The sequence below is a fragment of the Sylvia atricapilla genome, chromosome Z (assembly GCF_009819655.1).
Source record: "Sylvia atricapilla isolate bSylAtr1 chromosome Z, bSylAtr1.pri, whole genome shotgun sequence".
NCBI lineage: Eukaryota > Metazoa > Chordata > Aves > Passeriformes > Sylviidae > Sylvia > Sylvia atricapilla.
Window position 1 is genome coordinate 46,933,785 of NC_089174.1, and position 144,179 is coordinate 47,077,963.

At 36.6% G+C, this 144,179-nt stretch overlaps 1 long non-coding RNA gene across 1 annotated transcript; it reads right to left on the bottom strand.

Annotated features, from left to right (window-relative positions):
• Window positions 1-16,674: 16,674 nt before the first annotated feature.
• LOC136373784 (uncharacterized) lies at window positions 16,675-89,183 on the bottom strand. The gene is made up of 2 exons (XR_010745736.1): window positions 89,112-89,183; window positions 16,675-16,934 (listed from the first exon to the last, which is right to left on the bottom strand). It is a non-coding gene; the product is annotated as an uncharacterized lncRNA (long non-coding RNA).
• Between the last annotated feature and the right edge of the window lie 54,996 nt (window positions 89,184-144,179).

A 144,179-nucleotide genomic window follows, 5' to 3' on the forward strand; every position in this document is an offset into this window, starting at 1 on the left:
AGGCTGCTACCTATTGTACCAAATACCGTCTTATTTTCCCTTCTTCTTCATTGATTTGGTGCCTGCAGGGCTGTTTCTCACAAGTTCCAAGTGTTTACTCACAGTCTGAAGAATATGGGCTCTGCGAGTCCACCCCTAAGCTATGGCATATGAGAATGGAAGGCATATTCACTTTTGGTTTTTTTTCCCAAGATCTTTCTAATTTGCTTTTGTTTGGTCTTAGTTTCAGCAATGCTAAAGCATATAAAGGCTGCAAGCAGCACAGTAAAATTTGGTCAACTGTTTTCTACCATACATACCAACATACGTACAAGTTGAATAGAGGGAACAAATGCATGGAGAGAAATAACTGATAGCTTCTCTCCTATAATGATACTCTCTTCATCTAATAAGGTCAAACTCATTCATTAGACAAAGCTTAATATACGGAACTCTGACTCCAGCAATACCCTTTAATTTCTTTTAATTGGAAGCAGCTCATAAGAATCTATAAATTTGTCTCTATCAACAAGGACTCGTTGGAAAAGTTCCCAACAGAGACAAAGAGAAATGAAAAGTTCTCACTGCATTCTGTTACTCTGCCAGCATACAAAAAATGTGGCAAATTCTGTTCTTTTTTATGAAATTTCAAATTGCCTCAGTAGTCTGGTTTTGAGAGCAAAGTTTTGCATGCCTCTCCACATTTTGTCAGTGAACACTCAGGATCAATATTAGTAAACAGTGGACAAGGAGTGAAAAAATCTGACTCTGTAAATCCCCAAAATTCCAATCATCTTTAAATGAAAATATCTCAGTTTCCTTGACAAAAGGATATTTTCTGCTATGCTTATGAGTGTTAAATACCAGCTTGATTCTATGGGGAGATGTAATTTTTATGACAATGATCTGTTTCAATTCCTATCTTCTATCTTTGATGAATAAGAAAAGTGAAGAAAGAAAAAGATACATAGAAGAAAAAGAACTTATAAAAAATGGAAAATGAAATATTTGAGTCTAAAGATGTGGAACAAGTTTAAATTTTCAACAAAAAAAATCCATGAAAAATAATCAGGCCCCCTGGTCCTTTGAGTTTAGTCAGAGCAAGAGGAGACAAAGACTCTCATCCTATACAGTTAGTATAAGACAATATCAGCTGAACCATATGCATAGTAAATAAACTAATATTTGCTTATTCATCTGCCCTATTTTTCTACTCTATCCACAGATTAGGGCATATACAGATCCTACATTAAGTATCCTAAAGGAGAAATTGCAAGTAGCTATATTTTTTTTAAGCATTGTGAAATTCTTTTTCTAATTACTTGAATAATTAAGAATTTGTGACAGTTACGTTCCAAATTAATGGCAAAGAAATGAGCCGTAATACGCAGAATGTTCTGTTCCATTGCTTACAGCATGATTTGGGAGTATTATTTGTAGTATGCTTATGCTCATTTCCTCAAATAGCATGAGTCTGACTGGGTGCAATGAGAAGCAAAGGGACTCTAAATTGCCTTGCTCAGAAGTGGGTAAACTTAATTTCCTAGAACATGATGTTGGTGAGACACTGCATGCCCTTAGAAGGATTGATCTTAATGGAAACCATGTTTCTGGAAAAAGACTGAACACATTGTATAAAGTAAGCAAGAGAGAAATGAAACTGATTATTTTTTATAAGTATTTGGGTTTAGAAATTTTTTAAAGAGAGTTAAAAGATCAGTTGCTTAAAAGAAGTAGCTGGCACTTTACAATCCCTAAATATTTTGTCCTTTTTTTGGTGGAAAGAACTTAAAATTAAGCCAATTCCTGCAAAAACATCTTTACCATTGTCTGAATGAAGCATACTTTCTTGTCAGGTGTTAAAGATGGATATACATACTGGTTGTTTTGGGGACATTGGAACCAGAAAGAAAGCAGGGTCCTCTGTTGGAAGATACATATATTATGGTTATAAGACGTCATCAGTTGTCTAGGAATGTTTTCTTCCCTTTGCTGAAGTGAAAGAGGAAATTTATGATGTCAGCACCTATTTATTATTCCAAATATTAAAACTCTCAAAAAGAAAGCTTGAATAATGATTTTTTTTTTAATTACAAGTGCTAGACACTAATCACATGAGCGTAAGTAAATACCTTCAAAACAGATGAGCTGTCAACTACTAAAAAGAAAATGACATTTTAGTGGAGAAATTTTACAGACTAAGGCAGACATTTTTGCCATTTGCTGCTATACAACTGGAAAACAATTCATGAAGATGAATTCAAAACCCTTGAAGGTCAGGAATAGTTCTCTTTTCTTCTGTTAGAATGAAAATTTAAGTTTTGTTGGAGACATTAATGAGTTGCAATAAGAAAAATCCTATCCACATGGAATGTAATATTCTTTATACAGCTAAATACAGATTACGTGTAGAGTTATCAGTCTGGGAGATCACCTGAACTATGAAACATAGAAGGTGAGGACCAGACAACTGTCCTTATCAAGGATCAATGGCTCTTGAAAATATATTGTCCAAATACTTCATGATGAGAAAAAGGCCAGAAAAGGTCACACCTATTTGGCAAAGTCAAATAATTTCAGAAGAGTCAAGGGTCTTGGTGAAAAAAAAATCTTGTTTTAGTATAACTTGGTATACTGACTCTAGCTCTCATTTGCAGTGATGACCCATTAAGATACATGAATGCTTTAATCTACATCACGCTTTCAAGCTAATGAAGACAAAATTCATTCCAAGATGTTTACATTATTCCTAGGATTTTGACAATGTTATTGTCTTTGTTTTACGCTGTTATACTTAAAACTGATTCTAAGTATAAGCACAGGAATGTGTTTGTAGTGTAGTTTTTCTTCCATTGGGAAAAAGAAACCCTCAAATGCACTTTAGACCACAAGATAAAGATTTGGGAAGAGCTAATTGCTTTAATCTATCTCAATCCAACAGATTATACATAAGGGTTAATATTGATGTTGGAGCTCTCAGCAGTAGCTTCGTCTACTCATTACACACATTAATCTTAGTGGAAGCATATTATCCTAGATTTTCCTAGCATAAATACACTTTTGTGGTCTCTAGTAAATCAATTTTTTTCATATCAAATCTTCCAGTACTTTTATTCTCTTTAGGAAAAAAAAGAAAGTTAGGTGTACTGTAAGTGGGGGTTTTGATGGTGGAGAAAAAGTGGTTTAGTTTTGGGTATTTTATTTGTTATCTATAATTCAATTAGAAGAACATTTTCATTTATAAATTTATCAAGCTTGACTTTTCCGAAGCTCGGTATTCATTTACAAATATAAATTCATCATTACACAGGAAAAAACCCAAACACTTATTCTTCTTCATACCAGAGGATAACTTTTTAAGGTAGTCTTTAATAAAATGTGGAAGAAATGCAAAATTATGATCTGTCTTCCAAGATGTCAACACCTGATTTACTGGAAAACATCCTCTTGTCTACTCTGGTTTAGTAAAGCTCTTTCTGTTTTGTACCTCTGCAAGCATTGCTGAGGATTAGCATAAAGAGGTTAAATTTAAAAACAAACAAACAAACAAAACAACCTAATATAATTAATAAATGTTCCTTCCATAAAAAAAAAAATACAAATATTCAAAACAAAGCAGAACAAAACTAAAACTCCATTGTTCCTGAAGGAAGTAGGAAGAAAAGATGAGGTATCAACTTGGTACTATTCACTGAGGTATGGAAAATTACTTCCTGTATCTTCAGTTAATCACCAGAGCCAAAACGACAGCACTCTCCAACATTGATGCTACACATCCATGTCACAAGTTTACTTACAAATAATTCCAAAGTTGTGCTGAAAAATATAAAGACTTTTTTTTGTTTGGAGCACAGAATAATCAGTTCACAGAACAGCTGTGTAGAGCATACTCATTTGGAAAGGATTGAATGCTGATGGTTATGTGGTGTCCATCCAGCATATACCTTGGTGTAAAATTCTCAAATGAAAATGGCTTTCTATTCTTTGACTTGTTATAAAGCTTGCATTGCAATTTCTAAGATGCATCAAAGTACTCTTCCCCCACCCCAAACCCCCAAAACCCCTAAGAAACACACCAAAATCAACAAAACCACCAAAATCAAAGCTTTAAGCAGAACATGGCTTTTTTGTTTTATGATAGTAGGTAAACTTAGTAATTTAAATTTACTTCAAACCCTAGACTTTGATTGATGCCTTCCAGTAGAAAAAAAAAAAAATGATTGACAGCAGCTGTCACTGTTAACAGAAGAATTTAAAAACAAACAAGGAAGAGTTAGGAAAGATGTCAAGAGCATAATCTCCAGGGTAACAGTTTGATCATTTATGCTAGAGACAAAATAATGTCACAGATTCACCTTTTATTATAAGAGTGAGCAACGCTGAGATATGGAGATGAAAAAATGGAGAGCAAGCTGCATATTAAAGCCTTTCAATTGTGTTAGCAAATTTTTTAAATTTGAATTTTTTAAATGGCTGCAAACTGCTACCATCCCTGTTTCAACTACCATCATCTCTTTTCCTTGGACATTTTATTAGCATTTATGACAGCATTCCCAGATAATAAGAGATCTGTGTTTATTATTCCAGCCTAAGAGTAATACATTTTTGGCAGTCATATTTCTTGTATATTTCCACATTTTTTACAACAACTAAGAAACTGGACTTAACCAGAAAAATTAGAAGTTCAGATGAGTCCAAGCTCCAATAATTATTCCATATTTATTTTAGGAGCATTACCATTTCAAGTTAAAACGAATTTGTATTTAAAAAGACTGTTCAGATCTGTTTTTATGCCTTTCACATTAAATATTAACTGTTTTCTGCAGCAAAGCTAAATGTATAGAAAAAATAACAAAAAATATTCAGTGAATTACTTATGTGTAACTTCATATATTACCCCAATCCCCAGATATACTACAGCACTTTTTTGAAAAAAAGTATTAAAACGTTAAAAGAAAGAGTTTTGATTTTGTTGGGAGTTTTTTGATTGCTTTTTTTTTTTTTAAGTTTTGTCTTTTCTGGCAGATATTTCTTGAAAGAAAGATCTTTTGTATTTAAGATACATGCTTAGTTGTATTTCAAATTTTATCTCTTCAAAAATTCACTAACTCATTTAGTGAACTGTCCAACTGAAATGTGAAAATCCACCTCATTTAGGCCTTTGGGTCATCCATCATCATTTTAGGCCATCCATCCATCCATATCCCCATCTAAGTGACATATTTGTGTAGTGATTCTGAAAGAATTTATACATGCAGCCCAGAAAGTAAACAATGTGTGCCTTTTCTGATTACTAATGTTCTGATTTCTCATGTTCTTTTTTTACACAATAATTTTTAATGTTCTATTTATCTGAATATGTACAGAACATTCGTATCAGAAATAGCAACACAGAAGGAGTATAAAAATGTGAGTAAAAGCTGCAGTGTTACAAAAGTAAATTATTGACATGTTGTTTACCACTAACTTTGGTAGCTTATTTTTGCCAAAAGAAAAATGACAATAATACTGTATGAAGTGCACCCAGGCTTAAAAAGCATTTATATCAGGATCTGAGCATCATTTAAGTGTATCCACGAGTAACTTATTCTAAAAAATATACCACTAAGAAATAGCTCGGGGCATAAAAGTAAAAAGAAAGAAGCAAGCAAAGCAATCTATAAAACCTGCAATACAGCAATATAATATGATATGTAGAGTATGATGATGTCTTCTGGAGGTGGTCTTTGGACAGAGCACAGCACTGGCTTACGGCAGGTAAAGACAATGGGCACCTGCTGTAAGCAGGAGGGGACCCACTACCAAAATTTTCTCAGAAAAGAACATGAATTTTCACATTTGAGGTTGAATACATTTTAATTCAAGAATGTTCTTGCAACTCTCCACAAACCAATGGATACTATAAAAATCAATGAGCCACAAGAAAAAATATTAAAAACAGGGAATAATACTAGGCATAAATGGAATATTAGCAAGAGAGGATTTCATTTAAAATGGCCTGGGAACACAAGTCCAGTTTTTGTGCAGTCTGTGCTTACCTATATCTAGTCAATTGTCTACAGCATTTCCAGAGAGTAAAACACTGGTTCTGCTTTCAGAAATTGTGTGTTTGGCATTAAATTTTGCCGGGCCACATTTTCAACTCAAGTGAGCAGTATCATACTAACATTATTAATTTTGCATATGACAGTAATAATTTTTCATGTTTCATCTTTGTTGGTTTTTTATTCATCATGCGCACACATTTCAGTGAAGCAAAATCCCAGAGAAATTGGCCTAATTAATCTGATTTTATAACCTTAATTTAAAAGTAAGAGTATGCCAAAATGCACATAGACAAAGAAGATCTGAGAAAAGTTATTGGAGAATTCACAATAGATTTTTTGCTTTGCAAGAAAATGAGCCTGATAAAGTCTTACAAAACACTGAAAATACATTTTACAGAAGTGTGAGGAAAATAACCTGAAATATTAGTAGTTATTTGAAAAGAAAGAAATTATTTCAGAAAAATAAAACACTTTTCTGTATTAACTTAGGTGACTCATTCTCTTTAACAGACTGTATTCCTATATTGCATTAGAGCTTTCTAGAAGAAGAGACAATTCCTTAGAGTACTTTTGTTAATGCCATGAAGCAGCATTTTATTTCAGCCAGACACATTTGCCTTATCAAAAGCACTGAAACTTGGAAGAACTAAACTGGTATAACATGATAGAACAGTTTGAAATAGTGTTTGAAAAAGTGAATGGTTTATTGAGGAGACTTGAAAGATTATGCCATTATTGTCTACAAGTCCCTAATGGGGGTCGCAGAGAGAGATCTCTTCTCTCTGGTATCTGGTGACTGGATGTGAGCTAATGCCTTAAACCTATGTCAGGGGAAAGTTCAGATTGGATGTTACAAAACAGTTCTTCACTGTTGGTTTGGAGAGGTTGGTCAAGCGCTGGAAAAAGCTTGCCAAGAAGTGGTCGTGGCCCCAAGCTTATTGTTGTTCAAAAGCCTTTCAACAATGCCCTTATACTTTATCTTTTGAAGTTTTTCTTTTAGGTTACCCAGTGTGGAATCAGGAGTTGGACTCAGTAATCCTTGTGTGCCCATTCAGAGTCAGGATATTCTATGAATTTATAATGGAATTGTTTGTTGAAGAATAATATTCCTACAAAAGTTGCTTTTCATGGATCAGGAATTAAAACTATACTGATAGCAAATTCACATTTGATTTGTAATTTAAGTCAATTGACAAAAAAAAAAAAAACAACCTTAAGCTTTAGTTTTTTTCTTTTAAAATATGTATATATGTAGGAAAAAAGAGATTTCACTTAAGTCATTACAGACATACTCAATTTCAGAAGAAATATTTCTGTGAAGTTTTTGAAGTTTCGGGGCTTTGGAGTACTTTTAGCTTTGTTTGGGAAATCTACTTCCTGACACTTACAGAATAAAAGGACTTTATCACACACCTTTATACTTGTTATATTTGTGAAGGATATTTAATTATTTCCTTAATGTGTCAGAGATTGTAAAGGATAATTACCCTTTTTGTATGAACTTCATAACTGCAGTATATACATTGGGAAAAATTGTATTATTTGGCAGAAAGTTGTTAAGAAGAGGAATTTTTCCCATCCTATCTGCTACAGAGTAACAGGTTGAAATTCTCAATTTATTCTTTTTAGAAAGTCTTTTTTTCTGTATTGGAAAATGAAACTCCCTATTGGTTTTAATCAGTGTTATTCAAAATAAGAGCTTGTATAATAATATATCAAGAAAGCAAATATCTAATGTAAGCCCAAAATATAAGCACTCCAGTTCATGAAAATCTCTTTGTTGTCCCTTCATGAAGTGGGAGAAAAATTTTTGTGAGTTTATGGGATATTTAAGATTCTATTTCAACTCCTGTGTGGTTGTTGTACCATGACATTGGTGTGAGCCCCTAAATCACCTTTCAAAAAGCAAGTTTGAGTGTGTAACAAAAATTTCAAATTTTATACTATTGCACTTCTTCATTACAAAGTCCATCAGAGAGCTCATTCCACTTTCAACAGATAAAAAGATGACATATTTGAAGGTTCTGCTAGATGTTCTTTAGTAATATTTGCTTATAAGGTGAATTTTGAATAATATGTATGAACCTGGTTGGTTATGAGTTACAAGCTGCTTGCAGCTATATGAGAAATGTAGTGATTACCAAGCTGAACAAAATAAACACATTTAAATGCATAAGTCTTCATTTTGGAAAGAGGATATTCTCAAACATAATAAGATGAAATAGTCATACTAAATGGTCTGAAACAAATGAAAACACACTCTTCTTAATAGCAAAAAGCCCCTAGGTTACGACTAAAGTTTTGGTGGTCCAGGTATCACCTAATACAAACACTGATTTAAGTATTCTGTGTTTTTCAGGAGAAATGCCCTAATATTCTAAGACTATGAAAGCACCTGGTATTTGCATGCCTAGGCTGAGCACACTCCCCTAAAATCCCATTCTTTATTCATAAGTAGCTATTAAAATGCAACTGTCTATTTGCTTCATGCTTTTCTCCAATACATTTAAACAGAGTAACCTAGATAGCTATAGCTGTTATCACAAATACAGTTCATGAAATTGAGAGTTGTAGCTAAGTTTTGAAAACCAACTGTTTCTTGCAAAATACAGATTTTTAAGGTTTTTTTGAAGCATAAATATCTTAACTAGACAGGTTTCATGAGCAGTCTTCTTATGACATAAATAAAGTTAATCTTGACTTCAATTTGAAGTTGTGTCACAAAGTTTTCTGTAAATTTACAGCTTATTTATACTACAGATAGTTATTGCATAGTGCCTCTTAAAATTAATATGATTAAACTTATGACCAAAAAGTTTCTGTCATATTTAAAACTTTATGCAATAAGGCTATACATTGAGTTTTCTCTTGCATGTGAAATATAGGATATTCATTGACAATGAACACACTGATGATTTTTGGTTGAATTTTAACATAACTAAGATAATTCTGACAGGTAAATACTTTCAGAATTAAAACCTTTTCTCATGTGTATTTAAATTTGTTCTGTGCTAAATGAGACTACTATTCTCATTATTATTCATGAAGCTACAATAAGAACTACTGCAGAAGAAAATCATGGGGACAGATAAAGTGCTGCAAAGAAAAAACCAACAAACCAATGCCACAAAATCCACTGCCACCACCAGTGCTTGGTTATCTGTCTGTTTAAATATAAAAATTTTGTCCAAAATAATGTTGGTTCTAAGTTTACTGTCTTCCCCTTTCTTTCTTCCTTCCAGAATATATTATCATGTATAAACACAGACATTTTAAAAATCAAGTAGGTGTTCTTCAGAGATACTGAATTTTGGTTAAGCTACTATTTATATTAATAAAACACAAATATGTTTTTTATAGTCAGAATCCAGAATAAACCAATTTTCTATGACACGGATAAAATTCTGGCACCCAAACATTATTTAGGACTGCAGTTCCCATCTTTTTTTTCCAGCTTCCTAGTCCTTCCCACCTCCTACATCCTGTCCAAGAAAATGATTGAAGATCTTCCAGTGCTTCAAACTCAAAGAATTAAGAAGTACTTTAGTGAATTGCCACTTATGACAGGTTGAAAATCTGTATATTTTCATACAACCATTCTTCCTGTACCAAGTGAGTTTTAGGGAAATCGTAAATGGACTTTTTAGAGTCTTTTTCTCTATGATTATAAAAGACTGAAGTACCTTTACAAGCCTTGTTATGACTATACATTTGGAGAAAGAACTGAACTCAGAAATATAAAAAAAAGATCTTGAAGTGGTGGTTTTTTTTTTTTTTTTTTTTTTTTTTTTCCTGAAGCACTGCATTTATTTAAGAAAAAAAAAAAAAATCAATCATTCAATTGCAGCCTTTTAACACAGACTTTGTTGAAAAGAAGTCACAGACATAATGTCCATAAGTGTAAGTTTGGATTTCAGATTTTGGGATACAACCAAAATGCACAAAATTGAACTCTATACTTAGTGAACATACTGCTCTATCACTATAAAATCACAGATAAGCCTTTGTTAGTATTTTGAACTTTTAATAGAGTTGGGCTATTTTTTTATCAATAATCAAAAATCTTTATTTCCAGTGCTAAAAATAACCCTTTTCTCTCTTTCTAAATGATCTTTCAATTCAGACTTCTGGAATGCTCAAACTAGGGCAGTTATTTCCAACATGAATAGAACATTAAACTACATAAAGTCTCAGTAAAAAATGGGTTTTGGGAATAAAGAGAAACAAACCTTCCATGAACAGATGTAAAATAATGAGATGAATACTGATATGTGTGTGTCCTGGTTTGGAGTAAATTAGGGAAGAACCTCCAGAAGGAGTCCCCTAAACCAAACCTCCACCACCCCTTCCCCCCTCAGCCCTGGGTTCGGGAAGGAAAATACCTCAGAGGAAAGTGGAAAAACCGGTTTATTGACAAAAATACACTCCCCAACACCGAATAGTGGGAAAAGACGGGTTACTGTGATGATGAGGAGGGTGCTGACTCGTCTCTGTCTGGCCCGGGTCTTCTCCAACTTCTCAGGTCAGGTCAAGTCCGGAGCCGGTTCAAACCTTGGGGCTGGGGGGGGGGGGCGGGGCGGAAAGGAAGGAGGGAAAAAAAACCCAAACAGAAGCAGTGGGGGGGAAGAAAAATGGCGGCAGGGGCAGCCGGAGAGCAAAGCGAAGCAAAGCGAAGCGAAGAAGGCAAAAGCAGCCGAGCTAGCTAAAGCAAGAGCCGAAACAGCCAAGAAAGAAAAAGAAGAAAAGAACTGCAGGCTCCTGCCCAAGAGGGCGGGATTCAGCTGCGAGACATAACAACATATCCAAGATATGGGATGGATATATGGGATAGGAGGCAGCTCAACCCAGAACAATCTTTCAATTGAGACTTCTGGAATGCTCAAACTAGGGCAGTTATTTCCAACATGAATAGAACATTAAACTACATAAAGTCTCAGTAAAAAATGGGTTTTGGGAATAAAGAGAAACAAACCTTCCATGAAGAGATGTAAAATAATGAGATGAATACTGATATGTGTGAAAGTAATTTGCAATTCCTTGAAGTAAAAGAAAATGCTTTAGAATACATTTTGGAAAGAAAGATTTCCATTCTAGCTAATGGAACTTCCAAAAATATGCAGCAGTATTATATCGCCAGATACTCATAAAAGTCATGAATCAAAATGGGTGCTTTAATTTTATTTACACAGTCTGGTAATATAAGCCATTTTCTGTGACAGTTGGTTACCCATACTGTCAGTGTATGGGTAAGTGCAATCGGCCAGGAAAAATAATTTACAGCTGCCTTGAATTCATAGGGACTAAAATTTGCCAGAAAATGCTGGATAATATAACTTTCAGTTTCTAAATATGGAAGAGTATCACTTTCATTTTGAAAAGATATTTAGATTCATGTACATTGTGAATCACAGTCTGAAAGATATGTCATAGTCAAATGATTTGGCCTAAAACATAAAGAAAAAAATATGTAGAAATAGGACAAAGTAGCATAAATGCTGGCAAATTTATTATTTTCAAAACCTAAAGTCCACCTATAAAATCAAAAGGGAAAGCTGAAGTGCCAGTGAGAATGAATTATTGAAATAAGCAGTAGATATTCTGATTTTATATTGCACGATTATTAAACCAGTGGATACACAGTGGAAAACCACATTAATTTTGGACCTATATTATATAGAAAAATTTCTGGAAGAAATAATGTATTTGGAATCCAAGCACATCTTAAATACAAAGAACAACCACAACCACCAAAGTAATAATGAAAACTACTCTTCTTCATAGGGATGTTGGAATAATTAAGATTCAAATAATAAAAATATGTAAGATATATCTGTTCATCTGGGGTTTTTGCATGTAAGTTTCAATGATTATTGAATGGTTCAATGATTATTAATGTGCTGTCTCTAAACTTTTCACTCCTTAAAAACTTCTTGGATAGTAACTTTCAAAGAGGTACGTACATACTATGATGAAAATAAAATCTTATTATGTTACTTATAAAGTAGTTATGTTAGTACTTTTCCCCATAGCACACAATGGGAGAGACATATTTATATTTAAGCTAAAATTGAGAATGATTTGCTTTTCAAGAACTTATGTATACCAGATCTCATGTTGGAAGAACTATTCAATAAACTTCAAATGAATTGCCTTTATCAGAATTCTTTAAGGAATGACTTGTATCTTCAGAGTAAAGGAGGGGGTAGTATTGTTTCCATTTCAGTGAGTAAAATCACAAATTTATAGAACTTAATTTTTCAGTTAAGAGGTAGATTTTTCACTTTTTTTTTTTTACAGTAAAATTCTCCCTATCGCTTTTCTGATGTGTGGATTTAATTCATATATAACACAGAGTTAACTTGAGATATTGGCACTGGAAATTGATCAATTTAATCAGAAAATTCTATTCCTCATCCATACCTGAAATGAATAAAATGGTGTGCAGTGTTTTTCACTAGTGAATCTTTGAATTTTTAATTTATTTTACTTTTCAATATTTATTTTTTTCAATGCAATTTCTATGATTGGAGGCAAAGTCTCAAATTACTTAATTACGATGGCCTAGTTGGAAAGGATAGAATAATCTCAAGTCTATTTCAGTTGGTACATGAAGAAGCATTATTTATTTAAACAGTAACAGTCATTATGATCATCAAGATATTTATATGGAAGAATAATCCAACGCAGTTTCAGTATGATTGCTCAGTTAAATTTCAGTATGGTAAAATACTTTAGACACACTCAAAAATAAAAAATTGGATGTTTAACATATGGCTTATTTGAGCAAAGGTATTTCTTTAAAATAAATGATAAAACCAAGAAAATGATGAATTTTTGGGTCTGGCTAACTACTCAGAAGTTGCAACTTATTTATCCCACCACCAATCAAAACTGTAGCAAATTAAATTGGAATGCCTCTAACAGATAACATGGATAAGGTTTAGATTAGGTTAGAAGGGACTGTTAGCTGTGAGATCGTTAATTTTTTTCCTTACATTAATCTCATGTTAAATGGGAGCTTCAGACAAAGTTTGTTGGAGAATCCATCATGTTGAGTTCAAAAAAGGGCCCTTTTGCTTTCTAATTTCATTAGATCCAGTTTCAATCAGTAATTTCTGTCTAAAAGATTGTATGGCAGTTACAGAACCTTTGTACAAATTTGTCTTTCAGCATTAAGGATGGGAAATAAAATAAATTGATTATAAAAATGAATAGACTAAAATACCTTAATCAGAATTGTCTACTACACAGTATAGGAAGCTTTATCTACTAGTTTTGAATATTGAAGCAATTATATTAAAGCTTGCAAAACCAATTATTAAGTAGAGACTGGGTCCACCCATCCGTACCAATGACTGTGGGCAAATCTCTTTCTCTTGGCCTTGAGGAGTAATGTTGAGGGACATCTCCGCCAAAAGAAGGAAAAAACGTATTTCCACACATGCTCCAAAAGGAGGTGTGTTAGAAGACCCCTCCTTCAGAAAAGTGACATAGGGCTTCTGTAGAATAAAATGGTTGACTATTCATCAGAAGTCTTCAGGTCGGGAGCTTTAGAATATTCATTGGCACCATCACGTGTTGGTTCCTTTATCAGGTACTTTATCAGGACATGGAGTCTTCACCTCGGGACACCAGCCTCAGAGAGACCATGAGCCCCTCTGTGCTGTGAATTTTAACAAGGGGTGTGACACAGGAAAGGGTTCAGTCGGGAACCAATGGGGTACAGTAAGTGTGTGGCTCTTAACATAATAGACAGGTGCAACAACCATACAAAACACAATAGGAGGGGAAAGTCTGGATCCTGCCCAATCACTCGACGCCTTCCCTGGAAATTTCTGGACACAGGGAGAGGCCCCCGAGGGACAGACAGGACCAGGAGGTTATATAACCAATGATTGACATAAAACCGAACATGGGGTAAACCATACAGGGGGAAAAAAACATAGGGGGTTACAGAACAAACCATTATGTAAAACCTTATTGAACAAATCATACAGAAACCTGAGCAAAATACACCACCACAAGAGTCCTCAATTAATGGTAAATAATACTGTCTTGGGAATATTTTTTGGAGTCTTTATCATGATTGGAATGTTTCTGAACTCTGTGAGCTGAAGGTGTTTTTCTCTCTCATAAAGAGGGTGCAGATTCTCCTGATTTGATTTCTCAGATATTATTTTAATTTCATTTTTACAGTAGTTGATTTATGAAATCTGTATCAGTGAAATGCCATCTGATCAATGATCTGAGAAATTATTGTTTCTGATTTGATGAAGTGTACTGTTTGCCTTGTCTCACGTATTAATTTGATAGGACAAAAGGTGATGTTTGAACCCCTTTAGGTGCCAACATGAATGGTATCTCAAGCACTGGATGAATTATGTAAAAAGTTCTGGCTATGAGCTGGAAGGAAATATTGGGAAGCTAAGCACTGCCTGCAAGTGTATGCAAAATTGTTTACATGTAAATGCTTAGCTGCACAGCCCATAACTTCATTGCTGCTCAGGCACTAGTCTCATGACTTTCCTCACAGACAGTGAAGTTTTGAAGCTGTTCTTCCTTTATTTTATCTTATAGGACAGGCTTTGTCCTGACGAAGTCTAGAGAGGTCAAATAACGAACGAGTGCTGATCTGGACATAAATTGCTATCTTGTACCACCAATGAATCACACCAAATGTGTTCCAAGAAAACCCTACTGCAGAGATAGACAGCTGGATACAATTTTTACATAGTTTAAATTTAAAGTTGCACTGGACCATGCCAAAAGGATGATATTCATTGCTGTAATTGTATATTTCACGGGGGGGGAAAAAAAAAAAAAAAAAAGTGTCTTATTTCAAGGGGTATAAACTTAAAAACAACAGAAGCACAGTTAGCATCTGCAATTAGCCTTTGAAAAAGAGCAATGCCTCTCAAAACAAAAGAAGCCACAGAAAATGCTTCTGTTTATATGGTTATTGAAAAACTTAATCCTTGATGAAATCTCTAATCTCTACCACTTCTCCTCCTGTGGGAGTTTCTAAACTGACACTCTTATGATTTCATTTAATGTCATGCCCTATATGCAAGGTTTATATCACAATTATCCAAGGAAAAAGGGCTGAGAATGTCTTGAATAATGAAAGAATTGTTTCAATTCCTTTTACTTCTTTGCCTTTAAATTAATCCCCCTGGCATGGGCCTGTTAGTCTATATGTAATTTTGTTTTTCTTAGGGTAGAAAAGATTTGCAAATATGCTCTCCAAGTAGGGCAGTTAGTTATTCCTCATCAATATGTAACTCATTTAACTCTTGTTCATTTTTACAACTACCCTCTTCTCCTGTACAAGTAAAGAAAAAGAAGGAATTTTGGGAGGGGGGATTGTGCTTTTGTTTGGGTTTTGGTTTTGGTTTTGATTTTTTTTGGTAATCTGAAGTTCACACACAGCTTAATTATTTGCGATTCACCAGACTCAGGACTCTTTCTTACATGGTAATATTTATTGATACACTTAAATGTTTTTCTGAAGAACATGATCAAATGGTTTCCTTGTGTCTCTAGACTCATAATCAATAGGAGCTAAGAATGTTTTGAATTACTGAAGCAAATGCTGGAGATAAACTGTAGGGGTTAAAACACATTTAAGTAATTTCTTGAAATAACCCATAGGAAATGGGGTTCATAAGTGACCCCTTAGCAAGAAAATCAATTATTTTTAATTACAATCTAAAAGAGGACTAATGAGGAAATTGTAAAAGCTCATTGTAGAATCATTATAACCAAAGGGAGAAAAGAGAGGCAAGAGAAAATAGCTATGATAATTAAATGTCAATGTTATGCCATGATAAAGCTCTCACTGAGTTCATCCTCTGGCATTCACTGATTTTGTTTTGCAGAGGCCTCCCAATTTCTCAACTAATTCTTGCCAATACACATATTTGGAATTTTCATTTAATGATTTTTTCAAAACATATAATATAACAATGGATCAAATAATGAAAGACCTTTTTTGAAGGATGTGAAGCCAATCAGGTAGTTGGACCACATACACAGGGATGATCTCAAAATGAAAAGGAAAAATATTAGGGTACTCTTAGCCAAATTTTATTCTATAAACTAGTGAAGTTACTTCACCTTTCTGAATTTTTGTTTTCTCTTTAGGATGCCGTAATTATTTAATCTCTATTGCCTTTTTGGGGGCAGAAACAGCATTGTAGGTACTCCTTGAAACATACCAAGATTGTCTATGTGGGTTCAACACAAGCATGAAAGTGATAGAGAGATCTGTACCAGACTGAGCTAAGAAGATGCTATGTTTGAATATTCAGTCCCAAAGTATCTATACATGATGCAGGTAGAGTTTGCTTAAGTCCATCAATTTTTTTGTAAAATTTTCTGCAACAGTGATAGAATTTGATGAATTAGTCTCAGTGTTCGTTTGTGGTTTAATGTTGGTAGATTATCCACTTTGGTTTATTATTGTGTACACTGGGGTATATGGAGCTTGCTGTCTCTCCACCTGAGATCTCTTCAGGTTTTCAGCGTCGTAATGTTTGCTGTCAAGGTTGAGAGTCAGCATCTGTCAGGGTCCGCAAACATATGCAGGGAACCTGATGGTTCGTTTTAGGATCTCAGAGCACAAAAGACACAGCGGGGGACAACTCAATACAACAAAAATGCACCTTTATTTAGTGCCACCAAAATGCGATAGTGGGAGAGAAAATAGAGAATAGTAAGAAAGATAGAAAAGAGGGTAAGGGATTATAGCTACCAACGTGGAGGGCCGAGTCCTCGAGGCCGAGATGCCTATAGACGCAGTTGTTCTCCAGTGGGGTGTACACGAAAGTGAGCAGGGGTCTCCAGGGTTTTATAGGTTGGTCAAGGCGGGGACCAAAGCGAGTGGCACAAAGCCGAAGCAGGAGCCACCTGTGTTGAGGCAAAGCAAGGGGCCCAGAGCCAAAGCAGGAGCTGCCTGCATCAGGGTTGAGACAAAGGAGAGTCACAGGGCCAAAACCGGAGCGACCTGTGGCGAGGTTGGGTGCTCAGGGACAAGCTGCACACCATACGTGCCGTACTCTGGTACGGACAGACCAGTTTGGGCAAGTAGCCTTGGCTCAGTCCACTGTGACCAGTTCCATTGTTCTTGCACTCCGTTCTCAGGGAGATGCATACCAGTCCTCCGAGACTTGGCGAACATTCTGCCTCAGCCAGGCCAGGGCTCCTTTCAGAGTCTGGGGTCTCAGTCCTCAATCGCTGGAGACGGTCGTGAGGCATATCACATCCTTGGACAGACTCTGACAGCATCTCACATGTTGTGATTGCACATTTGTTGCCTTTATTCGAATCTTGGATTAGTATGTGTTTGGGTTTTTAAACACTCCCTGGTTTACAGTCCAATATGATTGAAAATATTATTAGAACTTTAAATGAAAATTGGCCCATGCTAGAATGCAATATATTGATTCAATAAAAAATGAGCAATTATACTATATCAATTTAATTAATACTAGACCTTAGCTGTCATTACACATAGTTCTAAGTCACTCAAGGGTATACAATTGTATTTCATTTTTATCACACTGATATTGTCAGCTTGAAAGCTACTCAGGATTGGTCACTGCTCTTACTTCTGCCCCTCGCTTCACTAGGTCCTCTCTATACCCAGCTTCTCCTGTGAGGGGACTGTTGATATGCCTTCATTTTCCACAGTTAGCCTGACAATTTAGTTATTTAGAAAACTTAATTAATTACCATTTTTTCCGTGCCTTCTTCATTCATTATGATAAACTATATGATATAGAATGCATTTATAGTCATGAGGAGACTGAAGCTGTGACAAATTTTTAATGATTTATACTGATTTGTGTCTTAATTAGAGCAAATCAATCATTGAAATATTTAAGTGAAGGAGGAATGAATACCCATGCTTGAAGTTCTACATCCTTTCTCTCCATTACAACACTTCACTAAAGTGATACACAGCATACTAAAGGTAAATAATTACCTTAGATGTACAGAGTACCCTCCTATAAAGTTGGGTGAGAATTTGAGGTGAAAGCTTAAGTGTAAGTGATATATACATGAATGGAGAGAAAGACCTTTGATAAACCTTCACATTCATATGTAGGTAACTTATGTTCTTACTAAAATTACATCTGTAGTTTATTTCTGAAAGAGGGGAAAGAAAAAAGAAGAAAGCAAGTAAATACCCAGTAGAGAAACAGCTAACTAAGGGCCATCAAAGAGACTTGAAACATGGATTCTTTAAGGTCCAGCTGTGTTTTCCTCCATATCCTCCACTAGATAGGATGCACCCAGACAATGAGCTGTTCTTGTCTGAGTACATGAAGGAGGTCTTCTTGAGCTCACTGACTGGTCCTTAAGGAAGGAAGAGATGGCAATGAATGACATATCTAGACTGATGTACCAGTCTGTAGTGAGCTTGACCGTCAAGACCAGACACCTAGACTGGAGTATAAAGTAGCTTCTTGCTGGGTTTTGTGCTCACATTATCCTCCTCCAGAAACCATTGAGAGAAAGGAAAAAGAGGACAATTGTGTGTGCCTGTTTTATCACAGCACTCAGCCAAGACACAGTTACCATCCATGGGTATATTTTTACTTTACTATAACTTAAGCTTTTAAAACAGGGAAGCTGAAGTAGCTTTTGACTGAGAGAAACATTATTCAGCTATTTCCTGGCAAACTTACGATGAAATGAGCATCAGCCAAGGAGTTGATGATGACCCAGAGGTTTACTGAATATCAGTAATGTCATGATGGTATTAACAAAGTTTGTGGTAAGGGTGAAGGGAATACAGGCTGCAGATTGCTCATGTGATAGCAGTGACAGCAGTCATAGTTACATCTGGAGTACAGTGTGTTGCTCCTGATTGTGGTGTCACAAGCTTGATTAAGTCTTCACAGATTTTTGGCACTCCTTAACTTTATCTTCTAGACAGAAAGACTCTTTTCTTGCTCTCTTTACCTAAAAGACAGGTACCTAAAAAATATTTATCTAAAACAATGTGTTGAATGTGCTCTGGATATACTGTTTTTCATTTCCAAAACAAACCTTGGGAATTTTACCTTGCCTACAGTAAGAGAACAAGAGAAAATGGCCCTCTGATGAGACCAGGGAGATTCAGATTAGGTGTGAGAAAGTTTTTTCACTATTGGAGTGGTCAGCATTTAAATACGTTTCCCAGGGAAGTGGAGTGACCACCGCTGGAGGAGTTTAAGAGACTTCTGAATATGGCACTAAGTAATGTGGTTGAGTGGTTTACAGTAGTAGTGTTGGAGGTGTGGTTGGATTGGAAAAATCTTAATTGTCTCTTCTAAAGGGATGACTTGATGAAGGGATGAGTCTTGATGACTCTTTAATTCTGTCATTCTATAATTATGGCTCTGGGATCAGCACTTTTTCCTTTTTTAACCCCCTAATATGCTAATATTCACATATTCTTATCAGTCCATGTAGAAAACAATTCACACATCCATGGTAGTTTTTAATTCTCATTTGCCCAGAAACTGAGAAAGGTGAAAAATGCATCCATCAGGCCATAAGATATATTATCCCCTTCTAAAATACGATTCAGGCTATCTATCAACCCCTGTATAAACCTTGCTAGCGAGTTTATATGAAAACCTTGAGCTTTACAATACAGCATTTATCACATTTTCAAAGTTAGGTCTCTGAAAATACAGGTGTATTGGTTTGGTCTATCATCTCTTCTCTTTCTCTTTTCTTGTTTTGGGTTTTTCATGAACTCTAGTGATATTCAAGCTCCAAGAAAGTGTATATATCATGTTAGTCCAACAGAAGATCCCCATTTACTCTGAAATAGTTCACTGAAAGCATTTGTGTGCTTGAAGATATTACTTTCTTTGTATGTACACACCTTGTACATTATTAAATATATTCCATTAAATATTTCTCCATAAGTGATGAAACTTCACTAGAAGCATTTAACTTCTGTCAAGGAAAGAAGAGGAATTTACCTTTGGCCAACACCACACTAAAGTAAACAACATAAATATTAGTCAAGGAGGTGCAATTCAATTTTACTTAATTTATTATAAGGTCTCCAACTCTTTTTATCACAACTGCATGAGGAAAAGGCCATAGTTGGTTTTGCAACATTCATATTAGCTGCAAGAGACCTAAATAACAACAACAACAATAATAATAATTCAAATATTGTATTTTCATTATTATTTTTCTGCAAATATATCTTAAATTAGCAGGATGTGAAACACATCAAAATATACATCTGGTGTACACAAATGTATGCAAAGGTCATTTTTTGCATATGTTAGGAAAACAAAAGAGTATTTACTATAACGACTAGAAACCAGAACTCATTTGGCTCTCTTCTGCTGTAGGTGGGTTTGAAAAAACTCCTTGATTTAAATTTGCTTTTGTCTTTCATAGATTTTCACATAAACAGAACACTATATAACAGAAAAATTTAGTGAAATTAAATAGACTAATGTCCTCTGGATTTGAAACAGATCCAATTGTCAATGATGGAAAGATTGCCCAATCGATTTCACAACATAAGGATCAAGTTTAGTTATTAAATAACTTGGTTAAGCAGCATGTCTAGAGCTCCTTAAGTACAGCAGATTTTTTATAATTAGTTTTTAGCTTTTGGAACAATGGACACTCTGGAAGCCAAAAGTTTAATGCAATTCAAAATTAGATTAAATATTCTCATGGAATAAAAATTTACTAGTGTCCTGGAAATGGGATAATATGAATGAACACCTAAACACACATTTTCAGAATCTGAAATATGACTACTCTCACACCTACTCTCAGGAGTTCGATATTTGTGCTAAAAGTCTTCATTTGTATCGAAAAATTGTCTTTTGTTTTCCTCACCATAATGGAAAAGACATAGCCTATATTCTGTCATTTAGGTTCTTCCTATATAACTCCATAATATCCATAACTTTGTATTCTCTTGTAATATACTATTATAATTTTCCTTTCTAAAGTCTCAAGATCAAGATTACTGTTTATAATATACTTTCTAGCCAATCACTTATTCTTTCTTTTACCTATTGAAATTTTATAGGGGAGTATTATGAATTGCAATAACTTTATTATTTTAAATGAAAAATTGTTTTAAATTACAAGTGGGGGTTGGTTTGTCTTGCTTTTAAAATGTTTTATTTTTAAAATGAAGTTTAAATTAAAGAAGAATAAAATATCAGAGGAGTTTTTTCATGTTTAGCAGATGTCCTAAGAAGATATCCCAGCTATCCGCAAATGTCCCTGACAGTGTCTGTCCCACCACATTCCAAACCAGAAAATGTCAGAAGGAAGAAATCTCTGAGGAGACCAGTTTTAGTGAACCAGAGACTTAATCAAGTTGTTGAAGGTGGTCCACTTCAGCCACAGCCACCATGGTGCACCTGGTGCATCAGAATCTGTCTCACCATCCTTTCCTCTGACCCTGACCTCCAGCTGTCACATCTGGTCTCCTAATCTGGTCTCCTAACCCATGGACAAGCCCTTGAGAGCTGAGCTCCTCCATCTGCAAACTACCCCATCTTTCTCTTCCTCCCTCCCCACTGATACTGAAAAGCTTTTGGAAAACTACTGCACTCCCTAGTTTTGCAAGCTGTCTCACCATGTCTCAGTCCATGTCTCAATTTTTGCAACAGCTCCTCTGTTTCTATCTTCTGAGGGCCTTGCACTGATTTTTTGTACAGGTTTCAACCTCCTTTTTTTTTTCTTTTTTTTTTTTTTTTTGGTAGTTTTGGTTTTGAGTTTGGTTCGGTTTGGTTTTGGTTTTGTTTAAAGCTACCAATGCAACATTAAATAACTTTGCAATTACACTGTTTGGAAGAACACAGGCATGGTTGAGTCAATAGCAATATGTATATGTGTCTGTTTAACTGAAGGTTTTTTCCTATGGGTATTTGCTGCAGGCACGTGGTCTTATTTTCATTTCTGCTCCCACCTGCACCAGTAACACCCTGATGGGTAAATAAAGAGAGAATATTTTTCAGTTCTTGTAAGGATTTTCTGTGGAGACCATCAAGTTATAAAAAAGTAGTATGTAAACAGCCCAGAGCATAAATACAAGTTTTTCAAGCCTAATGGAATTACAAAACTTCAGCTGTTTGCAAAGGATGTTCTTGCTTTGCATGGGACAACCTAGGTAGGAAAATAACCATCCTTACATCCTTGTCAGAATGATTTTTTAAGTCTATATAACTATATTAAAACCCTTTCACTTAGCTTCTCAGTGGAATCCAAACCAGAGATTTTAGTCAAGAAAAGGTAAAATGCAGAGAAGAGCAATGAACAGCTAGCTGTTTCATACATCTCAAGCAGTATCATAACTGTTTTAATAGTGTGCAACCTACTCTGCTGTTTTACCATTACTTGTCCTTACCATTACATGTTCTTATTACTTTCATTACTCACCAGTAATATTTAGAACTTCCATGAAGACTGAAAGGGATGATTTCAGTTTGCATGGAGAAAGAGTTTCTAAGTATCACAGATTTTGTGAGGTGTAAATTGGTCTTGAAAGTGATACCTGAGTAGCTGATTCTGTGATATATATATTTATATATATATATGTATGTATGTATATGTATACATAATTCTATGCTATTATTCATATGGAAATTGAATGTAAAAACCAAAGAGGAAGTTTAAGAAGAGATTTTAGTGATTGACCTACCCATGGGTTGTGTCTTGTCAACAGCACTGTCTTTCTCATGTACATGCATGACTATTTTTACAGTTTGTTATTACTTTTCTGTATATTACCCAATCTGTAATTATCCTTCTGTTTTACAAGCTTCTGTTTTATTTCACAGAAAATTCTTGCTTCCTGAGTTAGATTTAGTTTCGATTCCAAGTCTTTTACCCATATTCTGAAACCATATAACCATTTAACATCTACACCTTCATATGACAAAGACTTCTGCTGATCTATTGCTTGTTATGTGTTGGATAATTGTATGTGATTTTTTTTTGATATTTCTACTATTTTCATTGGTGGTCTCTGAGTCTTACACTAGGAAAACCATTAACAGTTCACTTATTTTTCTATGGCCTCCTTAACACTAGATTTTGTACAATTATGGTTACAAAAGACCAAGCTTCCTAAGTTCAACTATTTTTTTTTAATTACTCTCCAAGTGAATTTTATAATTCCATAGTGTGGGCAGGTATATCCATATACACATACTCAAGCATGGAAGCATATTGTTCATGGGGATCGTGTTCTTCCTTCTAGTGTTTTGAATAAGCAAAAGAGCTCCAAAATGTCTTTTTGTACATATAAGTACTGTGTATTTGTTTCCTATTAGTTGTTCTAAAAAGGCATTTGGAAATATTCATATTGTTTCCATTAATTTATATATGAATAAAAGACCTTAAACTCTCTGATATGCTCAGCATCTTGCTTCATGGCCGAATACTAGTTCACAAGAATGAAAAGTTAAAATGGAGCTGGACTTGTTATCTTCTAAAACCCAAAATTATGACATAGTTTTTCCTTTAAATGTGGCCTCCAGGTAATGGTTTTTGCCTTATCCATGTGACAAGAAATTTCTTTACCTACAAGAAAACATAGGGAAATAATTTTCAGGAAGAGCATAGCTGACATAAGAATAGTACTAAGATTTTGCATGTCTAGTGAGATGTTTTTGTATTGTCATATAAAATCAGCTTTGCAGCTCCCCTTGTACACCCCTCCGCAATCAGAACAACCCTGTGCCTCTCTCCATGCACCAAAACGACTCTGTGTCTGATTTCACACTTCTCCACACCCCCACAATTCTTCCAGCATCCCAGCGCAGACTCCCAAATCCCCCCATTCCTGTCCTGCATCTATAGCCTCTCTGATGTCTCAGAACAGCCCTCCAGCTCCTCCGCACCCAGGGTACCTTTGCCTATTTACAGTTACCTTAAACAAACAAAAAGGGATACATTAAGTAGTGAAAAACTTTACATTTTGCTGATGTGCCTTTGTGAAAAAACTTGCAATACAAGATAGTTGATAAGTGACAAAGTTAAGAAGTTTTCTCTGTAGTTGTACTCAAGAGGGAATTGTGGGGAAATAGTAAAGGTGAGAAGATTTTCAGAAGCTGTAAAAGCAGGCCTCAGAAACAGATAGAGCAGTGAATTTAGAGTTAACTGGAGCTGCAAAGCCTGAAACTCAAAAGGTTACAATAGTTTCCTTTATACAGCAAAGTAAGGGCATCAAACAACAGTTTCAGTTTTAGGCTTGGTTAAGACAGACCTTAAGACTGCAGAAAAATATGCTTAGCAAGACAGTAGAAGGTTTTAAGCTTAATAATGGAGTATTGTGTATTATTAATAGTAAGCATTGTTTGAAGCAGGTATAGTTGTGCTTTTAGTCATTGGCTAAAACAATTGTCTGTAAGCTTTAGCAATATGCTATTGGCTAGAAAGTTTTTAAAATGCCCTGTAACAAAGAAATCTTTGGCTGCTGTTGGCAAGACATGAAGTGTTGCCATCTTTCAATTGTCTCACCATGAAATGAGACTGATGCTGCAGTAAAGCTTGTGGAATGTATCCCAGCCATCCAAGGTATCCCAGGTTTGTGAAAACCTCCAACACAATAGAATAATAACTTTGTTGTGATTATGGCTTTAATTTGTTCTTAATCTGTGTTTTAGTAAGTATTTCACACACTAGTGACTTCTTAAACTTCCTAAATTGATGCTAAAGTGGTTATGCTGATGTCTTGGTTAAGATAGACAGGTATCTGCCAGGAAAGATTGAAGTCTCTCTTGAAATGTAAGTGCTGCCCCCCCCCCCCCCCCCGCCCCTTCCCAAATTATTATAAATTTGCAATTAAAAGACTGTCAGGCAAAGATTTTTGGGAATACCTATAGCAGTTCTTTGCTAGGGATATAAAAAATACAAATGTAGTACAGAAGAATAACAAGCAAGCAAACAAACAAGAAATCCTAGAAAACCCTAACAGAGTCAGAAATACAACCTGAATCCCTGTTGATCAGGGTTTTGGAAGCTGTCCAAAGTAAGCCCTCCTGGAGTGGCACATGTGGTCCTGTTTGAGTAGAGATGGTCCCGTAGAAAAAGGGTCCAGTAATGGTGAGATGGGTCTGGTCTTCCTCCAGGAATTCTGTGGAAAACTGGATGACTGATGACACTTGTGGCTTCTTTTATGTAAGTGAAGATGGTTGAGGCAGTTAACCTCTCCTCAACCGGGTTTCAGCCACCTCTTTTTTTGAGTTAAGTACTCTTAAGTGTCCAACACTTGGTCTCCTTGATAACTTAGGGGAAAAAATTCTTTGGAGTGAAAAAGGGACAAACCTAACCCCCAATAGCAGATAATCAATCTCAGTAAAAGGATTACTTTCCTTTTGTATAGGTGGATGACAGATGGTCTCTATCAAGGAAATTTTTCCTTGTTTGTCTAATATTTGTATCCCTAGCTTCTACAGCTGATACTTGTACCAGTATCAGAAATAAAGTTCAAAATTCAGATTGTGTGTCTGAGACTAGTTCTTCTACATAAGCAAACTGACAGTGTTGGGATCTCTGAGTATCGTGCTGGTGTTGGTTGTATGATTCAGTGTGATAAACTGACCATAAAACCAGGATTTTGCAGTTTCAGCCAATTAGCTTTTAAATTCAACCACCCTTCTTTTTTCTAAGTAGTGCTTTAATATTGCTGTCATTTAGGTGAATTGTTTTTATTGTTTCCATCAATTGTTCTCATCAATTTAATCCTTTTCAAATGGTTTATAGGCTAATAATTAGTCACTGTGACTATGGCAGAGATTGTTTTACTTATGGCAAGCCCCACAGATACTGTCCACATGTGAGAAAGTATGTGATAAAAGCTTTACCCTTAGAAGTTTCACTCATCAATATCAATGGCTCTCAACTATCACAGGTCAAAATACACCAGACCTAACTGCAATATTACATGGCAATAAAATATGTATAATAAAATAAATATGGTAGTTTGAGCTAATTTCTCCACATATAGCAGCTGCAGTTTTTCTCTACTGTTTGCAGACTTTTACTTTAAATTAATCCCTCAGAATTCTCCTGTACAAGAGTAAGCTGTTCCTGTGCACTCCAACAACATCACTATGAAAATGGATTCTACCGACGGAATACATGTTCACACTGAATTTTTTTATTGACAACATGTCAAATTAACAAACATCTGCTGAAGGTGTGAAATTTGATAAACATATGTAAATATGGAATATTCATTATTATAATAGCATGATATGTGTATATTTAATTTATAAATCGTAACTTAATATAGCCCTACAAACTCATTAAAATGTACTTAATTTAAATTAACATAGATAATTTACTTTTTTTTTTTTTTTTTAATAAAGGAGATAAATAGAGATATTTTAGTAATATTTTTATGGTAGCATAGTATGTGACATTGTAATCGAACTTGTACAAGAGTTTAGGTTCCGAAATTTGGAACATGATTTGGAAGATAATTCTAGTAGCCTGAGATTCAGGTAAAAGATTTTTAAAAAAGTGCCTTTTGGTCATGGAGCTAACTAAATTGAATTTTCACAGTCTTGTAGTTCTCTCAGATACTTAGTGAGTCTAGTAATATTTTTTGTCATAGACCTTATAGTTAGAATCAAATAACTATCTAAAACAAATCGGCTCTTTAAAATGGTTTTCTAACAAAGCTGCAATGCAAATCTTGTAAAGATGGATCTTCAAAGGCCACAAGCAAATTAAATATAATTCCTCATCTGACTACTCGTCAAACAAAATTATGATTTTTTTTAATAATTTTGGATGAATTATTTCTAAATACTGATGTCTGACATTTTTATTGCAAATTTTGTCTCTCCAATAACATCTTCAGAAGATCTGCCAGATATTTTCTTTTTCAAAGACATAGACTTATTAATATTCTTTGTGTAAGGCATTACAGTATTCTCAACACAGTGTTCTGCTAACAATTACTTACCTGGTTTCTTGGAAGTAATGTATTTTATAGCTCATAGAATGTCCCTATCTACTGGAAAATCCATATATAAACAAACATTTATGTGTATTTCTCATATGGTTATAAGAAGTAGCAATGATTAAAATAAATTAATTATTTGTCCTTTTTATAGCTAAAAAGCAATATCAGGATGAGTATGAAATCACAGAATGAAAGGGACCATAAGGGCCACCTAGTTCAAACCCTTCCTACCCTTGCCATGGGTAATGTTGCCACACACTGGATCAGGTTCCTCAGGGACTCATCCAGCCTGGTCCCACTGCTGGGAATGGGGCACATATGACTTCTCTAGATAATCTGATGCAGTGTCTCACCAGCTTCACAGTAAAGAATTTCTTTTTATCATCTAATCTAAATACCTACTCTTTTAGTTTAAAATCATTCTTTTTTTTTCCTATGACTAGATTTTATCTGTGTGAGAAGTTGTCTCCTCTCTTTTTTAAGACCTTTAAATAAGGAAATCTTCAATTAGGTCTCCCTGGGAGAGAGACCTCATTCTTCTCCTTGCTGAAAACTCCAATTCTGTCGCCATTTCTTAGTAGCAGAGGTGCTCAAGCCATCTCCAAGGACTCCTCTGGATCATAACAAGAAGTCTTTCTTTCTATTACATCTTTCTTGGGCTAGATGCAGTGCTCCAGATGGGTCTCACAATGGTAGAGCAGAGGGGCAGAATCCTCTTCCCTCGACCTGCTTTGAATGCAGCCCAGGACACAATTGGCTTTCTGGACTGCCAGTGCACATTTTTGTCTCACATCCAACTTTTCATCAATGAGAACTCCCAAGTGGTTCTCTGCAAGGCTGTTCCCAATGTCTTCTGCTCCCAGTCTCTCTGGTGTTTCCCCAACCCAGGTGACAGTACCTTGGACTTGCCCTTTTTGAACTTCATGAGATTCTTGTGGACCTACTTCTCAAGCTTGTCCGGGTTTCCCCATGGATGGCATCCCTTCCTTCTGTTTTGTAACCTACTTCTCTCAGTGTTATGTCATCTACAAATGACCTCACTGTCTGTGTAATTGACAAATGTATTAGTGAGCATGAGTCCAAGACAGAGTCCTGAGGGACATCACTCATCATCTTGAGGGACATCTGTCATCATCAGCCTCCACCTGGAACACAGACCCATTGACCAAAAATCTCTGATTTTTTGATACAAGCTTCCTGTTTAAATCACCAAGGAAAAGGGAGTCTTGGGTGCCACAGGCAATTGAAACACAGGATGATTCTTCTTATAGAGGGTGTATAGACAAATGCAGAAGCAGACTGGGGTCAGCAGATCTACTGTGCTTTAAATGAAAATATTTAAATATTAAAGGTGCTGTAATAATTCCCTACTAAACTAATATTTTCTCATCTCCTTCCCTCTATAGCTTGATTCCAAAGGCAGAGCATTTGAACCACAATGTACTGGCACAGAGACTCCACAAAGTAGCTGCTTCACTAAAATCTAAACAAGCAGTATTTGCCTTGAGAAAGGTGGCAGTTCACTTGATTTGGGAAAACCAGTTCTCAAGAAAGTATTTCCAAAGAAGAATATTTTGTCTTTGAATTTCTGTGAAACAAATCAGTAAATTAAATAAAGAAAATTAAAAGTTTTTAAGAATCTTCAAAAGCAAGAAATAGCTGCGATCATTTAAACCTAAATAGCAGAAGCAAGGACTGCCAGCAAATATCATCCATGTGCAAGCAGTGACTCTGCAAGCAGTGCATGAATGGTTTTTTAGCCATTCAGAAACAGAAGAAAGCTAAATCCACTTCCCCAAAGGCTTATTAAAGTACATCTGTGCTCAGGGCAGTTCAGTAATTATGTGATAGGAATAACTTTTGTGATTATAATACATAATGGCCACCTACAAACTTTTGGCATTAGAGTAGTAGCAAAAGCACAGCCAAGGGGAAGAAACTGGATGTACTGAAAAGAGAAATCTCCTTTAGATTATAAAATTTTACTGGCCAGTAATCACTAGGAAAAGAAATCTAACTAGTGCGTGTTTGCTTTGTTTTATTTCAAACATAATCAGTAATTACAATTTTATTTCCATCTTTCTCTTTTCCACCCCTCCCTATTTTCCATATCAAAATACAACACCTCAATCGTGTTAATGTTCTGCATTCCTCTGAAGGATACATGAAAAATTATGTGATCTATTGAAAAAAAAATCCTGTGCAAATTATATTCAGTAGCTACATTTGCGATTGCTCTGATGGGAATTGCAAAATTAGCTTGAACAGTGTGGATCATTCCTATTTTATCTCAGTTTTTCTTCCTTGCACTTCTCATTTGGTTTAGTAATTCGAGAGAGGAAGCAAACACAAATTGGTCTAACCAGTTCATCAATTCTGTCCCTGCTGCTAATCGCTCAATTACTGCATTTTGTAGAAATTATTTTCTAGTTTCAGGTCCACTGCTACCTCAGATTCTTACAGATTCAGGGCTAGCAATATTTCTGCCGACAAGTAATTTCTTTTCTGTAGGTGTTATGATATAATGTGGCTACCTTTAAAAGTAATGAAAATTTTATATTTGTATACTACTCATATTTATTTTTGTGTAATATGCTGAGGAAAGCTTTTGTATTCCAGCATTCTCTGACAACAGAAATACTGGGTAGTGACACTCAGAAAAACAGACTTAAAAATTACCAGTACTTTCAAAAACATATTTTTACAGTTTTACAGTATTTAGCAAAACCTGCTGTGGTAGATTGGATGCTTACCGTATGGAACCTCACCCAATAACTCAAGTTAAACCAGAAGGAGCCTTGAAAATAGCCAACATTGTTTGGCCTCAAAAGGGAAGTGTCCTTGTAGAGAATACTTAGTTAACTGTTGTCTTCTGTAGGCATTATGTACAAGGAAACAATTAATCTCAGACTCTGTGATGTTATATTAATAGGGTAAAATATTTTCTACTGCTTCTCACCTAAGTTTATTTCTTTGAATGTAGGGGGATATAAAGAAAAATCAGTTAAAGATAAAGCAATTTTTACTATTTTATTCACTTTAATATTATTTGACCAGCTCTGTCAAAACTTGGTTATGTGATATGCAAATGTATAAAGTTTGTCTATACCTTAAAGAACATATATTCAAAACAAAACTATGGCTAGTAAACCCTATTAATCATATTTTACAGCTGAGGCAGCTCATATTAAAGAAAATAAATTCCCTAAGTCACATGGAAAATTCTTAAACAGGCAGGAAGGAGATGTACCTCTGCATTTGAAAGAGCACTATAAAACATGTCCTTCTCTGGTCAATCTTCAAGAAAGCCTGTTGTCAGAATTTCCTTTTACAAAAAAAACAGTTTATAATTAAATAGTGGGACATAAGGCTCTTAAATTAAAATGAAAATTTACACTGGAATATGGAAAGAAGTAATGACTGATATTTTGGCACCTTTGATTCTTTCTGGATAGAGTCACAGAAAAGTTAAATTGACACTGCTGCCTACAACATCTTTCCATCTCTGTTCTTCCTGTTTCTAAGTCTTGTTGAGTACTCCAGCCCTGATATAAGCTGAAAATCAACCTCCAAATAGAAGCACATGCCTGAACTTTAACAGCAAGTTAGTCTTCATCAGGTCTTTTACTATTAACCCTTTCAAAAATCTCTGCTTTTTATTGCAACATATTTGAGCTGAAGTGCAGTAGCCCAGCACACACAGTAACAGGCCAAACTGTGTGGATTGTGTTCAGCAGAGTGCAGTCCAGCTTATTTCCTTGCTTGAAATATTAAACTATATGCAAACTAAATGTTGCATGCCAGCACATATTTACATACTGTCCTGGATTGTAGCATAGGATGTATTCTATTACCACCTTCATGAACTGATGAGTCCAATTGTTGGAGCAGTGCTCTTCCCAGGCCCCCTCCCTCTGGGGTGCTTTCAGTTAATGGCCCATCAATGCCTTGCTGCATGACTCATAGATAACTCCCTTCAGGGGCTATCTCTCTGTAATGGGCCATCAAGGACCTCTTGTATGACTCCTCATCCCATTGTGAGATGCTCTGCCCAGGCAGAGGAGCCAAGCATTCTCACTCAGATATAAGCTGGGATTTTGGACAGTACAGGCAGCCCTCATCCCCTGGGTTCCCAGAGGACCAGAGCTATCAGACCTTTTCTACGAGATCAGTGCTTCAGGAAGACCACCTCGCCTGGACTGCTTCCATCACCCTGCTCAGGTTGTGTTCTGACTCTGTCAGTGGTCTTTTTGTGTTATTGCATTTATTTTATTTTTACCTTTTTTCCCTTTTCTTCTCGTTAAATTGTGTTTCTGACTTGGAACCTCTCACTTTTTTGCTTTCAAACACATACATATGTACATTACAAGCTTAAGAAATGGAGAGCTTGTTTATCAACTATTAGCAACCAAGTACAGTGGAGTTTGTTTATATGTGGTGGAGTACAGGGAAGCTAAGTGTGAGTGCAATTAAGCTGGGGTACATAAGTGCCATGTCCTCACAGATTTTATTTTTCTGACTTCCACTGATTTCAGTGAGGTTGATGTACAACTCTCTTCTCCTAAAGCAAGCTGCGTGGTGTAGGAGTCTGAAAGAGAAAGTTATTTAATCAAAATAACATAAAATGTTGATTTTCATCAGATGCAGTCTCACTGAGAAAGTTATGCAGTACACAGTTAAGTAATTTCCTAGCTAAGATAGCAGTTAATTGTGCCATCCATTTCAATGGAGTTTACATGAGTGACTGAAGAATAGTCATGTATTAAAGAATAGCTACATGCTTGAAAAAATCCTTTTCTGAGTTACACCAAAATCAAATAATTTGGATGGGCTTCTTTCTGGTAAGCAGATGTAGATCCATTTAACTTTGTTTTAGTTTAGGAGATGAAATGAAGTCATTTCCTTCCTAACTGTAGTGAGATGTTCATATTGAAATTTTTAGGATGAAATTTATCTGAATATCTTGAAAAAAACCCAGAGAGATCAAAATTCAGTCTTGCATTTTTTAACTGATTAATCCCAAATCTCTCAAAGTTCTATAGAAAAAAATAGCTAAAATAGTATGTCATCTCTTTGATGACATAGCACATTGCAGCTAATGAAGAATCTGTTCTTTGTTTTGAATCCTCACAGAAAGAAGGTCAAGAGGGAAGAAATCAATAGTTTAATAAAATTAATTCTATTTTTATTGATCCATTTTACTTGTCTTCTTATTTTACTCTTTTTTATAATCATTACCAAGAATGATGAAAACATGTACTGGTTTTGGCTGGGATAGAATTAATTTTATTCACAGCAGTTGTTTTGGAGCTGTGTTTTGGATTTGTTCTTGAAACAGGGATGCTTTTGTTGCTGAGAAGGGCTTACTCAGAGCTAAGGCCTTTACTCTTCCTCATCCCGCCCCACCAGCAAGAGGGCTGGGGATGCACAAGCATTTGGGAGGGGACACAATGAGGATGGCTGACCCCAAGTGACCCAAGAGATATCCTACACTGCAGGATGTCATCCTTAGCATATAAATGTGGGGGAAGATTGGTGAAAGGCTGCTGTTTGGGGACTGGCTGGCCATTAGGCTGCTGGCAAGCAACTGTTTTCATTTACAACACTTATCCTTCTTGAGTTTTATTTGTATCTGTTATTTTCTTTTAAATTAAATTATTATTTTTTATTATTACTATTGTTATTACCATCCTCATCATTATGTTCTATATCAGTCATTAGCTGTTTTTATCTCAATTCATAAATTTTTGCACTTTTTTGTTTCTCTCCCCACAACTGCCTGGGAAGTAGTCAGAGAGTGTGTGGATTAGCTGCTGGCTGGAGTTGAACATCGATAGCAAGAATATTAAAAGAAGAGATGTATTATATGGAAACCTAATAGGAATGGATATTCTTTAAAAACAATCCCCTATAACTGGAGAAAACTTCTTACTAAGGTGGGAGTAAAGTGACATTTTTTGTTATGATTCTGAAGGAATATCCTGCAATTTTTTTTCGCTGTTTTGAATACTGTGTAAGAATTTTGCATAATTTTGAAAACAAAAAATTATGGAAATTTAAAGTCTGTCTTTTTTAAAATTTATTTTCCAAAGCTGATACTGCTGAGCAAAGCAGTTAAATATTTTCATATTGTATTGTATGATACAAATGGGTGGAAAACAAATCTCCCCATCAAAGGCACCCTTGGCAAACGTGCAAATAAAAGTAAAGAGGAAATAACAAATTCCAGATCTTGAGAAAAAAGATGTTGGATAGAAATTTCTTGCAGGTGCTCCCAGCATGTTACACCACAACCATTTTGAAATTTAAATATATAAATAAAGCAAGCAAACACTTGTTTTCAAACAACACCACAGTGAGGAAGTAATTACATTAAGTAGTAACTGTGGATTCCAGACAAAGAATATGTACATTGTTTTACAAGCTTGATTTAACACTGGAGTTTCAGACAAATTTTTGTTAGTCCCTTTACACACATTTTTTTCTTTGGTCCAGATGCTCAGTGATGTAAATAGATATAGTTCAATCCCAACTAATAAGGCCATGTGGATTAACATCAGCTAAATGTCTGTCACTTAGGTTTAGCAAGAGGATTATCATGAAATATTGCAAAACTGCACAGGGTAGAATATTCAAATGTGAACACTTTTAGTGTGCCCTCATAAGCTACTACATGGCCACTGAGAGGCAATAGTAGACTCTGTTCACTTAGAGTCTTCTCATGCATTAATTTGATGGAGATTCCTGGTGTTTCTTGCAATTGCAGTGTCTAACAATGTGGATGTCTTCTGAAGTGCATCACAGCGAAATATGCCAATTTCTTTCTGCAAAGTAAGTAATCATTTCTCTGTGTTTGAACGAACTTCACAGGTCAGACTTATGCGTAAAAGGGGATTAGAATCAAATCACTGAACATGTCCATCTCACCCTGCTTTTGCCAGTCTTTTCTCTGAATCAGGGACAGATGGATCATGTATGATGGCAAGAACCCAGAGTCTGGAGCATGGTGTGTTTTGGAACCTGAACTGACACAATATTTAATGACAAAACATTCTAATTTGCATCATCTGAATACTCCTCCTGTTTTCAGTTAACACTCTGTGTTCACTTTCAGTAGAAGACCCATTGGAACTATGGTGTTCCCTGGGACCCCTGGGAGTTTCTCTGTCCATAATCTGAAGATCAATGGGTGGGTGTCCCCATTCTGCTAGCTGTGTGGTCTGGCTGAAATCAAATAAGTTATGTTACTAAGCCATTTAGACAACCACATCAAAATCATCTGGCAAATACATCTGTAGAAGAATGATTTTCATTGGATCTAAAATTTTCCAAAGAGAAAGACTTATATTATCAGAAAAATTTAGAGAGATTTCAAAAGATCAGTAATGTGGGTGTGAAGTCTAATGTGTCATTTTTTAATATGTGATGTCATGAAGCTTATTTTTCAGTTTCTAAACAAATTAGCAATACAACTTTTTATCATTTTACAACCAAAAGTTTCACAACACTTTATACAATTGGGTGAGTACCATGATCCATTTTTTCCAGAAAGCTTGATTTATGTACTCAGAATCTGCAATTTTTCATTACTTGTCTTCGAAAGAAATGTATTACCCTTGATAGTCAAAACTGAAACAGGTGAAAGTCCATGTAGAATTGGAGAAAAATAGTGAAAGATTTCAAAGTAAAACAGAATGAAACTGCTTCAGGGATTCCAAAATTTTGTGAGTCATTTTACTCAAATACAGAACTTGTAAAATAATCCAAATAGAGAAGATAAGCTGTATAAATTCAACTTTACCTGCAGGAAAAAAAATAATTAAGCTGACCCTGAGCCTTAAGACAGCTAGTACTGATTTATTTGCTTGAACTTCTGCAGTGGACAGACTTCTTGGACTTTTATTTGCCAACTTACTCTTGACGGTCACTCCAGCCCATGCCCAGTATTACAGGGTTTTCCAAGAGTTTCTTTCTGAATGTGGATGTTTCAGCTCTCTTTTATACCCCTGTCATTTCAACCTCCTCAGCTTTTGAAGGAAAGCAGATTATATTAACCTATGCCTATATTAATCTAAAAACTTATTCAGTGACTGATTAAGGCTTTTAGGTTAATACTCATCTAAGGATCCCTGATTATATTCTCTGTTTTGTACTTGGAAGACAAGTAATATTCAGGCAGGACATACAGACATGATAAAGTGCATATTTCTATGGCTGATATAGAAATCAAAAGCTATGAATCTGTAGCAAATGCTGCCTGTGAGAGTCACTCAGATTCATCTGTAGTTCTGGCCCCTTGTTCTGCGACTGAAGATGCAACCAGTTGGCCTCTCTTCTACAGGCATGTGAGGTCTTTTAACTATAACATTTTCATGGCTCAATTATGCTCATTTAATTCTCAATTTATGTTATATTCATTATTCTGATTTCAAAGTAAGCATTTTTATTCTTAAATATACATGTATTTATCAATCAGAGAGTCAGAAATTACAAACATCACACATGGTGATCATGTTTACACATCACTGATGTGTACAAAATCACTGCATGCACAAAAGCTGTCCTTAACACTGATATCTTAAATCAGCTGTTTACATGCAATTCCATGAAACTAGTCCATGTGGTCAGGGCTAGTGTCTGTGTCCCTGGTGGTCTCAGTCACAGAGATCAGGTTTATTTCCAGTTCTGGTAAGCTGGGTCTCAGACAAGTGGAGGTAGGCCAGAGTGATATGCAACTACAAGGAAGGTTGTAAGGAAGATCTGGGGAATTATAGGGCTGTCAGCCTGATCTTGGTGCCTGACATGAAACAGATCATCTTGAGTGCCCTCATGGTGATAGTGTATATAGGATTAAAATAAAAATTAAAATTATTTCTGCAGCTGCAAAGCTAGGGAATAGAACCTCAGCTTCACTGCAGCCAGGATGTTGCTTTCATGCTATTGTTTTAACCAAATCAAGTATAACTTTGCCTGGGTAATTAGGGGAAGAGGGAGGATTAGGATGATTTGTACTTCGGCCTATGTATCTTAGAAATAAAGCTATTCTCAACTAGGTTGGGTGAAAATGTACCTAATCATCATAGGATAGATGATATAATTGTAATGATTGTTGGTAGCTGGATGTGATTATTACCTTAAAACAGAATCATGAGAATCATAAGGGAAGATATTTACCAAAATTCATGCTTGGGTGTATTCAATAGAACAATGAGAGCTTAATGATTAACATAGAGTTGTGTAATGAAGAAGACTATAATACTGTATGTCTTCTGAGCCCTCCTTGGAGTTGGATTTGGGTCTGCACCCCAACTCCCACAGCTCTCAATAAAGCACTGCATGTAATCATCCGTGATTATGTGTTTTCCTTGCTATCAATGGAGCATATACAGGACAACAGAGGGGTTGGGATTAGGAAAGGCGGCTTCTGCCTGGCCTTGATCTCTTTTTATGGCCACATTACCAACCTAGTGTTTGAAGGCAAGGCTTTGGATGTTGTCTACCTGGAGTTCAGTAAAACTTTTGAAACCGTCCCCCACTGCATTCTCCTGGAAAAGCTGGCAGCCAGCACTCTTTGTTGGGTTAGAAACTGCCTTCACAGCTAAGGCTAGAGAGTGGAGGTGAATGCTGCTGCTGCATCCATCTGGTGGCCACTCACCAACGGTATCTCCCAGGGGTCAACACTGGGACCAGCTCTGTTTAACATCTTTACTGATGATTGCGATGAGGGAATTGATTGCACCATCTCATGGATGACATCATGTTGCATGGGAGTGTGAATCTGCTGGAGGATTGGAATGCTCTGCAGAAGGTTCTGGGAAGGCTGGATAACTTGGCAAAAGTTCATCAAAGTGTAAGGTCCTACACCTGGGTCACAACAACCCCATGCAGAGTGTGAGGCTGGGGGCAGAGTGTTTTGGCTGGCCCAAAAGAAAAGGACCCAAGGGAGCTGGTCAAAGCTGCCTGAATATGAGCCAGGAGTGTGCCCAGCAGGCCAGTGGCATCCTGACCTGTATCAGCAATAGCATGGCCCCAGGACCAGGGCAGTGGTCATCCTTTTACCTAGAACTTTTGAGGCCATACCTCTAGTTCTGCATCCAGTTCTGGGCTTATTATGACAAAAAACATACTGAGGTGCTGGAGCAAGTCCAGAGGTGGTGAAGGGTCTAGATAGTAGTTCCTATGAGGAACAGCTGAGGGAGCACTAGTTAAGGCTAGAGAAAAGGAGATTCAGAGGAGACTTGGCCACTCCCTGCAATTCCTTGAAAGAAAATTGTAGCCACATGGGGATCAATCTTCCGTGCAGCTAGAGACAGAAAAAGAAGACATAGCTCCAACCTGCACCAGGGAATCTGGTTATCTACTTATCTACTTATGTTAGTTTTGCTCCTCCCTTGTTTGTGCATTTCCTTCCTATTTGCAGTTACTTGTGCTTATTTTGCTCTTCTTTCTCTTGTAAAGTTTGCTATTTAGTCTGTTTCTTATCACTGTTTCAGTACAACTGTACAAGTTGTTTACTCTCTTGCTGGTAAAATTGCTCTCAAAACTAAGCACATGATGTTTTTACAGGGTATTTGACTATGTTATTGCAGCACACATATTGCTATTTGCACTAGTATAGCACTTTGCTTTCAAAGCAAGTGATTGTATTGACAACGGTGAGAAAAACACTCACAGTTTTTAAGTTGCACAGGCCACATTTGTGTCACTATGTAAATGATACAAAATCATGTTGTTTATGATTACCTAAAAAAAAGTATTTATGAGTACTGTTTCAGTTTTTAGCATATATTAGGTTTTCTTATTCTTTTTATTTTTGCTGCTGAACAATAAAGATGTTCTAGCTAAGGTATCCACAGTCTAGTCTTCCCTATTCTTTCTCCTATAATTTTAGCTTCATGTTTTCATCTGCAGTAGAGATGCAGAAAATTACCGTAGGAGATAATATTCCAGTATCACACCTCATTTCCATTTTGCCCAGATAATCCTGCATATTCACCTCTTTTGCCCCTGAAGAATCACATAGCACAGTTAAAGAGATTAGAAGAACTTTCATCTGTTGCTCCAGAGTTCCTTTAAAGGTTGTTGCTGTGAACTATGATTTCAAAGATTTAAAATTTTAGCTAAGAGTCAGAAGAAATTTATATTGATCAGGGTGTAAGTTAGATAAGCAAACGGTAGGTTAATGATTATTAGATGCTTAAGCTAGAGCTAACTGTTATATTATAAGCACGTTTATAGAAGAAATTGGAGTAAGTGAACCATTATAAGAGCAGATTGAAACCAGTAGAACAATGGCCAGCACCTGGACTTTACATCAGTCAAGAAGCAGGGGACCTTGTGTTAGGATAGGGTTAATAATTTCGGTTACCAGAGAAGCTGGGAATAGAGTCTCCGCTTCACTGCAACCAGGTGTTGCTTTCATTGTTTTAACCAAATCAAGTATAACTCTGCTTGGGTAATCGGGATGGGGGGAGAAGGAGAAGATTGGGACGGCTTGTATTTGGAAACTAGGTCGGGTGAAACTGTACCTAATCATCATAAGATAGATGATCGAATTGTAATGATTTTTGTAGCTGAACATGATTATTATTTCAAACTAGAATTGTAAAAGAAGATATTTACAAAATTCATGCTTGGATGTGTACAATAGAACAATGTAGGCTTAATGATTAACATAGAGTTATGTAATGAAATGGTATAATACGGGGCCCTTCTTGGACCCTCGTTGGAGTTGGATTTGGGTTTGTACCCCGGCTCCCAGAGCTCTTCAATAAAGCACCTCATAATCATTCCGGTGGTTATGCATTTTCCTCGCTAACACTTGGATTGTGCCAGACAGTCACAGAGACCTGAAGAAGACTCTCCTGACTTTATCCCTTGAGACTGCTGATCCAATTCTAGACCACCAACCTAATTCAAGAGAAGAATTGTGCACATGTGAAGGACTAGTACCCTCATTTTAATACTGAATGGGGATGGGAGTTATGCATATGTACTGCATATGTATTGAATGTAAGATCTTGGAAAATAAATAGAGGGCAAAGAACTTTGTTCAGGATGGTCACACCTTTAGAGGTGACTCCCATGCCGCTGGCCGGTGAATAAACATACCGCTTTCTAATTTTAATTAGTTAGAGAGTCTTTGTCCGTCATCATATTGGTTTTTAATGACTCAGCTGCTCATTGAGAAAGAGTTTGAATGAAAATGTGTTCTTAATGAATTCCATCAATTTTGGCCTAAATACCTAATACAACCTCTGGTTGTAGGTATTGCCATCCCAGTGAATGCTTGATGCCCAAGTAATCACCTCTTATCACTGGAAAAACAATAACATCCCAAACAAATTCTGTGGTTTTGTATCGTTGTTTTGCGTTTTTTTCCATGCATATGTAACAGATGAGACTGACATTGCACAATGTTCAGTCTCTGCTCCATGTGTCTTTGCAAACTAGTTTCTGATGCTTCGGAGGAAGTTGCTATACGAAATAATACTGAAGTGCATGTTCATCTTAAGATTTTAAGTTCAATTCAGCAAGTATCTCAAAGAAATCTTGTGTAAGTGAAAATGCTTTTTTTTCATTTAGATAATTATCAAAGTTGCATCACCTCTTCTGTCTGGTCATCTTTATCCTATATAATTCTGTCATCTTAAATGTCTTTATTAATGATCAATCATGTAAGATTTAATTACATTTTGTTGCAGGACTCATCCAATTACTTGAATAAGTCTCAGTCTAATGACGTTATAAATAATTCTGAGGAGACAATTTTGCAAAATGGAGATATATCTAAAAGTATGCATTGGTCTTGGTTAGAATTAAGAAAACAAGTGTGGGATCAAATTCATTTTTTTTTTCCACCAAGTTGTCCTTGTAATATTTCATCAAGTGGACTTTGTTGGTAGGAAACAGAAGCACATTCAGGTGGTTTAGACAAATCTACAGTTGTCTTGTAATCACACGAAGTCCAAATTCAAAAAAAAGGACAGACAAAGAAGATTGGAAATAATATTCTACAGAGGAGAAGATGACAAAATGGAGAGGAGGAATGCAAGACACAATTTTCTATTCCCAGATGCAAAGAAGCATAGGGGCATAATAACCATGAGAGAGGCTGCAGAGTGAAATAAAAGCAAGAACAAGTTCAGCCAGTGGAGGAGGCACTCCTGTGGCCATTGCTGCTTGGAAGCTTGAATTCAAATTTGAGGCTTTTCAAGGATTCATCATGGGTTCAAACATAGAAAAAAACATAGGTGACAGTAATTGTAACTTAAGGTCACTGAAGTTGCCTTCAGTTAATTTCACTGCTTGTTCATTAGCTTTTCCTTTGGTGCATCCCCAATTCATTCTTTCCAGTGATAATTAAAGAAATTATGTAAATAAATTAGATGCTAAAACCAACTCCTTACTTAGGAACTCAAATAAACTACCAAAATAGAAAAGCTAAGGATATGATTTCATATGAAGCTTATTCTTATCCTGAAATATGAAATAGGTCTGGATATTCACTGTCAGTGAAATCAGTATAATCAATAAATAACATTTTATAGTGACACAAAACCTTTCACACAGAAACAAGAATCATGAGAGTCAAACTGCAGAACTGTATGTGTCCTTTATATCTGCTGACTGTTCACAGAGATGCACATCAGCAAGGAAAATAGTATTTCTCTTTCAGAAAATTGTAAAAAAAATTAAAATATTCTGCTTCTCTCTCTCTCTACCTCCCCACTCTTCCTTTCCCCTCCATTCCGGCTAAAATTTGAAAAGATGGAGACCATCTAATCTAAATTATTATGGAAACAGTGGCACACACAAAACATTTGGTGATATTTTCAGAAAATGCCTATGACATTTTCAGCTTGTTAAAATCAATGAAACAAGGAAAAACATTGCCAAACTGGGAGAAAATATGTCCTTGAAGAATTGAACTCCTAAATGTGATATAACGTCTCTATTTGCCTCTGAAAATATGCTAATAAAATAAAGAAAGCTCCTTTGGGCTCTGACAAACAAGATGTGTTACAAGAAATTTACTGAGCTGAAGATCGGGAAAGACCTATAGTTCATCCAATCTCCCATCCCATGTTTCAGACACTCAATTTCCCTCTACTGACTGTATCATGTTTTGTCCAAAGTGTAATTTTATAAAGGTTCCAGTTTGACCTGAAGTTGCTAGAAATGGAATTCAATATTCCCTTTCATATTTTGTTTCGAAGGTTGATTGTCATTACTTTAAAAAAGTTGTTCTTCAATTTTAATTTGAAGGAGTTACCTTTAAGTATTGCCTTTCTGGTTAATCATGGGCCCTTACAAGCCCTATTTATTCCTATTATGAGGATAGCTAGTCTTTTTCTAACAATTACCAACAAGTTTCATTTTAATATAAATGGGCATATAAAAGTGTTTCAGCATACTGAGCGCTTTCAAGGCTTTTGCATCCCTTTTCTTTTTCAGTTTTTGTTAGCATGCAGATACTTGAATAATGCTTCATTACACGGAATGCCTTACTTGGTAGCAAGGTCTGTTCCTAAAGCATCCTTCTGCTTGTGGCACTTTTTGTCAACAGCAGTTCATCTGGAGAACCTACTGTGCTGCATATGAAATAGACTCTTGCACTATTTTCAGACTTACCATTTTCCATATACTCTCTGCTTCTACAGATATTGAATGCTGAACACTCAAAACATAACAAATTTAGCACATTTGTAAGTATTTTCTCAGTACTTATTAGTGAGACTTAACCTTCTCCTTGAAAACCAGAACTTTCTTGTTTATAGCTCTGAAAAACCTTTGTGCCATTTTCCGTAACATTTTTCTTTCATCTGCAGATTTATATCACCTTTCAAACAATTTATTAAATAATTCTGGTATAGTGTCAAATTTTCTAGAAACTCATACTTGCCCACCACCAGTCCTTGCTGATGTCCCTCACAATACCTATCTACCTTTCACATAGTGCAAAAGGCTTGCCTTATTGTGACTAACTTCACAGCGATGAAGTATTTATCACAATCTTTTTGCTACTCACATATCTGAAAAAGAGCTTGATGCAGAAGACAGCCTTAAGATATATCTAAAAAACCATGTTGCAGCTGCATCTTGGAAAGCAAAATGCTAAATGTAAGGATAATGAAATTCTTCCAAAAGCAGAGGAAAAAAGAAATTAAACAACTCTAATAGAGATATTTCATATGTTTCCAGAGACATCTTCTCATAGTTTATTCATTAAAGCTAGAAACATTTTATGAGTGTCACTATGTCAATTACTGCTTTCAGGGATGTTCTAAATCTACTCTGAAAATGATGCAATTCATATTTTGCATCATGAATATATATTCAGTCCGTCGTGGGGCCTGCAAATGTGTATTGAAATTCAGATACTTCTTTTCTCATTCCCCTTTTAATCTGATTACAGTTTCCAATGTAACACAGCTTATTTGATGAATATTCTTAAGTTTTGTCAGTTTTTCAAACATTTCTAGGTAACGTGTTGTTTGTCAATAATTGTAGGAATAATCTTTTTCACTCATTAACATGGTGGGATAGTATATGGCTTTTAAACTATCTTTGAGAGAATAAATTTGCACTTCAGCCCATATGCAGGTGTCAAATTCCCTGGTACTATAGTACCATAGATGGAGAATTTCAGAGCTGTCCAATGAAGTTTGTCTTAATAGGAAAGTCTGTGACATTGATAATAAAAATAATATTTCTTAATGCTGAATCAGACCTTATATATACAAAATAATGATTGCCAAGTTTTAAAAGAAAGTTATTTAAGCTATGTTATTTAAGTTATTAACAGTCTTTCTGTTACTGTAGCCAGAGTCCCTAGTTGTTCTATTATACTCTGGACACTGGAATCACTGTCATAATTTTTCTTTCAAAATTTTTTCTGCTTAAAATGCTTTTATTTTTTTGTCTTTTTTTCATTATTTTTAATTTTTTATTTTGATGATAGTCTGGTTATTGCAGCTCAGTTGAATATCTGGTGTATAAGAAGTTGTAGATTACATCTGTTACTCTATCTTCAAGAATGTTATTTTCTCTACTTTAATTGTATTCTGGCTAAACCAGAACTCACACAAATACTGTCACGATTATTTTACACCATGATTTATACCTGTTCTGGAGTTCTTTTATTAATACTGGTTAGCTTCTCTCCAGCCCTCAAATATCATGTATTTCCATATGAATAAGATTTTGAAGGAAAATAGCTCTACAATGAAGACATATGTTCATAGAATCATGTACTCACAAACACTAATAAAATAACTCCCAGAAACAGGATAAGCTTAAACAAATCTTTCACTTCAGAAAGGATTCAATTCTGATGATGTCCAAGTTTCTAACAGTGAAGCAGACTGAAAAATCAACCTGAATTCTCAAACCAGAGGCAGACATGCAGACATCTGTGAATTCTGACAGCCTGTGAGCTGTGGCCTAAGACTGTGTGGTCAGCTTTGTGTGTAAATAACATCAATAAAATAACTATACCTCTCAAGGCTTTGTTTTCAACTTCACAGCAGATTTGCAGTCATAGGTGCATCACAGCAGGAGCAGAGCTGATCTTCACCTCCTGCAATGAAAATTGTCTGATACAGGAGTGAGCTCTGTCCAGTCCATATCTCTTGAGGATACAATATACTGGTAGGAGGGTTTTGGGCTTTATTTGTTTTTGAGTTTCAAAATAACTTACAGTAATTTAATCATTTTTTTTCCTAATATTCTTATCAATTAATTTTTAAACCTTGGAATAATTTCTAGCATGTATAGCAAGGCAACTGCATGTTACAGTAGTTGCAAGAACTTTTATCACACTCCATTACGAACCAGTTACAAATTTGGAAAGCTGTCCTGGTTTGGAGTAAATTAGGGAAGAACCTCCAAAAGGAGTCCCCTAAATCAAACCTCCACCACCCCTTCCCCCTCCCAGCCCTGGGTTCGGGAAGGAAAATACCTCGGAGGAAAGTGGAAAAACCGGTTTATTGACAAAAATACACTCCCCAACACCGAATAGTGGGAAAAGACAGGTTACTGTGATGATGAGGAGGGTGCTGACTCGTCTCTGTCTGGCCCGGGACTTCTCCAACTTCTCAGTTCAGGTCAGGTCCGGAGCCGGTTCAAACCTTGGGGGGTGGGAGGTGGTGGGGGGGGGGGTGGGGAGAAGGAAGGAGGGAAAAAAAACCAAACAGAAGCAGCGGGGAGGGGGGAAGAAAAACGGCAGCAGGGGCAGCCGGAGAGCAAAGCGAAGCAAAGCGAAGCGAAGAAGGCAAAGGCAGCCGAGCTAGCTAAAGAAGAGCCGAAACAGGAAAAAAAAAAGAAAGAAAAGACTGCAGGCTCCTGCCCAAGAGGGCGGGATTCAGCTGCAAGACATAAAAATGTATCCAAGATATGGGATGGATATATGGGATAGGAGGCAGCTCAACCCAGAACATTCCACCCCTTATCCCATATATCCATCCAATTAAAACTTTCATCTCACTTACTCAGGCCTTTAACACTTACACATTTCTGTCCGTCTTACTTGCTCAGACCTTTAACACTTACACATTTCCTTCTGTTTCATGTCTAACTGATCTAATGCACAGACAATGGTAGTAACATTCAGCACATATCAATCTTACCCCATATTCAGATCTCCCTGAGGTACACACCGTATTATTCCATTTTTCTGCATTATCCACCGTGTACAACCCGGTCCTTGAGCAGAGACAACTCCACGGATGGGTTTGCCTGTACTCGAGTCAGGGTTGATCCATACTGTCTTTCCCAACAAACCTCTAACATGGACCACTGGGACTTTATCTCCATCTACTATATTAAGGTGCTGGGACTGAGCAGGACCCGCTCGGTTGGTGGAACCTCGAGTGTTAACTAACCAGGTGGCTTTTGCTAAATGCTGCTCCCAGTTTTTTAAGGACCCTCCACCCAATGCTTTCAGGGTGGTTTTTAAAAGCCCACTGTACCTCTCCACTTTACCCGCGGCTGGTGCATGGTAGGGCATATGATATACCCATTCAATGCCATGTTCCCTAGCCCAGGTTTTAATAAGATTATTTTTGAAATGAGTCCCATTGTCTGACTCAATTCTCTCGGGAGTGCCGTGCCTCCAAAGGACCTGCTTTTCAAGGCCCAGGATGGTGTTGCGGGCTGTAGCATGAGACACAGGATAGGTTTCCAACCATCCTGTGGTGGCTTCTACCATGGTCAGCACATGACGCTTGCCTTGGCGGGTTTGAGGCAGTGTGATGTAATCAATCTGCCAGGCCTCCCCATACTTGTATTTAGACCACCGTCCTCCATACCAGAGAGGCTTCATCCGCTTGGCTTGCTTAATGGCAGCGCATATTTCACAGTCACTGATAACATGAGAAATGCTGTCCATGGTTAAATCCACCCCTCGGTCTCGTGCCCACTTATAGGTGGCATCTCTACCTTGGTGACCTGAGGCATCATGGGCCCATCGTGCTAGAAATAACTCTCCCTTGTGCTCCCAGTCAAGACCTATCTTCAACTCCCCTATCTTTGCAGCTTGATCTACCTGCTGATTATTTTGCTCTTCCTCATTAGGTCTACTCTTGGGGACATGGGCATCTACATGGCGAATCTTCACAGGTAGGTTTTCTAACGGGGCAGCGATATCTTTCCACTCTTCAGCAGCCCAAATTGGTTTTCCTCTACGCTGCCAGTTCGCCTCTTTCCATTTCTTCAGCCATCCCCACAGAGCATTGGCTACCATCCAAGAATCAGTGTATAGATAGAGCTTTGGCCACTTCTCTCTCTTTGCAATATCTAGGGCCAGTTGAATTGCTTTAAGTTCAGCAAATTGACTGGATCCACCCTCTCCCTCAACGACCCCTACGACCTGTCGTGTGGGGCTCCATACAGCTGCCTTCCACCTCCGACCCATCCCTATGGCACGGCAGGAACCGTTGGTGAATAAAGCGTAACATATTTCCTCTGCTGGCAACTGGTCGTATGGCGGAGCTTCCTCAACCCGGGTCACTGGTTCTTGTTCTTCATCTGCAACACTGAAACTTTCACCTTCGGGCCAGTTTGTAATTACTTCCAAAATTCCAGGGCGATTCAATTTCCCAACTTGAGCGCGTTGTACAATGAGGGCAATCCACTTGCTCCAGGTAGCACTGGTGGCGTGGTGGGTGGAGGCAAACTTTCCTCTAAACATCCACCCTAGCACTGGTAGTCGGGGTACCAGGAGGAGTTGTGCTTCCATACCTATAACCTCTGAGGCGGCCCGAACCCCTTCATAGGCTGCTAGAATTTCCTTTTCTGTTGGAGTATAGCTGGCTTCCGACCCTCGGTAACTTCGACTCCAAAATCCCAGTGGTCGGCCTCGAGTCTCCCCAGGCACCTTCTGCCAAAGGCTCCAGGACAGACCATGGCTCCCGGCTGCAGAATAGAGCACGTTCTTCACGTCCGGTCCCGTCCTGACTGGGCCAAGGGCTACCGCGTGAGCAATCTCCTGTTTAATCTGAGTAAAAGCGTGTTGCTGCTCAGGGCCCCACTGGAAAGTGTTTTTCTTGCAAGTTACCAGGTGGAGAGGGCTCACAATCTGACTATATTCTGGAATATGCATCCTCCAAAAACTTATGACACCTAGGAAAGCTTGTGTCTCCTTCTTGTTAGTTGGTGGAGACATCGCTGTGATGTTATTGATGACATCAGTGGGAATCTGACGCCGTCCATCTTCCCACTTAATTCCCAGGAACTGAATTTCTCTAGCAGGTCCTTTAACTTTGCTCTTCTTGATGGCAAAACCAGCTCTCAGGAGAATCTGGATAATCTTCTCTCCTTTTTCAAACACTTCTGGAACAGATTTAAGCATCTTAACAGCCCTTCTATAAAGCATCATAAGCAAGCCCAGCCCAATGAATATTCTGGTTAGTGCCCCACGGCCCCAAAAACTATGTATTAGTAGCAATACCAGAGCTTTTCACCCAAGATGTCTCTCGCTGTCTTTAGGAAGAGAAATGTATTCATAAATCCAGCTTATGATCTTTAGTTTCCTCAGGCTTTGGGAAACACTGTGAGAGAGAACTACTATTACTAAAAATTGCTATAGAAATATAAGGATGCAGAAAAAAAATCGAGCTATTAACATTTGAAAGTTGTATCATTTGAAATTTTTTAATAAAATATGGGAAACAAAATTCCGTAAGAAAGATACTTCTGAAAGGCAGCACTTAGTGAGTAGGAGAAAGATTGCAAATGCTATTTCCCCTATTTTGATACACTTTTACCTTGTTTCCTTTCCTTACTCTCCTTGCACCCTTGTAATTCAAGGAGAAATCAGGAAGATGTGAGTTTATCATTAATGTGACAGCAAACAGGGAGTTCCAAGTTTGTTCTCTTGCATGTTCAATGCCTCTTCCATTCATAAAGAGCTGTGTACTCCTACTTGCACCAGAACAGAACTGGTTATCTTTTGCACTATTTGTTTCATCCTCCAGCAGATATCAATTTACAAACACATTCATTCTTTTCATGAGGAACAGATACTTTGAAGCCCAACAGCCAATATATGCTCCCTCTAAAACAATCTATAACATCATGTAGGAGTTTATCTAATGTTTTTGTATATGGTAATCAAATTTTAATTACCATTAATGTGGAGAGGACCCAATCAGACCAGATTTTTATATTTTCTTATATAATTATTTATTGTTCTTTTGGAGCAATTATGTTGTCACTCATGGCTCAGGATTGCCTGGTTTAAGTAGTAACCTTAATCACTATCCCATGGCTAATAATTCTGGAATAAAATCCACAAAAGTTGAAGGTAGGAGAAATGGATATGCTGGTTTTGGTATTTTTAGTGACTTACTGTAAAATGTTTTACAGAGTGGATCATGATGCATGCCGCCCCAGAGAATTTAGATCACCATGCAGATAACTTTTTCTAACAGTAAAAAGGAAGTTTTGAAAATGGGGAGAACTGGGAGTTATGGGAGGTTGTTATCAGGCAGGATTACTGTGGTGGCTTTTGTGCATGTGATACATATTCAACTTTTACATGAAGTGTTTCTGAATAAAGCTCTTCATGTTTGGAAAAGAGACTAGTACCATCACAGTACTGCATGGCTCAGGTGGAACTGACACTGGAGAGATTAGAGATTTATCTACATTTGCCCAGTGGCCAGTGACAGAAAATAAGATCTGTACAAAGAATTAGATGTTTTTTACTATGCAGTCACTAGAATAAAACACTAAAAATATTGCTATTTTAGCACATTTAACAATGGATTTTTGCTTCAAGTATACTGACAGAAGCTGAATCGAAACACATAAAGTCAATGGGGGTTTTACTCTGAAGATCATTGGATAAAGTTCATTTTTTCAATATCAGCAAAATGTGCAGGTCCTTTATGAGGCTGCAGTCAATATTTGTCTGTCAGCTTACCTTTTATGAAACAGACAGATGATATAAGGATTTTTTAAAGAAGGTTTAAGCCATAGCAAATTCAAGTCCACTGATACATTTTGCAGGGGTGGTATACATATCTTGTTAAAATTGAAGCATATATGATAGATAGACTGGGAAAATTGTCACCGACAAGGAGAGGGCAAACTCTTAGTATTTTCTTATGAGGTGATTCAGAGGGACTCCATCTAACTGCATTTAAGTTTTAGTTACCTGTTTTACTTACCTGATAAAGTCTGGAAGGGCAACAGTCAGTATTGATGTTTTCTCTCTGTTATCAACTTCTACTAGGAAAAAGAATGTTTGAGATAGCTTCAATAAAGTCAAGACAAAAATTAACCTCTAAAATATGTCATGGGTCAGATTAATGCTATTCCAATCTTCTTTTACATATGACAATCAAGTGTAACTCCTTGTTTGCAACCAGAAACAGCAAAATCAGTATTGATATAATTGGGCTATGAAATTCTTCAAGATCAATATATCAATGTTTCTGTTCAAAATAAATGATATTATCTATGTGATTTCCCTCTTAAGTTCTGGGCACTCCTTTGGTTATTTCACCATGGAAAGAAACAGCAAGTTCCAAAACAACCTGCTCATTTTTTGGACTTTCAATCAGTCTTTCCGTCATGTAATAGATGTTTACTTAAGTCCCTGAACATTTGGGAATGTATTAATCTGGTAACATTTTTCAGATGACATCATCTTATACTACTCTTAAATGTTAAACTTCTTAAGTTTTACTAGATGCAACATTTTTCAAAACGTCTTTCCTTTCCTGTATGCAATGAGAAGTGAATTACCTTCCTTCCACTCCTCCATCCTAATCCCAGTTCTTTCAGTTCTTTCTTGTCTTTTGAATTTCCTAAATCGAGATCTTTTATTTATTTATTTATTTATTTATTTATTCAGAATTCATATTTCTAACTGCTTCAGTAGTTTGGAATGATCTACCTGTCAAAATCTAGTTTTATTTTGCTAACCCATCTTCTACTGTTTCAGTCACAGTCAAATGGAAAATGCTGAACTGAATTTACTTTATTTGCTCACCTGTGGGCTGGGCCATCTAAGTACTCTTCATCCCCCGCCCAACTGTGCACCAAGCCTTGAAGGTCAGGAAGAATGTTGATATGCAAATGAGTCTGATTTATGCATATGGTAATCTAGGGAAGTCCTAAGACTAGTTATTAACAGCGTTAATAACTCAGTTTCCTGATGACCATAGGAAAAATGTCACATCAATCTACAAGAAGCACACAAAAAGGGACTCAGAAAATTACAGACTCATTGGTTTTACTTCAGTCCCTGGGAAATTAATGAAATGAGTCCTTCTAAAATCTATTATAAACAAAAACCAAGGGCCTTCATGGAAAAAAACACCAGCATGTATTTACAAAGAGGTGTTGTAAATCACCTTCTACAACAAAATAATATCTTTCAGGGACACAGGGAAAGTACTGGATGGTGCTTATCTGGAACCCAGCAAATTATCTGATGCACTTTCACACAGTCAAATTGTAGATCAGATGTTTGGCCCATGAGATGGGGGGTAAATTCATACATGATGTGGAGGATGGGAATTAAAGTACTTTCAGCAAGTTTACTGATGACACTAAAGTGACTGGTGGAGTAGACACATGCAAAGCATGAATTGTCTTACAGATAGACCTGGACAAGTGGGAAGAGGGGGCTAACAAAAACTATATGAAGTTTAGCAAGGACAAGTGAAGAATCTTGAGACTGGAGAAAAGAAGACAAAGAGCCCAGCAAAGACAGAAAAAGACAAAGCAGGAGCTGTGTGGCTGAAAATATTCCTGAATGGGACATGGGCATGGTGATGAACAACCAGCTGAACATTAGTCAGTAGCATGCCACTGCAACAACAAAGGCAAGCCAGATCCTGGTCTGCATCCAGAGGAACATTGTGAACAGAAATAGAGATGTGTTCATCACACTCCCCTCAGTTTCAGGCTGCATCTGAAGCACTGTCTCCAGTTCTGGTCCTCATCATTCAGGGAAGGCACAGACAGACTGTGGGTCCAAGGGAAAGCTATAAAGATAATCAGAAGTCTATAAAACTTATTCTATAAGGAAAGACTGAAGGAGGTTGGTGTCTTCTCCATAGAGTCTAATAGACTCAGGGGAAGCTCAGCATAATCCAGTATGCAAGAAGCAGCTACAAAGAGATCAAAGGCTTCCTATTTACAAGAAATTATGTGAAAAACACAAGCTGCAATGCAGCTTGTCCTGGGAGAGTTTTCAACTCATCATATGAAAGAAATTTTTTAGGGTAAGAACAATCCTTCGCTGAAAGAACCTTGCAAGGCATGTGGCAGATTCCCTACAATTAGAGGTTTGCAAATGGAAAGCATACTAGAAAATGTTATCCATCTTTTCTTTGCCACAAAATATTTGATCAGATGACCTTTTGAGATCTCTTCCAATTCAGCCTGTGCTCTGATTCTATAATTGCATGAATTTTACCTGTTCTTTGAGCTAGAACTGACACATTAGAGCTGCCTATGGATCATCAATAAATTAATGCAGCAGAAGCACAGTTAAATTTAAGCATAGCTAAATTTTAAGAACAGGAGTTGCAAAGTGGAAAGCAATGATGATGGGCTCTGCCTTGGAATGATGTTCTCCAATATCTTTATCAATAACATAGTGCAATTGAGTCCACCTTTAGCAAATTTGCAGAGGGCATGAAGCTGAGTGGTGCAGTCAATAAAAGAAAAGAGAGAGAGGACATCAAGGGGGTCCTAGACAACCTTGAGAAGCGGGTCCAATAGAACCTCATGAATTTCAGCAATGCCAAGTACAAGTTGTTCATCCTGGGTTGGAATGATGCCAGATGTAAGTGCAAGACTGGGAAACGTCACTGAGAGCAGCCTTGCTGTGAAGGACTTGAGGGTTCTCAGGAATGAAAAGCTGAACATGAGCCAATGTGCTCCCAGCCCAGAAAGCCAAATGTGTCCTGGGCTGCATCCAAAGCAGCATGGGCAGCAGGGGAGGGAGGGGATTCTGCCCCTCTGCTCTGCTCTGGTGAGGCCCCACCTGGAACCCTGCATCCAGCTCTGGGGCCCCAGTACAGGAAGGACATGGAATTGCTGGAGTGATTGTCAGATGATTAGAGGGATGGAGCACATATGCTACAAAGACAGGCTGAGAAAGTTGAGTTGAGTTGTTCAGCCAAGAGAAGGTCCAGGGACACAGTGTTGTGGCCTGTCAGTATTTAAAAGGGGGTTAAAAACAGATGGAGAGTGACTTGTTACATGGGCAGATAGTGATAGGACCAGGGGGAACAACTTTAAGCTAAAAGAGAGGCTTAGACTAGATGTTAGGAAGAAATTTATTGCTGTGAAGGTGGAGAGGACTGGAACACGTTTCCCAGAGAAGCTGTGTCATTCTTGGAAGTGTTCAAGGCCAGGCTGGATGGGGCAATCTCAGGGATTTTCAGACTAGATAATTGTTAAGGTCCTTTCCAACTCAAACCATCCTAAGATTTTATGGAAAGGTGCAAAATTTTTAGTCATTTCTTTGATAACATAATCACAGACACAAAAGGGGTATTCCAGAATAGAATGATGCTCTATGATCACTCTGGTACTGATTTTATCCAGGAATTTAGGGAAGTTGACTTTGCTTTCTTAAAGCAACATCCTGGAGCCTTGGTGTTTTATTTTAATATTTAAGTGGTAAGAATATAAAAAAAAAAAAAGGCAAATAAATGAGGGAAAATGAACAACACCCCTAAACGCTAAAGCAATGAAAAAACAAAAATCAATGGAGAGTATAGGCTTGAAATTAATTAATTTCTATCCTTTATGCACAAGGCAGCTGGTTGCACCAAGTGTAACTTCTTACAAAACTTCTATTAAAAAAAAGGAAAAATCAAACTGAGGGTCTGACCTTCCATCTTAATTTAAAAATACTTTCCTATCAAATTCTTCTTTCCATTTTCTTTTTTTTTAATGTGTCACCTTGATTTAAAAGTATACGTGGTTTGAAGCTTTTCCCCTTACTCAGTGTAAGAGTACCTTACATTGCTTGCATTGCTGCTCAATTTATTTCCCAGTTAAATGTAATTGTCCATTTCATACCCTACCCTTTTTTCCTATATTCTTTCTATTTCACTGAACCCTAATCTCAACATAACTAAAACAAATGTATGTCCTTCTTATTTTTTCTGATGAGGTCAGATAGCCATGAAATTCTTCTGGAAAGAAATACCTGGTGCCAAAACTTTATGAAACAAATGGTAAAAAATTCCCACTTCTGTGGAGAAAAATATTTCATCCTTTACTGGTTATTCAGAATAGTTCAGATTAATCTCAAAATGCTATCAAACAAACCAGATTAAAGCAAATGGAAATGTCCCCAGGGTTCAGGGAATTTGCTGTATATTAGGAATTAGTCCTTTGCAAATAGAGAAATGTTCATGTGTTTTTATCTCAGAACATATCATCTCGCTTATCTTACAGGACTGTAGTTTTTTTAAAATTCTAACTAGATTTTCTGTGAAAATGATGGTAATCAATAGGTAAACCAAGGAGTTGCTGCTCTGAACTCACCTCCTATCACAAAAAGAGAATTTTCTTCTTCTTTATTAAAGAAGCTGTAATCTGTTCTCTGGAAGAGGCATAAATTTAGCATAGCAGTAACTTAAAGATCACAAAGAAAACTCCATTTTCTTTGACCTTTTCCTTAAATGCCATCACATAGCTCTTTTTACAGCTATATTTCAAAAGTCAACATAATGCTTAGGAAGATTTCTCACAGCACTTGGAGAAAATAACTTTCTTATGTAGCTATTCATGACAATTTCTTTTATTAGAGGTATTTTTAAATTATTATAGTTTTTGTTGTCTATGATGTTATTTTACTACTATAGTTATTGTAATATAAGACAGTACTATTTTAGAATTTTGTCATATGAATGTAATATTATGTCACAAAACATGATCTGGTACTTGCAACGAGCAGCTTGATCAGTATGTGGAAAATCTGGCCATCCTTTCCTACCTTTTCCTTTCCTGGGGCTGAATGGGAACCCCCTGATCTCAAAACTGGAAGAAACCAGAATAGAGACTTTTTGTCTAGATAGATGTACAATTTTTTTCTTGTTTATACAAATTTTTCCCTCTATATACAATTTTTTCTCCTCTTTTCTTTGAATTATATAAAGATACTTTTAGGAAGTATTAGGAAATAATCTGAAGACAGTTTGGAACAGAGGGGAGCTGAAGGCAGACAGTACCAATGAAATACACATGGTGCTGGATGTCCTTTTATATATATATATTTATTTTTTCCCCACTGTTAATTGAAACTTTTTTAGAGAGTGTTCTGGAGTATATAAAATACAGGCAGTCAGTGGAAAGGGAAGAAAAATGGAAGCAGTGCTTTCAATTCCTTACTTATAATTCTTTCCCTTTTGTACTGTGAATTTCTGTTTAATAAGATAGAAAACACCAACATCTCTGTGAAATGTCAGGTGCAGCATTCTCTCAGCACTCATGCTGGAAAATGTGTTGATTACCTTTAAGGGTTGACATAGGCTGTATTGGAGATGCATTTGTCAAACACCTATGAAGATATGAAACAAAAATATGAAAGTTCATTTGAAAGAACAACTTTTCCTGACTACTATAAATCTTAAACTTATGTCTAAAATTCTTGCCACAGATAATTATATTTAGAAATAAAACCAATAGAGTCTTGACTGCAGTGCCTGTGTTGATTGCCTAAAGGTTTACACTAACAAAGAAGCAGCAAGGAAAAAAAGGTCAGATATGTCACGCTATCTTAAACTGTTCTATTTTTCAGAAGGAAGTATAAACATTTGTTTAGCACAAAGATTGGAGGCAATAGAAAATATCTTATTCATGTGGAAAATGTTGTGTTGCTGAAAATACTCAAATGCTCTCAGCTTCTTTTTGGAGTACTATTTGATGGTTTTGGTAGATGTAAACCACAGAAACTTTTCTAAATACTACTGAGTGAATTTACAACAGATATTATTTTTTACCCTTCTCTTTAATTCCACCACATACCCTGTCCTTGTGCATGTTATAAGGATCTTCATTTTTCTTGTGCCTTATCTGCACTTCAGCTGTTTGTTCAATGTGTGTTTTAGACAAAGTATTTCAAGGGGACATAGATGTACAATATGGATATGAAATACTTGACATTAGTTCATTTTTCTTTAGAATAAACCTAATTATTTACCTCAAAGTGCTCTGTACATGTCAGTAAAATATAATAACACTCATAGCACTTTCATATGCCTTTTTTAAGCTTATTTAGAGGAAAGGTTATGCAACTAACCTTTGTTATGAAGCAACTCACCTGCCAAAACAGAAAGTGGAATGTAATCATTCTTCTGGCTCACAAGGGTTTACTCTTGTTCTTTCTTTTTTTAATTTTTTTTTTGCCTTCTGTTAATTTCTTTATTTCAACATATCTTTTTCTTTCCTCCCTTCTCAAAATCCAGGCAGCTCAGAAAGATGAATCAGGGGAAGGGCAGAAAGCAGGGAGTAAAATCCAGGAGGACTGGTAAGACATAAGGATGACCATCCTGTCACTTAGATATAAAGGCAATATTTGTAATATTGACAAGCAGAATACAATAATTTTGGTATACTAATAAAAGGACAGTGTTTTTTAGTGAAAAAGGAGTTAGTTAGGTTTTTAAAAAATTGTTTCTGATTTTTCTTGGGGTTTTTTTGTTTGTTTCTTTAACTGATTTAAGGACTAAACTTCTGATTTAAACTTTCCCTTTCATTTATATACACCAACAGTTTTTGGGCCTGGAGAGTAAATGAAAGAATTTTAAATGCATCATAATTAGATATTTCTGTAGCTGATCCCTAGATATAAATATGTTGCTCTAGTAACAGCAAAAATAAAGCTGAAATCCCATTAGAAAAGGCAATATGTCAAATAAATATTTTTAAAGAAAATAAAGTTTAATTTTGTTTCCTAAAACATGATCTGCCTTGATAAACGATTTGAATACACTAAACAGAACAATTTCTCAGGATTAAGAAAACTAGCTCAAAGTCTTCTGTCTAGAAAAAAATAAGTAAAGTTTAATTGTTAGCTCTGTTGAAACATTTTAGCTTAAGACATAACAGGTTGTGTAAACTGGAATAGGCCATTCAACAAACCTATAACACTGATAACACATGCTACATGCTTTCCATCTGATGTTTTGCAGTTATGCTAACTGTGATAGAATCTTAAAGTTGAGGTGTTGAAATAAAGATCTGGGGGAAGTTATGATATAGATATGTCATAGAAAGAATGCCATAGAAAGAAGTGCTCTGAGAAGAATTGCACATATCCTGAGCTTAATTCATGAAGGATAAAAAAGCTTTCAGCTTGGCCTAGGATTAGGATTTTAAATCCTTGATCAAATCCAGTTCTCAGATGCCTGGTCCCTGTTCTGAATAAATGCAAATGAAAATATCTACTGCTACAAAGAGCTAACAAGTTTGAGCTCTACCTTTATCTCAACAAAATAAAAGGCTATGTTTAAGGTCCAGGAATAGATGAAGAGCAGACTCCAGTGTGAGAGACTCCTGGTATTCTCTGTTGTAATCTGGCTTTTAACATGTACATAGGCTTGATCTGGTCTACCCAAACATCATGATGAAAAGAAAATTCTAGAATTAATTTAGAGACCATGCATGTATACTTTACCATACATGACCTGAACTAAATTCAGGGAAACTAGAAAATCCAGCAATTATTTTCTTCTGATCACAGGACCTTTAATCACACCAGTCAAAATATGCATGCGTGTGTCTATGTGGAAGAGATTAATTAGGAGTGGACATTCTTTTTCAGATATCAAGGGCTATTGAATGATATATCTATTTCAGCTTTTGCATAATTACAGTCCGCCTTCAGTTATTCTCAGACCTACATTTTATCTGACAGTTTCTCTTCAGAAATGTGAGCCTGAAATAACAAAGGAATATATTTCTAGTAGGTGTGAAGAGTGTCTCTTGGCCAGCGTAGCCAGTGGATTTTTCCCTTCATTCAGAATTGACCATGATAAAGGACACTTACAGGACCATCCAGGAAAATAAGCTTCATTCTGAGGTGGAGGGCGTGTGCTCCAGTGGAGCCCTTACGGTAAGAAGGCAACTTTGTATTTCCATTGTGTAACAAGAATACTTTAAAGCCCTTCAATCTAGTTAGATGGCTCATCTCAGTTTGGGGAAAATCTCAGCCAAAACCTCACCAGAAAGACAGGAGTAATTTCTTAGCTTCCATAATTTTCTCAAAGGTAGTATAATTTACTGAGGAATTGTATAGCCAGGCGATGTAAAGGTTGTTATGCATTAGAAACAGATAGGCACTGAATGACCAGTGGGGATGCTACAAGGTGTTTATGGCTCATTATAGTCTATTTAACGTGAAAAAGTTCAAAGAAGGTGAATTCCAGCTACATCCTCTGACATGGGCCAAGCAGCCACCTGACTTTATATCCAGTGCAAAGGGTCTCAGGAAATAGCAAAGAACATCACTTATCAGTAATTAATTATTCTCATCTGTTTATATATATAAAATAGTAGCCCCTTCTCAAAATGGGCTTACCTCCCCTTAGCAGACACATTCATTCAGAACAGCCAACAAAACTTGCATAGTTATGTCTTTCAAAAACTTGCAACTCCAGAGGAATTCTTATTGGCACTTTCTGCACAGAATTTTGATATGATTTTTAGTGCAATTTTAGACTAACAGTTTTGCAGAGACATCATGTTGCGGAGTTTTTATATTTGGAATGAGGTGTGAGCAATTCCAGACAGGGCCCTTGGCCTGTGGGGCCTGTGGGCTCCTTGGGTCTGTGGGACCTGTGGGCCTTTGTGGCGCAGTGGAAATTCAGATTGTGGCACAGCAAAAATTCACCTCTCTCTCTTAAGGTATTCCAGGTTCTAATGGGTGCTCACACGTAGATCTATAGCACTTATATAGTGGCCTCCTTAAGGCGGCAAATGTGTACATTCTTTGGGTGCCTTGTAATGTCAATAAAGTTGTAAGGAAATAAATATGGATGTGCAAACAATAAACGTCAGTGCGGCATGAAACACTGCAACTGTGTGGATGTCGTAGCTCAGCCCGACCTCTCTCAAAAGGGACCCTAACTTTAACATCAGAAGCTAGTGAAATTTCTTCAGGCTGGTTTAGACCACTGCCAATTTTTCTGCATCTGTGAGAATTCACTCCACATTGACTCAGATGCTTTGTCCAGTATCCCACTCCTGGGATAAATCACCCTATATGTTAGGATGTAAGAAGGAATCCTTGGAAAGCAGGCTATCTTCCAGAACAGACTAGAGGTATTTACAGCCACATTATTTTTCAATTTAACACAAACACTCCCATAATGTCCCCTTCAGCTTCCTTTTTGTTTACAAATATTTGAGTTCAATTCTCATTCATTTTGTTTTGATGCAAATGTTGTATCTGCAGGGATAGCTGTTTCTCTGTGCTGTCGGCTGGTGGTCAAACACATTGAGACTCTTTCTAAAACTCTAAATCTACCTGTCCTGCCTGTGATGTAAAGCCAGAAATATCACTGACACAAGCAGCAGGGAGATGAGCCAATACATCATAAATAAATACTGTGCAAGCTCTGCTGCTGTCAGAAGGGGTATTGTGCATACTCTCAACACTCTGATACATGTTGACTGAAAAAACCCCATCTTCCCAGGCAAACCATCAGGTTTTAAAAATACAATGAAAATGCTTGAAAATTTTGATAGGAATCCCCCTTTTGGTAAGTCTTTGAATCAGAAAGACATTGCCTTTCATGTAGTTCTCAGTCAGGAGCCTCATTACTTTCAGTAGCCTGTTAAATGCTGTAATAACATTTTCCATTGTGCTGAAGTCCTGGGTTTTGGATTTGTGCTGTACACAGGGTTGATAATATAGAGATGTTTCAGTTATTGCTGAGCAGGGATTACACACAGCCAAGACCTTTTCTGCTTTTTATATTGCCAAGCTAGCGAGGAAGTTTAGGTGCATGGGCAGATGAGAGGAGACACAGTTAGTAAAGGAGACCCCAACTGACCAAAGAGATATTCCAGAATGTGTGACATTGACAGGGGTGAAGATAGAAAAACTGGGGGATGTTTGGAGTTCTGGAGTTTCTCATTACAAATAACTGTTATGCATGATGGAACACAGTTTTCCTGGAGATGGCTGAACACTTACCAGTCTGTGGGAAGTGGTGAATGAATTTATTATTTTACTCTAGTTGTTTGTGCAGCTTTTGGTGTCCCTAATAAGTTGTCTTTGGCTTAAGTTACAGATTTTCTCATTTTACTCTTCTGATTTTCCCCCTAGTCTGCTTGGTGGGGGAGTGAGCAAGTAGGTGTGTGGGGTTTGGTTGCTGGGTGAGGTGAAACCATGACACCTTCTCTTTTCCATGAAAGCTCCATGGAAACTTCTGACTACCTAACCAGTGGAAATATACTCCTGCCTTGCAGAGAATGCTTTGGCATTTGTGGTTGATTCAGGGAATACCAGAGGCTACACTGTCATGTAGAAGACTCCAGTGCTGGGATTGTGGGTCCTGCAGCTCCATCCCTCACTCCTAGCTTCTTTCATATTCATCCAAGCTATAGGGATGGGACACAAAGAGAATTTTATCCAAGAAACAACTGACTTTACAAGAAAGAGGAAGCCTGGGAGTATCCTGTACTTGCTGTCAGAAAAAGGAATTCCTAGTACAAGTGGAAATTCATTTGTAGAAAAGCAATATTCCAGGTTTTATTGTACATCCCATCTCTATCCCTTTGCTTGGAAAAATCCCAAAGGTATAATCTGTCCAGACCAGTAAGCAATTTTTCAGTGAAGAAAGGAGAAAATCCTGGATGTACCTGCTGAGGACTGGTCCAACTGTTTTTAATGAAGCATTGCTTGGAAATGAGGTAAATTATCTGCACTATTAAGGCATAGCTAAAAGTTAAGAATTTTAGGGGACATTCCTTCCTTGGTTAAAGTATTTGTGACGTCTCAAGTTTACTGAGAGTTTACTAGGTAGAAACAGTATAGACCAGGTATATAAGTCAGTGGAAGAGAAACTGGGAATCCCATATAAATAAAACTGATTTATTAATAATTAATAATCTCAGGCATTTTTATCACAACCTTCAATCACAGAATTCCAAATTTAGCTGCAAACAGTAATTGAGTTTTCAGGGTACCTTTAAAACAGAACGTAGAGTGATCAAACTTTAAATTCTGTAATTGTATGTGAACTGATGGGATAAGGAAAAAGCTTATGTCACTTTCCTCTTTTTTCTTTTGTGACCAAAATTTGAAATTTAGCCATGACAAGACCTTCTATGTTTTGTTATTAGAAAAACAATATGACACAATTGAATAACAGTTGTGCTAATATTGTATCTAATTATTGTGTTACTGTGATAGTTTAGCTTCCAAAACTACAGCCCTTTGGCTGTTATTCATGGACTGAAAGCCAGAGCCTTTTTAAAATAATCCTATGATAATCTGTCAAATATCAGTTTGTAGATATATTATATTATCTCTGCAAGTGCAGCTGCTAACTCAAAAGAGAGCAGTTGTCAATAAGAAACTTAAGAGCATGAAACATGGAGAACATGAAAAGCAATCCCTAGAATGAAAGAGGTGTAAAAAGCCCAGGAGAGAGCCCTTCAGTAAAAGAATAGCTTATTGACATAATAGGAAAGTTACTGAAGGGGAAGTTTTGAGAGCAAAAGGTAAAGATGGAGGTGGCTGGGAGAAGAAAAGATGTTACAAAATGAATGTTTGAGGTTTTATCTGTAAGTATTCTGGAAAATGGTTTCTACTCAAAAGTTTAAATTGTACTGTGAAACATCTTGAGGAAAGAAAACTGAGTTTTGACACTACACTGCTAGAATTTGAGCTTCTTTACATATGTGATACATCCATCTTATTTCCTTCAATTTTCTTATTAGACACCATTATTTGTAATAAAATGTTCCTGTGTGACAGTGCCCCATCTGTTTGTAATAACAATTTTATTTAATATTTCAAGTTACTGATCTGTCAAGTACATTCAGATACATTTATGTTTATTTTTTTCAAAGTTTTCTTCTTTTCTTTCCGTTTTGATTTCTTCAGGAAACATCTCTAAGAAATTTCATGTAAGCTTTTGGCCAGGGCCTGATTTTCTTTGATCTAATCTTGAAGTACCAAGAAAACAAGTTACAGCGACACAAGTAGTTCTTGTAGGTACAGAGAGGGTTCACCCATCACTTCAAGTATCTGAAGTCCATTCACTCTTTTACAATTATCTTTCTTTCTCAACTAATGCCTTGTCAAAATGACAACTCATATTAAACCCTTTTTGATTAACATAAACTAAATAAGTGCCTCTTTTGTGACTACTTTTCAAATATTTTGGTAATAATAAAATTTGATAATATTGTTTTTCTTTCCTTGAAAAACATGAGTGGCAAATGCTTTCTTTCTAAGAGGTGTTAAAACAACGCGCTTTGATGAAACTTTATTACAGTAGCCTTTGAAAGGCAGAAATGGAATGAAAAGCACAAAATAATACTATATTATAATAATAATATATTATTAATATTATAGAATATATACAGGATCATGCTAGTCTAATAATTTGTGGTAGTCATGAAGCATAGTATTCAGGAGTCATGAAACATAGAGTTTAGGATCAGGCTTTCTGTGTGTTGGTAGTAGATTTAGCACCACTTTTAAAGAAACAACTAACTGTTCATGCATCTGTCTGAAATATTATCATCTTTATGAAGTATTCTGTTGCCACAGATGAGGCTGTAGTTGAGGAACAGATTGCTGTGTGCTACCTCTTCAGAATCATCCCTGTACACAGATCAGCTGTGAATCAAGCAGTCTAAATGCTTTACTTACCTCATTTGCTGAGAGCTCTAAATGCCATTGTTGAAAACAATGGATGTCTTTGTACTACATCTTTAAGTAATACTCATTTACATTTTATACATTACATTATACAAAATTTATTATATATACAGATAATATTCACACTCAAATCCACAACGAAACATGACAGAAGTTGGGATAAACCAAATACATATGTTTCCTAAGAAGAAGCTCAGATCATCATGATACGTGGACTCTTTCAATTAAAAAGCTGACCAAATCAGTCTTGAATTGGAAAAAAAATATCAGTATATGTTTTTGAATGTGAACGTTTTGAAATAACTTACATATTGGTTTAAATATGCAAATAACTAATACAATTTTTTTGGTTCTCAGAAAGACATGTGGCATGCAAGGAACCAGTACTAGTAAGTCTTTTCTAGATAGGTACAAGGGACTTTGAATAGGAGAGGCAATCTATAAGAGGACAAGCTGTTCTGAATGTTGGCATGCTCTTGATTTTTATAGCCAGATGAAAATGAATCTGGCATGGTTTATTACAAAACAGTGATGGAACTGCATTTGAGTGAGCAGGAGAATCTTTCACTTAAAGTTATGCTGTTACAGCTGAGCACTGCTAGAAAAATGAACGTAAAATGGAAGTTAAAGTCACCTTTCTCAAAATAGCTAGTATAAAGAAGTGCAAGTGTTATTCTGCAGTAATGAGGAGGAAGATTAATTTATGGCATATTTTTCACATCTATCTCCTCAAGTAAATGACATTGTAATGACAATAATATATTTCCAAGATACTTTTACCAACACAGAACTGGAAACTCAGAAAAATTTGCACCTAACTTGAATTAAAATGTGCAGTTTTTCCAAGTGTTTTGTCCATTAAAAAATATCTGGTGTGTGCAAGTGCTTTTAACATTTCTTTTAGAATTTTATTTTATATATTTAAACAGTGGGAGTTCTGGCTCTGTGGTAACACTAGAATAAAATAGGTCGTGTGCCTCATGATTAGTCCATTATGAATTTGTTTAAGGAATATTTTAGGATGTAGCTCTTGCTCTCTGTAATTTCTAGTGTAATGTCACTGTGGATATAGGTGTTTGCGTACTAAGGACTGAAAGTTCAACTTCACTGCAGTGCAAAGAGTGGATGGAACAGATGCAGGAAAATACTACAACATACTGTCAAAAGACGCTGTACGTGTGTGGTTAAAAGGTAGAGAGGTATGTGGGCTCTGATTGTGTTATGTCACACAGTATTAGCAAAGGCAGGTAAAAGGCCTTTGTTACTTCTGATTTAAACTTTGTATAAAAATAATTAGATGCAAAGAAGCCCCTCTAAATGCAATAATGATTTCCTGTATGCAAGCAAATTAACAACAACAACAAAATGACAAAATAGGAACTAGTTTCTTTATGTGACAGCCCTGAAACTGTAGAGAAAATTAAAGCAATAAATTGAAGCATTAATAAGAATTTCATATTTTATTAAATTTTCAAGTGTTATCTAGATCCTTGAGGACAGCAGGAATGGAAACAAGTGTAGCTCAGGATAAAGAGTGATGGATTTTATGTATATGAGCTAAACCATTAATTACCTCAAGTACCGTGGTTGGGAACCTTCAGGTTTTTTTGACTGGTAAGGAAGTACCCAAGAAAAGAAGTTTCTTTCAAAATCACTTTTGTCTGATGTTTTTGGTTTACCTATTTCGTTACAAACTCTAATTTTGTATGAGTTCAAATAGAGTTTTGCAGTTGCAAGCCATCAATGTTTCCCACAGTGAGGAAACCTTATTGAGATGTGTTTACTCTTGGCTGCTTTCATGCTTCTTTGTCAGAATTCCCCTCAGTGTTTTGATACATCTGTTTGAAGTATCAAGCTGTGCTCTTTTAGGTACATGGAACTGTCTGCTTCGAGTGTAGATCTTCCTGGCAATAGAACTAGTTCTGTGGTGTTTGTGGGCTGGAGTATCTAATAGTTTTTAAAGTAATGTATTAAAAGGAAGGCTCCAGTTTAGCTTTTCTCCCCATGGCAAATGTCAAGAAAATAGCAGAGAAGGAAGAGTTGGAGTGTGCAAGAGTCGTACAAATGTAATTGACTATTGGTCTGCAGGTCAACTTTGATTAATAGGATTCTCTATATTAAAATGCATGAATCTTTTTACTCTGTGTTACAGAATTAAATCCTCCACCAGAAAACTAGTCAGCTGTATTCTGCCTCTTTGTTGAAGAATATTAAACTCCATAGAGTGTTGGGCTCTTATACTTGGACATAATGGTGGAGAAAGACTGATAGTAAGAAATGAAAAAAATTGGTAGTATAGAGTAAGTTTCATCTGGTTCTGGTTATAGTTAGCACTCATACATCCATAGTAATTGAGTAATTGAGAGTAAGCCCAGAATAATTGAGAGTTTAGCTTTCAACTGAAAAATTTATTTCTAGGTACCTATTCATACACACTTAAGTCCATACCCCATCACTATTGTGGGATTTCTTAGAGTTCTTAGAGAGTGAAGACATGATCTATATTTGGAATGATTGAGGTTGAGCAATTCCAGATGAGTCTTTTGGCCTGCAGGGCCTGTGGGCCCTGATGGCACAGTAAAAATTCGCAGTTATGGTGCAGCAAGAATTCACATTTTACATTAAGGTGTCCCAGGGAATAATGGATTTCTGAATGTAGAATTATAGCTCTGACACTTTAGCCACCTTAAGGCTTGTTTGCATTCTTTGCATGCCCTGTAATTGTAAACTATATTGTGAATCTATATAACTTGCTGTCCTGGAACAATAAACGGGAGAACAACATGGTAGCCACACTGGTTGAGATGTGTCATGTGCTCTGTCTGGCCTCCTATTAATTAGAGTCTCTGCTACACATCACATTTAATTTTGTCATTAAAATATATTCAGAAGAAGATGCTTTGGTTTTTTTTGAAAGAAATGTTCTCATTAAAGTTTAGTCAAATGCATCTTTTGGTTAGTTATGTTGTTCTTGTGCTTTCTGATGTATTTTTACATTATAAAGACAAGGATTTTCTTCTGAAAAGCTCTGGTCCTGGAATGAAATAAGTTAACACCTAGCTTCATGTTGTGCTCAGATGCCAAACCATAAAATGTTGAAGATAAGAGTCTTTACTATATAGCACAAAATGAAAGACAATAGACAGGTCTTTTTCCCTAGTAGTCTTGGAAATTTTCTCACTACATCAAAGTCTGCGCTGTATAACTATTTACATGGTTACTTTATATGTTGTTAAATTCTAAACACAGAGCTGTGAAACTATTGTGGAAAGATATTGTGATTTACAATGGGGAAAATATTTTTAACCTCTTTTATTTCATTTTTTTTGGCTGTTACTGTAGACACATCTTTGTGTGAACATTCATGGCTGAGGTCCAGTTCACCTGCCTTTAAGAAGCCTCCAAAAGGAGTACAAAGGATGTGAAGATTCTACACAGGGTAAGAGTGAACAACTATCAAGGATGTTCTCCCACATAGTCAAGATTAACTGTGCTCTGTCATTCAATATACATGAAGAAATGCAAGGATTATTACAGCAGACCTTTTAATTTTATGTCCTTTTTCTAGTATTAGTAAATAACAGATCTTTCATAGAAAAGTGCAGCAGCTCAGTGATGAGTAGATAAAAAGTCATTTGCTCACTAAGGATGATAATATTTATGTCCCTCTGATGAATTAGAAGTTATGTTTGGGAAAAACAAACAAACAAACAAACACGTTTTTTGTTTTAAATTTAAAAAGCTGACTAAAATTTCAGTTTTCATATTTTTAAGATCTCAGCAGTTTTTGATTGTTTTCAATATAAGCACTTCCATGCCTTAGACTGAAAATCTCATCTTGCTGGCAAAAGGTGAAATTAGTTTGAAGGGACCTCAAGTACCTCGGATGTGGGTACAAAGTGTTTCAAGTACTTATCTGTGGAAAAGCTGCTATAAGATTTCTCATATATTTCAAATCAATAAAAATAGTCTTGGATTGACTGTGAAGCAGCTTCAGTTACGTTGTACATTTGAAATCTGTCAAAATCTCTTGTCTAGCTTAATAAAAACTAATTATGCTCTAATTCTACTACAGCAGGCTAGTTTTCTACTAAAAATATGAAATATTGTTATTGGTTGTTTCACCAGAACTGAGGTATTGGCAAAAAATACATTCAGCTCTGTCTGAGAAGATTCAGAAAAGACTGCCCTGGCATCATGCACATGAAAAGAAATTCACCATCAGATATTTGTAGGTCTAATTTCAAAACTGACAACTTGTGTTGAACAGATTTTTATCATATTAAGTGTCAGAAAAACACTGTGAAAAAGACCCATACAAAACCTGTTAATTTTTTCTTCAAGCTTTTGTAAACCTGTATCCAGTAATCCTCATTGTGCTAGGTGTTTTACAAACACTTTCATGTGTGCTTTCCTCTTTAATATATTGATAGAGCTTTCACCCTTAGTTCTTCTGTATCATTTTGGCATTGCGCTTGACCTGACTTGGTACACTCATTCTACGTGCACTTGTGAGGGCAATGAAAGACAGCTGGGTCTTTGTGCTTGTGTCTGTTCTTTATCCCACTTCTGCAATCTCTGATGGACAAAGTAGTTTGTGCCAGAATAGGAATCATCCAGATACTTACACAATTACTGCATTCCAGAGATAGAAAAGCTGAGGAGTTTTCAATTGACTTTGGTCCACATAAATCTGCAAAGGGGTATGAAATGCTGGTGGAGAATGAGTCAGCTGTGTAAACCCATCTCTTAGAGGATGCAGATAGTTTCTAAGTGAATCTCCACCCTGATGAGGACATCTGCAGTGCACATCCAGTCCAAATACAGAACTTTGGTCTGGTTTGCATAGGTGAGTAAAGAGTGTTAAGGTCCAATCACATATGGAGATTAAATGCTAAACTAGCTCCATTGGTGCCTATTTTTTTTTTTCTTTTTAATTATAAAGTCTGCAAAGCCAAATCATGTAAAACAACAACAACAACAAAAAACAACAACAACCAACAACAACAAAAAAACCCCCAACAAATTTGTAAGCTTCCAGACAAACCTGTTTATATTATAATCCTTCAGACACAGTCTGTTGATGAAATCTATGACTAAGTGAATCAAGGCACAGCTAGGCTGCTCAAAAGTTTAGAGAACAAGGCAGGGAGAGGGGGTCTCACTGAAGTTCATGACTCAACAGGACAGGCCATGACCTGATAGTACTATAACACACTCTATCAATAGACATAATAGTTAGATACTGAATTGATGATATTTAAATACTGTATTAGCAATAAACCTAATAATAATAATCCACATAGTTACTGTGTCCTACTTTCTGCACCTGCCTGAGAACTTTATCTACAGGTTAGATTCAGTATGACAGCACACTATGCTTCAATATTTGGTGAGGACAACAAATACTTAAAGAACTAGAGAACTATAGAAACTTCTCTGCAAATTACTCAAAAGTTTTCTAAAGTATTTAAGCTAGGAAGAGAGGAGTGACAGAAAAATTTCCAAGAACAAAAAGAAAATGAGCCAACATGTGTTTTGTTTGTTTTGGCTGAAAAAGTAAAATTACTTAATTTGTAGTTGCTTTTATTTCCAGGTTAAACAACTGCATAAAACAAACCAACACTGAAAGCTTCATTCTTGTCTTTTAGCAGGAAAAAGTCAGTGAGTTTTCAAGGTTTTCTACATGACTTTAGGCATGTTATTCATGTGTGTCTGAATTTATTTCCAACTCAATTCAAATACTATCTCTATTTCCAGAATTTTCTCACCTGGTGAGTGAAAAATCATAATTCTATAGTAGTCCTAATGAAGTGGAATAATATGGATGAATAAAAAAGAGTAAAGAAGGGGGTTTTTTTAGAAAAAAAACTGGTAAGGAGCAATATGTGGCCAATATGGCCAGTTATATGTCTCAGATATGTTTACATGCAGATTTATCTTAGTACTAGATGGACTCTACCAATGGGTTTCACTCCTGACAAAGAGTGGAGGCAGAGGAACACCTCAGTGTCAGCTTCTGTAGTTTTTAATTTTTCACATTTAAAATTTGTCTTACTACTCATGTCCTCCAAATTAAAGATACCATTTAAAATCTAAGAGAAAGAGATAAGAGGAAAAAAAAAAGTGACATAATAGATGCTATGAGTCTAAATGAACCCATAAATATTTAGATAAAAATGTGTGTAAGGATAGTTAGCACATGATAGTTAACATGTCTTTGCCTTATATAGCTGACACTATAGCTATCAATCTCAGCTGGAGATCCTTACAACAAATTATATTCAGAACACTAAATTACATTCCTCTGACTATTAAGAGAAGGGGCTTTTACCTGTTTGTTCATTATCCACTTTAAAAGATATATTTGATACAGGCTACATATGTAAGCATAGATATTTTATTAGGTCACACCAAAAGCAATCTAAATTAGGAATCTCTGGATATCAAACAATATTTGCCTCTGCACATATCTTGATTGGATGCCAGGTACCCACCAAAGCCACTCTATCATCTTTCCTCCTATAGGGCCCAAACCAGCTTGTTCAATGAGACTTTCAAAGGGGCTTATGGTTGTTCAAGTAAACTCTGAGTTAGGAGAAATATCAACAAAGGAGAAATATCAACAAGATATTCTAAAGAGGTCAAAACAACAAAAAGAACTTTATTGGCAACTTTGGAAAATTAGAGAATTCTGGCAAAATTTTAGCGCCACATTCAATGAATGAAAAACACTTCTCAAGGCATTAACTTGGCCCATTTAACTTAGCAAACTATAAGGCGATTCAAATTTAAGTTAAAAATTCCAAAAGAGAATTCAAAGAAGAAGAAAGAGAAAGAAAGAAAGACAAACAAAAGATAGGGAAAAGCACATTTAGAGCTACCAACTCCTGGATTCCAGCAGTGTTCAGATAGAAATTCCAAGAGGACATAGGTTGAAGACATATAACTAACTTGTGTTTGGCCTTAAATAACTGTTGGCTTTCCTGGGCCCTTCATTCAGGTGGGACTTGGGTTCATTTAGCCACTCAGGATCTGGACTGAGGTTCCAGAGGTGGGATGTGGAGAATTGTCTCTGGTGTGCCAGAGATTGGCAGCTTCTGGGGGGCTGCTGGCTCTAGGGATGGTGGATCGACCAGAGCAGGGCCCCACCTGCCTCTTTCTCCATACACATGCATCCCAAAATGTCTTGAAACATCTTTGCAGTCTCTCAAAGCTCCTCAACTGGACAGGGGAGATAAAAGATAAGGAAAGATAAGATAAGAACAGGGAAAGATTACTCACCAATTACTGCCATGGGCAAAAAGACTTGACTCAGGAGAAATTACTTTAGTTTTTTATCAATCAAACAGGATAAAGAGAAATAAACCCAAATCTTAAAAGTCTCTTCTCCTTTTTCAACTTCACAATTTTCTCTTCCTCTTCCCCTGCAGAAGTGCAGGGAGATGAGAAATGGGGGCTGCAACAGTTCACCACACATTGTCTCCATGACTCCTTCCTCCAACTGGCAAGGTCTCTTCACACTTTTCACTTCCAGCATGCAGTCCTTCCCACAGGATGCAAATCTTCATGAGCTTCTCCATCATAGGTACCCCATGGGCTCAAAAGTCCTGCCAGCAAACCTGCTTCAGCACAAACTCCTCTCTTCCACAGGTCACTCCAGGAACCTCATGCAGTATGTTATTCCCACACAGTCAGTCTCCTGTCAGGACCATCCACCTGCTGTGGCATGGAGACTGCAGGTGGGTCTCTATTCCACCATAGACATCCATGGGCTGCAGACCTCAGCCTATCTCACCATTATCAGCACCACAGGCTGAAAGGGAATCTCTGTTTCATTTTCTGAAGCACCTCTTCGTCCTCTTTCTCTGCTGGCTTTTTCGTTTGCAGGACTGCTGTTCTCACATGTTCTCACTCCTCTTCTTCCTGTTTAAAGTAGGTGTTTTACAATAATATTTCCCCTTAAACTTGTTGTTCCAGAGGTGTTACCATCATGTCTGATGGACTCAGCTTTGGGCATGGCCAAGTCTGGTTTGGAGCCATATGTAAATTAATCTTTTGGGCATGGAGGAAGCCTGTTAGGAGAGTCTTACAGAAACTCCCCATTGCCAAGATCTTGCAATGCAAATTCAGTACACTATAATTTCTCCACCAGTGAAGTATTCAGATTCAGGCTATGACAATTGTAGTGGCACATGTTTTGGATTTTACTTTGCTTGTTCTGTTATATGAATTATTTCCAGAAAGTTTAATGTAAAGTGGTTCTTTGTAATCCCCGCCTGTTCCTTTCCCCTTTTTCATCCCCAAGTTGTTTGTCAAATATTTGTTAAGTGTCAATCATTAGTTACATAACCCTCTGGTCCTGTCAGTCACTCTGGGGCCTCTCCCGGCGTCCAGACAATTCCAAGAGAGGCGTCGAGTGGTTGGGCAGAATCCCAATTGGTTTTGATTTGATGTTGCACCTGTATGTCATCCCAAGAGTCACTCCTTACTTTTCTGTTATTGGTTTGTTGCCGTACCCATCCCTGAGACCCCCCTTTATAAGTTTCTCCCCTCACATTCTCAGGGTCTCTTCTGACACAGAGCCCTGGAGTGAGGATCCCCCTGATCCAATAAACTCTGTAGCCTTGACTCTGAAGAGTCCTGCCTTTTATCTCCTGCCTTCGCCACGTCCTTGCTCTTGGTCAGCCAAGAACCACCAGTGCTGTCGTGGTGCCAGGGCTGGCCGAGCCGGGCCACACAGGCAGCTGCTAAAGACAATAAAAGCTTCCTTTCATTAGAAAGCAGCTTTTCCCTTCAAATTTTCTCAAAGTGATCTCTAGGTCTCTGAATAAGACCTTTGCGTGCTTAGTGGAAAAAGCTGATGCAGCTTCTTTTAAGTGAGCCTTTGAGGCAAAAGACAATAGTAGAGATCAAATCAAACCACAGACTTACAGCAGCTGTTTGCTTACGGACATACCTATAACTTCTTAAGCAAAGTAGGTTGGCCCTCCATTATTGTGGTGCATGACTGAAAATAAGATGAATATTGAGCTGAATAATCTAACCCAGTCCCAGGAATACTTCACATTACCTCCTGAGACTCATTCTCCATGCAAAGAGTGTGCATTGCTGAAGAAGAAATTAAGTTAACAAATGCGGTTAGTATCTCTTCTTTCTCAGAAGATGCCCCTAAGGCAAAATGCTGGTCCTTTTATACTTGACAGGTATTTTACTATTGACTACAATGAGTCCCATGTTTACATGTAATTTAGCCAGTGTTATTATATATATTCCCCTGAAGGCACCATTGACATTTTTGAAAGTTCTGGGCATTAATTTAATTTATATACCTATAGCAATTGTTTAAAGAAAAAAAATAAACCAAAAACCTGCCCATAGACCTAGTCTACTTCCTCCTTCTAAACACAATCTAAAATTTTGATTAAATTACTGTACTATACACTATACTCAGTGTATTGCACTTGATGCTAAGTGGGACTTTTCATGCTATCCAAACAGTGACTGTTTAAACACTGAATTTATGTACTTAAAAGAAAACTTGATGTGCAGGTGTTAATTTGTTTCCCATAAAGTTACTTAAATGAAGTAAACAGCTGCAAAATGTTAATGAGGTGCTGACCTTCTTACATTTCCCTAGGTTTTCAAAATTTTCTTCTGGTTTTTTTTTTTGGTTTTTTTTTTTTTTTTTTTTTTTTTTTTTTTTTGACTGACACTTCCTTCACTACAACCTTCTTTCGGGGGAGTTGTATGGACATGAGGTCTCCCCTGAGCCTCTTTATACTCCAGGCTGAATAACTCCACTTCCCTCAGCCAATCCTGATAGGTATTAGTCTCCAGAACTTTCACTTGCCTTGTTGCTCTTCTCTGGCTGTCCTCTGGCACCTCAATATGTCTCTTGTAGTAAGTGACCCAAAACTCAACATTGAACAAGGTCTCACCAGTGCCATGTACAGAGGCACCATCACTCCCTGCTCCTGCTGGCCACACTATTGCTGATACAGGCCAGGATGCCCTGAGTCTTCTTGTCCACCTGGGCACCCTGCCAGCTCACGTTCAGCTACAACCAGCACTGTCAACCAGCTGTCAAAACGTTCACTGTCACTGAACTGAACATTCACGTTCACTGTCAACGAGCACTCCCAGGTATTTCCCAAGGGGCATTTTTCCAGTCACTCTTCCCTCAGCCTGCAATGCTGTGAGGGGTTGTTGTGACCCACCTACAAGAAACTCACTTCATCTTGTTGAACCTCGTGGAACTGGCCTCTATCCATCAATGCAACCTGTCTAGATCCCTCTAAAGAACCTTCCTAAACCTCAACAGATCAACACTGCTACCCAAAATGGTGTCATCTGCAAACACTGCCACCCAAATTGATGTCATCTGCAAACTGACTCACCCCCTTGTCCAGATCATTGATAAAGACATTAAATAGGACCGAGGAACATTACTTATGACTATCTACCAGTGGGACCTGGCCATCCAGCCAGTCTTCTACCCAGTCAAGGCAATACCCTTCCAAGCTGTGAGAAACCAGTTTCTCCAGCAAAATGCTGTAGGAAATGATATCAAAAGCTTTACTAAAGACAACATGCACAGCCTTTCCCACGTCCTTTTAGTGGGTCACTTTATTAAAAAAAAAAGAGATCAGGTGGGATAGGTAGGACTTGCTTTTTCTAAATCTGTGTTGGCTGCACCCAGTCCCTGGTTGTCCAGCATGTGCTGCCTGATCCCATTCAGGATGATCTGTTCCCCAGCCTTTGCCAGCACTGAGGTTAGGCTGACTGGCCTTTAGTTCCCTGGATACTCCTTATGCTCTTTGTGGATAGGCATCCCACTGATAAACCTACAGTTATCTGGGCCCTCCCCAGCTATCTAGGACACCTGGTAAATGCTGCAAAGTGGCTCTATGAGCTCTTCTGACAGGTCTCTCAGTGTTCTTGCATGAATCGCACAAAGCCCTATAGACCTGGGCCTGTCTATGTTGTGTAACAAATTATTAAAGAGTCCCCTTGTGTTTTTGATAAAAAAAAAATTAGGTGACAGCCTCAGGAACACTTCCAAGCTAGATGAACCATCGTTCTCATTATTTTTCAGCTGCACATGCAGATTTTTATAGCAGTTATGCAAGAACCCTTAGGAAGATGGAATAGTCACAGAGGAGATGCAAATGCTCCAACAGGTGGAAACGTTTTGCCATTGACTCTTATTCCTTAAATCTGTCTCCATCCCAGGGAAGTAAGGGTGCAATTCCAGTAGTCTCTCTAATGAACGCCCATCATCTGCATGTTGTTGATTTTGAACAATATCTTCATGGATGTTGGAAGGTACCCATGAAGATAATTTAATTGAATCCCTGACTCCATGCTGGGCAATCTAAAAGTTAAATCATATATCTAAGAGCATTGCTTATTTGCATTTGAATATCCACATAATTTGGGTGACAATAATTTCTTTGGGGGAGCTTGTTCCACTCCTGGATCATCCTCTTATGGAAGAACTTAGTAATTGCTTTAAGCTATTTCTTCATGTCTTATCACTTATGCCAGAAATAAATGATCAGCATATCCCTATCAAATTGTAAATTATAAACAGTACAGGTAGTTTATATTTTGCATTAAGTTATTGAAAATGCACAGTCAATAGAAAGCCCCTTGGTCATCCATGAAGTAATTTTAAATCCAGGAAAAAAACCCAGCAAAGAAAAAAGGAGAGGTGAAAATTTAAACCATTGTAGCTAAATGTATAAAAAGTAGAGATGGGGACTTAAAACTGAAGGGAAGAAGATTTATCATCATCTATCTTGGGTAGAATCAGCAATAACCTTCTGCCTCTAGAGACCTGGTTTGGAAATGCATAACAAATAAAAAACTGTGTTCTATGGCTTCCCCATTTAGCTAGAATTTGCACTGTTAAATGCAAACAAATAAACAAACAACCCACCCCCTCAAATTAAAATCAACCAACCAAAAAAAAACCAGTAAAAAATAAAAGACATAATGACTTAACATGACTGTCAGGAAAAAGAGAGTTATCAATAGCAAGGTAGCAGAATAGGAGGCATATGGCAGGGCAAACCTGAAGTATGTTGGTACCTGTCTGCAGTGTGTTGAGCTCTAATTAGTGCTATTAATTTCTCATTTTAAGGAGTCAGACATCCAGTCCAAAATTGTGTACTACCTGTAAAGGTATTGTACTGGAATAAGAGAGGGCCTGTGGTGGCTCCTGCTGAGAATAGCCTATGGCCAGCAGAGACAGTGGGCCAATCTGGCTGCTTGCCTGTGAAACAAAATCTTCTGTGCTGAGTTACTCTGGTTGCTCACTATAGGTGAGATTGCCACAGCACCACCTTGAAGTTAGAAAGACAGAGACCTTCTGATGATAGCTTCTGCATGGCTTTTCCTGACCCCTGCAATCTTAGCCAACTTCCACTCCTATGCAAAGACAATAGGTTAAAATTCTTTTGTATTGGATTCTTCGACCCACAAATTAAGGTAAAAAGAATTATAACTATTTTTTAAGACATTATAGAATCTGCCTCACCATAAAACTTCATTACAGAAACTCCATACTGGACAGCATTTTGTTTTTTACATTCTGGCATTAGGGATGACACTGAAAATGAAAGAAATTGTTGTATTTTCCCCATATGACCATTGTAGCTTGGTCCAAAGGAGTGCTAGCATCTGCTTAATATTTCTTGCCTTCAAACAAAAGGTTATGGATGCATCTATTGCTATGGCAAACTGCAGGTCAAGGGAAAGTTCTTAAGTAGTAATTAATATCAGAGAGTTGAAAGTGAATTGCTAAACATCTACTTGTTGATTAGAAGACAATATTCTGGCTCTGAGGCAGGTCAGCTGGTAAAGAACAGATTTTGGTGCACTATAATAAGGGAGATACACTTATGCATTTACAGATTTTTTTTTTTTTTAAGATAGAAGTGTGCATAATCACGAAACAAAGTTCCTAAACGTGTGTAAAATAAGGGTCAAGTCAAGAAAAAAGGAGATATGTATTATAATCTGAAAAGTGATATATAGTGGGGCATGTCCAAAGTGACATATTGGCAATTTCTCTGGCCTGGAACTTTATATCATAACTGATTCAAGAAAATACGCTTCCTGCATAGAAGCTAGAAATTGTAATTGGAATAAAAGGAATTGTTTCAGATCAATGCATGCATGTACAGAATAAGTAGGCAAACTCAGCTGACCTGAAGATTGAAAACAATTCAGTTGCCCTAAAGCTGTCCAGTATGTACCATAACCAATGAGTGGCAGGGCTTTTTGTTTATTTGTTGGTGGGGGGAGGGGGGGGTGGAGTAGGGATTTTGGGGGGGTTTTTTGGTTTGTTTTTACTTTTTATACACAGGAGACTGGAAGCAAAGGTTTCAATAACCAAATAATATTTTCATTTCTACAGAATATCTCTCTTCAAATGGTTTGATACTCTCCTTGAAGCACTGCATCTGGATCCATTAGGAATTCCGCAAATAAGCGTTTCTTTGACACGACACCTCTTGTTCCCAGCTGTCTTCCACTTCTGGACCCACTAGGAATTCCACAGTGGGTGTTTCTTCTCTGGTACAATTTCTTTCTCTTCCAGCTGTCTCACTCATTTTCATCTTCTTGGCATAACATTTGAGACAGAAAAAACATAGGTTGAAAAATCAGTCTGTAAAGGCTTCTGAATTCAGCCCCCTTAGAAACATGTAAAGAAAAATTTCCAGCTAGCATCAATAACTATAATTTTCCATATATTTCCAAGGTACAATGACCACAAGAAAAATTCTTCAACAGGCACTTACAGGCAATTATCTATACAGGAAATAAAAAAAAAAAAAACTTCTGTAGCAATCATGCTAATTCATTTAAATCAGAAGAAAATTGGAATAATTCTAAAGCTTATGCTTAAAAGTAAAAGCTAGGCATTAAACCAAGAATGAAACCTGTGTAAGAAAAGAGACATATTTGGGATAGCTTATATTTTGTGAGGTTTGATATAGCTATGATAAAGGCGTGATGACATGGATTTAGTGGTTATTTACTGCACATTTTTTTGTCAGATTTTTGTTGTTGTATCGCCATAGGACAACACTTTATTCTGTGCTTTTTGTGGGGAAATGAGTCTTGTTTTCAGTGGTGTACACATGTTATGAACCATTTTCTAACCCAAATCATGGTTTTTGAAACTCATTACCTGTCCCTTAAAACATGGCTAATTGTTGCAATTAATAGTTTGTATTTCAGAATGAATAGTGCAACATAAGTATAACATGGAATCCTATGTTCTTGCTCTGACAAGAGTATTTTCTACTTACTCTGAAGGAGTGTTTTCTTGCATAGTATGTCAAGCTGTGCATACTGGTAGAGGAAAGTGCATATGCATATGCAGGTGGAGCTCTGCAAAAGCAAGGATCAACCTACCTCAGAAAATCTAGTAAAATAATTTGTGCATCTCACGATTTCTTTTTTGTCGTTTTGAGACACACAAATATAACATGGTGAACTAAATAGTTCTTTCCTTGAATAACCAGTTTAATGATAAAAATGTAGAATTAAATAAGAAAATTAATTCTGTATCTAGCAGTAGTTTAACTATTCCTCAATCAAGAGTAGATAAGAACCTTCTCTACAAAGGCATTTAAAAAGAGATGAGTCTTTCTTTTAAGATTAACCAAGGGTAAAGATTCTATTTAAGAATTACACTACAAAGGACTTATGAGATCAGAAGAGCTTTGCAAAAAAACACTACAAGGAAAAAGAAAGATACATTTGAGATTTCACATCCTGGTAAATGTATTCTGGAATATCTTGTCACAATGTCAAAAGTAGAAAACCTTCAAAAAAGGTTTTTGGAAGGTTGTGGAAAATTACTTAAAAAGATAGAAGCATAGCACCCTTTCTGAAGCTAAAACTTGCAAAGCAATCTCATGAAGGTTATGAGAAAATGAAAGGATGACAGTCATTGATACTTTAAATTGGGCAAACCATGACAAAAATTCGTTTTCCTCTTTCCAGAAGAAAAGAAAATAAAACGTTCAGCAATGAACAAGCAGCAGCATGCTTTGATCTAGCTCAGCCTACAGTATAGCTCTTTCCTGTTCATCTCTGCCAGCAAGCCACTAACGACAGCAATCAGACCCAACAAGCAGAAGCCACCAGGAACATCAAGAAAAAGCAGCCTTCCACTTCAGTGACACAGTGATGAATTTTGCAATATTGGTAATAGCAAATGAGTTTAGTGTTTTCATTATCATCACTTTCATATGATTTTACTGAATAGTTTATAGGTTATGGCTTTTCCTGTTAGTAAGCTGCCTTTGATTTACTTTTGTGAACAAGGAGGTTTATGTTAAACATGGTAAACAGAAAAATTACAAGATTAATTTAAATTCAATATTCTTGATGTTTATTTCTGTCTCAAGGTCTGCCTTAAATGTTCCTGCTGAGAAAGTAGGATGGATCATGTCCCTCAGCCTTAAAGACTAAAAAATTATGTTGCTAATTCTAGGCCTCTATTAATGTTGGGAATAAGGTTCTTGAATTTTTCAAAAAGCCAGTTCACTAAAAGACTGTAAGCTCTACTGAAGGCTTCCACACAGGAAGGCGTTAGAAACATTATTATTAAACTAAATTATTCTATATCCAGGATCATCTCTTTCATTTTTCTTTTCTTTTCTTCTTTCATAAGCATAAAGTAATTATTAAGATTAAGGACCAATTCGGTTTATTTTTCAACATTTTTCCTTTAGCTACATAGTCTGCTAAAGTGTGATAGAGGTGTTGTTGCACAAGTCACTCCCTAAATCATTAAAATGCAGCTTCCAGTGTTTTCCTTCCTTTACCTTATGAATTATGTTTGGTCTTTTAAGATAAAAACGCTTGCTTGTCAGACTGCCACACCACATAGAAAATGATGATGTTACATTTATTTTGTTTTAGTAACATAGTGAACATATATATGTCAATGGAAAGAACATAATCAGCTTTTTTGTATCTACAACAGTACTGTCAACATGAAAACAATAAAATCCAACAACATTTAATTACAATTTTATAGTTCTAGTACTGCATCTGACCTGTGATCTTTTGCAGGATACCAATAAAAAGCAGCGCTTTTGCATTGCATGCTTGAAGCTGGATTCTTCAGATAACTACAACTTAGTAATAATAATATGTTGATAAATTATCAGGCTCACTACTAGCATAGCTGAATGCAAGAAGATGAAAATAACCCTGACTTCACATTCTTTGGCAAGCACAATGTCTTCCGACACCAATAACTTGCATTTGAGTTACTAGCTAGTATTGACCTAAAAAGATGGTTGTGAATTGCTCCCTGCTTTAAGCTTTTTTTTTAGCAATCCATGTAAAATTTAAAATTCATACCACTCATTTTTTAATGTAGTCTATGTATGGTTTACTGAATCCTTAAATGTCATAAAATAAAAGAAACAATTATTTTCTCTACGATTAAAACTTACTGAGCAGTAAGGTTTGTGCATGTTATTGCAGTCACATCCAAGGAGGGCATTCTCACCATTTTATGAAGGACACAAAGATAAAGGAAAACTAGAATGCAACCAATTAAACATACCTGATAATAACAAATTTGCTTTTGAATTTCTATAGTAGCTTCGGTTTCTCTGTCCCCATTAGTAGTTTATTTTCTGGTCAGGTACAATATTGATTGTTCTGTGCTGAAACTATTTTTTCCTCATTAGCTTTCCAAACTTTCTTACCTCAATTTTCGTCAGACACAAAAGCTGAGCAAGATTATGTGAGACTTGTTGCTTAGCAACAGTCCTATTCTTAAAACGATAGTGGCTGAGCACTCCATGTTGTCTTCCCATGAAAGAAGTCAGATATTTGTCCATTAGCTCCACAGTGTTTCAAGACTTTTTTCTCTCTTTCCCTCCCCTCCTTAATTAAAAAAGAAAGTCTAATTATTCATGAACTCACAGTTTATAGAATGCATATGCAACTTATATGCATTTTATATTTGATGCATCAGTATTTGTCCATAGGGATACAAGTCCTTATGTTTCATCTCCCTCCAGAGCAGGAAAAAGAACGTAAAAGTGCTGACAGGGATCAAAATCAATAGAGAGACGGGAGAAGGGAGAAGAGAAAAGAAGAGGAAGGTTTTGGAGGATAGAAAACCCCTACTTTATTACACTCAGAAATAATTTTACTTCAAAGAAGATTTTTGGCCCTTCTAGTATGCCTGGCCCCTTAAGTGCTGCAGTATTAAAAATTGTGTAGGCCTGCAGAAAAAGGAATGTACTCTCTATCTGAGAAAATTTAACATTTGGTTGTTTGTTGGTTTGTTGTTTTTTTTATAAGAGCCAGTGATTCATTCTTAGTGAGTCTTCATCTCTTTATGAAACCATTTACATTCCTGCTATAATTGCCCAAATTATAATAAATAAACATATAACAAATAAAAATCCTTCTACTTTAATAAAATTACCATGCCACTTAGGAGATGAATGTACAGACTGTACAGAGCAGATGACAGGTCCCACAGGAGAACCATTTGAACAAACACTGAGAGAATATGAGCAACAAGAAAACTAAATAAAACAGAAGAGTGATGTGTGTTAGCCACACAGCCTGTTGCACACTCCAATGGGATCAGGAAGAAGAAAACTCATGGGCTGAAATAAAGACAGTTTGATAAGGGAAAAAACCCTTATTGTACAAGGAAAGCAAAACCAGAATTCAGTCACTACTTCCCATAGGCAGGCAGGCAGGTGTTCAGCCATCTCAAGGAAATCCAAGATCCATCGTATTTAATGTTGACTTAGGAAGGAAAACACCATCACTTTTTCCTCTTTTCTCTCTCTTCCCCAGCTTTACAGGCTCTGCATGACAACATGGTGTCATCATATGTTGTGAGATATTTGTGCCAGCTGGGGTCACCCGCTCCAGCTCTAGACCTTCATCATCCTCTCAACAATATAAAGCTGGGGAAAGAAGAAGGAAGGGATGGATATTCCAGAGTGATGGTGCTTTTCTGCCTAAGTCAACACTAGGCATGATGGAATATTGCTTTCCTAAGGATGTCCACAGGAAGTGGGGTAACCAAACCCTTATTTTTTCTCTGCTTGTGTGCAAGTTTTAATTTTTGTATTAAACTGTCTATATCTCAACCCATGGTATTTCTTACTCTTACCCTTAGGGTCCACTCACCAATTATGCTGGGCAGAGGGAGAAAGTGTTTTTGTGGGGATTAGTTGCCAGCTGGAGTTAAGCCATGAAGGAACTACAGAGTTAGGGACATCTCTAAAAAGCAGAAGCATCTTTTCTGCAGATGAATCTCCACCAGAAATTTTGTGGTTTAATGAAAGGAAATATTGGCTCCAATATTTCCAGTAGAATCCAGTAGAATCTAGTGTTTGTAAAATCTCTTTCAATTAGTGGCTTGTCTAACAGATTGATGAGAAGCTCTTTTTATTTGGTTTAGTTTACTGAGTCAAGGAGGATGGAATTACCAGTGTGACATAGTGTCGCACTTGTGATCATGCTGGGGTTTGTATTTTAGCTCAAAATGCTCACCTGATATTCTTGACGGGTAATTTCATCTCAGATCCTTCCTCTCTGTTATTCCCTGAGATGCCAGATGAGAGATGGCTGGAGGCAAGAACTGCTCATCAGCCTCAGTGTTTCTGTAAAAGGTTTAAGGTCACAGTAATCTGTCTCTCATGCTGGCTTTTCATGCTTATGCCTAAGTGCATGCCATCCTACCATCATATTATGCACAGCTGAAACAGTCAAGTTGTATATGAAGTAGAAGGAGTCCAATGTTCACTTGAACTCTTCATTCTTCAAAAGCTGGCCTGTGATTTTTCAGGGAGGGTATTTGACCCAAGAAATCAGAGAATATACAAATTCACTATGAAATTAGACAGGTATCTTCAAGCCAGGTAATATGGGAGCAGTGCAAGTACCAAATACTGAAGACAGAGGCTTAAATGCTTGCTATCGTGAGGCCTTTATAGTGTTATTGCTCACAAGCAAAGGTATCCTGGTGACATAAGAGAATTTGCTATCATGATATTACTTTGCTGGGTGATCCATCATTTTCTACCTGATATAGTCATTAATTACCTTAGCTGCCTTTTTTGTTTTTTGTTTTTTGGTGGTTTTTTTTTTTTGTTTGTTTCTTTGTTTGTTTTTGTTTTTGTTTTGTTTTTTGTTTGTTTTGTTTTGTTTTTCTTTGTTTTGGTTTTTTTGTTTGGTTGGTTGGTTGGTTGGCTGGTTGGTTTTTTTTGGTTTTTTGTGGGGTTTTTTGTTTGTTTTTTTGTTTCTTTCTCATCACTATGGGTACAGGAAAGTGAGGTCCTGCTTGACCAACCCAACCTCCTTTTATGACCAGGTGACCCACTTGGTGGATGAGAGAAAGGCTTTGGATGTTCCCTACCTAGACTTGAGCAAAGCCCTTGACACTGTCTTCCACAGCATTTTCCTGGAAAAGCTGGCAGCCCACAGCTTGGACAGGTGCACTCTTTGCTGAGTTCAGCAAGATGTTCAACAAGGCCAAGTACCAGCATCTGGGTCACACTGAGCCCATACACCCTGGGACAGAGTTACTGAAAAGCTGCCCAGTGGAAAAGGACCTGGTCAACAGCTGGCTTAACATGAGCTGGGAGTGTGCCCAGGTGGACAAGAAGGTCAGTGGCAACTTTCTATTTGTCAATCCTCTAGCCTGTAGGTCCAGGGAAGCGACCATTCACTTGTAATCACCACTGGTGAGACCACAACTAAGTTCAGTTCTGGGTCCCCAACTTTGAAAAGGACATGGAGATACTGCAGTATGTCCAGTGAAGGGCAACAATTGAAAGGTCCAGAAAACATGCCTTATGATGGAGCTATGATTGTTTAGTCTCAAGAAAAGGAAGCCCACAGAGGGCCTCATCTCTCTTTGTAGCTGTGACCCAGAGCATTTTGCTCCATAAGTTTAACAAAAAGGTTGTGGATTCAATCCTCATGTGGACCATTCACTTGAAAGTTGGACCTGCTGAGTTGGACCTGTTGAGTTGTACCCTTTCCAACTAAGAATATTATGTGACTTACCTGAAAGGAGGTAATAGTGAAGTGGGGATGGGTCATTCACTGTGCTTGCAGTAAGAGGATGAGAGGAAATGGCCTTAAGCTATGACAGGGGAGATTCAGACTGATATTAGAAAATTCCTTTTTCTGTCAAGGTAATCAGGTATTGGAGCAGGTTGCCCAGAGAGGTGGTGGAGTCTGCACCTCTGGAGGTGTTTAGGAGCTATCTGGATCTGGCACTCAGTAATGTGGTTGAGCACATTAGGGGTTACAGTGGGAGTGCTGCGTGGGAAGTTGGATTGGACGGTCTCAAAGGTCTCTACCAATCTTGCTGGTTCTGTGATTTTATGATTCTCACAGAAAAGCTGTTCTCTGTTCTATATGTGTGGCTGCATACAGAACCTAATTGGTATTCCTCACTATTGAAATAATGAATATAACTGTATGATACACAGTTCTAACTGTGATAATAGTGTGAATATAGATGTGTTATACATTTCTTAGAGTCTAATGTAGCCCCCAAATTATCTATTTAGAAAAGCTAACAGGAAAAAAAAAAGCCTTTTAGAATATCTTCCACTGCATTTCTGAGAGACAGAAATGTGCATTTCAGGGTTTGGTGTCCCAATTTATTACCATCAGTCCAAGCTGAATGCTCTTTTCCAGAATACATTAGCTGCTGTAGCAAACACTAGGAAAGTGGACTTAATAAGAGTGATGTGATGATGCTTATATGCTGTGTTAAACAAAGGATGTCACTCTAATATTAAAGTCACTGCTTGTATCAGAATCTTTGTATTCTGACAGAATTTATAATGTACAAACTAAAACAAGAATACCTAATTTTACAAATGCTTTTTAGCTGCTCAAATGAGCAGCTGAAAAATACAAAGCAATTCAAAGGCAGTAGGAGAAAAATCTTTCCCTTTTCTTGTCTATCTCTTCCTCTTGTTGTACTCTGCATTTCTTTCTCTCATTATTGTCACCATGGCCTTTCCTGCATAGCTTTTACAGGTATTGATTTAATTTTGGCTATCTACACTCGCAATCTGTCATTACTTGTATTTACTCAGCCTCCTGTTCCTAAAATCATTTTAGGAACAGGAGACAGAAAATACAGGTAATTACAGGTTGTGTCATTAAATATGCTGTGTTTTAAATGAGGTTGAAAATTTACAGTATAACTGAGAGTATAATTAGCTGTTAGATCACACCATCTCCCTTCTTCCAGTGATCTCTTCCTCACTGTCACCTTCCTTCTAATACTATTACCACATCATTCAGTTGATGCAGTTAAAAAAAAAAAAAAAAAAAAGGGAGAGGAGAGGAGGTGAGAAGAGGAGAGGGTTGCTCCAGCAGGTAAAGAACTGGAGGCAAACAGAGAAATCAGGATTTCTGCTGTCTGTGTGCTGTGTGTTGCTCACTGAGTCTGTAGTTGGTTTCTGTGTATGATGTAAAACGTTTAAGTCACAGATCAACCCTTTCTGTTACTTCCCTAGAGTCAGTACATATTGAATTGAGCATTGGATAAATTTATCATGCCACTGCTGAGATTATTGTATGAGCACAGAACAGAAATAGTGCAGTGGTCAAACAAGTTAGAAACAAGAAGTGAGGACAGACCATACTTGCTGTCAAAAGGTAATTTGTAAAACAACACTTAAAGAACTAATCTTTCTAATTTTGAAATCAGTATAAATCTGTCAGAAATGGTAAGATATTATCCATTCCACTGGGTCAAAATGTTCCCTTATTCAAAATAATTGCAAATTAAGAAGATACTTGGGCTTCACCTGAACTTGCACCAGTTTTTGAAATAAAGTACATATATATTAAAATCATAAACTTTTTTCTGTGAACTTTTGCTATTACTCTGTAACAGTAAGGTTTTTTGTCTTCTGGACGTGTCTTGGGTTTTGTAACCAAAAAAAAATTTGTCCTATTCCATCTGTTGAAACCCAGATGGGGAGATTTTATTTATCTATTGTACCTCCAGAAGGGAGGGGGTAACTGCCTTCTCTGATAACAAGCCAGCTGTTAAAATTGGGTGGGGCATGCTTTCTTATCTCTGGTCAGTTTTCCACTACCCCCATGGGAATATCTTCTGTTAATGGGTCATTAAAGCTCACCAATGACATGACACATTATATCATACTATTGTGAGGTGCTCTACCCAGGGAGGAGGAGCCAAACCATCTTCACCTATATAAAAAGGAGCCACAAGTGTCACCAGACATCCAGTGTTCCCACGGGACTCCCAAAGCAAGACTGGACCCATCTCTGGACCTTTGGCTCCACAGGATCATTGCTGCTTCCAACAGAACCACATCTGCCACTCCAGGAGGCATTACTTTTGGATTGTTTCCAGCACCCTGACCAACAGGGAGTCAGGTTGTATTTCTGACTCTGTCAGGGTTTTCTAGGATTTCTTGTTTGTTTGTTCGCTTGCTTATTCTTCTGTACTACAACATTTGTATTTTTTAATATCCCTGGTAAAGAACTGCTATACCTATTCCCAAAATCTCTGCTTGACAACCTTTTAATTGCAAATTTATAATAATTTTGAACAGAGGGAAGGGGGGGGGGGGGTGCTTACGTTCCAAGGGAGACTCCAGTCTTCCCTGGCAGATACCTGTCTATCTAAACCGAGACAGGACAGGAAAAGGATTTGAAGGGGAAAAGTCACTCCACAGTAGGGGTAATGCAGGTTTTAATCCACCTTCCCAACATTTACTGCCAGATTGCAAAAAAAACCCCAACAACTTGACTGCTACAGCAAATCAGGAGCCCACTCTGACTTTAGACATTTATAAAATTGACAAGGACACTACTTTTACCAAAATCTATCAAAACTGTCTGGCTGGTCTGGCTCCTGCGTATGAAACCATGAAAAATTATGGTGTTGATTTTGAAACTATGCTTTCTGTCTCTCTATTTTCCCCCTTTATCCATTTATACCTGTGAAAATGAAGCTGAAAAAGGTGTTCTTGATGTAAAAAGAGTAGGTGACCGTGTTGGTAATATACTTGAGATCTTCTTTTCAGCCTTAATAATTTTATTTCTTTTCATTTCAAATCAATTCTTTTGGTCTTGAGGGTATTATTTTAATACTGCTGAAATCATTATTTCTTAACATATTTATATAGCTTTCAATAGAAAGGAAATATTTCAGGAAACCCTTAAAATATTTCAGGAAATACCTTGTTAGTTTTCTTTTGTTTTGTCAAAATTTTATTTAGTTATTAAAAGTTCAATCTATTTTTTTAATTATTTTTTATTTTTCAGATTTGTTTTACTAGACGTTTTGCTTTATCTTTTATTTTATTTTATATTTTCCTTTATCTTTTATAATGATAATTTTAGCTTCATGCTTTCAAGGTTATTTGATTCATTGTTTTCCTGAGAGTACTTTTGTGTGGTTCATTCATCAGGATATCTTCCATATACATTCTTTTCTTTTAATATTCCCTGTCAATTCTTGTTCTGTTAAAATATCTCTATTGCTTATCTGTCAAGACCTTAATACTTTCCCCATTGTGATGGTCCTGCTGGTATCTCATTAAACCATGTATCACACTTACCACAGAAATACAGATAGTTGCCAATTTACTCTCCTATTAGGAAACATAGCCCCTTCTACTTTCCCTCCTCCTTCTCCTTTCCTTCAGTTCCCTTCATCCACACCCCTCTCCCTAGCACAGCTCTCTTTCTAAGCAAAATTTATCATGTGCTGAAAGGTGCCATTCTTCTCCTTCTCCCAGGTCAGCTACTGAACAAGAATATGGGTTTTCTGGAAAAAAACAGATTCTATGTTGAATTCTGTCTCAGAGCTCTGTGTTCTGGGAGCACTGCAAATGTACTGCATATATTGGAATTATGTAGCAATAAATGTTGTGCTCCAAAGAAAGACTGACAGAAGAACACTTCCTAAATTTTTTTCTAATTCTAAAATTCTTCACTTCTGCTGTCTTGTTTCCTGCACCTGAACATCACAATAGCCCCACCTGCAGTTTTCACAGTGTTCTTTGTCTTTCTCTAATCTCTGGACCATAAATCAACTCAAGTGACTAGCCAGGGCCTTATGAGATTGGACGCTTGTTTGAAATACCCCTTAGCAGACTCTTGTTGACTGTCAGTTTGTTGATCATATTGAATACTCTGGCTTTCCACTTCCATGTGGCTGAGGAAGCTAGACACTCCAAGAAGCAATGAGTATGACTTCTGTGATTAGCTTTGGGAAACATGCTAGTAATGGCCATGCTTGTGAGTCTCAATTTGACTCGTAGATCTGGGAGCCAAAGAACCATCTCTGAAGTTCCCCATGATTGACAAGTAAGCCCTGTGGCTTTCTTCTGGGTCACCATGCCAACCACAGGTAATGCTTCTCACTAAATGGGTAACATGGTCTGTTGGCTTTTCATCCTTCCGTGCATGTGTCTGTGAGTGGTTTCCAATGCATTAATTTTAGTTTGCCCTAGACTAGCCACATATATATGAATTAGATGTGTATGTAGCAACCATAATGTAGAACAATGTCACTTGTACACTGTAACTTTTCATGTGATTTTCTATGTTATTTTTAGTTGTTTTGCCAATATATAGCAATTTAGTTAAATCATGCATTTTAACTATATACATTTCACTTAAAAATGGGCATGTTTTGTATTCAGAAGGCAGACCATATGGCACTCAGGCATATTTTTTTAAGGCTCTCAGGATTGGAACTGTTTCTATAACACAAAATACCAAGAGAATGTCAAAGAATAAGAAAAGGAAGTTTTAATATGGAAACGATGGCCATCCATAATGATGGTAACATTTAATGATAAGTAACTTTACAGTTTTGTGAAGCTTATAGAATTCTTCTATTAATATTTTTGTCAGAAAATTAGTATGTCTCTCAGAGTGAAGTTCTAGCACTCATGCAAATGCATATATATTGTGTCAATGTGCTGAGTCTCTACATAAAACACAGACTTATTGTACAGACATTACTGAAGAGAAATTTTTACCTCTGAAAAGCCTCATGCCATTGTCTTTTTGCTAATAGACAACTACTAAAAAAAATGGAAACCAGTCTTTATGTGTATCTCCAAGGTCTCTATACTTAACAAAAAATGTTTAAGGGAAAAAAAGAACCCACAGTAGTTGTGGGTGGGTTCAAAGTTTACTTACACAAACTCAATCCATGCATTCCTGTGGGACCATGGCAGGGCGCCTGAGTCATCTGGGTGGTATTCTTGTAAGGACACTGTCAAATAGTTTTGAACATCTTGTGGAGATCAGGATAGATTATTAACAACTTGAGAAAGGCAGACTTTTGGGACTTCATGCCCAGTTTCACAAAAGACAAAAAATGTGTGCAAGAAATGACAAACCAGTCAGTTTGATCCCTGAAAGAGTAATGAAATAGATCCTAGGCATGTAAGGGAGAAGCAGGTGATGGGAGCAGCCTGTGTGGCTTGAAGAGAAGTTGATGCTCAACCTTGCTGGTTTCAGTAATAATATGTCTGGATTTGTGGGTAAGGAGGGAATAGGAGATGTTAGCAGAGCTTTCAACAATTTCTTAAAATGTTTTTGAAGCCAAGCCAGAAACTAAGTTTTCTAAATGGCTTTCCTATGAGGTGGTTGCACATTTAGGCTCAAATATGGTGGGAACCACTCTGTGTCTGCTTGGAGGCTGGTGTGTTATGGGGTCTCATGGGACATCTAGGGCCTGTCCTCCTTATGGTCTTTATCTCCTACCTGGGAGGTCACAAAGTGTACTCTCTCAAGATGCCAGGAGCACAGAGAAGTTGATGACCAGATATTTTCAAATCCCTTTCTGATAAAAAATTGGAGAAAATCAGTTTATTTATTTATTTTTACAAAATATATTTTAACTGTTACAAGCAACCTTTTCCTGTTGGCTGTGCTCCAGATACTCTCTAAGAAAATCAGTATAATGAATCTTAAAAATTAATTAGAAAAATTCTTTAGTTGATGAGGAGTCCTTGTCCTGCCTTTCTAATAGTTCAAGTTTTCTTTTTTTGGTGGAGTCTGATCTATCCTTCTATTTTTCTCTTGTGTCCTTTAGATGCAATATTGCATTCTATACTTTAGAATGACATGTCAAGTGCAGTGATGTTTACATTACTTAAAGAGTTTTTAAAGCTAGTTTAATAATTTCTTATGGATACTGTTTTCAAATTTTTTACCTAGATGAAAAGGGATTTTATTCCTTATTATTTTAATAAAATGTTAATTCAGTGGAAAATTTAGTAAAAAATAATAATGCCTCATCTACTATGAAAATGTATTTATCCACATACCTAATCAATAGTAATGTCAAAGGAAAATTTTAGCAGTCAACAATTTTTTCCCTTGAAGAATAATCAGAGTTCTGCACAAACTACCAAGGTTTTTAACACTGTTATTGTAAAAATTATGAGTTTAATAGTGTTCAAATTAAGCAGATATAAAATCAAAGCTTGAAGTCATTCTCTGTGTGCAGAGAAGGATGTGGTTTATGCATGAATCTAATTAAAATGCATGAGTGTTAGGCTCTCAGAGAAGTAGAACAATCTTAGCAACAGAATGCTAAGAAATTCTAATAAATTTTGCTGACTCTCACTTATATTCATTTAGGATGCACCCTGGAACCTTGTGCATATGCCTGGAACCTTCTCCATGCTACCTGGCTTTGTCTTAATTCTACAAGTGGAGGTATCTAATTACTTCATTGTTGGATTTATCCTCTTTCTGTCCACAGCCATAAGGTAGTTATCCAAATAATTAGATTCTTTGACCTCTTAAATTAGATTTGGCAGCATTTATCCATCTTTATTGACCCTCTTCTTCACTTTAGCATAAAATAAAACCAGAGATAGAAAATTTAAATTAACATAATATTTATTTGAAAAGTACCATGTCTAATGCAGATCTGTCTAATGCAGACACTAACACTTCCCTTCCAGAGATCCCAAGAGTCCTCTATGCCTATGTTGTAAATAATTTATTCTCAGCTCACATTTCACAAATGCTTAAAGTACAACACTTTTCACTTTTATTTTGAATTAACAACATTCAGATATGAACAATAGCTTTTAAATAGAGCCTTGTGTTATGATCTGATTACCAAGAGATGTGTCTACATGAATTAAGATGACAGATGTATACAAAACCATAAGCTGAAGTCAATAATACAGATTTTATTCAACAGTAAATGTGAGGTAGAGATATAGAAAGAAATAAAAAAGAGGAGGTGGGGAGCAGAATAGAGAGAGATGTAAAGTCAGCACCTGTGGATCGAGTGACTTCTCATTGATCCTTCTTCACTGTGGGCATCTGTCAGGGTCCACAAATATATGCTGGAAACCTGGTGGCTCATTTTAAGGATCTCAGAGCGCAAAAGACGCAGCAGGGGACAACACATTTTACTCAATCAAAAATGCACCTTTATTTAGTGCCAACAAATGCCATAGTGGGGAGACAAATAAAGAATAGTAAGAAAAGATAGAGAAAGAGGGGAAGGGGATTATAACTACCAATCTGGAGGGATGAGTCCTTGAGGCTGAGATGCCTATAGGTATGATCTTCTGTGGGATGATCACAAAAGTAAGCAGGGGTGTCCAGAGCTTTTATAGGTTGGTCAAGGTGGGAACCAAAGCAAGAGGCATAGAGCCAAAGCAGGAACCACCTGTGTTGAGGTTCGGTGCTCAGGAACAAGCTGCACACTGTACCTCTGGTGCGGACAGACCAGTTTGGACAAGTAGCCTTGGCTCAGTCCACTGTGACAGGTCCATTGTTCTTTCACTCCCTTCTCATGGAGATGCATACCAGTCCTCCAAGTCCTTGGCAAACGTTCCACCTCAGCCACACCAGGGCTCCTTTCAGAGTCTGGGTTCTCAGTCCTCAATCATTGGAGACAGTCATGAGGCATATCACATCCTTGGACAGACTCTGACAGCATCCCAGTGCCGAGGGGTCCTGGAGACATTCTTCTGAGAGTATCACCTTAATATAGGTTAAGTTCCAGGTATCCATGGGGTGAATGCTCCCATGAGGTAGATGTTCCCATAACTTGGAGTGGCAAGTGTCTGAGCAGTTGTTTCCTTTCACACAGTTTGCCACAGTGGGAATTTTTTGTCTGGATATATTGACTAGGATGTGCTAACCAGATCTTACATTTGTCAGCAAGTTCATTGTAACATTTCATTTAAGAAGGATCTTAAACTTTTCACAATCTCAGATTTTCAAAAAGAATTGATCAATCTTGCTGAAATAGAACAATCTACATCCAGTAACTGACATTTATTTCTTAATTAAAAGAAAAAAAAATGATATATGGACAGTTTTATTAATAGATATTAATAACTTTGCACAAGAACCCAGGGGAGGAAGCTTTTCTAAGGTGAACAAGGGCCAACATCAAAAGCCTTGTATTCTTTTGCCCAAAGAGTGATGCAATCAATTGATCTGTTACACTGCAGGCTCACAGCCACCCTCCAAGGGAAGGGATGTTCAAAACTAATGGTGTTATGCTACAGCAACAGTCCTTCCCATAAAATATAAAGCTCTAGATAATTTGTACATAGCTGTAAAATTTTCATAAAGGAGATTTACAGACAAAAGAATTTTAAATAAGGAGCAAAATAGTTGAAGCTGAACCTTCAGAACTGATTTGATGTGCCTGTAAGCAAGGATATTTTGCTTAGTTCTAAGGCCAAAAGAAAGCAATGCTAATCAAATCAAGCACTGACTAGAAAGTGCTGTGGCTCTTATTCCATTAAAAATATAGCTATAGGTCAAGGCTCCCTGGTTAGACAATAATCTTTTTCACTGGGTACTTTTGATTCATAAATTGTTCTTTGCCTTTAATCTAATCAAGTAGAGAAGAAAGCAATTTGTTTTCTTGTAAGAGAAATGATTACTACATTATCTCTTTTTTTGAGATAGGGTAGTATAGCAATTAGTTGTTTTATCGTAAAATTTCCAACTCCTAATTATTAGTAAATTCTAAACAAAATTCATTATTTATTCATTATTTCACCAACTCTTTTTCTGAGATCTTTCTGGATCTGGATCTGGACCTGGACCTCAATCCTACCTCAACTTGATCTCTCTCAGAAGTAGATGGACACTGAATTCCCCTGTGTGTCAATCAATTGTGGCTCAACTGTGGTGGAGAGAACTTACAAACTAAAAGCAAGAAAACCCTTGGGTTAAGTTAAAGACAGTCTGGTAGTAAAAAAAACCAAAACACCAACAACACCACAATAACAAAAACCTCAAGCCAACATAACCAACCAAACAAAAAAACCCTAATAAAAAATAAACCACATTAAAAACCAAAGCCAAGGAGAGGAAAAAGGTGAGAAAAAAACACCCTTTTAATTTCTCACTCTGTCAGCAACTGGTGCCTAGCAGTAACAATACTGATATACTTGCTCTTCCCCGAGTTTTTATGGTTGAGTATGATACCATAAAGTATGGGGTATCCCTTTGGACAGTTGGGGTCAGCTGCGCTTCCCAATTCATGCCCCAGGATGCGCACTGGTGGGATGGGGTGAGGAGCAGAAAAGGTCTTAGCTCACTATAAGGCCTGTTCAGCTGTAGCTACAACACTGTTGTGGTATCAAAACTGTTTTTAACACAAATCCAAAAGACAGCTCCATAACAGAGCTATAAGAAAACTTGATTTTATCCCAGAAAAAAATCAATATTGAATTTTGAAAACTCCATCTGCCAGAATCAAGTACAATATTATCAAAAACCTTAATCATTTGCTTATTTATTTGTCTTACAAAGATGACTGTGATTTTTGCCTTTTCCCACTTCTGTCCACACAAAAAGCATGATCTTCTCCTCTAGAACTTTTGCGCGAGGAACTAATTTCATTTTGATTTTTTTATCAATATTGTTTGATCAGAAGAATGTGGGGGATGAGCTGTGCAGATGCCATGTGCAGGAGGCAGCTGGGACAAGATGGGGAGAAATGGAGAAAAGCTGTGTCTCTGGGGTCACTTTGCCTAAGAACCATTTCATCACCCTTCCAGGAGCTGTGCAGGCTCCTCAGCAGGCAGCATGCACACTTCTCCACTGCATGGACATCAACAGCACACTCTGACTTTCTGGTGGTAGCTCCCACTTTTTCTCTCTCCTCTTTCTCTCCATCTCTATTCTTTCTCCTTTTCCTTCCTTCTTTTCTATTCTTCTTTAGTAGGGCAATGTTCTTTTGATTACCAGTAAATGGTTGTCAGATATAATATCTGCCTCGTTTGGCTTAATTTTGTCCTAGAACATCTGCTTTAAAAGAACTCCCCACAGCAAAACATGACACATTGTCCATGTGTTTCTTCAGGACCAGTGTCAACACTTTTGACTGTACTTGGAACCTTCTGCAGAAACTCGAGACTGGCAGAATCTGGCTTCTGTAAAGTCAGAATGCTGAAATATTTGTGTGTAACATACCAAAAATGTCTCATACATATAGAAAGACTATACCTCTTTTACGTAGGCATTACAAATTCTCTTTATTTTCCAGATTTTCAGGCCTACCTTCCGAAATAATACCTTTAACAATTTTCCAATCATTATATATATTTTTTTTGCCTTTAATAGACTCAGTATATTAATTGTGTTTTACCACAACAGGCCTTCTCAACCTGCAAACTTCTTTGCCACACCTTGTCATTTGCATGAGTAAGATCAGCAGTTGAGATAAGTCACCAGTTTTCTTTCTCCAACAGAAGCGTGCCATGTACAGCTGCTAGGAAACACAACCTTGCAGGCCAGAATAAAGCAACAAACAGCATAGCATTTAAAATAGGTTCCATCTTAACAGATAGAGATGCAATTTTCTATAAAAAGCACCAAACACCAAAAAGCAATATGAAATAACACCACCAACCAACCAACAAACCAACCAAAAAGCCAAAGCAACAATAAAATGGACAAACACGAAACAAACAACCTCCTACCAAGCCTTTGGAGATACAGAGAGTGTAATATCACTGTTTAATTACTGAGACCAACTCTCTAATTGCAGGTCTAACCACGTAACATCTGTTGCTCTGATATGTCTGTCCCAAAACAGATCTTTATTCATCTGTTGATACAATGATGGAGAACAAATGCATGATCTTTTATTTCCAATTTAGCAGTACTTTCACAACGAATTATGTATATATTATAAGAGACAATCTCCAATATTTTCATTATTCCTCTCTTATAAAAAAAATGTATTTGATGCATCTAAAAGAAATAAAATCTGCATAAAATATGTGGCATCTACCTTCCTAAGGTAGAAGAATAAACTTAATTTAAAAAAAAAAAAGTTACCCTACCACATAAAAATACCAATTAGAACTGATTTTATCCTGTGTTTTTAAACAGTTACTTAGAATCTATGCTAATCAAACTCACTCTTTCTCTTTGGGAACATAATTGCCTCTCTTTGCTCTGTTGTTTACTAGAGAATTTTTGTGCAGTTTCTCCTACTCCTTCTATTTTTGTACTCCAAAGAAGGTAGCTTTTGATTTTCCTGGTTTAGTGTGGTCTCTAACCCAACTGTTTAGCACAATTCCAAGTTAAATGAAACTTCCCTTAAGAGTAAGAGAAACAGAAGATCCGCTAGTAGAGTGTTGGAAACCATATGAGTAAAGCCTCTTAGGTAATATGAGTAAAACCTTTTGCATGGCTTTCACTGGGCATGAAATACAACCACACTCAACACAGAGTGTTTGCTTGATATGAAATGACATAAGCATATTTCCAACCCTGAAAACCTCAGAGCGACCGATCTGCTGTAATATGTTCAGTATGATTAGTCTTCAATATATATATATATGTGTGTAATTTCTTTGTTGGTTGGTGTTGCTGTATGGGCTGATTATTTTTTGTTTCTTTGGAGTTTTTTTGTTTTGTTTCATTTTGTTTTGGTTTGGTTTTTTTTTTTTTTTCATTTTACCACAGGAGTAGATCTAGAAGCACTACAGCACATTCAATAACAACTCCCTCTGAGACAGAAAGTTAACAGGCAGTACTTCAGTTTCCCACAAACAATAGTTGTCAAAGGAAGGTTTTCATTGTAAATTGCAAAAAAACACATAAAATCATTTTAATAAACAACTTTTAACAGTATGCACAAAGGCAGCAGTAAGGAAAAACATGTTAGTGATTTGTAATTAAAGTCCACAGATTGTTATGTTTCTAGTTCACACAGGTAATGAAATTAAACAGAAAACTTTGCTACGTATTTTTTTATATTCTTCCAGAACTTATGTATGTCTATTTATTTATTTATTAAAAAAAAAAAAAAAAAGTATATATATATTCTTTTGATATCCTGTTAGGATATCAGAGGAGCTGAATGCATTGGTCAGACTTTGGCCCTAGCCCTGATACTCATAAGAGCTTTGTCTGCAAGGAATGGGAATTTTTCAGATGTGAGTAAACCAATTGAAGGCCTAGACCACCTTCTAAACAAAATAAGCTGTAATAAATGTTTTCTCCAGTAAATCACTCCATAATACTTTAGGTCCAAGATATGCCTGACATGTATCAAGTTGATTTGATAGCTGTCAGTACTTTTCCACTTCCAGTTAGCCACCATCGAAATATTGTGCTGTTGCCCAGTGTATTTGCTTTGACAATACATCAGATTTAATGTGTGCATCTCAGTATTAATAGATAGATTATTTATTTTTTAAATATTAAATTTTCTGAAATTACATGATACAAAACTATTTTGCACTGAGTTTCTTGCATATTTAGAACTTCTGTGGCTATCTCTAGGGTAACAAAAAAACCTCCAGAAACCCCAAACCAAACCCCAAATGTTTGTAGTTTAGAGTCAACTTGTGTTAAGTTTAGCTAGAATCCCTCCAGTCAGACCAGGAATTCTGAGGTTCCTTTAGGTTGCAGTTCTTGCATGCAGACAGCTCACAGAAATTAAGACAAGATTGTGCTCACCCTAACAGTGCACCCTAACTGCCCACCAAAGCCACGTTATCACTCTCTTTCAGCAGCAGGATCAGAGATAGAGAGTGGGAAAAAAAAAAAAAAAAAAAAAAAAAAAAAAAAAAAAAAAAAAAAAAAAAAAAAAAAAAAAAAAGGCTCATGGGTTGAGATAAGGACAGGGAACAGGGAGAGATCTCTCTAGTTACCATCATAGGCAAAACAGGCTTGACCAGGGTAATGAATTTAGTTTATTGTCAATAAAATAACAGTAGTAATGAGGGTAATGAGAAATAAACCCAAATCTAAGAACCCTTTTCCCTAACTTCTCTCTTCTTCCTGGGCACAACTTCACTTGTAATCTCTCTACCTTCTCCCTACCAGTGCCACACAGGGACAAGGACCAGGAGTTGGTGTCAGTTCAGTCCTTATTGTATCTGTTTCTTTTCTTGCTTCTCATGCTTTCTCCCTCCTCTAATGTAGAGTCTCACCCACAGGAGACAAACCTTTATGAAATTCTCCAACATGGGTACTTGCACAGGCTGTAGTTCTTCACAAATGGCTCCATTTTGGGTCCTCTACCAGGCCACAGGTTCTGAGAGAAAACATTTGCATAGGCTTCCATCCACAGGGAGGGTCATGACTTCCATCAGAAACCTGCTCTAGTGTGTACTACTCTTCATGGACTACAGCTTCTTTAATCGAACCTTCTGTGGTGTAGGGTCCTCCATGGACTTCAGGGTGGTTATGTGCTTCATCATGGACCTCCACAGGCTTTAGGAGAATGTCTGCTTTGGCACCTGGAATACCTCCTACCCCTCATTCTTCAATGACCTTGGTGTCTGCAGAATCATTTTATCACATTCTCTCTCACCTCTCCCATCTGCTGCTCCACAGAGATTATTCGTGCATTCCTAAATATGTTATCCCAAAGGTGCTGCCATTGCCACTGATGGGTTAAGGGTTTGGTAAGCCATGAACCCATCTTAGAGGATCACTGGGTCCATCGGACATGTGGAGGCAGCTTCTGGTGTCTTCTAACAGAAACCACCATGGAAACCAATGCCCCCTCCCTCCCACAGCTCCAGCCTCACTTACGCTACCAAAATCGTGCCATGTAGCTCAATACAACATGATAAGACCCAAGAGTTAATTCACACTCAGAAGAAACCTTAGTGGTACAATGTGATACTTCTCAACACGTCACCTTACTAGGAGGCCTGATGTAGAAGAAAAGAACAAGCTCTGAAGATCTCTGTGAAATATTTCTGGAAGAAGCTTGACACAGTACCTCTACAGAAGAAAGCAGGTTTTTTGAAGTTAAATCAAATATTGGTGTAGAATACTTCACTTTTTGTTTGTTTGTTTGGGGTTTTTGTTTGTTTGTTTGTTTTTGTTTTTTGTGGTTTTGTTTGCTTGTTTGTGGGGGGTTTTTTGTTTGTTTGTTTTTGTTGTTTTTGTTTTGGTTTTGTTTTTGTTTTTGTTTTTGTTTTTTAAATACAAGTTTGCATCTCAGTGATGAATTTAGTTGGTTTTCCCCTGGATGAAAATGTTGTGGCTTTTTTTCCATCTTCTTAACAGAAGTTGTCTATATTGTACATAGAAAACAGGCTGGGAAGAAGATGATAGACACTGAATAGGCTGATGAATGCATCCATTCATTAAATCTATAGCATGAAAACACAGTCCAAGTGCCAAAAAAGTGTAGTGGGAAATTATGTATGGTAGTTTTGTAAAGTATTTTAATCCAGGAGAGGCAAATATGATAGGAAACTGTCGCTCAGACAAAATTATCTGATTTACTCTTTTTTTTTTTTTTTTTTAATGATATTTCTGCTGATAAAATTGAAAAGTACAGAAGCATAGCCTTATGAGACAGGAACGGAAATAAAGATAACTTAAATGAGAGCCTCCTTCGAATTAAAATCTAAGTATTTTATATAACTAAAGAAATGCTCGCAGGTGGTTTTGTAGAGTGAACTCAGTAACTGACATGACTGCACTGAAATATCCTTTCAGTAACATGAAAGTTAATAGACTGATAGTATATTTCCCATTATAATATACTCAGTGGCCTCTGTTGTTTCAAATTATATCATGCTTGAGTAATTGCAAAATCAGCAATAGTGATAGTTAACTTTAACAAGCAGAAGTCTTCTCATTAAATTACTGTGAACAGTTCTACAGCTGTAACAGAGGAACTTATGTAATATCATGACAGGCTGGTATCCACATGCCCTTGTAGCCTGTGGATATGCCTCTGCTTTCTTCCTGCTCTTTTTCCACAGAAGCACACTTCTGAATCTTTCTGGCTGGTTGGTTACTGGCTGTCTGGAAACCTTTTCTCTAATACCAGTAATGATAAGTATTGCATTACAGAATGGCAAACATCTTCCCCTCGGAACTGAACCCTTGTTCTAACTCTGCTGACCGTAATTCTCACCTGGGAAAGCTTAGTGCCTATCAGGGCTGAATGTGGTTTTTTTGCATAGGCTGAGGTGAGATAGTTTGACCAGAGACAGATGGCAATTTGGTGGGACTGCCAGGGCAAAGAATCAGTCACTGGGTGCTGCTCAGCACACACTTTGCTCACCTTTTGCAAAATTTAGAACTTTCATGCTGACAAAATGGCTGAGAATTCACTCTTTTCCTTTATATGTATGCAAATAAAATGATTTTGAGAAGAAAAGAATTCAGAAAACATATCTATTTCTATAACTTTTGATTAAATAAATCTATTTCTAGATTCCTTGGAGGATACTATAAGAGCTATTTCTTCAGTGGTCCATTGCGGGGTAAACATCTAAAGATGCATTTCAGTTTTTCTCAGATGAATTCTCACCTGCAGATGAATTCTCCCCTGAAAAAAATTCAAAAGTTCCTTATGCCTAGAGACTTCTTTTACCATGGAAGAAGAACTACAGCACCTAGCATTTCTTTCTTACTTTTAAGTTAATATCTGAAATCCAAATGTCTCTAGCAGTATTAAATTCTGCATATGACTATCTGTTTATTATCTGTGTATCGTATATGCATATATTTGCATGTGTATGACGCACAGTGGTTTAAAATCATTCAAATTCTCATAGTTTTAGCAATATATTTTTCTCCCTAAAGAAATTAATTTCTGTTATAAATATGACAGCACACTTGATACTGAGATCTTTTTCAAGGCTGGAATTTTGTGCATTGTTCCTATAAAATCAATCTTCTTTCTGTATTTATTAAGAAGAAAGTTAACAGCAGAAGTGTCAACATAGCATATAGACAGCATAAAGGCTATATAGTCTCTCTAAACATTCTAGAATGCTTCATTGCATACCATAGGAAAGGAAAACAGTCTGCTGCTGGGAGAGAAACACAGAGGTTTTCTACTGTAACTTTTAAAAATATATTTAGAAGATATTAGAAAATATTTAGGCTGGTATAAGTCACTCATTTTATTGCTTCATGTGTATCTTAAGCTCAAGAAACCTTACTTAAAAAATTATAATTTCTGTTCCTGTTTAGGGATTAATTTGGTTTCTCTTTTGTAATATAAATTGAGGAAGTTAACTGCCTTTTGCCTCCTTTATATGCATCTAAGGCTGGGTTCAAGTATTTATAAAAACGTGGAATCAAATAATGACAATGGATATGCTTTATTAATTTATTTTTGCTATTGTATGTATTCTAAATGCAATCAGACATGGCTGTATAGTATAAATAGTCTGGGGGTAAAACTGGGAATAAAGTTTAAATTGCTGCTCTGGGTTTCCTTGGAAATTCTGATGACAGTTTTATTGCAAGTTGAATTCCCTGGGGAAAATAAAATAAAACCAACCTAGCACCATTCTGCCATATCTCTCACTGACGAAAATCAATCAAATAAACCATGTTATCTCCCTGAAGATGGCACCATAGTAACTTTGCAGTTCTCAATGGATAAAGAGATCCAAACCACATCCTGCCAATTCCTACCCTGTTCTTTCCTACCTTAATGGATTTCTAGATTCCAGGGTATGCTTGTGTATTACTGTATATGCAGTATTTATAATACAATAATATATGAATAATATTATTTATATATTTACTAGAATTAATGCAATCAATATAAATATAATTTAGATTATAGTGGAGCCTTCCTGGTTTTGGTTCTCTGGGAGTAACCAGCCCAGAAAAAGACTTGTCATTATGACTGGGTCTGTACTGGCAGAAGGCATGTTCTGCAGCGGTAGCCTCATGGGAACAGAGAGGATAGTTTTGATGATATTTAGCTTGTTTTCTTTCAGTGCAGTACTTGGCTGCAAAGGGAGTCCTGCCTACGAGCTGGTGTTTTCTGCAGGCTAGAAGTTCAAATTATTTACTCAAATACTTGAGCATATACCTGACAATATCTCAAGAATATATGGCTGTACTGAAGTTCAACCCAGATTACTCAAGATTCAAAATTTAGTTTTATGTCCTTGTTTCTTCTTGCAGATTCCAGAACTCCCAGAGGAAATTCCTTCATACTTCCCAAGGTTTCTGGAGAAAAATTATTGCAACAGTTATAAAAACTGTAGATGAAATGTTTAAAAAAGCCTCCAAAATAAAACCAATGTAAGTGTCTATTGCAACTTCTTTTTTTCCTTAAGAAAAAATGTCACCCAAGATATGACTGATTAAATACTGTATGCTTAATAGAAAGTCATACCACCTTGTTTTCTTTCCGATTCCTGCATGTTTGCCTGTTTTGATTAGGCTTAACAGATGAAGCATAGCGCTTAATTTTTAAATGTCTTGCATTTCACTTTTTTTTCAAAACATATTTTACCTTCATAGATTTCACCTCTGTTTTTTGTGCCACTCTAAATTAAAATTCAGTTATTTTGCTTATTCCTCTTCTGCAATGGTGGTGTGGGTGGTTTTAAGATTAGATCTTCCCAATTTAGTTTTCCTGATTCCATATTTGAAACTTGCTGTTACATCTGTTATTGAAGCAAGATTGCATCACAGAATCAAACATTAAATCCTTTGTGTTGGAAGAGAGCTGTAAAGATCATTTAGCTCCAATCCTACAGTGAGCAGGAATTTCTTCAATCAGATCAAGTTCTGTCCAATCTGGTTTGGAATGTTCCTTTATCCACCACATCTCTGGGTAAGGTTTCACCACAACCACCTTAATTGTAAAAAAAGTCTACCTAATATCTAGTCTGAATAACTCACTTTTAGTTTAAAAACTTTAACCCTTGTTCTATCACAATAGACCCCAACAAAAAAAATCTCTCCCCATCTTCTTTTCAAGCCCCATTTTAGCACTGGAAGGCCACCATGGGGTCTCCCCAGAGCCTGACCTACCCCACACTGAACAATCTCAACTCTCTCAGCCCATCCTCATAGAAGTGCTCCAGTCTTCTGGTTATTTTTGTGGCCTTCCTTTGGGCCTGTTCCAAGAGGTCCATGTGCCCCTTGTACTGAGGATTCCAGAACCGCACACAGTATTCCAAGTAGAGATACATATCACTCCATCCCAGGCTGCCTCCAATCCTGAAGTGACTGACTAGATAACCTGCATTGGAAACCAACATCCCTTTGGCAGGGCTGTTTATTAGCCAGCTTAAGAAGTTGCCCTCAGAGGAATCCAAGACTCTCCCGGACTGTGTACTGTGGTTACTCTGAGTGAATATACTTGCTGACACTGTACATGCCCTGCAAGTTTGTTTGAGGCAGCATATATTAAATACAGTTCATCTTTGGAGCCTATGGTTAGTGCAGAGAAGCAGAGCAAGAAAGGATCAGAAGTAAATGCAGTGACATTTTAGTGTGGTCAAGTCTAAATTAGGTAATATTGAATTCTGCTAGTTTTAAAAATTGTTTGATTTGAAACCAGCCACCTCGGGTGTTTTAATTAATTATGATAACTTAAACTGTTTCAGCAGATTTTTGTATAGTTTAGGCTGAATTACTTATTACTTACTTTCTGATAATTAAAAGATGTCATACCCAGATTCCGAAAACTTAGCTATTTTAAACGAAACGTATGAAGATTGTCCCAAATCTCCTTTGCTTAGAAATGGATTTTTCTTTATTTTTCCCGTCAGCATGAGGGGTAGTTTTTTCCCCAAATATTTTCTCTGCAAAAAATATTTTGTAGCAACAAAGAAATGTTTACATTGTTTCATATAAACCTGTATATTTCACTTACTAAAATATACATGTATCCAAGAGCTTAGGGATGTTCTGATACTGATACATCTCTTCTTTCTCTTCGTTCGGTAAGAAAGAATCTGACTTATACATTTTTTAAAAGTTGAAAAAAAAATGCTTGGTTCTCCAGTGACCATCTCAAAAATAAAAGCGTATTATCCCCTACCTGAAAATGCACAAAGAACCTCAAGCATTAAAGGAGAATGTGCCTATCCTTCCAAAAGACACAATGTTCTTTGAGAAGGGTGCTCACCACTTAAAAACTTCAAAGAGAAGCTTTACCCACAACATAGAAATCTGGTGGCCTTCTTTTCCGTTTTAACACCTCTGAGATTGATCTGCATTGTATCCCAAGTAATTTGAAGTAATCACATAATTGCAATAAGGGCAGGCTGAAGGGTCAGGGAAATACTTTAAGAACAAAAGAAAGATCAGAACTAAGCCTTTCAGAAATAAATAAGCTTTGAGAATAATAATAATATTAATCTAGTAAGTTCCATATCTGGCTTACGAGATAAACAATATTTCTAAATCAGAGCCGCAAAGCAGATAAACTAAAGTACAAGGACTGCTAACAAGCAAAATGTTGATACTCTGATATAAAACCAAAACAATACTTATTTCTTTATAGTAATTGTATCCTGTCCTCTTCTATTTATGACCAGCAATATGATGGGTGATGAGAGACTTAGCCAGTGAAATAATTAGGTAATCCTTAATCCTTTACTGATGATGTGTGCAAAGACCCTCAAGGCCCCAAATTTTGTCAACAAGTAATTTTCTCATCTGGAAAACCAGCAGAATTTCATAGGTTCAGTCAAGTGAAAAGGCATCTGTAGCTAAAAAATATTAATGACCAAAGCACAGACATAAAAACTGAATTACTAGCTCTCTGGAATGTTTTGGGTAAGAAGTTTCTTAAAACCTAAACCTTCATCTTCAAGTTCACTTAATATACATCATGATCAATTGTTAGACATGACATCACTGTTACTGTTGTACTATTATCAAGACTTGGGGGTGATGGTTACTCTGTACAGAGAATGATTAGTGTGCAAAACCCCCAGATGTCTTATCTATACTGTGTAAAAGTGGTCCATAAGTAAAGAATGGCTCATGAAATAAGGGATGGCTAAGGTTAGAGAAATTACTTGTCAGTTCTGAGCCCTGAATATAAATTAGTTTCTGGCCATGAGAGCTGAGAACTGAGTTCAGGAGAACAGAATTTCTGTTGTTGTCCTTCCCATTGTGCTCTGGATAAGTTTGGCATTCTGTCAGGAACAACTAAGAAAAGAAATGAACCATCTGCTAATAGACCTTGTAGCTGTGCTCATCTGATGAGTATTTGTGCAAGAGTTAAAAAAAAAAAAAATCAGACAGGATGCTTTAGTGAGAAAATGGATCAATATGGCAATAAAGGCTATGGCGGTCATTCTGGGCCATACTGCTAATTATCCAGGAATCCTGGACAAAACTAAAAAATTCACATCCTACTAATGGTTTGTGAATGAATCCATGGCTGTTGTTGTTTTTGTTTATCTGTTTCAAAGTTGAACAGTGTTATCCATTCAAAAACTGTATAATAATGTAGACAGTTTAAAATCCCGAATATCTGGCACTTGCCTAATAGAAGCATAAAAGGATATGAATATATATGGAATGGAGAATTTGGAGGAAATTATGACACTGGATAAAGTAGTGGTACAGATTTAGAATACTTCAATGGGTTGTGGTGAAATGTCTGACTTTACAGCATAATAGTGGAGGACATTCTCAAAGGAATGTCTTGATACCAATCATCAGGGAAAGGGCAGATATTCAGATCTTTATTTATATATTTATATTTATATAAAATATCTAAATATTTGTATTAATCTTCACAGCTTCTATGAGGTACTAAGTAATTTAATATTCTTCTGGACTTAATAGCAGAGGCTTTCAGTCTTATCTTCTTAATATTGGTGTCTATACTATTTTAGAAACTCTAGGAAAGATACCTCTTTTACTAATTACATAGATCTTCAAGTATGTAAGTATTTAAATTTTCAAGTTACTCTTTTAGCCAGCTCCCCATGGCAGTCCATGACTGCTAGAAATTGCTAATAATCTGACTTTAAACATTTTCCATGGATATACAGCAGGTTTGAGAAATGCACAACTCAGCTCTGCTCCTGGCTTGACCTGAGTGTGCCTCTTGGAGGGATTATGAGAATATGGAATGCACAACATCTGCAGTGATGTATCCAAATGAATACTTTTGTCACAGAAGCCTATCAACTACATGACCTTTAGGACAGTGGAACTGTGAATGTTGCAGTTTTTTTAGTAAACAAATAAAAAATACCCGTAGAAAGTCTAAGATAAAAGGAAGGAAATCTGTTGGGTTAAACAAAAACATGAATCTTCTGATGGATGTCTATAGAACAGATTGGTGTTTCTGCCTCTTGTTATTGACCAAGTTACTTTCCCATAGCAAGAATGAATCCTGCTACTATTTGTTTCCCAGAATTTTTTCTTTATCTTGCAGCTGAAGTTAGGAGAAATCAGTTTCATGGTACTTCATCAAAGCCTGCTAGTGAAAAAATCTTTCTGGGAATTTGACCATATCTTAGAAGGCTTCTGCAGTTCCTAGGTTTGATGCATTCTGGGATGCCTGTACCTACACTATTTAGCAATCAAATAATTAAATATTATATTACAATAAACAAGTTGCAAAGTAGAGACAGAGTAGACTAATTAATAATGCAGGAGTAGCTGTGTCTTCTAGTCTTCAGCCAGTGTTTAATCCTGGTGTAACTCTCAAGAAGACTTCCTGCAAAAAAAACATGCAAATATATTTGAACGTGTTGAAAGAATTAATTACGTACTAAGTTTCAAAAAGACAGTGTAGATTCCTTTCATATTCTTTCCATATTCTGTAGATTCCCTGCCTTCTATAAATTCAAAAAGCAGAAAATGAAAAATGAGAAATTTACTTCTGAACTTCTTATTATAATGAGAAAAACAACTTGTTCCTATGAAGAAGGTATTTGTATTGTACAATGTTAATGAGTGTGAGTCTATCAGATTTATAATCCTTACAAAAATATAAAAATGTGTAAATAATAAAAAATTATTAAAGTTTAAATTGAGTATCTAAATTCTTAAAAGTCTGTAGTGTACTTTTTACTCTTGTCTTATGTGCTCCCAATCTTGGATTAGATAGACATTTAAGGCAAAAAATAATTGTCACCAAATATAATGACTGGCTTTTTAAAAGCATTTCATGGTTGTGGGAAATTAAATGGATCCCCTGCTTCTGACAATTTTATATAATATACAGACCCTTCCTGTGCTTTTCAAACCTATAGTATTGGGTCTCCTATGAAAATGTATCATAAGTGGAAAATTTAAGTGTTGGCAAAACAATTTTAAATTGTGAAGAAACTGTGAGCTGCATGTCACAAGAAATATCCTCCTTGATAAGTGACTCATATATTGTATTTGTGTAATTTTTATTAATAGTTACAAATAAAAATACATAATTTCCACCCTCCAAGAAAACTTTTGAATCTTTGCATTTCAGAATAAACACAGGACACAAATGTTGTCAGTATGACAAATGTAATTTCCTGTTTAAAGAACACATTAAAGGAAGAAAATAGATCACAGTTTTAAGCACAGCTTTTTGTAGTGAGGATTGAATTTATAAAAAGATATTGTTCTGTTTCTGCTAATGAAATGGGTATGCACAGTAGAAAAAATTAAAATGTATAATTGAGACAGAAAATATTGCATTGTTGTTAGCTGTTAAAAAACATTCATTACCTCTCACAAGAGAAGTTGAGACATTATTCAATTAGCCTAACAGTGGTGAATGAGAAATTTCACGTGCTATGCTGAGAATGATCATTCCATATTTCCTTGTTCTGTCAAGAACTTTTTGATCTCATGTGGGAACAAAGGCTATTTTTAAAGTAATTCCTGTGCTGCCAGACAGCATATGAATAACCTCATCTTAACATTTCTTTCCATTTTGTATAAGAATGATATTTCATCAAAAATACTGCCAAAGCAAACAAAAGACGTGTCCTGGCTTTGCCTCATTTCCAGACAGGCGTTTGATAGATACTTCAGGTTTGTGAGCACAGTATCTTGCTGAAAAACTGTCTTTTTGCCAAGTACCTTTAGCATTTAATGAGTTTCAAATACCTTTTTTAATTATGCATGTCTTTAAGTACATACATGTATTTGTGCATCTGGATAGCTGGGTAGATTACAGGTAGCTGGGAATCCAGTTTTTCTGGCAAAAAAAATGATCTTTCAAAAGCTTGGATGATTAATAAATTTCTTGATGGCTCAAAACTATGTTGATTTCCTTAACAAGGAATTAAATACACTAAGTATGATTATCTAATTATAGTGGTACCTCAAAACAGGAGAGAACAGTTTTGCGTAATTTCTAGAGTCAAAATAGAATCTCAGATACAAAATGAGATTCTATGTTTGTTTGTTTGGGTGGGTTGTTTTGGGTTTTTTTGTTCTGAAAAGATTTAGACAAAATGTTGCTGTTTCCAACAAGGTTCTTTGTCTTTTCTAACATGTCCTGAGATCACTTTTTTTATTATTTGTAGAACTTTAATTTTTTTTCCAAGTTCAACAATTTAGGCTTGTGTTAGTTGTACAAACATAAATAAAAAAATATCTTACACGTAGTATTTTGCAGGTGTTCTCATGTGTTTTCCCTGTAGGTTTAATTTTTCTCTCTCTTTCTAATTGTGCATAGTTACTAAAACTGTCTGAGTATTTAGATGAATTTTCCTGGTGCTTCAGCAAGCTTATTCTGTGTAAGAAAGGCCTTGCTTGATTCTCCATTGCATGAGAATATTTTTCTGTGCCTCAGGAGCCTGGCATATTCTGTATTTAAATGTAATAAACTTGAAACATGTTCTCTGAGTATCCTGTGGCACAGGTTATGAGGTAAATATCCTTGTATCCTCAGGCAAATAATCACTGCTGTAAATAAGAGATCAGTGAAAAGAAGCATGCTTCCTCAATTTCTGATTGTTTCATTGGAAAACATTGAAAAATTCATCTTCTGTGACACTAAGTCCATGTGAGTTTAAGCAGGGCAGCTTCTTAGTAGCTGAGCACAACGTCTTTAATATTCTTTAATATATGGTGAGGGTGGATGCAGACTCCGTTATGGACTTCTGAAAAGCAGCAATAAATTACCTTGCATATTTTTAATCCAGAGCAAATCACACTAAATCACAGTATCCCAGAATCACAGATCCTTCTGAATTGGAAGGGCCCCTTAAGGATTATTGAGTCCAACTCCTTGCCCTGCACAGAACATTCTTAAGAATCACACCTTGTGCCTCAGAGTACTGTCCAAGCAATTCTTGAACTCTGTCAGACTTGGTGTTGTGACCACTTCCCTGGGGAGCCTGTTCTCTACCTCGCTCTGGGTGAGGAATCTTTCTCTAATAAACTCAAAAATGTTTCACAGTTTTCCATGTCAGATATTTCTCATTGTAGAATCTGTTGCACCCATAATTTTATTGTAATCTCTGCAACAATATTTGTTGACAAACATCCATCTGTATTTGCCTTGGTGATATATTTTACAGGAGGGTATATTGTATTTTTTAAGTTGTTTGTAAGGACCTATTCTAGCAAGCTGCACTATTGTGTTTAAGATTAAGTCTAAATATTTCTGTTATTTCTTACATTCTGAGAACAAATAAATGAAGTATTTTGCTTAGCCTGGATAGAAGATGATTAATTATTAATCTGCTTACCACACTGACCAGTTAACTACAGCCTTAATAACTTCCTTAGTTATACTTTTCAAAGCTTGTCCAAATATTTGCAGGGGTTTTTGCCAATCTAATGGCTACAGTAAAATGAGGACTTTGTTGTCTGTTGCTACCTAAAGTACTTTTCCTCTATTGAAAATGTTCAAATTATATATAATTTAGCAGTGTGTGAATGAATATTAGAAGTGCAAAAAAACTTCTTTTATTTCTTTGCTTAAAATTTCTCCATAACATTCTATATAAAGATTCTCTGGTATCTTTTTTTTTTCAAATATTCTTACCAACCCTTTAATAGGTTTTGACTGGGTTGTTTGTTTGTTTGTTTGGGTTGTTTTGGTTTTTTTGTTCTGAAAAGATTTAGACAAAGATTTTTTTTTTTTGGATTTTGCTTGTTCACCATTGTATAAGCTAACCATGACTAAAAATGGCATCCTATATTAGACATGCTCATAGAAAAAAAAACTTAGATTGAAAGCAAAATGAGTTCAGTAACAGATTGGACTGTTCAAACACAAAAAACCCACAACCAGCCAAAATTTACAGATATTAATCACTCCTGCATCTAATGGAAGGCAGCAAAAGGACTATCAGACTCCCTTAATTAATCTACTAGAAGAATCTACTTCTGTTTAAAAAGGATATTCAAAAAGTTATTTTTAAGCTGTGTGCCATGGAGCATTTTCTCAAGGATAGGAAAGGATAACCACTCAGTTGTAGCCTGACTTGATGTAGAAAAGGTGTTACAATGAAATGTACAAGCAAAATCACTTGTCCATGCTGGGCAGGCAAGAAGGTTGAGAACAAGGAAAAGGAGGTAATGGTTGCTTTTCAGAGCTGGCTTTTCCTATCAATGAATTATGAAAAAAATAATTCTAAATGCTGGGCATCCACACAGACCAGTACACTCACATATTTTCATACCAGAAATACTAAAAGTATGATAAAATTTGTACATTCATGTCTTCCAGCTAAATACTTTACAGAAAAAGACAAATATTGAAATAATATATTCCACAGAGTACATTCTATGTGTAGTGATCATATTTTAAAAACTAATGTTATTTCAAGAGTATGGTATAAAGGAGGCTTGTCACATCACCAATTTACTTGAGAATCAGTTTTCCTATGGCAATGTAAGTTTATCATAAACTATAAATCGGACCTCAAACAAAAAGGAAATACTCAGGAACAAAATTTTATAGAGCATCTCTACAGGCTGTTGCAGTCACAAAAGCAATTTCATACCTTCAGTAATTAAACAGGACATGAGGCACCCTTGTTGTTAGGAAAGATTCTGGAGGACCAACCAGTAAGAAATAATCATCTGTACATAAGTCTGTCCGTGTAACTGCTTTCTTCAAATTCTTCCTGTCTGGATAGCGGTTTCTTTTGTCTTAAGTGTCAATCAAAATGCATGAGTGGGTCAGAAGTGTAAAACTGTGCTGTGGGTTTGACATAATAGCAGAGTGCACTGAAACCACTTGTCTCTGGTGAAAGAACAAATTGCTGCAAAACTGCCCTGGATTCCTAAATGTGCAAAGCCCACAGTCAGTGAACACACCACTCCCTCTCCTGCCTTTCTGCCAAGCAGGCAGATAGTGTGGTCTGAGTGCTTGTCCTGAACGTCACTACACCTCCCACAGATCCCTGTAATGCCTGGATTTACTCTTTCCTTTGTTCTGTACAAATTCAATAAATTATAAATGACATGGCAGTAAATGGACTGCATGAGTTCTTTCAATTATTTTGATTCAGTTAGTTTCTTTCCATGTCTGGCTTGTCTGTGTGCTAGCATAGTAATATTGATGTGCTAGCATCAGTAAAACTAAATATGAGTTTGAGGTAAAATTTTAATAACTTTATGGATTTTTAAACCTTACCCACAAAACACTACTTTTTTTTCACCCTGTTAAGTGACAGAGTAATTGAAAGCTTTTCAGTAACACTTTACAGTAGTTGTTTTTTAAAAGTAAGATTAATTGGATACCAAAAGCATCCAAAATATTTGTTTTCTTTGGATATGGAGATCAATGCAAAGGGGAAGTCCCAATAATGAGATTTTATACAAATTATGTGTACAAAAAAAATTCTGAGCAAATTCACCTATGAAATAGTAACTTAGATTATACAGCAAACCTCAATAACACTTTTATTAATATTACTTCAAATATCATTCTTCTGAATACAATTGTTTGACACCGGTGTACAATATGTCAAATTTCTTCTTTAAAAGTTCTTAGGTACATGAAGTACCAGTAAGCTGCTTTTGTTTGCCATATTTCCCATTGCATATTCAGGACTTTAAAAATCTCATTGACTTATGTGCAGAAAGAACCATTATAGTTGCTACTGCATTTATCAGAAAATGCATTAACAGACACAGTGTCAGGGTCCGCAAACATATGCAGGGAACCTGATGGTTCGTTTTAGGATCTCAGAGCACAAAAGACACAGCGGGGGACAACTCAATACAACAAAAAATGCACCTTTATTTAGTGCCACCAAAACGCGATAGTGGGAGAGAAAATAGAGAATAGTAAGAAAGATAGAAAAGAGGGTAAGGGATTATAGCTACCAGTGTGGAGGGCCGAGTCCTTGAGGCCTAGATGCCTATAGACGCGGTTGTTCTCCAGTGGGGTGTACACGAAAGTGAGCAGGGGTCTCCAGGGTTTTATAGGTTGGTCAAGGCGGGGACCAAAGCGAGTGGCACAAAGCCAAAGCAGGAGCCACCTGTGTTGAGGCAAGGCAAGGGGCCCAAAGCCAAAGCAGGAGTCACCTGCATGCAGGTTGAGACAAAGGAGAGTCACAGGGCCAAAACCGGAGCGACCTGTGGCGAGGTTGGGTGCTCAGGGACAAGCTGCACACCATACGTGCCGTGCTCTGGTACGGGCAGACCAGTTTGGGCAAGCAGCCTTGGCTCAGTCCACTGTGACCAGTTCCATTGTTCTTGCACTCTGTTCTCAGGGAGATGCATACCAGTCCTCCAAGACTTGGCAAACATTCCACCTCAGCCAGGCCAGGGCTCCTTTCAGAGTCTGGGGTCTCAGTCCTCAGTCATTGGAGACAGTGGTGAGGCATATCACATCCTTCGACAGACTCTGACACACAGTTTCTAATTGATGAATAAAAGATCCCAGATTTATTTTCTTTTCATATGGGAGGAGAAGAAGGAGAAGGAAAGATTACTTTTCATACATTTTAAGAAAGTAGTAAAATATTCCTGGAAAGAAAATTTGTTGCTCAAACATTCCAGTGAAAAAATAAGTGGATTATTATAATAATAAGAAAAAGAGGGAAAGAGAATGAGATTTTGTGAGGGAAGAAAAGGATATTTCAGCTATAAAATGTTGTGCGTTACAAGCACAGGATGCACAAGCCTTGGAAAAACTTGCTACGCTTTTTGCAACACATATCATATCAGAAACCACTGGCTCAAAGGCCATGCACCAGAAGTCACAGCAATCATTGCTGTTCTTTATGCTGCTACCACAGCCTATTCTAGATATGACAGCTTTTTACCTTCATGAACAATCTGTCGCCTGAGTGAAAGAAATCAAGCTTGTGAAGAAAATGGAATTTTTCTTCTTTTTTTTTCTTTATGACAGTAAGCAATCTGCTGTCAGTGCAATTTCACCTGTACTATCCTTGTCACTCTGGGGCAAAGAGCTGTTACCTTTAAGTATATCCTGTGCATTCTTAAATTTAATCTCAACATCTGTATCATCTGTGTTACCGAGGCTTTAACGACTATGCAAAATATATGTTTTCCTGAATTCAGGTTAAAAGTAGCAAAGCTGCAGTTTTATGAGAATACTGTGCTTTGAACAAGATGAATTTCTAAATGGTTAAAAATGCACAGGTTCTAGGGGGCAAGTAAATCACAGCTTAAAAAAAAGAGAAAAGGAGGGGGAAAACATTTTTACCATTTCAATAGCAAAACCTATTCACATACAAGCTGCTGAAGTAACGTAAATTTGAATTATAAGCCGAAATGAAATTATGTGCAAAAGAATTTTGGTTTCTTTTTTTTTTTTCCTTGATCAACAAATCTACAAAAGGGTGGCAATTTTGAGCTTCCAATTCCTACTTGATTGTAACTTTGCATAAACTGATTGGAATCTTGGAAATTATATCATTTATGTATACAGTAAGTGGACAAAAATGGAAATAAGTCAGAATGTTTTTATTTCACCTATGCATTACTTTTTTTTCCAACAAAACAGAGAATAGCAAATTATAAAATTTTCTCTGACTTTGATGCCAGTTATCATAGGATCACAAAACATCATCCACTTAAAATATCCTAATTAATTTAAAGTCACATTTGAGAATAAAAATTGGTATGTATGATTCTTTCTCAGGATGAACAAACATATTTAAAAATTGGATAGCTGAACATTTCTTTCCTTCCTGATTCTCCAGATGACCAATTTTGACTTTATCTTCTTTACAGTAGTGTAGGACTGTTCCATTTCCCAACAAAAATTTTAGAGTTTTTAGCAGGCAAAATATTTTGACCTTTGAATAGTTGACCTTTGAGGAAATGTTTACACCCTGGTCCCAGGAGGGTTTCCCTTTCCACAGATGTCTGAGTGATTATGCCTGTCACACCTCTGTTCTCTCTGGTCATACTCTGGTTACCTGTCCTCTGCTGCTCCCTGTGCTGGCTTGGGTTTGTTCTCTTGTGCACATTCTTGAACAGTTTGACGAAACTAGTATATGCAATAAGGATGAGGAAGGTCCATCTGCCTCCCTGTTGCTGTGCTCAGAGCAATAGTGAGTGGTTACCAGGGGAATGCTGAGAGTGTATAAATGTGAAATATAATAAATGAGAAATATTTATTTTTCCTGCATAAAACACTGTGTCAATTAAAGTCTTGACTGATACCATTAAGGAACAGGAAAAAATAAATTGGGAGGAGGGAAAAATAACTGAAGACACATCTAGAGACAGCCCTTTGTAGTACTTTGGAAATACAACAAGAAGAGTTATTCTGCGGTCAAGGAATGTTTGAAGTTTACCTGTGGTGAGGATTGGGATTTGCATCCGTGCTAGACAGTCACATTTTTTGTGATTGTTTACTCCATGTAAATGAACCCTTGGGATGAAGTAGGCAACTCAGAGCCGTGCAGCTGATTTGGTAGCACATGATCCTTGCACAGATAGTTTGGGAGAATTCCAAGATGTCTGAAAGAGAGCTAAATCCAAGTTTAAAAGAAAAAAGATTGTTTCATCTGTTAGTTTTACCATATTTTTGGCTTAAAATTTTTTTTCCTGTTTTCCTTTGAATAAAGTGCTCTTTTTTTGGTTTATCATATTATTAACTTAAATTCTGAAGCATTTCCAAAAAAACCACCAAGATTAGTAAACTTTATCAGAATATATGTTTTCAGCTTTTGTAATTAAATTATAAATAAAATCCTGTATTCCTGTTTTTCAGACAGTCATATAGACTTAAAATGGCATAATAAATCCAATAATGACATTTTACAAATACATTCAGTGTTGGGGTTTTTTTCCTTAGTAGATAACTGATCAGCAAGGTAGTGTGTCAGTGCACAAAGCTTGTATATGAGCTGGAAAACCATAGGCAAGAAATGATGCATTTGAATAGGAATTCTCTAAATTAGTCTTAAAAATCTCCCATTTTTATTGTCCCCACTAACCACAGACTCTTGGAATTACACTGAGATTTCAGATTACTCAGTTATTCCATTAATACGAACCTTAAATGGCTTTCTGGAACCTGTTTCTTCATATATTACTGAGTGTCCCCATTATATTGCACATGTAGTTGGTTTTAATCCTTTCCAAAAATGAAATTGCAGAATTTTTGAGAGCACTTGCATTATTCTGTTACAGAAACATAACTGATGCATGAAGCAGATGTTAGCGGCAGTGGCAGCAGCAGCAAATGCTGTGTGAAACATGAAGTCCACAGGGAGTATCTGAAGGGATTTCTGAGTTCCCACCTCCCTTAATTTGTGTGTGTGTAGGGACAAATTGGCATCTGAAAGGTCTCACAAGAGAGGCAGGTGACAGATGGGCAGTGTCCCCATTACCAGTTTAAACAGTGGGAAGCTACATATAACCTGCCCAGATGGGTCACCAGCAAACAGGGCAGGCACAGAAAATGGAAGTGGCATGGCAGTCTTCATGTCAGTTCTTGTGGAAAGATGTGCAGAAAGGGCTCTGTGCTCTGCCAGTTATTGGGCTGCAATGTGCTCTGTTCCCCCACTGGTTTAGGCTGGAAACCCAGCAGTCAACTCAGCAAACTGTGACTGTTTAAGTCTATCCAGCAGTCTGAGGTCCTCGGAGAATAAAGGGCTTCTTAATCTGTGTTTTTATGTTAATGGTGGTAAAAATTACATATTGGTGTCTGCAGCTGACCAAAACCAGCAACCTGGCCAGATTAGCCTGTGATGAGTGGGGAGGTATCACCTGGACAGGCGTACTAGGGAAAATGCTGTTTAGCTTCAGGACTATAAAAACTGTATTGTTGCCCACTGGGTAAAAGTGGAAGATCCACTTGCACAAAGTGTGGCATTGTGAAGTCACCCAAGCAGTGGGAGGAGGAGCTGCAGAAGGAAGTAATCAGGTTACACTATACATAAAAGAGAGGACCGCAAATAGGTAGTTATCTGAAAAAGGAAGAAATAGTAATGACCTGACTCCCAAGGACTACCAAATGAGGTCAACAGTGAATAGACAACATCTTAGAGGAGGAGGGGTGTAGCTCTGATTTCGTGCCTGAGATGTTTTGGTTTGCTGAAATTCTTTTCCCAGGGAATTTTCTGTAAACATGAGACATGTTTTTGTAACTGTACTTATGTCTACATTCTTTCCCTAGGAGGGATGACTTCTTGATGTCCCTCTGGTCTGACCAATGTAATTAAAGAGGTTTGTCTTCTTGTCACCAATCAAACTGGTATGTGTAAAAAATATATATAAAGGAGACACATCTCTAAAATAAAGGAGTAATTTCAGCCTTCCGAAGTCGGAGTCTTGTGTTGTTGTAGTATCAGAGGGGACACTGTCTTTGGTAATTCATGGGAACAGGATATCCCTTCACTCTCTCCTAATATGTATGTACTAGCAAAACATACGAAACCTTGAGAGTTGCCAAGATCAATGGGCAAGATTCACAGAAACTGTATCTCCTGCTCGTAATTAAAACTGCAAAAGAAAGTGGTAAGTGCTAGTGATGGGTGACTTTTGACAGGCACTCATCTGGAGACCTGATATACATTCAAGGGAAATCTGCAACTTGCCAGGAGACAAGATCCAATTTTCTGTACAGAGACTGCCACAACTGGTTAAAAGCACAGACTGCTATTCCCTACATCTTTTCCACGTGGGCACAAATGCAAACAAAACTTATGGCAAGTCACCACAACTTCAGAACTTTTAAGGTCCAAATGATGAGACAGATGTTTAAGCGATCTTGTGCTCTATCTTGCCCGTCAAGAACCAGGGTACAGTTGATCTATTACGCAGATCAGTACCTGGCTTTGTGGCTGATGTTGCTGTCAGGTCTTTGGTTCTTCGAAGAATAAAGCCTATTGGATGGAGATTGGATGATCGTACTTAGTAAAGCATAAAAATCTTCATTAGCAGATTGGCTGAGTAAATTGTATTTTAAACTAAGAAACTGGGGGTTATGGTCTGCAGCTGTGACACCTGTATATCCACAAACCATGAGGCAGTTTAATGCACCTACCAGTGCATTCTTCACTACCAGAGCATTTAAGAATGATCATCAGCTCTTTCCAAATTCAAGAGTATTATGTCTAGCCAGCTTAAGCATAGGTACACTAATACATATAAGCTGGGAAACAGACAACAGGAACTGGGGCCCTGTGCCCAGTCTGAGATTTCAGACATCATATGAATCACAGAAACATGATTGGAAAAGGCACATGATTGGGTATCTGTGATGGATGGCTATAAAATCTTTTAGAAAGGTAAGAAGAGGAGGAGCTGGAGTTGTGCTTTATGTAAAAAAGGTAATGTAGAGATATGCAGGTATAGAGATAAGGAAAGTTCTTGGGATCAAAACTGAAATGATCACTGTTGGGGAATCTTTGGTTTGGTTTTTGTTACTGACCTCCCAATCTGAGTGACAAGGCCAATAAAATCTTCCTTCAACTGCTCAAAAAAAGTCTTGGGTCAACAGAAGGTCTTGTCCTCATGACCGATGTCAGTTACCTTGACATCTTTTGGTAAAAGCACATAGCTCTTCCATTTCACAAGATGTGCACTAGATTAATGGAATTAATTGAACTGCTTTCTGACACAGGCACCGGAAATGCAGATTATGGACAAGGTATTTGCTGCATTTACTGCTCAAAAACTGAGCAAATTTAACTTGACAAGATAACTTCAAATGGTAACCCTGGATACAGCAACCACAACACAGTGATTTTCAAAATCCTACTGAGCACATTGAAAATCAGTAGTAGAGCAAACACACTGGGTTTTGGAAGAGAGAACTTGAGTATCCTAAGACACCAGCTGTGAAGGAGTCTATGGGAAGCAACAATGGAGGGCAAAGTAGCTTGTGCGTGCTGAGAGTTATTCAAGGGCAGCCTCCTGAAAGAACAAAGGGAAGCTGCAAGGAGGTTGAAGGTTCTCTCTTCACAGGGAACCTGATGGAGAAGACATGGGGGATTTGGTATAAGCTGTACTGGAAGAGGTTTCATCTCAACATAAGAAAGAAGTTTTTTACAGTAAGATCAATCATTCAGTGGAACATCCTCCCCAAGAGGCACAATAAAGTCTCCATTGTTGTTTTCAAGATGTGATGGGACAGAGATGATAGATAGATACATAGATAGATAGATTAGATAGATAGATAGATAGATAGATAGATAGATAGATAGATAGATAGATAAATAATGTGATCCAAGCTCTGTTTCCCATGAAAAATTGGATGATTATTTGAGGTCACTTCCAAGCAGGTCTGGTATATATTTCTATCTACATTTTTCCCATTCCTTTATTTTCAGGGGAGAGAAATGTAGTAGTGAACATCCGCTGCCATACAGGATATATTCAAAAATCTATAAAATTTATTATTCCAAAATAGAAACTCTGATTTTTATATCTTGAAATTACATATCAATTTGCCACACTAGATCTACTTTTGTATTATATTTAAGTCTGTGTTGATTACTTTATTGGAATCTGAACATGTGAGAAAGTGAAAGCAATCATTGTAAATGAATATAATTTGTTTATTTAGTCCTGTAATAGGGTTTCCTATGTCTCAAAATCAGTTAAAGAGATGTTTAATAGAACAAATATGGAGGAATCAATACAAGAATCCATATTAATGCAGCCTCTCCTCATTGATTTGGTGAGTTTTTTGGGAGGAAGAAACATCTGTGTTTGTCTCAGTGGTTAAACTTCTAAAGACTTTTATAAAACAGAATTTAATGTTTATTTTTATATGTGTTCTTTCATCAGCTGAAATAGTTATAAGCAGAAATAACCAGACTTATCCCAGCATATCTAGTAATGCTTTCCCCATCTTACAAAGAAAAAATCTTCCTTACTGGGAAACTATACTTATGTTTTGCATCTACAGCTCACCACTTAGTTAATCTAAATACACCTATTACTGTCTAGGAAGCAGTACAAATGTCTTTTTTGCATACATTCCTCACTATCTACTAATGAATCTAATTTTTTTTCTTCTATTCAAGATATTGTTGCTCAATATACACTATTCATTTCTGAATATACATTAATATAACAATTCCTCATACACTGGAACATCTACAACATAATCTGGTAAAAGAATACATATGCAACAAATATATAACACTAAAAAAATTCACTTGGAAAATAAAATGTTATATGCCTATGAATCTGCTGTGGATAATGCTTCAATTAGCATTTTCCTGTAAAAGTTGTAACCCAGGGAAGTTAATTGGAAATTATGCATATTCACCCTTATAAATATTTAAAGAAATAAAGATTATGGAATAGTTTCATTGCTTTTGGAAAAATTAATTTTTATACCTATAAACAACAAATGCATATAGCAGCACTTTCAATGCCAGCAAAACCCTTATACTTAGTACTTTCCCAGTGGTTTGCTGAGTTTTTGATGAAGTCAAAAGACATGAGAAATGTTCGATTTCTGGCCCATTTTTTTCAAAACAGCAACATAAAATACTCCTGATTCATTTATTCATAAGCTCAATTATTATTTTTTATGTTCAGACTTAATAATTAAGCTTACAAATCAAAGCACTCAGAATTCCGAAAATGAAAGACTTGGCAGCAGAATAGCAGTACCATATATCTTGCTTGTGCAGATTATCATGCAGTCTTTAATCTCACAGTTTTTAAACAGTTTTTTAAAGCAATGAATGGGCCCCTTTAGTGAATCCAGGCTGCCCTGTCTTAAAAATAAATTCAGAATTGCTGAACCAGGAGGATATTTCCTATATGCTTCAGGTCAACTTGTTGAATAACCCAGAGTTTATGCAAGAATGTGCCAAACACTGCCTCAGTCTACTGGGAGAAACAAGAAGAAAAAAATTATGCTTCAACTGAAGCAGCTGAACAATTTTTGGTGGCATTTTTGCTACAGGGCTTCTATGGGATCCTTGACAAATGATTAAAACTGGGCTTTGCAGCATACATCACATGTAGTTTGTTCTGCTCCAGGAGATGATTTGTAGAAGTGTTTACTAAGGAAAACCACAAAGTGGCTAAAAATATAAGTAACCTGAAAAATCAAAGCACGGATCTTCAAAAGATGAAAGGTACATTGAACCATACTGAGCTTTACACAGCTGAGGAGAGACCATTACCAGCATTCTAACATAAACGCACGCCTGCAATTTGGATATGCATCTTTCTGTCAGCATTCTGTGTATTTTCAGTTTGGAAGACAAATTAATTTTTTTTCACCATGACAAAGAAAATTAAATGGAAGTGCTCAGCAGCTATCAGGAGACTTTCATTGCTTAGAGCAGTAGGCAAATCAAAGCAGAATAATTTTTGAAGACTTGGTTCATAAAGTTATGGAAGCTGAAAATACCCACCAAATACTTACCGGTATCAGTCACAGTTGTACAGAGTCCTATATTTTATCTTCATTTCCTCAAAGTTCAAGTGAGTCCAAATAATGACTAATATCATCAGGATTAAATATGAATTTCTCCTCATCAGATTTACAAATGGAAGTGTTGTGCAAATTTGCATGCCCAGGTACACTTAAACAGCAGATTTATGTAATCTAAAATCCACTCATGGATTTTTGTCTATATTGGGTGGAATGTCCTATTCTGTTCCAAAGACAGCAGTATGCATCGTTAATGTCTCAGAACAGCCAATTTGCTACACCTGAGTAGTAATTCATGTATTTATTTAAAACACTGAAAGTCAGAAAATACTGGTTCCATGTGGACACCTCATGGTCATTAATTTCTAATTTAAACAGAAGTAAAATGACTGTGACTGCATCCCTTTGAAAGACAGTCACCATAAAACTCCGCAATACCTCTGCATTCAATCACCTCCCCATCCGAACCTTATTTCTTCTCATAGCTTACTTTCTCATTGCTCTGTGTGGTAGAAACCTTGATCTCACATTTCTGTAAGACCAATCCAATTTTAATCTATCTTTACATTCAGCTTCACCTGAAACCAAGATGTTCAACTGTGCCATAGTACATGCATGACAAGCCTTCATCTAACTGTATTAGTTCCAGTCATTTGTGATTTGGACATAATTCTTGATCTGATCTGACATCTCAGGTACAGCAGCCAGCAGGGAAATGTGAAGGCCATTTCAGTGTTATTGCTCAGATTCTAGATAGTAGAGGTTATACTCAGTGTTACTTCAGCTCTAAGGGGTTCATTCCATGCATTCCATGGAAATATCATGTGATGCAACATGCTATTTCTAAGTTCACCAGAGCTGTATGTTGCATTAAATAATAATCTTCCCTTAAGGGGACAAAAAAAAAAAAAAAAAAAAAAAAAAAAAAAAAAAAAAATCTCAGATGGGTGGATTTACACCCTTAATAAATGGCAACACTAAATTCTCAAGTGTAGCAACAAGATCAATACTTAATATCGACAGTCAGATGTCAAATCATATAAAAATAAAGGGGAATTAAATAAATATCACCATGGTACTATCTCATACCTTTTCAAGCTTAAAAAATATGAAAATAATGTGTTCTGATCAAGTACTACACTTTAAAAGCAGTTAGGTATCCACTAAATGCTTTGTTTTTTTTACACTCTGACAACCTGTGATATGCCCTCATATATCAGCTTAGCACCACAAAGCAATCATGAGGCTTATCTAATGAACAATAATGACTTTCTTGTCAAAAAATAGTAAATCTGTATGCTATCAATTAAGCTAACTTAATCCACAATTAATTTAATTAACTTTATCAATTAAGACAGAGCTGGAAATTATTTAATTTGAAAATCTAATGTAAATATACGGTGCAATCATAATGAACAATTAGTGTACGATAGAGTTTGATTTGGGTGATTAAAATCAATCTAAAGTCACAGCACAAAAATTTAATTGAGGATGAAGGCAGTTGAAGACAGAATAATCAACACACAGCTAAAAAAGGTTTTCCAGATATCTTCACTCTATCTGTACCAGAAAGTATGTAATCATCAGTAAATGTGCAGCAGTCCTCATCTGAATTTCTTCATTCTAGGAGTGTAGGGAATACTGAAGCATTGAAATGAAATCCTAAAAGCAAAACTTGTTGATTCAGTTTACACAAAATTAAAGTGTGAGTGGGAACAAATTATTTCTGCGAATGCTTATTAATTTGGCTTATGTAGATACATGCTACAGAAACTGGAAATTAACCTCTTTCAAGTTCAACCCGGGTAATTGACTCAGAACCTAAAATGGAAGGTATTTTGCATCCTATGTTACATCTTAGTGTTTAAATATTTCTGTTATTTCTTAACAAGGGAAACACAACTCATATACCAAATTTTTCCCCATTAAAACCTATATTCCTTATTATTAGATAGATTTAGAAAGGAAAATCAATAATCATGAAATCTGTAATTCAGTGCCATTCAAAACATTGTATTTGATTCGTTGTAAAGGATAAAGGAACAAAACAAACTTATTACAATGGTGACAAAAAGGTAAACACACAGGGCACAGTTAAAATGCAAACATTGAAATATCTAACAAATATGCTCACTTCATGTCAGTGAAATCTATTTTGACATCTTAAAATTTGGCCATGAAAATAGTAAGTATTGTGCAGCCATCTTTGACCTTGGGGTGTGCAGGTATCTAACTTTTCACATTTCCCAAGATGGAAAAAATGACACCATTCTGACTCCTGCTCAGCCAAGCATGTCAGCCTGTGCTTCTCCTCCAAGAAGATTAAACTGGAAGAGTAAGAGTGAGAGAGTTCTACTTAAAGTTCTTTTTCCCAAGAACAGGTAAAGATCCAGATTCAACGTCCATTGAAAATACTTCCTTCAGTCTCATGACTCAGTGTGTTTTTATTGCTCTCTGCTACCGTTTCAGCTTTCTACTTGAACCTGGCTGCTTTCCAACAACATTCACCATCACCTTTCATTCACTCTCCATTTCTTGTTTTCTTCTTTCATCGTAGCACTCTGCAATTTATTATTAGAATTTATTGTAGTAAAGGCTGGACTGAGATTCACAGTATTCACAGATAAAGTGTTTTATAGACTCAGATTCACAAAGTGTTGAAACCAAAAAATCTGCAACTTCCAGTTCCATGTTTGAATAATTTGTGCTCCAGACTTTCCCAAAGCCTTGTGGGACAAGGCAGAACTGAACTATCCCAAAGACAATAACATTCATGTGATGTCCTTACTACAACTAGCCCTCCAGTGCTGCATAACTGGAGTTATACTATGCTTTCCAGGAAGCAAAAAAAATGGGAAAATGGGAATAAATTCAGTCTTTTTTACTTTTTGTTTGTTTGTTTGTTTGTTTGAGTTGTTTCTTACTTTTTCCTGTTTTTTTACCGACCCTTTCTCACCCCACAGATCACCTGCGTGTAGCCTTTTCTGCTGTAATGCCTGTGTGTCAAGAGGGAGTAACTGCTGTGGACAGGCACTTCTTCATGGAAAAGTTTGGACTGAGTCTAACAAACACTCATGGCTATAAATCAAACAAACAAACAAAACCTTTAAAAACACATCTTATGCATTGTCCACTATAACAATAACAGTAGAAGTAGTAGTAATAATTGCAGATTAAAAGACTTTGAGATTCCATTGCTTGAAAGTTTATGCAAAGAGTAGGCATTAATTTTCATTTATTTTTCAAAGGTAGAAGTGATCAAACCATATGGTGAAGCTGTTTGCTTACACACCATACACAAAGATGTAAATAGGGAAGAAGAAAGCAGCTCTGAAGTGTTGCCGTGTCTTTTTTTAATTATCCCACAAAAAATATCTGATGTTCATAGTTCCTTCAGATACTAAAAATTATTAAAATATAACCTTAAATTCTTGAATTTTTGCTTTAATACCTAAATTTTGAAAATAAAATCTTCCATTTGGTAATCCATCATTAAAGAAGGCACTAGAGTTATGAGAATTTTTGAGCCATCTTTCTTGCAGTACTAATGCCTATATTTTCCTTCCAGAAAAAGGAGTAAATCAAGGTGACATTTAGAAGTCATTAAAGATTCCTAAATCTTGGATGTCATGTTAGCTGCTGTTAAAAATTCGTTATATTTAGATTTGTGATATTTAGAGATTTAATGATAAAATACTCTTCCTGTATTAGATCTAGGAACATGGGCTTTCTCTTATTTTGTGCTACATTTTTTTCCTACATCAACCTTTCTTAATCATCCTTATCAATATATACTCCTTTCCTAGAATTTGCATGTTCAAAAAGACAGAGAATTATTTGTAGTGTAACCCTTGGCTTAATGGCTAAATAAAATCTACATCAGTGTTTGTATATATTTTTGTGACAGCAAGCAATTCCCAGTGACTAAATACTTTTAATATGCTCTTTTTAATAGTAGGCTTTCAAAATGTTTTTTAACTGATTCAGTTCTCATACATCACTTTTTGAAAGCTATTCATTTGGTATTATTATTTGAGTTCTAATATTCCTTTAAAAAGTACCTTAACAAAAATCCTAAATAAAAATAAATAAAATGCAATGCATTTATTAACAGGACCAATGGTACTGTGTGTACATAAGACATTTAAAGTAGATAAATATTTGGTTTAGCCTTTCAACAAAGAGCAGTTTGAGTTCCCAATGTGCTGATACATCACACCATTCTAATACTTAAAGAGCTGTTGCAGAAAGAATGGGGACTGTTTATGAAGTTACATGGAGAAAACAAGGTGCAATGGGTACAAGTTGCACTGGAAGAGGTTTTATCTCAACTCATGAAAGAATTTTTGCATTAAGAGCAATTATTCACTGGAACACTTCCCACAGGATGTGGTAAAGTCCCCGTTACTGGAGGTCCTCAAGATGGAACTTGCCAAAATGCTAGATAAATTTCATCTAGGATCCGTTTCCGAGGGGAGGGACCAGATCTTTTAATTTCCTTTCTAACTTGAATTATTTTACTGTTTATGATATGACTCTATGAATAATTATTTAAATGAAGCAAACTTTTGTAAGTCTGGACTTCAAATATAGGTGAGGATGCATGCAACCAATACCATCTACCTCCTGATAACTCTATACACAGTTTTGTAAAAATGTATATATTGTGCTCTACTCTATGTTGGATTTTGCCCTCTTTCCCCGTACACCTTCATACATGTACCAAATTCAGCATACTTTACCTGTAAGATGTATTTTCTTTTTTTCTCAACACCCTGTGTAGTTTTATTTGTAAGAATATTCTTCAGGAATATGGTGTAATGCAAAATCATTATGATAATACTTCCTGAAATTATTCTCTGTGAAAATTTTCAGAGGAGGAAACAGCTGACCACATTTCTCCCCTTAAAAGTATTTCTTTCTCCCAGCTTTTAAAGAAGAATAACATTTTCTCATGATTTAAAATGGCCCTATGTCAAGTCCTATTCATAGCCTTTATATTAACCTTTGTGATTAGATGCTTATAGTTTGAATTAAACATCATTGTTACGGGCATTCTAATGCTTGGGTATATATGCATCCATCTCTTTGCATCAGCAAATATGTGATTATGCCATCAGTTTAGCTACATTTTTGTGGTAGAATGTCAGAAATTACCTGTTTTTTTATGGGGAGAAAAATCACAATGAATTCTCAAGTCTAATGAGACTTTTTCTACTTTGACCCCTTTCCCCTGTTTTTGGGTAGGTTTTACAACAGGAACAAGGTAGCATGTCACCACATCAAATACCACAGTCATATCCAGCACAGAAGCAAGTGGTAGGTAAAAGCAGTACTGTGGAGAGCCTGCCTGAGACCTGGCTGCGAGAGAAAGGACATAGCAGCCAGATCCAGCTAGTCTCTGTGTGAGGGGCTAGGCGTGCGTGGTGTACGTGACTAAGCCAAGGGCAGAGCGCCCTTGAGCACAGATGTTAGATGACAACAAGGATGTTGAAAGTACATGGTATGTAGAAAAGTATATGGAATTAGGGAAGTTGCAACCACAAGGCTAACCACAAGAGTTATATGTGTTAGAAGAGCTGTAACCAATCATGAGCTATGCTTTTGTAATATGTATGAGCTAATTACTGATTGTATAAGAATGTTGATTTTGAGCACAGTAAATTGAGACTTGTTGACCATGACAGCATGAGACTCGTCTCCCATCTTTTCCAATACAGTACAGAAGTAGCCACTTCATCAAAAGTAGCTCACAAGACTGTAGAGAAGGAGAAAAAGTTTCTGTAGAAAGGTGCTTTGGTCAGCTCTGGCTGTGACTAAAAGATGAAGGATGGTCTTGAGAGGTCATTTGTACTCCTCAGTTCAATTTACCTCCATTATACAAGAGCAGAAAAATCAAATGATATCTGTTTTTATTGATCATATTTTCCAGTAAACAGTAAATATTTTGCCATGATCAGTCTAAAATAAGTATTTATATATGTCTGCCATTTTTAGTCTTTAATTTAAATTCTTGCAAATTAACACAGCAAACTCTGAAATAAAATGTTTTTCAAAGATCTTGATTTTTTATTTAAAAAAAAAAATTGAAACAGCATTAAAACCAGAGTGTTAAAAAAAAATCTTAAAGGACAGAATTCAGTCTTTAGAAAAAACCTCCTGTGTTTCAGTGCAAGAGTGCAAATACGGAAGGAGTGCTTTAGAAAAAGGCAAAATGTTGCCATAAGGCAAGAAAAAGGGATTGTGAAGGATTTTGTTGATGGGGTTACTGGTCATAGACATCCAGAAATATGGTCATTAAAAATTCAGCTTTAGGTTTTGCTTGTCTCAATACCTTCTCCAAACTGAGTAATTCACAATAAAATTAGACTTTTACAGGGAGTCTGGTTTACATCTAGTTGGATTTATAGATTTGACAAAAAAAATAAGTGTGAAGTAATACAAGGAAAAAGATTCTATTTTTCCCTTTTTTTGGTTCAAGTACTCTGGGGAAACAGTGATTCCCTACCACAGATCTCACATGTGAATCCAATGCTCTGGATTCTCTTCCAATCATATTCACACTCTCTTCTCTGCAGACTCTAAATAGTAATTATAAATAAGAGTAGCCCTGAGTATTCAGCAAGCAAGCCACTTGCTCACAGCTTTAGAACTAATTATATCTGGCAAGGATAAATCATTAGGGATGCTTATTTTAAGTTGTTTAAGCAATTTTAAGTGTTAGCATAGACTCCTCCAAAGCCTGCCTGGTTCACATCATAAAGAGTTTTGAGGAGAAAGGAGAGGGAACAAAGGGGAGAGGGGTACATGGGGAGAGGGGTATGTAGTAATGGCAGCTAGCATTCCCAAAACGCGCCCAAATTGTTGACAAGTACAAAAGCTCTTCATTCCCAATTCTATTCCTTTTCTTCCACATGATAACATTTCAGACACCCTTTGAAAGGAGTCCACACTACCAACACACTAGAAGAGACATTGCACTGTAGAATAAATTATACTTCAAACAGCGCTGTTGAACCTTGAATACCTTGAGCAAAGCATGCTGTAATTGAGGCTGGAGCAAGAGCACAGGAACAGAGGGAAAAAGAAAATGGATTATTGATAGCAGAAATTTATTTGTTAAATATCTTCCTTTAAAGATAAGGGATAAAGTTGAATATATTCCTTTAAAAATGTGTGAAACTGTTGGAATCTCACAAAACGTGGGTGATAACTACCATCTCCATGTCAATGTAAGGCATTGACATTGACTTACATTTCTGCTTTATTTGCCATACTGAAACTGGTCTACAACTGGTTTGAAGGTATGAACAACAAAATAACCAAAATAAGGGTCATGAACAACTATGAATGGTCTGTTCTTGGGAAGTAATTTTTCTATAAGTGTCAGAACCTCAATGACTCCCAGGGTGTGTAACAGTTCTGACAACCTAGTCTAAAAGGACGAAAGGCTCACTTTTTTCCCCTCTTTTTCAAACTTTCTGTCTTCTTACAAGAAACTGAACATATGTCTAGACAGTATCTTGCTCAATTTAGATGGTAACCAACCAGTTAGTAGCAGAGTCTTCATTTCAGTCCATGCATATTTTAATTTTCTGTTACAACTTTTGACTAATAGATCATTCAGCTCCTAAGTTTTAGGAATGTGTTAATGAATATCAGAACAAACTAATGTGAACTAAAGAGAAAGAGAAAAAAAATCAAATCTTTGAAATTAAATAGAAATCAGCCATAGTTTCCTGAATAATATATTTGCACAAGCTGCATTCTGAGTATATGTGTACATGATTAAAATCTAATAAGCAATCATAGGACACTTCGATTTTCAATATAAAACTTTACCCTGGATGCAGACTAAATTAGAGTTTCAGGATAAATAATTTCTGTGAAATAAACAGCACCTACATGGAAACCCTCCTTTTGTCAAACTGTGCAAGATGCGCTGCATTTCTGCATGCAGCAATCAGGAGATTGAGTGCAGCACATGAAGTGATTCAATTTCTAGGATGACTGCAAACTTCTGTGAAACTGCCACTGCTTAGCAAGGATCTGGGACTTGGCTTGTCCTGGATACAACGGATATTATGCTCCTTAAACAGATCATCCCTTAGCTTTATAAGAATAGAACTTGTTCATAACATCTATGCTAAAATGCTCTATTTACTGATGTTTTGGATGTACATAACAATGGATCTATATATTCATTGCTAAAAGCATGATTATGATTCTACCACTAATGACCTCTGAGTTCCAGATGGTTCATCAAAAAATGGTGTGACATGTGTTTAATATAACAATTGAAAAAAAATTGATTTTTTAATTTTATTTTAATTACAACTGTATCATTCTGATAGCAAGTCAGTGAATGAGATGATTTCCAGAGAATGAAAATTAATAAGATGATTTCATGTGAGATGATTTCCGGACCGCTAGACTGCCCATAAATTAATTCTGGGTCCATGTGTGCAGAGATTAAATTGAAAATTTTGAAATATTAAACCTGTCCATATCACTGAAGATGGTAGATAAAGAGTGCAGGTTCATGTCTTATTTGCAAGTCAGCAAACACATGAGGTGAGGTCTGACCTCATTATCATCTAGCAGGTCAAATTAATTCCTTTCTAACAGCAGTAATAATAATAATAATAATAATAATAATAATAATAATAGTAATAGTAATAAAAGACACATTCATCTTTTGACAGAGAATCATCTGTTTTTACACTAAAATATGCCATGATTTAAAACCTACTTTCTGCCCTTGCCAAGAACCTTCACACTGTCACAGAAAGTAACATGAAAGCTACAGCTCTCACTGAGTCATCAAATCTTTTACATTTGTTTTCTAGTCTCTAAAGCCTCTCTATTGCATTCCACAACCTTGTGCCAAGTGATTTTACATCAGGAGAAAACAAAAAATTGTACTGTGGAAATGAAACATTATTGTATTGCAGGCTGTTATTGCTTCAAGATAGAGTAAGACTTTATTGTAGCAAGTTCATGTGGTAGGATGGGGTTTTCTATTTTCTGTTTGGGGCTCTTTTCTTTTTTTTTCTCCCTGACTCCCTGTCTGTGCTGCTTGTTCTCTGCATTTTTTTCATGGGTAATTTCTGCTCACTTGTAACTTGTGAATAATTGTAAAAAGCTTTTCTATAAATGTTTTAAGAGTTATTTTACACCAAAGTCTTCATATTACTCAGCAGTTTTGTTCACAAAGACATTCCTGTATAAGAAAGCTGGTTTGGAGTTCTTGTAAACTTACAAAAAGTACAGTATACATAATACATGGAAAATGCAATAAAGATAAAGCCAGATTATATTTAAACATATGTAAACATACTATGTTTTAAATCATATAGTTATATAACAATAATATAATTGTATATATTTCTTTCAATGTATAGCTATATTTTATTACTATCTGATAAATTTGGGACAATCTGAAGCACTTGAAGTCTGATTTAATGACTGTGACCAAAATCATATGTCACTCTGAAAAAAGTAAGTCATGAGAAAAACTAAATTCCGTTTCTATGAATTAGAAAATTTACTTAATCCACAAATATAAATGGGTCATAGTGGTTTGCAGTTTCCAAGTAATTTGAAAAACAATCTCCAGTGATAACTATGGATATGGTCCTAATGCAAGTATCTCCAATGTGAATGTGATTCCCCATTAATTTCATGCATACAGCAATTATGCTACAGCCTGACCTGAAATCAGTGGTGAACAGTTGCACTATTTACAGTAAACTACATTTTGTATATTACTGTAAAGATAAGAGAAGTGTAGCACATGAGAGGACAGTTAAATTGAATTAGTACCACCCACAACTTCTGAGCAAGTCACAAATCAAAAACAAACTGAAACTTACTCTGGTGCTGGCTCTGTGGTAACAAATCTATCCAACTGGTGCTGTGTAGAAAATAAATGAAAGTATAATCAAGAAACGTTTGTGAATATTTCTGCAAACTTCTGCATTGCATTAAATGTGGGCCCCAGACGGAAAAAATGGGGTTTTACGTGCCTGTGTTAGCAATGAGGTGTTTTACCATCAAAGATATTACTGAGGAGAGCAACTGAGACTGTGGTATCTGTTTCAACAGTTCTCCCATCTGATCAGCTGCAGCCTGGCCTTCATATCAGGTTTCCAAGTTTGGTAAGTCACTCCACCTACTTACTGCTGCTGAAAATGGCAACTCAGATGATAAAAACCAGCCATCTGGAAAAATCAGATGCCTTCATTTGTTGTTATTTTACACTGAAGAAACCCAACAAACAATACAAGAGCAACAAAGTACAATGGGATAATGGATTATACTGCACATTTTGAAGCCTACGCATACATTTGAGTTTGATTAAATTTGTTCAGAAATCTCCATGTAGGGAGTCTATCCTCAGAAACCTTTGTAACAATCTGACTCCCTGTTTTGAGAAACAAAATCTATTCTGAGATTTGACACTAGGCAGTAATCTAGTCGTGCAAAGATTTGTGGGCTGTGAAACATAAGGGGCTGAGTGGGAACATGCAGTTCTACTGAGTTGTGAAAGTCAGTAATTCATGCGCACTGAAGAACTGACTACTGGTAACTACTGAGTGACATCAGGATTGGATTGAACTTGTATTTTAAATTTGAAATTACATTTAAAATACATTTTAAATTTAGATTAAAAATACCTTTTAGCAAGCAGTGCTCAGATACACAAAGTTACACATAAACGTGTATGTGTATACCCAATTATACACTTATTTCCAAAATGGTAACATTCAGCTTGGAGGGGTGTTTAAAGGATATTCATATTATTTTGCATGTAATAAAATGGTTCTCTATCCTCTATGCCTCTCAGGAGACAACCAACTGAATATCTTTAATTAATGTCAAAAAATTTTTGATGGGCAGACATGTCACACACAGGACCTTGTAAAGCTATTTGAGTTATCTTCAGTAGAAACTTCTGATTTTGTGGACATGGAGGAAATGCTTAATTTTAGACATCCTTTGTAAAACATGCAGGAATTTACCCACAAAAAAATTATACAGATGGAATTGACTTAAGAAATTAAGAATGTTTGAAATGTAAATATACTTTTAAAAGAAACCTCAGATTGCATCATATTTTATTAAAAATAAATTTCTACAATATGATACTGATGACAAACCACAAAAGACCTAATCTTTCTGTAATAAATGTTTGCAAAACAATGATTATTGTAACATTCTGAAAACAGAGAGAATAATATACAAAGACAGAGGTGTCTAACGGGAAGTGAAGGGTTTTATAATGAAGGTGATAAAACATGATATGGTTAAACTCAATCTAGTTTTCCATTTTTAATACACAGAAGTTGTAGAAATTGTTATAAGCGAAATAGCTGAATTGTTTTATATGAATAAATTTATTAAAGTCAATTTGGTTACAAAGAAATAAAAAGTCCACCACCAAAATAACAATAAAAACAAAAGAGAGATGCCGAGCCCGGGAGTCGGCACCGGTGAACAAGGTCGGACCAGCGGTCTATCTGGCCAACAGTCCTCCCCTGGTTCACGAGAAATTGCCGCTGGAGCCTGGATTTTTATACAGTTTTTGTGCCCTAAGGCTAGACCCAGAGATGTAAATCTCCTCAGCTGTCCGGTATGGTGTTATCTATTCTTTATCAGCTTGCATTGAATAGTTCTTCCTGGGCTTACTGGAAGCCCTTTTGTTTTTCTCTCCCGGTCCGGTGATGTTGTCTAGGTGGCATCAGTGTCTGGTCAGGGAGTGATGACAGCTCCTTGTCTCGCTCCAAAAAGATGTTACTTCGCCCTGTGCCTTCAAGTGCAAATGAAGTCTCTCCCTGAGTTTGAGCTTTGCAATCTGAGTTTTACAAAGGCGGGGGGGAAGTGCTTAGTATATTTACTATATTTAACTTTCAGCACTTTATATAAAATATTATTACAAGCATGAATTAATTCTAAGCCTCCCTCATAACAGAAATTAACTACTTCCATGACTTTTTTAACTGCAACAAAATTACTTGTTTAAACACTGAGATTTTTCTCCTGTTCTAAGGATGTTTTAAAGAAATTTTCAACAGAAAAGTAATTATTAATGATTTTTTCAAAAGCCATTAAAACATCTTAGTAAAAGTAAATACTTGTTTTCCTTTTGTCTGTCTGAGAGTGTAAGATAAAGCAGATAGGCTCTGAGATCAACAAAAGGAATATTTCTTTAATTTTAAAAAAAATAGCTGACTTTATGAACTGATCTTTTGGCCAGACTACTGAAATTTCAAAATAGATAATGATTGGTAATTGCAGTTATCATTGATGAAATTGTTCATTCTTTCCTGCTGTTGGAGAGAAATGGACTGATAACATTAAACCTGTTGTTTTCTTTGATTAATTTTGAGTCTACTTCCTCCCTTTGCACAGAAATATTCCTCTGAAAAAATCAGGAAAAATTTTTTCAATGCTATTTGCAACATTAGACTATAAATTTGGGTTGTCATATATTAGGCAAAAATCCTCAACTTTTTTCTTCTGTTATTGCATCTGTTTTGAAAATATTTTGAGTTCTTATAATGGATTAAACAGGTTAAGAAAATTATGGCTTGAATTTATACACAGAAGAAAGAATGATAATATAGTTATCAAGTGTGCAGTCTTTTAGGACAGGATAAAAATCTGTATTTTCAAAACTTCCAACACACATCTTCTAAGAAATATGCTAAAAAGGTTTGTTAGGTTGCAATATTCCTTAAGTATTTTTTGTTTAGCTGCTCTTTGCTTGTTTTTTTTAGACTCCTTAAATGGCCTTCTGCTGGTGTCAATAAAGTAAGACATCAGCCACTTTTCTCAGTGTGGATGAGCATGGTGGAAAGGATGGTCTCTTTATGTCTTTTTACATGTGTTTTCGGTTGTTCTCTAGATGTCAAAACAGCTCTTCCTCACAAGGGGTCTGCCATACTAGTGATTAGGAAGAAAAAGCCTTATGTGATATTACTGAATGTCTTGTATTTGATTCAAATCGATATTGACATGCACCAGACTGAGGTATTTTAAATGTAGAGAAAAAGAGGGGAAGAACACATTGATGGTTAAATGTCAAACACTCACAAACTGGGGAACAGAGGTCAACAATTAAGTGAAAAGTGAAATTCGTTTTGAAAAAAACTGAACTGTTTCTGTTTTGGAACTCGAACAGCAAACAGGAGGAGTTGGACATCACTGAGCTGCTGGACAGTTATGACCTTTTTGTCATTCCTGAAACTCGGTGGGATGGAACTCAAGACTGGAGTGTGACCAACAATGGCCACAGGCTGTTCAGAAGGAATATGGGATGAAAGAGACACAGAGGTATTGCCCTCTACATCAAAGCTGGACTGAGTGTGAAGAGTCTCTAAGAACAGCCATGAGCGAGTCAAAAGCTGGTGGGTGATGATCCCAGACCAAGCTGATAAAGGGACCCCTTTGGATGGTGTCTGGGACAGGGTCCCAGTCAAGAAGAGACACGGATGAAACCTTCTTGCTCCAGCTACAGGACGCATCATGCTCACGGGCTCTTGTGCTGCTGGGGGACTTCAACCACCCCTGCACATGCTGGAAAAGTAGCTGTAAGAAATCCTTAAGATTCTTGGAATGCACGGAGGATAAATTCCTCTCTCAGGAAGTAGTCCTACAATAGGGGAGGTGTCACTAGATCTGGTGGTCTCCAGCACAAGAGAGCTAATGAGGGACATCAAGATCGGAGGCAGTGATCATGCCTTGGTGGAATTCACAGTCCTGAGGGATATCAGTCGGGAAAGGAGTCAAGAGAGGGCTCTGAATTTTAGGAAAGTAGACTTTCAGCTTTTCAGGGAGACTGCCCTGTTGCTGTTTCTTTTCAGCAACTGTGGAGGCTTGGTCTTCAGAACAGACAGCACGGTGTGTACATTCTGCTGGTACCACCGGGCCTAGTAACAAGCGCAAATTCCAACGTGGCAGACGGTTACAAAGGCCTTTATTAAGTCAAAAATGTAGTTTATATACTCTGGGGTCTTTACTACGTCAGAGGGGATATTGCCACATTTCCTGGGTTAGAAGAAGGAGTGAAAAAGTACTGGCACATGTTAGTAAGGGTCTACATTCCTTTAGAGATAGCTTATCTTAGGGGGGTTGAGGTATGCTCTTTCCGTTACAGCTCGAAATCTTCCGCGCCGCCTGTCCCTATCCAACCACACTGCCCTTAGAGGCTGAGGAAAGGAACAGAGCTGGTATGTCTAAAAGAAAACTTTGATCAAAAAATTATCAATACTTCAGAGCAAGAAATTAGCCAAAGCCACCATCAGGAGAAAGGCATGGTAAGACTTCCTGATAGAAGTAGAGAAAGAAATCAGTGCACAGACAGTGGTTGCAAGGACAGGTGAATGGGAAAGTATATAGAGATGAAGTCTGTTTATGTAGGGACTGGGTGAAGAAGGCCAAGGTGAAGCTGGAACTGAACCTGGAAACAGACACAAAGAATTACATGTCTTCTACAGAAGTTTACCAGAAAGAGAAGGCTTAATAAACAAAGCTTGAATAGTGAATCCATGGAAATACCATGGGGTTTAACAAGACCAAGTGCAAGGTTGCATCTGGGCTTGGGCAATCCCCAGTATCAACACAGTCTGGGGGATAAACTCAGAGAGCAGCCCTGCCATGAGGAACTTAGGGATGCTGGTGAATCCCAGCACAGAAAGAGAAAAGTATCCTGGGCTGCATCCAAAGCAGCATGGGCAGCAGGGGAGGGAGGGGATTCTGCCCCTCTGCTCTGCTCTGGTGAGGCCCACCTGGAACCCTGCATCCAGCTCTGGGGTCCCAGCACAGGAAGAACCTGTTGTATTGAGTGCAGAGGAGGGAGGCAAAGATCATTAAGGGGAGGGAGCATCTCTTCTTGAGCAAAGGCTGAAAGAGTTGAGTTTGCTCATCCTGTAAAAGATATGTTTCAGGGGTAACCTAATGTTGGCCATCCACAACAAATGAAACAAATGAAAACCTACAGGCCAGATGGAGAGGCACTTTCTTGCAAGAGTATGTAGTGTCAAGGCAAGAGTGAATGGCTTCAAACTAAAAGAAAGTGAGCATAGATTCGATGTTAGGAAGACTTTACTGTGAGGATGGTGAGACACTGAAACTGGCTTCTCATTCCTGGAAGTGTAGAAGTCCAGGCTGAATGGCTGAGGCTCGGAGCAACCTGGTCTAGTTGAAGATGTCTCTTCCCTTGTCAAGGAATTAGAGCTAGATGATCTTTAAGATCCTTTTCAGCCCAAACCATTCTGTGATTCTATGAGATTGCTAATGACTTGCCATTGAAGATGTCTCAGTTTGAAGTGAACTTCAAAGCACAGCTGTACTGTTTAAACTGATGAGATTATTAGAATATTACAGTAATGTCAGGCTATATAATGTCACTGCTATTAATGTCACAAGTGCTATAATACATCTGAGGAAACAGACCTGGGAACTACTAGGGGCCTTTGACTTGGAAAAAGCCAAAGAGGTAATGGAGACATTGGTGGTTTTTTCTGTTTATCTAATTTTAAAAGATTTACAAAGAGAAGAGTAGTCCCTTGAAAGAAGACACAGATGGGGAACTACAGGTCTGTTAGTCTGGCTTCAGTGCCAGCGAAGGTTATGGAAAAGGATAACTTGCATGCCATCAAGGGAACATGCAGGATAACCAGAGGAACAGGCCCAGTCACCATGGGTTTAGGAAAGGCTGTTCCTTCTTGACAAAACTGATGTCCTTCCATGAGCAGATGAGGGAGCTGGGGAGAAGCTCAAGGGTGACCTTATTTCTCTCCACAATCACCTGGAAGGAGGTTCTCCCAGGCACCTGGTGACAGAGCTTTTGCTCAAAGCTCTGGCCTCAAGCTGCAGCATGGGGATTTCAGGTTAGATGTCAAGAAGATTTTCTTCACAGACTGGTCAAGCATTGAAATGGGCTACTCAGAGAAGGGATGGAGTCACCATCCCTGAAAGTTCAAGAAATGACTGGACATGATGCTTAATGCTACGGTCTAGTTGTCATGATGGTGATTCGTCAAAGATTGGACTTGATGAACTTAGAAATGTTTTCCAACTTTAATAATAATATGATTTTGTGTAGACCTTCAACGGGATGCAGAGGGTTGAGCTTGAGAAGGAATGGCTAGGGCCACAAGCCAGGGACTGGATTGGTCGGAGCAAGCACCCAGCTCCTCTGAGGTTCAGGTTTGTGTGCATACATCCTGTGGGTGTTTTTCAGGATAGAAATTTCAGTATACATGTTCATTCCCACTGAAGAGTCAAAAAGGAAGTTTATATTACTTAAAATATAAACGTACTACTTGCTTAGGTTGTGGCCTTGTGGCTCTGTACCTCCTAACTCCATTCTCCCAGAAGTTAAAGACAGGAGCATGGAGAAGAAAATCAAACCCAGAAAAAGGATGACCCTGAACTAACTATGTCAAGAAGCAGTACAAGGTACTGAAAAAGAAGCAGGAGCCCAAACTTCTCTGTACGTAAGGTCTCTTTTAATTGCAGTGTTCTTAATGTGTAGTGTTTTTAACTGTATTTAGTGTATCCTGTAATATTCAGTAGTAAAGGTACACAGTAACAAAGTGTGATGGATGATGGGATGCATCACTTTGTTTTGCCTTAACATGAACATCCATCCCCTTGCCATCAGCATGAGGTTCCCTTTCTTGCCACCTTCATGAGGTGGTGGCAAGCTCCACGATGAGCTAGCTGGTACGTGGCAGCTGCCCCCACACACGCCACCATGTCGTGTGCTGGAGCCCAGCACCTGAGCACAAGTGAAGGGCAGCCAGTGGTCTCATTTCTGCTGAAGCAGACAACATATTGTTCTAATTAAATTAACTAATTACCATAAATAAATCACATTGTATTCTTATTGGAAAGCTTATCAGACAGTACTATTGTGGCCTTTCTGTTTGGGCATGAGAATCTTATCTTCATAGACCATGTTTCTGAAGTATAATGTACATTTTTGGGTGGAATGAAATTCATTTTGGAGTTTGAATGAGAATTAGATTCACAGAAATAATAGCAATATTGTGTTATTCTTGAATATGAAAAATGATTTTATTATTTCATGACTCATGGTACAGAGAATAAAAAAAAATACACATGCCAGTAAAAAATCACCATCACTCTACTTCAATATAAAATATTTGAAAATAAAATATATAGCTCCTGAAAGATGCTTGCAAATTTTCCATCATTAAGCTAGAATGCAAGTACTCCTGTGCAGGCAGGATTCTTAAAATGAGAGAGTTATTTCAGAGAAAAGCATGAACATTATTGTTCATTAAGGATCCACAAATTAATCAATAAAACATAGCCCTATGTTGCAAAAAATAATGCGTCATGGGTTCATGGAAGGGTTCATAAAGGGTTCATGAAATGTTTAATTTTATTAATATTTTAATATTATATTTATGATAATAAATTTTATTTTATGGATATTTTCTGTGTAGATAATACAAAAATAATGATGATCTATACATGATCCATAAAAAGCACAAAATGCTGTTTCAAGGGGTTCCCTATCTCCTTACTACTGATATGTTGGCCAAATGTTCTCCCTGTGCCAATGGACACATTAAGAAATAGGCAACAGCATAATACAATGCTACAAATTCAGCTCATTGCTTTCTGATTATGGTGTTTGTTACATTCAATTTTTTTAGAAATAATGGGATTAGTATTAATTTAAAATCCTGTTCTCTAGGATTTATTTCCTAGATATCTGTAGTTTGCAGCCTTTTACCAAACAATATTCTTTATGTAATAGAAGTGGTGCAGTAAAGGGAATTGTCCTCTTCTTCATAAAATATGCAGTGCCTTCCAATTAAACAACTTGCAATTTATAGAAGCCAGATGCTCAGTCCCTACAAATCAGCCTAACTTTACTTAAAATGGAGATATAGTAGTTTGTTTTCACTGAGGAATTTGCTAGTCACATATCTAAATAACTCATAAGGTCTTGATTACAGAAATATTGCCATTTAAGTGATACTAGCAGAATTAATTTAACAGCTTCATTCTCCATATTCAAATAAAAAGAAAGATAGACAGGGTCACTAGAGCATTTCTGTTGCATATCTGAAGCTTATAAAATTTTTACTAAAGCAATCATGCTGGAAATACCTCAGTATAGCTGTGTTCTATCCTGGTGTTCCTCTAAATATTTGCAACATTGAAGGTGATTAATAGGCAGCTGGGTCATGAATAACCCTGTTTGTCCACTATGTGCATTATAATCTTGTTCATTCAATTATTGGGCATACACCTGATACAAAACAATTTCAGTGGGTTGTCCTTATGGGAAAGAATTGATGTACTTCTTGCAGAGTAGATCCAAGGACAAGGAAAAGCTTTGTTGTGTATTTGGTAAAATATTCAGAATACTGAAGCAAGATGGGGCCAAGAACAATAAAAAGCCTTTTTTTTTTTTTTTTCTTTTTTTTTTCTTTTTTTTTTCTTTTTACCTGCCTTAAGAGAAATAATAAGGTCAGTCTGCTTTGTAAGCTTCTTTATGTCCTGGTGACAAAGAAAAGATAAAATCCCAAGGTGCACAGTGTAGCCTCCACTGCAGTCATCATACTGGTCATTAGGAACACTAAGATTACTATGAGAGCAGATGGAAAATCTGAAGCAAGGAAGACTTACCAGTAGTGGAAGAGGACCAGGTTGGAGGACATTTAAACAAACTGGAGTTACAAAAATCTGTGGACTCTGTTGGGATGCTCCCACAAACTCTGATGGGAGTCACCATGTCATTGTGAGGTGCATCTTGATTATAATTGAAATGCAGTGGTTATTTGGAGAGGTCTCTAAGGACGGGAAGAGAACAAGTGTCGCTGCTGTCTTTGTGTCAGGCAACAAGGGTGTTGTGGTTTTAAAAACAAACCAAGTGAGAGGCTCTAAGTCAGAAATAAAATTTAATGAGAAGAAAAGGAAAATAAAATAGAATAAAATAAAATAAAATAAATACAAAAAGAAAAACCACTGACAGAGTCAGAATACAACCTGATCAGGGTGATGGAAACAGTCCAGACGAGGTGGTCTTCCTGAAACAGAAATCTTGTAGAAAGGTCTGGTAACTCCGGTCCTCTGGGAATCCAGTGGGTGAGGGCTGCCTCTACTGTCCCAAATCCCAGCTTATATCCAGGTGAGAATGCTTGGCTCTTCCCCATGGGCGGAGCATCTCACAATGGGATGATGAGTCATGGAAGAGGGCCTTGATGACCCATTAAAGAGAGAGATAACTCCCAGAGGGAGTTATCTCTGAGTCATGCAGAAGGCATTGATGGGCCATTAACTGAAGATGGTGATAGAATACATCCTAAACTACAACCCAGGACAAAGGGAAACCAAACAAGCACAGGTCAATAAGCTTCACTTTAGTTGTGAAGAGCTGATGGAGCATCTTATTCCAGAAAAAACATTTCCAAATATAATTAAAGACTACATAGTGATTAGAAATAATCAGCAGGGATTTCCAAAGGAGAATTCACGCTTGAACAAACTGATAGACCTTCACAATGACATGATTAACTTAGAGGATGGCAAGAGTGCTGTAACATGATATTTATCTTCTGATAGACATATGACTGTGTCCCACAAGATCCCATAAACAAAGTATACTTTAGATAAAGAACAGTGAGGTAGATCAAAAACATCTAGTTGCCACACTTGAGGAACTGTGATCAGGAGCAGAAAAGTCCAGCTGAAGACCAGTCAGTAGGAGTATGTCCCAGGAGCCACATTGCAACCAATACTGTTTAATCAATGACCTACATGGATAGGCTGAACAGCACCCTGAGAAACTGACAGATGTTTGATTTACCAAACCAAATTTTGGTAGCCTCCAGAGGTTCCTTCCAAACTCAGTGATTTCTTTATTGTACCTTAAAAATATATTGCTATAGGAAAAAGCTCTCTAAAGAATATGAAACAAAAATCTTAACTAACACCACTGTCATAAAAAAAATTAGATATAAAAGATCTTGAATAGCTACAAATCAGAATTGAAAAAGGAGAATTCATGGCAACACGAAAGAAATTCCAGATTACCTCTTTTATGAAAGAATTAGAATTATAAGGACGTGGGTAAAAAAGTCAACTTCATATAGATGTTAAATCAAGTCAATAGCACTATTACTGTTGACAGATGCCTAGGTCACTAATAAAAGCACAGAAATGCTTTTCACTTGAATACTTGTAGTAGCATTACTATAGCAGTTCCACTTCTTAAATACTAGGGTTTGCAAACCTTATTTTCCTCACAGATTTGTATTTTTCCATCTATGTATCTGTTAGTGTTCAAAAGAGCAAGAAGTACTAATTCTGATGGTTTCTCTGGAACAAGTGTAAAACATATCTTAGGAAACTCCTCACTCTATTACTCTATTACTGTTTATTCAGACCATGTTGCTTGAATACAAAAATCTTATCTCAATATAAATAAATCAATCAATTGGTAGTCACATTTCCTACACAGTTTCTCCTATATCGACCCCTTCACTTTAAACAGTGACAAACCACATCTGAAAAGGAGTTTATCTCTTTATATATGACACTTGAGGAAGGGAAGTTATGGTGCAAGATTATCTGAGATAAAGACAAATGCCTATGATTTCAGAATAAGAAATTATCTGATATTTCAGAATCTTACTAGTAATTTTTAAATCTGAAAACAAACATTCTTATCAGATCTTTCCTTTACAGTGTGAAATCTCACCAGAAACATCCACATTTTCATGTATATGAGTCCATCTTTAAATTGTATTATAAATTAGCAAACAGGTGACTGGTTTGGAGGTCAACAAATAATCAGATTTACAATGTTAATTAAAAATCTAACATGCTGTCATGAAAACAATATTATGTGGTTATCAACCAGAGGCTTGTGAAATATGTACACAGCCGTATCTGGTATTTGCTTTTAATATGCTCTGAACTGTAGAACCTGTTCTACATAGCAATATTAGAGGGAAGGAGTTTAATTAAATCTAATGATCAGCCCAACAGCCAATGTGTGTGGAAATGGAAGTAACAAAATTCCTAATACGTTTTCTCTGATTATAATCAATTAATACATAGAAGACAATATTAGAAATAACTGCTCTGAGAGCAAGAATAGTATGTATAAAACCCATTTACCTCTGTCTGACATTGATTAATTTCTTATTTGGTTCCAAATTATACTCAAAATAAAAAAAAAATCTGTAAATTACAAGACAAATTGTCATGTGCCATTTTTGTTTTGTTTCTAGCTATAATGTTGGTTGCCAATATTAATACATTATTTTAAAGAATAGTGCCTTTTCTAGTTGTCTAAGCACTAACTCTAGTAAACATGTGATGGATTTACATACACTTATTGTTTACAGACCTTTAATGGTATCTGTATCTCCCTCATAGGTGTGAAAATGAGATTTTTTTTTTCTTCTTCCCTCTTCTCACATCAGTCAAACCCTAATGCAGCTATCCTCAACAGAGAAAGTAACTGTTGCAGAATAAAGTTGCAGAAAGTAATGATGGCTTAGATGTTTTCTCTGTGGAGTGCTCCTGAAGGTGACAGTGATACGTTTTCTTTCCACAGTGGTCTTTCTGCTCTTCCACTGTGCACACTTTTTTCCAGAACATCTCATATTTTGGGAGGCCCCCTGATAAAATCATGCTATACAAAAGCCACTCAACAGCATCCCAATATGAAAGCTAGATTTTTCATGCTTCTAAGTAGGATATTATCTTTGTTCATGCTTATTGATTATCAAGAAAAAAAAAAAGGAAAAAGAAACAGAAAAGGAAAAAGAAACAGAAACAGAAACAGAAACAGAAAAAGAAAAAGAGAAAAAGAAAAAGAGAAAAAGAAAAAGGAAAAGAAAAAGAAAAAGAGAAAAAGAAAAAGAAAAAAAAGAAAAAGAAAAAGAAAAAGAAAAAGAAAAAGAAAAAGAAAAAGAAAAAGAAAAAGAAAAAGAAAAAGAAAAAGAAAAAGAAAAAGAAAAAGAAAAAGAAAAAGAAAAAGAAAAAGAAAAAGAAAAAGAAAAAGAAAAAGAAAAAGAAAAAGAAAAAGAAAAAGAAAAAGAAAAAGAAAAAGAAAAAGAAAGGATGTTAAATGATGACTGAGACCTCAGAATATACCACAGATCTTATCTGGATATGTTGGGAAAGCAAATGAACTCTTATAAAAAGGCAGTTGTCCCTAAAGAAATTATATACTTTGCTTTCCTCAACTTGGTACACCTAACTCTCACTTCTTTTTTTTTTTTTGCTTGTTCTTTACTTTTTTGTGTTGATTTCATTACAAAATGTAATGATGTTCTAGATTTTTCTTTTTAGCTCCTTCTGTTATTTTGAAATCTGCCAGTGCAAAGCAGGTAACAAATCTTTTAGGGTGTGATTTACCATCTGTGCATTTTTCCTGTTTTGTTAAACAGATCCAGTTCAACTAATGCTTCCTCAGCTGTGATTCTGATAGTTTTTGAAAGACGTCCAACAGAAATTTAGAAACTTTCTACACTCAGATGTTTTCTTGTCAAAAGCACAGGTGACAGAATCTTTTCTGCATAATCCTGTTACCTTTGAGCTTGTGTTCACCTGCATACAACAGAGTCTGGTACTCCTGGACAGATGGAAAGTCCATGTATTATAAGTTTTTTAGGTATTGTTGCTGGTTAGAACCAGCATGCTGTTCTGAGACAGATACAATTACATTGCTCACACCATCTCTAGAGATGAGTTTTGACCTTGTATTTACAGCATTATTCCTTAGAAAGAGAAGCAGCAAATATTTGAAAAAATTTACCAGTTGAATATAAAACTTGTAAAATTAGTCTTAAGATTCAATTAGTGAGAGATGTCTGTAACAGAATTAGGATGCAAGTGAGACCATATGCTGAAGTCAGAAGCACAGATTTTATTTAATGATGAATGTGAGGTCAAGAAATAGAAGGAAGTAGAAAAGAGAGGAGCAAGGAGGGGGAGAGAGAGGGAAAGATATCAAGCAGAAGATAGTTACCACCCATGGAATCAATAATGTCCAGGTGGTCTTTCTACGCCCTGGGCTTCTTAGCAATGGAGGTCTACAGCTTGTTTAAAATTGTTCACTATACATCTTAGCAAACAAAAGAATTAATGTGCATTGGCTACACAATTGTAGTATTTTATTGGTTAAATGACTCCCTTGTTTCGTGTGCTAATAAGTCCTATGCTCAGTCTTCTTTTGAGTTGGTAAGTTTCTTGAGTTGGTGGGCTGCAACCTCCTCCTGCTGGAATTTCCCAGTCAGTGCTGATTTCAGCACAATTTACGAACTGTCGTTCATTGTGGCTTGTAAATTCTGTATTCTTTATGTCTATTATCAGTGACACATTCTCCTCCCCTAGCTTTTCCCACCTTCCCCTAGGTCTCAGATAAGACCTGGACAATAATAGCGCTTCCATCTTCTCTCAAATTCTCATCACTATAGTTTAACTTACAGTTCAAGTTCCAGGTACCCATGGATCTATATTTAGAGGGGATGTGGTGGTCATTGGTGGCCACAGATGCCATTTCTACTATAACTTGGGGTGATCTTTGTTTGATGAGAGATATGCCTATGAGCAGTTTCTTTTTTTCACAGTTTGCCACAGTGACAAATTTTGTTTGTATGTCTTACCCATGATCCATTAGCCAGGCCTCACCTCTGACAAGCCTGGAGTTAGCACCATTCTTTCACATCCTTCTGTGCTTATTTCATGGCAAAGTTCTTCTGTGGCTTTAACAGTGTTTGAGACAGGCAACTGTGCTATTTAAGTCCTCACAATGATCTATTACAGTCATAAGTGTCCAAATGGAATTTTTTAAACTATTTTATGTGTTTGGGGAAGAGATAATTCAAAAGATTTTATCTGAACAGGTTGAAAGGTGGGATTAATTTAACCTGTTTAAAGTGACTGACTGCTTTCCTGATTATCACCTGCCTGCCCTAAGCAGTCCTCTGTCTTTCTGCAGTTAATGTATTTTTCAAAACACCACAGAGGCTTAAAATGGACTCATTCTTTGTGAAGGATGCCTTTCTGTAGTGGAATAATTTACGGTCTAAAGTGGTAAACACTTCTGAAAATAAAATCATGATTTTTAGGGATAAAAATCCAAGAACTTCAGAAAGAAATACTCCTGAAAAGGAACAAGAACAGGCAGGACTTTCTGATTCAAAGTCTTGAATAAAGTGATTTTCTAGTGATCTTTCCATCACTAGACAAGGCAAGCTATGTTGACCTAGATAAGATAGCATTTTATTTGTTATGTTTTGTATTCTAAAAGCCAAAAGGACAGTAATTTTTGGTATATCTTTACCATTAGTTAACAATAAGTGATCTCCTTATGACAAAATTCTATTCTTCTTATGCAATGCTATAAAGCATTTCCAATAAAATGGTGAATTTGTGTGCTGCATTATCCTAGGGTGACTTTGTGATGCTTGCATCCCCAGTCATCTATTCTGTTTATGCTGGATATTAAGTTCTGCACTATTAGAGAGAGCAAAGAGAGCAAAGGAAAGGAAAAAGTCCACAGTTTCTTTGCAGAAAGAAAGATTGCACTTGCTCCCTCACATTGCTTCTTACGGACTGTATCTGCAGCACCAACAGCTGGACAGAACTCTCCTTCACTTTTTGTTAGTTTTCAGCTAGCTGAGGCAGAGAGTTCCTTGGACTGTGGTTTTTCTTTTTCGTGGAACTGATCAGCCTTCTCTGGACTGAAAACCCAGAAAAACACCGGGAGCTCATGCCTGTGGCCCTCCAGGGCCTGGGACATGGCATTTTCCAGAGCAGGAGGGACTGATAAGAGACTGAGTGAGCTGAGCTACCTCCCATGGCAAGGATTTTCTGAATTTGCTGTGTCTTCGGAAGAGCAAGAGCTTTTATTGTTTAATATTATTATTTTTTTTATACTTGTGAATACTTTGCTTGTTAAATAAACATTTTTTTCCAATTCTCTAAAGGAAATATTTTTCTGAACCTGTTGGGGGAGGGGCCCCTTGAATCCACTTTCTGGAGGGACCCCTTTGGAAGTTTCCTCACAAATTTGCTCTAAACCAGGACATATATAAACATGTTGGACAATATGCCTTCCAGAAATTTAGGGGACTTTTTAATCTTTTTTTGCAATTCTGTCTTTTCGATGCTAGAAAAATCATCTATAATAGCCACAGACAATGATTAGCTCATCAGAGATGGCTGAGAACCCTTCTGCAAGAAATGAACTACCTAACAAAAAAATTAACTGATTTCGAGGAGGTTATTGTTTACATAGTAAAAATGTTCAGTAGCCTTGAGATTAGTCATTTTTGCTTTATGTTTGACTGAACTGTAAAAGAAAATCATTTATGTAAGTGTAGGATACAATGTTGAACATTCTGTGTAAGTAATGAGATCTTCTGGAAAGCTTGTCATTTAGTGTATGGCTTTTGATGCAAAGGGACTCCTTGCCATAGAAGAATCATAAGCTGTTAATTAAACCACATCAAATAGGTTAACTAATAATGCAAAGAAAAAAAAAAGGGGTTGAAAGAATGCCATTTGCCTTCTTTTGAAGGAAAACATCACTTTTCGTGATGTATCTCTGAATGATGAAAGGGTTATAAATACTTTCCTCCAATGTATATTTTTCCTTTAAGAGTAGTTTAAAAAGATGGGGAGATGGATGGATGGATGGATGGATGGATGGATGGATGGATGGATGGATGGATGGATGGATGGATGAGTGGATGGATGGATGGATGAAAGCCTTTCAACTTTCCTTGTGTCCTATCGTGTTATGTGGGAGAAGATATTGACCCTCCACCTTGCAAAAAATCTCCTTTCCGGTAGCTGTAGAGCACAATAAGGTGTTTCCTCAGCCTCTTTTTCTCTGGGGTTTAACAGCCCCAGTTTCCTCAGTTGCTCCTCATAAGGCTTGTGCTCCAGGCCCTTTCCCAGCTGTGTTGCCCTTGTATCAGCTTCTTTAGATGCATCATGCACTCTCCAAATGAGACTGCTGCATAAAGTGCCTTCCAGCTAACACACCAAGTTTATTTTACTACTGCAAAATGCCACTTTTTTTCTATCATTCTTTTTCTTTTTTTTTCTTTCATAACCTCTAAAGCCCTAAAAGCCCATCCATCCAATTACTTATTCATTAGTCAACCCTTCAAATCTATGTTTTTATAGTTTGAAGGTAAGGATGTTTTAAGGGACCATGTCAAAATCCTGACAGAAGTCTAGGTATAATGTACATAACATCAGTTGGTCTTTTCTTGGTGAGTTTTGCAGTCATTTCGTCATAGAAAGCTAAAAGGCTGGTCAGGCATGATTTGACCTTTATAAAGCCATGATAGCTTTCTCATATTACCTCCTTGACTTGCATGTGTCCTAACATTGTTTCTGTGAGAATCTGCCCCAGGATCTTCTCAAGGCACAGAGGTGAGGTTCATCAGGCTGTACTTCCCCATGTATTACTTGGTCCCCTTTTCTAAAAACAGGAGTGATGTTTCCCTTTTTCAGCCCACCACAGAGTTTTTCCTGATCCCTATGACTTTTCAAACCTGGTGGAAAGTATCTTACCTTAATTAGTCCCAGCCAGGCAGCAGGCCCTCCTGTAGGTTATGTTGAGTCATCATTTAGGGCCCTCTATTCCTATTGGAAAGGAGTCACTGAGTATAACTATCTTTATTTCCTCTCTGAACAGAGGTGAGGTTGTGACTGTAGGACGGTAGACCGACT